At 40.6% G+C, this 144,179-nt stretch overlaps 6 protein-coding genes and 1 long non-coding RNA gene across 10 annotated transcripts in view; 4 read left to right on the top strand and 3 right to left on the bottom strand.

Moving 5' to 3' along the window:
- Positions 1-2,229: 2,229 nt before the first annotated feature.
- On the bottom strand, positions 2,230-16,310 carry LOC124255814 (centromere protein H-like). 2 transcript variants are annotated; one of them, XM_046689746.1, is made up of 8 exons: positions 16,195-16,310; positions 14,632-14,809; positions 14,141-14,189; positions 6,778-6,849; positions 6,272-6,361; positions 4,148-4,263; positions 3,533-3,635; positions 2,230-3,288 (listed from the first exon to the last, which is right to left on the bottom strand). In XM_046689746.1, exons 2-8 carry the CDS (start codon positions 14,798-14,800, stop codon positions 3,138-3,140), a joined length of 750 nt encoding a protein of 249 aa, XP_046545702.1. In that variant the 5' UTR covers positions 14,801-14,809; positions 16,195-16,310; the 3' UTR covers positions 2,230-3,137. The 2 variants fall into 2 exon arrangements, with proteins under 2 accessions (XP_046545702.1, XP_046545701.1); XM_046689745.1 differs by having other exon boundaries at positions 16,171-16,303.
- Positions 16,311-16,505: 195 nt separating this feature from the next.
- Positions 16,506-29,236, top strand: LOC124255845. The gene is made up of 7 exons (XM_046689789.1): positions 16,506-16,557; positions 18,239-18,516; positions 25,146-25,334; positions 25,459-25,598; positions 26,435-26,589; positions 27,443-27,560; positions 28,854-29,236. Exons 2-7 carry the CDS (start codon positions 18,255-18,257, stop codon positions 29,082-29,084), a joined length of 1,095 nt encoding a protein of 364 aa, XP_046545745.1. The 5' UTR covers positions 16,506-16,557; positions 18,239-18,254; the 3' UTR covers positions 29,085-29,236.
- A 2,720-nt stretch (positions 29,237-31,956) lies between these two features.
- On the bottom strand, positions 31,957-32,458 carry LOC124255833. Its single transcript, XR_006892775.1, has 2 exons — positions 32,412-32,458; positions 31,957-32,042 (listed from the first exon to the last, which is right to left on the bottom strand). It is a non-coding gene; the product is annotated as an uncharacterized LOC124255833 (long non-coding RNA).
- A 5,733-nt stretch (positions 32,459-38,191) lies between these two features.
- Positions 38,192-67,590, top strand: LOC124255774 (probable peptidylglycine alpha-hydroxylating monooxygenase 1). Of its 2 annotated transcripts, none has more exons than XM_046689689.1 (13): positions 38,192-38,576; positions 41,107-41,227; positions 41,671-41,725; positions 42,331-42,418; positions 44,046-44,164; positions 57,723-57,812; positions 57,950-57,998; positions 58,382-58,446; positions 59,976-60,056; positions 60,473-60,549; positions 60,860-60,913; positions 63,682-63,731; positions 64,823-65,467. In XM_046689689.1, the coding sequence occupies exons 2-13, from the start codon at positions 41,111-41,113 to the stop codon at positions 65,154-65,156; spliced, it is 1,179 nt and encodes a 392-aa protein (XP_046545645.1). In that variant the 5' UTR covers positions 38,192-38,576; positions 41,107-41,110; the 3' UTR covers positions 65,157-65,467. The 2 variants fall into 2 exon arrangements, with proteins under 2 accessions (XP_046545645.1, XP_046545644.1); XM_046689688.1 differs by lacking the exon at positions 64,823-65,467 and adding an exon at positions 65,804-67,590 and having other exon boundaries at positions 38,231-38,576.
- Positions 67,591-104,755: 37,165 nt separating this feature from the next.
- On the top strand, positions 104,756-114,749 carry LOC124255836 (peptidylglycine alpha-hydroxylating monooxygenase-like). Its single transcript, XM_046689773.1, has 13 exons — positions 104,756-104,861; positions 106,378-106,616; positions 107,007-107,061; positions 107,440-107,527; positions 108,139-108,248; positions 109,784-109,861; positions 110,218-110,266; positions 110,791-110,855; positions 111,120-111,200; positions 112,316-112,392; positions 113,215-113,268; positions 113,760-113,812; positions 113,957-114,749. Exons 2-13 carry the CDS (start codon positions 106,485-106,487, stop codon positions 114,195-114,197), a joined length of 1,083 nt encoding a protein of 360 aa, XP_046545729.1. The 5' UTR covers positions 104,756-104,861; positions 106,378-106,484; the 3' UTR covers positions 114,198-114,749.
- A 12,006-nt stretch (positions 114,750-126,755) lies between these two features.
- On the bottom strand, positions 126,756-140,455 carry LOC124255834 (dynein axonemal assembly factor 4-like). Of its 2 annotated transcripts, none has more exons than XM_046689772.1 (11): positions 140,268-140,455; positions 134,812-134,962; positions 132,644-132,777; positions 131,878-131,988; positions 131,470-131,539; positions 131,102-131,232; positions 129,765-129,865; positions 129,578-129,658; positions 128,740-128,812; positions 127,972-128,077; positions 126,756-127,284 (listed from the first exon to the last, which is right to left on the bottom strand). In XM_046689772.1, the coding sequence occupies exons 1-11, from the start codon at positions 140,388-140,390 to the stop codon at positions 127,178-127,180; spliced, it is 1,188 nt and encodes a 395-aa protein (XP_046545728.1). In that variant the 5' UTR covers positions 140,391-140,455; the 3' UTR covers positions 126,756-127,177. The 2 variants fall into 2 exon arrangements, with proteins under 2 accessions (XP_046545728.1, XP_046545727.1); XM_046689771.1 differs by having other exon boundaries at positions 131,102-131,241.
- A 2,346-nt stretch (positions 140,456-142,801) lies between these two features.
- Positions 142,802-144,179, top strand: part of LOC124255825 (stomatin-like protein 2, mitochondrial) — a 5,785-nt gene continuing 4,407 nt past the window's right edge. Inside the window, exons 1-2 of the mRNA XM_046689763.1 lie at positions 142,802-142,940; positions 143,608-143,742. Coding sequence (XP_046545719.1) covers positions 142,896-142,940; positions 143,608-143,742 — 180 coding nt within the window. The 5' untranslated portion in view covers positions 142,802-142,895. The remainder of the gene's footprint in view (positions 142,941-143,607; positions 143,743-144,179) is intronic.

Genomic DNA, 144,179 nt, shown 5'->3' on the forward strand with positions numbered 1-144,179 from the left:
ACCAGGAAATGGAACACCACCAGCCTGATTGACAATCTTAGGTATTATTATCATCAACAAAACCACAAGACCAGGATCAATCTGACATTTTTTGCCACCTATTGCCAAGTCAGGGATGACTCAGTGTGTAATCTAGAGTTCTCTCCCTTTTGTTTGGTACACGAGTCCTGAATTGACAAAATTAACTCCCTTCATCTAACCAGACAGAGTTAAATGATTAGTGGATCAAACAATAAACACAAAACTATCTGAGATCAAACAAATAAAACAATAATGGACACAAACTAGGTTCCAATTCCAAAGTTACGCTATCAGAAAAATGTATGGTTATTTTGAGAATCGAACATGCTTGGAATGCTGGTCCTGGTGATGTTAAAGGCATACATCTTCTCAATCACATTGGAAGGTATGTAAGAGCACGACCTTCAAAGAAAATGTACAGCTACCAGGTTTTTAATCATAGTATATATGTAATTTCAATTCATGGCTAGCTTTGTCCATAATAGCCAACGGCTGAGGAGATGGTGTAAATCCAACTAGGGTCCATGCAGGTAGCAAATTTACTGTAAGTCCCCATGGTCTCTAGTATGGCAATCTTCATTCAGTTGTTGGCGAGAAATAGCCAGTGTATTTATTGTGTCGTTTAGAGAATAATATTTTATGGTTTCTTGCTAGTATAAATCTAAAAAACTGTGATATTCTAGTTATTTTACTGTCCTTTGTTGACAGGTTTTCATATCATTAAAGATTGTTTTTATTAATCTGTAGATTTCATAGTCATGATAAGGTTGAGATATTGCTGATGTGACTTTAAATGTTAACTCACTCACTCACTCAATGACTCTCACAATGATACAGTAACTAACTTTGTTGTAACTGATTTATATACATGGGGAAATAGGGGAATAATCACTTTCAGTAACCATGTAGGACAAGTATTACCCATTGCACATACATTTCTGCATAAAGTGACATTCTTCATTTTTTGGTTCAAATATTTTGGACAACTAATGAAAATGAATGCAATGACAAAACTGTTAATATGGTTTAGATTTATTATCATTTGTCTTAGAGCTCTATCGTCAGACTGAGCTTAAAAAATAACCCAATAAATAACAAAAGTCAAATGGGGTAAGGGGTCATTTCGTGATTTTGACACTTTACAGAGACGTTGTTGTATATCGTAGTCTAAGCTAGTGATGATGGTGATGACCCACTCCCTCTTGGGGTGGTAGTGACCTGGAGTGGGATCAGTATGACTGGTGGAAGGCCAGTGTATATTTGAAATGTAAGTGTCTCTGGACAGTACTATCAAGAAAAAATACTTGGGCCAATAGTTCTACCATCTGAATGCTGTGCTGATCCGTGATTTGTCAATCAAAATGATAACACCTAAGCTCCCAATGCACATGTCAGTACTGATTACCTCAAATTTGCAAAAGCAGCATTAATCGATGACCAGCCCTGAGTCCTGACCTTTCTCAGCTGATGTAACTGGGACATGATTGGAAGACGTGGTATTAAAGGGCCAAGTAAAGGAAGTGGACAAGACTGACTCAAACTGTCATTGGGATTCGGTCCATATCATGCCTATAGACAAATGTTTCACATGGGGGCATGCATGACAGATTAGTGATGAAGGTATCTGAACTGTTCACTGTTTTGACAACACATCCCTCAGTCTCGCTTGGTTGTGTACACCGTTACAATACACCAGCAACATGTTCTGAAGTCATTTTACACTTGGTCTTTCCTTTCCCTTATCCACCCATTACCACTATTTGATAACCCTTTGTATATCTGTAATCATAGTATTTTCCAAATCGGCTGATGGCATGTCATTATGATTTTTTTGGTAGTCTTTTATAAGTTATTACAATGTTCAACTGTTCATGTGATTGTTTAAGAAAACCATGAATGTTTTTAAGCACCTGAAAATCCATAATACTTGGATATGTACTATGAACACTGTTTATTGTAATCCGCACTGAATTTCGCTTGTTTACAACATGATTACCTGATCACAACAGTGGATTTGCTGATATGCTATTTCCTATGACGCGAGGATGTGTGATCGCTTGGCACCTTAATAATATGGGTGCCACATATTATCCCGTAGTTTAACCAAAACCACAGTATCGCGAAGGGAGTTATTGTTAGGGATGGCTGTAAGCCCTTCTTTTTTAAGAGAGTGTAATAATTTATCACACACACAACATACATAGTATCTAGCTATTGCAGTCAACTTTATAAAGAAAATCAGACTTTCAACACATAAATTAAAGCATGTACTGTAATAATTTTAAACATTCTGTACATGTATTTGTCCCCTGTAAACCAACTGGAAGAGACATCCTTAAATCATACACACAAAGCATGGTCTACATTTGGTTGTTACTGAAGGCTTGTTGAGCATTCCACTGGAAGTCAACAAATTCAGGCATCTTCGATGAAATGTGAGAGTGATTTCTCCACACACTTCTCAGTCCTATGATAACAAAGCCAACATGGTAATTTCTGCAAAAGACAAGATGACACTGCAAAATGTTTGTGTATAAATATCAAACTTCAATCACAACAGCTTGTTATGTCTCCAAACCAGTCACCTGACAGCTGAAATTGTCAATATCTGTGACATATCAACCCTGCTGTTTTGATTCAAGATACGTACGTGTGCCAAGTCAGTCATTCCACCTTTACATTTGTAAGCAGCACTATTATCTGTCACAGGCCAGAGTTATTGTTCATTCAGCCAGTACAGTACACTTCATCATGTTCATGTTCTCTCCAAGTCAAATGCAGCCTTACACTATGTTCACAGGCCATGGTATCAAGTGTCCAGTGTCAATCCCTTGGATTTTTTCACTTAGTCTTGATTGCCTTTTAAAACACGTTTATTTTCATTTATAATAATATTCAAAGTCTTGATCAGCAACATCTGGCTGCATTTGTGCTAGAATGAGAACCTGTGAAGCAACATTCTTGCACTGGATGCCTGTTTCACACAGCAATAGTAGGGTTACAGCTCGAAACAGAGACAACCAACAGTTCCCGTATACCATCTGAGGACATGTGGACTCCATAGACTGCAGCTTCCTTTGATTGAGTGAATATCTCCCATGTGAGAAGGAAGCCTGTCACAAGTCAAGTGGTTCACCAAGACTGAGCAAGAGCTCCTCCATGGCTGGGTCAGCTGCCCAGTTGATTCCACTGCCCAGAATAAGACCTTGCAGTGTGTGGCGCTGAATCACAATCTTCGTCATCTCACCCTCAAGCTGTTCCTTTTTACTGAAACAAACAACAAATCTACCCTTGGTCTTGCTGGAACATGTATGTCTAGAATCATTAACTAGTGAAATCTTCCATATTAACTGTAACTCATTGGTTTGTGGCATGTTGGTGGGGCTTGTGCTGTTATTGCACAACATGTGGTTACCAGTGTGTAGGCCTGCATCAACTCCACCACAGTCTGTACAAAGCAGCAGCGACTCACTAAGAAGTTGTCCAAGCACAACAGTAAGCCATACAATACCTCTGGCCCTCCTTGTGTTTGCGGAAATCATCAGCTTTTTCTTCAAGAAGGTTTTGTCGTTGGCGGATCTGGTTCATTGACCTTCTGTTTTGAACCTTCATCTCTGAAATAATATGACAACCTCGGTTTTGGCCAAATACAAATCTGTTTCCAAACCTACCCTATAAGATATAACAATACTTCCTTCATTCACTAATGAAGGGCAAGAAATAATTGTGATGCAAGACACTTCAGCATGTTTATTAACACCCGTCAGCATTTCATTATGTGCATGTGCCAAGTGTCCTTGTTATTGGAGTTGCTATCAGTCATAAATATCATCATAATTGTCAACATTAAACAATGACAGACATATATAATTCATTGAAAAACTGATGTGCTAGCAATGCTCATTTGAATATACTTGGAGTTCTCTAAATTTATAATCTCCAGATCTATGACATGTGGGGGGGGGACAACATTAACTTCACACATTTCTTAGTATTACAGTACACAATGGAAATAACAAACTTAAAGGGGTCACTAGTTGTAGTGTGTTACAACTGAAGTCCATTATAGGCATTTCAGCTAAAATGACAACAAATGGAATCAGTGAAAACAGTACAAGATGCTCACCAAAGTTTTTCTCGCGGAGTGTTTTGACCTCTGTGCGGAGTGTCTCGAGTTCTGCCTCCTCCTTCATTATCTGGGAAACAAGTTTGCTCTGTTGCAGCACCATATCCTCCAGCTCCCTGAAATACAGACACTTCTTAGTGTTCCCTCCCGGAATTAGGAGGGCACTGTGCCCTGCCTTTTAAATTTATGCCCTGCCCTTTGACTTGAAGAAAGTTGTGAACAAATCCTTGGCCAGAAAAAAAGAAAACTCTAGACTGTTGTAGCTGTGTTTTGTGAAATTGTTAACTGACTGACTGAGTGACTGACTGAGTTTAGTTTTACGCCTCTTTTAGCAATATTCCAGCAATATCACGGGGGGGGACACCACAAATGGGCATCACACATTGTACCCATGTGGGGAATCGAACCCGGATCTTCGGAGTGAGACGAGCCAACGCTTTAACCACTAGGCTACCCCACCGCCCCTGAAAATGTTAACAAATGTGTTAACAGATTAATGTCTTGGAATACTTTTTTTCAAATTCAAATTATATTATAACTCAACATTTTATGTCCTGAAAACACATACCACATTTGGTTTCCTTATCTATAACGGTTTCTGAGAAATTCTGTCCCCATTGAGGATACCCTGCAGGTTATACTACACTAAATGAGAATCGCTTGCTCACTGAGCGAGAAGCGTATGTAAACAAATGAAGAGATAGAGACATGTGACAGCTGTGATTGGATGAAATAGTGTAAGATGTTTGTTTTTAAAAGCATATCCAACCAGCAATTAAAACTGACCACAATTTTAAGTATTCAGTGCTGTCATTTTCATCACCATGACTTATGCTTATTGTGTGTACAGATATTTTCCAGTAGGTGAAATTTGGTGCGGAACTGGGGTTGATGTGTTCCGCTTCCTGTCCTCGCAAAACGAGCCGGACAAGTTGGCCTGATATTGTGTTTTATTGTAGTTTAAAGGCCAGAGTGTACCCATGTGTACATGGAATGGCTGTTGATAGCTTGTCTATTTTTAAAAATTATAAGGTTACTATAGAAGTCTATGGGAAAACATTTGGTGGTGTGTAACCTGCACCAAGTCAAGAAATGCATGACAAGGGCCATAACTCTGTAACAAATTGTAACACGGTTTCCGTTTTCCTGTAAGTACATCTAACATTTGGTTTCCCTATCTATAACGGATTCTGAGAATATCTGTTCCCATTGGGAATACAATGTACTAAGTCAAGAAACACATGACAAGGGCCATAACTCTGTAACAAATTGTAACACGGTTTCCATTTTTGAACTCCATCAAGGCATTCATGTCCTGAAAACACATGTGAAATTTGGTTTCCCTATCTATAACGTTTTTTGAGAAAATCTGTCCCAATCATCTCGGACGTAAGGATGGAGCTCAAACCAATATCCCCTCCCACTTGTGAAGGGGGATAATAATGTGGTGAAACAACTGTATCGTAAGTCTGGTGTGGGATTGTTCCTGTCAGCAGAGACCAAGTGGTCTCCTCTTCGGGCATTCTACCAAGTAGGTCGAGTGACTGACCCAGAAACATAATTCCCTCAACTTCTAGCAAGCAGCAACATTCCATTTGTTATGTCGTATCAGACTATGACATCATGCAGCATCTTAACAACTTACAATTTCCTTAAACTGAGTCCTAATAAGCCAAATATTACATGTCATTAATTTGAATTAATTCCCTATTAGTTTGGAATATTATGCAGTCTGATATTGTATTTTTCATTGTTTGACTTTCAGGCCATGAATGACAGCTTTATCGTCTCTTTTGACTATAGGCTGACTTAAAGATAGTGAGACAAATACCACTGATGCACAACAGTAGAAGTTAGGTATTCTAAAAGAAACATTGTCAGCAGATTCTGCCAGAGCCAAGGGCTGCAACTCTGCATAGCAAATGTGGCATGAGCCAACACTTACCATCCCAAGTAATGACTGAAAACATTGCAGGAGTGTCCATAAAATAGATATGCCTTCATACTCTCAGGCATTTGGCACATTCTGTACAGAAATAGCCCAGGCTAATGAATAGGATTTCTAATTCAAACTCAAAGGGCAAACTTGTCTGTTATGCAAGCTATTCAAGGATAGTTTCTCACTTCTTCACTGTGTCATCTACTTTTGTGCCATCTGTGTCAGAATCAGTGGGGCCAAACAATTCCTTGGAGAGTGCAGTGCCCAGCTGGAGCCTGAAACAGGAATAACACTTCATGGTATGCCTCATTATCTCATGAACGTATTCTGCTTCAACAATGCACCATGTTAACATCAATCCCATCATTGTCACTGACAACAGACGATTCTTTATCAGCAGAGTGCGAGAGTTATTCACAACCAACTTCAACATCTCCAGAAAACTCATATAACTTGATGTCTGAAAGGATGTTTTGATAGACTGTTGCATTTTAACAGTGTTTGGTCTGCAAAACTGATGAAAGAGGATGAAATCAGAATGTAAAGTGCACAGGGGGACAACCTGACAATACACGTTACCTGCACCAGCAATGGTTTACCTGGCTACAGCAAATTCGATCCCTGAAGTACTATGACATACATCCTCACTTAATATGTAGAGTCTACTATTTCTGTCTAATAGCACTCTTACCTTTTCAATGTGAGTTCCCGTAAGGCCAGTTTGGAGGACTCCGACAGAAACTCCTCCTGTAGTTTACTGATCCTGTTCACCACACCATAACAGTCTTAATTACTGTCAGCTTGTTCATCAAATTGGTCATGAACTTTCTTGAGATTAGTTTGGCATTTTGATTCCTACAGCTAAAACAAATACCAGTATACAATCGATCCCAGTATCTCGAACCTAGAGGGACTCTGTCGTAATGTCATATCAAACTACAAAGTAAGCATTATATATAGAGGTCCCTATATAGATCCATGGTAAGATGATTGTATACAATATGTGTTTACAAAGGCTTAACTGAAATGTTTATATGGGTACATGTATTACAATTAGGATTGACAAAAGCTCAGTGAGTAGCAGGTGTTCTTGGCATTTACACAACCTTCAAATATATATTTTTGAAACAATGTCAGGGACAGATGTTCACCTGACAACATAGTAAGCATGCATATACACTGAAACGTTGTGTTCCTAAGAATTAAAAGTTCCCTCCCTTATGTGGATCACTTCTAAAGGCCTTTCAGTGACATCACAAATGTTTGTTTGCACTAAATGCCATGACTACTGTCTTGGAACTAAGTTATACAATGTTGTAAGTGATCTCTTTTCTGACTTCATTTGTGGATTCCATACTTATCCTGAAGAATTGCTGAGCTAGGTGAAATGCTCATTTGCACTTTTCGAATTTTAGAGAAGATATGAGTGGACCCTGTGGACCCTGTGTCCCATACCTGTGGTACCTACTAGTGTTGTTGGAGAATGAAAATTGATATTTTATACTTATCCTGACTCATGCTTATATGCTTATCGCCTTTCTCTATGTGAATGGTAGTGGAACACTTGAATCCCTTGTAGTTCCCTGAAGAGGACGTAAAAGTTCACTCACCCACGAGTTACTTTCCTTTTCCCGTGCAAACTGTCATGTGACCTGCCATGCATGTCACTCTCTCCTGAATAAGCATTAGCACCTGGGTAACCCGAGTGTCTTCAGCGGGGGAATTTGGGAGGGCTTGACACCATGAGTCAGGATAAGTATAAAATATCAATTTTACTTAAAAATTACATATTTTTCCTTATCCTGACTCATGCTTGTATGCTTCCAGAATCCGATTGAATAGGTCGTGGGTCAAGCCACTTCGTGGATTCATCAGCTGTCCTTAGATACGTCCTGTATCTCCCCCATGGGAACTGCGTAACGGCACTTCCTAGATCCTATTCTTCCAACTTCCGCTGTCAACTCGGGGGGACCACATCTTGTCAAACTTCTCTAAGACAAGTGAATCTCTTAGATTCATGTGGTTTTTAGATATACTAGTATCTTCTTCTTACTAGTTATCTATAAACAACCCATAGATTATGATTAAATCGTTACCAAAATGAGTTGCGACCCTTTAACGTACAGGTAAGCTTGTTACCCAAACTCATGCTAGTTTGGTCTTAGACGGTGCACATGAACTTTCAACCACAACTCTCCAGAGTGAGGGTTATCAACAAGTCAACGTGATAAAGGGTGAGATTTCAAACTCAGCACCAAAAAAACTGGAATGTGAGCTGGAGCAGGCTTGCTGATCTCGTTGATCCCTGCCGATTTTTGTAAAACACCACTGTCGAGTTGTCTGTGTGAATCGTCAGCATGCGGTTGACCAGTAGGCTTGACCAGTGTTGAATGGCGTTGATCACTGCTTTCATCTCCAACTGGTTCATGTGAAGATGTTGTTCTTGTTTCGACCACTTCCCTGATGCCACTTTGTTGTCGAGATGCGCTCCCCATCCTTGTAGTGAGGCATCTACGTAGAGTTGTGTGTCGCAGACCGGCTCTTCTAAATAGGTCCCAACACAGACATTCGACTTGTGAGTCCACCATAACAGGTACGTCTTGAGACTGTCTGGTATGGAGATCAGGTCCGCTTTGTCTAGGTGTCCTGCCAAGAATCGCTGCAACAGACGTAATTGTAGTCTTCCTCTGAGAGTCAGATCCTGCGCTGAGGTGAGTAGACCGAGCAGCACTGCCATGAATGTAGTGGTAATGGAGAAATGACTGCTTCTGGAATCATGGCTTGAATCTTGACCCAACAATCTTCTGGGACCACAATACGACTCTGTGTTGTGATGAACCGTATTCCCAGGAACTGAAGATCTTGCTTTGGTTCCAACTCTTACTTCATCAAGTTTACTAGCCATCCCAGTTGTGTGAGCAGTTTGATGGTGAAGTCTAGTTGCTGTCTGAGTTGATTAGCTTCTTGATGAACTTGTATCCCGTCGTCCAGATAGAAGGCACTGCGTAACCTCGACGATGTAGATAGGTGATGATGGGTTTGGTCACTCGTGTGAATAACCATTGAGCCGACGACATTCCAAACGGTAGGACGCTCCATTGGTAGTGTGGACCTCTGAACAGGAATCTCAGCTACTTTCTTGATTCCCGGATGAATCGAGATGTGTAAATATGCATCCTGCAGGTGTATGCTGGCAAAATAATCTACTGGAAGGACAAGTTGTCTGAGTTGAGGCAGGTGGATCATCTTGAATCTCTCTGGCTTGAGTAGATAGTCTTGGTTGTATCTTTTCATGTTGTATATCAACCTGAACTTCTCTTTGGAATTCTTCTTGGGTACCAGGAAAATTGGGGAGTAGAAGCCGGGTGTCAGATGATGTTGATCTATCACTTCTACGGCGTTATTGGCCAATAGCGAGTTGATGGCTTCTTCTAACTTTACTGTCTGGTCGTCTGCATAGCTGAAGACTACCGGGTAGAGGGTCAGTGGTGGTGTGGCCTTCAGCTGCCTTCTCGCAGTACTTGTGAGACGTAGTTGTCCTCCAATATTCCCCAATTTTCCCAGTACCTTTGTAGACATCCACCCACTGTCGACGGTTGTACAGAAACGGCTGGGGGTGGAAGCGTCCAGTCATTCCGAACCCCATCTTCAATGTCTTGATCCTCTGAAGCCTCCGGGAGTACGCCCTCTCCCAGAGTTGCCTCAGATAGTAGACGATGCCCAAGGACCTCTTAGTAGTGGTTGGGTAAACCTGTCACTCCAGGAACATGTTGATAGTAGACCTTGTCTTTGTAGTAGAGTGAGACCTGCTGACGTCGAGGCCAAGTGATCAGACATGAAGTGCTGGTCCTTTTTCTGAGATAATAGTGCAGACAAGATCATCCTATCTTCCTCCGTCTTGGGGTTCTGGAAGCTGGATATCAACATCTCGTTGATCGCTCTAGATCTCGCCAGGCCAAAGAACGTTCTTCTAGTTGTGGTGTCGAGTTGAGCAATCTTCTCGTCTTCCACCTTATAAGACTTGTTCTGGGAGTCGTTGATCAATTTCATGTTATCATCCAAGTCCGGCGCTCTCATGAAGGGGTCCATGTGATGCAGAGGGAACCTCCTAGCATTGAATGTAGGCAGATGTTGATTCTGATGCCGGGCTGCTTTCTCAAACGCTGCACGGAGGTTAACAGACACCTTGGAAATCGGTTCAATCGGTGGAATCGTGAGGGTGGCGAAGTCATCATTCCACATCTTGTAAGTGAATGCTGCATCAGATTCCTTGGAGGGGGAGTCCAAGTCCAGGCCATTAGCAATCCACGATGTGACCTCTGCTTCCGAGAAGACGAAGTCGCCCTCTTCCTCAGATAGTTTCGGGTCCGCCGAACCTTCCTTCCGCGAACCTCCCTTCCATGAACCTATGTTCCGTGAACCTTCCTTCCGCGAAACTTTCTTCTGTGAACCTTCGTTCCGCGAACCTTCCTTTCACGAACATTCGTACGAACGTGGCGACGCTGATCTGTGTGTATGGGAGCTGCGGGATACTGATGTAGAACGACTGGATTGCAAGGGGGATCTCCCTTTGCTGACGTTCTTGAACATTGAGGGTTCGCCGAACATCTTGTAGTCTTTTCTTCCATGATAACTGGGTCCGCCGAACGTGAACGTTCGCTGATGTTGTCTTCGGCCGTAGGCTTGTTGGACGAGGCTGTAGATGTCTCAGGAACAGGTTCTCGCAGGGCCGAGGTTCGCCGAACGTTTTCTGTCATCGTAGGGTTCTGCCGTGCAACTCTCTTCGGCGAACCTCTGCTCCATCATCGCCATCATCTGGGTCGAAGTTCTGCGTTGTAGGCCGGAACTGATGCGGTGTAGATGAAGCGTTCAAGAACGCTGAGGCGTCATGTGCGTCTACTTGCCACTGCGATGATGCTACGCTGTTGTTGTCTATGTTGACAGACGTCTGCGTTGCTGAAGGCTGGTCTTCAAATAGTTGAACGGCTGCCGAGGTTGCAGGGGACAATCGTCTTGCCGTGGAGGTAGACTGCGTCGATGATCTTACTGGTACTTCAGGCAGCAGTTTCGGGGGTCAGCATAAACGTCTGCTTCGTCAGGAGGCACAATGTCTTCATAAAACGACCTCTGATGCGTTGTTTTACTGGAACGAGTTGACTTCGACGAAGTTCTAGACGAAGATGACTTCTTCTGCGCCGCAGACGATGAGGACATCTTTCTCTTACTCCCCGCTGGCGTCAACTCGGTAGAAGCAGGTCGGCTAAGTCCCGACCAGCCACAGACGACTGGCCCTGTAACATACTCGGCAAATCACCTGTGTTATGAATTACAGCAGTAGTTAACAACATACGGTTACCGGCGTTATCTCCAGATTTATTACCAGTGACTTGAGATGATTTCCTCACCCGTTCCATCGCACGTTTATAGATGTAAGACAAATAACGATTAAATTGCCAATCTGGTAAATTTATACAATATCTGCAACGCAAGCTGGAAGAACATGGATTAATGCATGACGAGCATTGGGGGTGAGGATCAGCCGCTGATAACCGGTACCTGCAATCACTGCAAGATTTCATCAAATGTAAAGAAACTACATTATGATGAGAAAAAGTGACAAAATATGAATAATTTTTTCAAAATTTTGGAGGGGCGGTGGGGTAGCCTAGTGGTTAAAGCGTTGGCTCGTCACGCCGAAGACCCGGGTTCGATTCCCCACATGGGCACAATGTGTTAAGCCCATTTCTGGTGTCCCCAGCCGTGATATATCAGTCAGTCAAAATTTTGGCATACAATTAAAGTTAAATATAACCAGAAACCATACACAGTTTAATTTGGATAAAAGGATCTAAAAATCAAAGGATATGGTGCCATATACGGGACTCCAGTGCTCGCCCAATCGGATGGAGAGAAGGAAAGAGTGACATGCATGGCAGGTCACATGACTGTTTGTGTGGGAAAAGGGAGGCAACTCGTGGGTGAGTGAACTTTTACGTCCTCTTCAGGGAACTACAAGTGATTCAAGTGTTCCACTACCATCGCATAGAGGAAGGAGATAAGCATATAAGCATGAGTCACGATAAGGAAAAATATTTCATGATGATATGCAATCATTTAGATCAAGCCTCTCTACAGAAGCGGAATTCATATGCAATCAGATAGGGCTGTAAAAATGCATCAAACTATCGATGGATCACAATTGTTGAGTCCCTGATAGCAATTAATCGATGGTAGAAATGAAAACTTATCTATGCATCGATAGTATGTGTTACTATAGATAGTTTAGTAATTGACTTCCATTGATAAATGTGCAGTGAATAATACAGGAAGTACCAGATTGGTTCACTTTGATTTAGAGTTATCCACCCCTGTTACCTCTTAAACAAACTTGATCTGGGTTTCAAGTTTCTTGTCAGTTATTTAAAGAGACTGAAACTACTTCAACTTGCAATAGTATGTTGCAATAACTTCTTTGAGTGGCATTTTAGAAGTTGGGAAGTACAATATAGAACAAACTTTATGGATAACAACTTCTTTTTATTCGTGAGTGCGACGTTTCGATACAGATTCTTCTACCGTTGTCAAGCATAATGGAACATGAAGAAGGGGGAAGTGTATATATACTGGATGTAACATTGTAACAAAGAGGACAACATAATTAACATAATTGGCTAGGCACAAAGCTGATAAAGCCAGAGAGTAGACGAAGGACAGGCGTGGAAGCCAATGATGTACAAATAATAATGAGATGTTTATACAGCAGAGTTTATACAGTAGATTGGGCTTGGTGGATGAGAGCATTATAAGCGGATGGAATGAAGTATCCTTGGTCTCGGTTGATGGTGGGCTTTTGGCGTTTGATGTGGATGGCTTCGGTGAGCTTGCGTTTAGTGAAGTCTGTTTGTTTGTTAGAGAGAATGGTGATGTCAGACCACTCTGTTTGATGATTGGGGCTTGCTTTGATGTGGTCGGAAATGGCTGATTTGCTGTCGGAATTGGTAACAGAGGTCTGATGTTCTTTCACTCGGGTGTTGATGGGTCGGGAAGTCTGACATCACCATTCTCTCTAACAAACAAACAGACTTCACTAAACACAAGCTCACCGAAGCCATCCACATCAAACGCCAAAAGCCCACCATCAACCGAGACCAAGGATACTTCATTCCATCCACTTATGATGCTCTCATCCACCAAGCCCAATCTACTGTATAAACTCTGCTGTATAAACATCTCATTATTATTTGTACATCATTGGCTTCCACGCCTGTCCTTTGTCTACTCTCTGGCTTTATCAGCTTTCTGCCTAGCCAATTATGTCAATTATGTTGTCCTCTTTGTTACAATGTTACATCCAGTATATATACACTTCCCCCTTCTTCATGTTCCATTATGCTTGACAACGGTACAAGAATCTGTATCGAAACGTCGCACTCACGAATAAGAAAAAGTTGTTATGTTATCCATAAAGTTTGTTCTATATGTTGCAATAGACTAATCGTTATCGCAATAGTTGTTTCCCCCTGAATAGTCACCCCTACAATCAGAGAACATTGAAAAGTGCAAGGATCATTTTGAACCAACGGACTTGTGCCATATCCACATTGAAGTATGAAATGGTGCTTTGAAAATAACATCAGTCTTTTATGGTGTGCATTAACTGCAAATGGCACAATTAAAGCTAACACTCAGGCCCTTATAAAAAGCAAATTATAGTAAGTTAGTATAACCATGTTTATGTGGTGTTGATATGGAAGTACAGACCTCTTGATCATCCATTTCCTTCTTACGTAGTCCTCTGGTTCTCGTGATGCAACATTCAGCTAAGCAACTAAATGGTTGAATTCTGTTTTTTACTTAAGTTTAGTGTGCATGTAACTACATGTACATTCTATGACTTCAGCGAATTGAGATGTTACATGTTCATGGTAATGACTTTATATTCAAATAAATGGATTTTCTAGTAAAACTAAAGGTTGTTAATGTTGTGAATGCCAAGTTCGAGACATAGGTACATAATTCTATAGTACAGTTGAGACTGTAATGAGATTTTATACCTTTCTCTTGCTACTTCAACATCTTTCGTTAGTGGCACATCTGTTTTATCTGAAAAAACAGAGAACATGTTCAAACCAATAACTAATGAAATCCAGCAACAAAATACAGCAACTACAGACACTGCTGCCACTGTATCTCTGTGCTGCTCCATAATAATCATTTCTGACTACTCACTACAGACCAAAAGGTTGTTCCACAGTGTAATACAAATAAATTACTATTGCAGAACATACTGTACTTACAGCCCTACCATACTTTTAATGAACTGCAATCCTAAGAAAACTGCAAAACATTTTCCCATAAAAAACCATGCCTTTCAATGCATGTATTATCCCTCATGTAACTTTAGATATTAAAATCAAACAAATGTTTGGTAAAAATTGATAAATTGATAAATTTTAAACACCTGCTGTCTAACAAAATATACAGGATATATTGTTGCACAATATAAAATACCATTATTTTCATTTATGAATGAAAGATTGCTTACCTGCTTGAATCTGACTGAGTTGGTTAACCAGCTGACCATCCAGCCAGTTCCTTGTGGCAAGAATATCACTGACCGTCTCAGCTGGGATGCTGTGGTCAGATGAAGTGGACTCTACCTCCACCATGTCCACAGCTGTACCATCTTGGGGAGTCTGCTGACTGACGCTCATGCTGATAATCTGTAACAGAGTTGTCTACTCAAACGCACATGCCCACCACAAATACAACAGAATTAGTATGAAAGATACTGAAGAATTTGCCTCAGTAATTTGTGTACGACTAATGTACTACTACTACTGATGCATTAATCAGCTATTATCTGTGTCATACAACATTACAGATGGATAAGTTAACACTCTTTTATATCTCATTATGCTCAGTAGAGACAGAATTTACACAGATGAAGGTCTACAGCAACTGCATTTATTCCTTTTCATGAACACCTTGGAGTGGTATGAGCTGTGTTTAGTTCAAGGAAAGACTTCCGCCCATATCCCCGCTTAAATTTCATTCTAGTCAAATCATATCACCTGAATATATATCCCCTATCTGATAAGGATGAGTTTTAACATGTTTCTTTAATTCTTAAATTGTATCTGAACATATTGAAAGACATATTCTACTTCTAAAAATGCCATCCTTAAAATTTAGGGGGGATACGGGCGGAAGTCTTACGTAGTTCAATACAGTAATTCTGACATTTACATTTCATGCAATATAGCAGACATATTTATGCATAAATGTACATAATGTGAAAGTGACTGCGCGCAGTTCCACACTTTGCTATTTTCTCAATAGTAGAGGAATATCATGGCTTGGACACCAGACTGACTGACTGACTGACTGAGTTTGGTTTTACGCCGCTTTTAGCAATATTCCAGCAACATCACGGCGGGGGACACCAGAAATGGGCTTCACACATTGTACCCATGTGGGGATTGGAACCCGGGTCTTCGGCGTGACGAGCCAACGCTTTAACCACTAGGCTACCCCACCGCCCCCTTGGACACCAGAAATGGGCTTCATACATAGTACTGTGCTTTAAGCATAATATCCAAGTATGGAAAAAGCGCAACACAAATACACTATTGTTATTATTACTCATGTAGGAAATTGAACTCAGGTCTTTGGTGTGATGAATGAATGCTTTACCACTAGGCTACCCCACCAAACACATAAGATGGAAAGGTGAGAATCAAATCAAAGCTACATTTGATAGAAACTCAACCGTTTCATGTTGAATTAAGATTAGTTGTTACTTCTGTTTAATCATCAAAGAAAAAGAGAGCAAGGAGAAAATCTCAGAAAATACAAAGTTTCATAATATGAAAGCGCATAGGCTTGGTCTAGTTACATACTACTTGAAAAAAATAGCTATCACACAGAATTTCTTCGTGGCTTGTATCAATAATTTGTGTGCTTTATCATTGATGTTATTGTTAATATTATCCCTGGATACGTGTGAGAAAACAATTTCTTGTCACAACTGGTTGATTGACAAAGTCAAACGCTGGAATAGTAGAACATGTTACGTGCGTACATAAAGAATATTGTTAATGTTTACCAGTTGACTGGCGTCAATAATCTCAAAATTGTTCAAGATTGTGCACAGACACAACTGTCACACGCCATCCAAATATATTCGCCATCCCGCGCCATATTTCGCGGGTTAGGCCATTACACCGGAAGAGGATACAAAACATACATTAAGAAAATCGTAACTTTTCACCCTGACATGAGGGTTAAGCATTGTCTGTACTATGACTAAATTAGTGTTACTTTTCATTTTACTAGGACATATTTGCTTTTTATCCACGCAAATAACTGATAATCTAGAGTTTACGATTACCTTTACCCCGGTACTGAATGTGTATATTCCATCACTCTTCCGGTTCCGCTGGCGGCAAGTTCAAAGAAAATAGTTGCGGTTTGTGTAAATTCTTCTTAGTAAGAAGATCTTGTATTTATGCGTTCAAACTTTGTAGGAATCTAATTAATTTCAGCTTGAACCTTTAGAACATTTGTATTCATTCTACGTCATCTACAATTGCATTCATCCTGTAATCGATTAAAAGCATTGAACTGTTCCTCCCCATGATGAGGGTTTGTTTCCGAATATGGTCAACATGGCACAGACGTATCGCGTTTTGTTTCTTATTAGATGGTCTTTTACATAACAGAATTTCTTTCAGGTGTGTTTAAGTGAGTGAGTGAGTTGGGTTTTACGCCGCTTTTAGCAGTATTCCAGAGGGGATACCAGAGATGGGCCTCACACGTGCCCATGTGGGGAATCGAACCCGGGCTTTCGGCGTGACGAGCGAACGCTTTAACCACTAGGCTACCCCATATGTGTTTAACCCCCTGGCTGCCACATAGACTGACTGACTGACTGAGTTTAGTTTTACACCGCTTTTAGAAATTCCAGCAATATCCGGGGACACCAGAAATGGGCTTCACATTGTGCCCGGGAATGTATTTGAGCAAGACGTGTTGTACTGTGCCGAGTGTATTTGAGAAAGACGTTATGAAAACTGCATACATTCGTCTAAAATGTACGTCAAACAGCATCGGCGTTACTCACAATGTTCAAAATCCACACTGTAAAAGTTCATTCATTTCCCGTGATGTCTATGTAAATATTTTATGGCATTGGCTTCATTATGCATAAGAAATAGCTCGTCAAAAATGTAGAATATGTGATTTTTACAGAATTTCCACGGCAGCCATTTTTTGTGCATTGCTCATTGATAACTAACACTAACTAACTCACTCACTCACTCAAATGATGTGTTTATGCTGTATATCATTTTAGGGGAACGGGCATTAGTGGTAGGAGTAGTAGTAACATACTACTGGAGTACTCGTCCAAGAAGACTTATCTCCCCACTCACTCCACGTGTAGTTGTTTCAGCCCCAACATGGCAGAGCAAATCACGCTCCAAAGTTTAAAGTTGTATTTAAACTTGTCTCATTTATTCATACCTGTAGATCATACAATTACTAATCAGTTTGAGAATACATCACAACATAGTACATGGTGTTAATTACGTAAGGACAGGTGCATTGTTTATTTCTTATTCAATGAGCTTCAAATGTAATGTACGCATAACATTACAAGACTTGGATAGTCAGATGAGATCATTTTTTTTAAAAGAACACACTTCAATAGCTGATAATTGTATTCTTCCTGAAACGAAGACACAGTCTTCAAAGAGTTACCTGTGCCAGTAAACACTACTCTGTGTATGAACAATATTAGTTACATGGTACTGATACTTAGACCTCCACTGACACTTTATCCACAAAGCATGGAGACTGTTAGCATGATATAGTAGAATTCACATAACCTTCTGATAACCAGTTTTGTATCATACTACACCTCTCAGTGTTGCATGATGTGGAGTAGGCCTGTGTACCTTATGCCTTTCCTGATTGGGTTAAACTCTTTGTTTATATTGACAAATCATTTGAATCATTTCATTTCTGCCTTACTGTCGCATAAATACTATTATTTTTGTATGTTGTTTCAAAAAAGTTTTATTATATTGAACATGCAATGAATTTCAGGATTACAAACTATCCGTTGTTGTTGTTTTTGTTTGTTGTAGAAACCTCTGATGTGCAATGTCAAGGACATATGAACCTGCAGCATTGAGGCTTCGTTCACAGAGCCAGGCTAAACTAACCAATCACTACACAACTTTGAAGCACTCAACATCCAACGGGTCAGTCAACATCACAGATACCCCCGAAGTCCCCAGCACACCAAGTCAGAATGGAATTACCCATCTGAGACAGAGGCTACAAGACCATTTGGATGGAAGAGGCAGTGTGGAGGCAGAAGACAACACAAGTCCAGGCCTGGCCAGACTCAGGATGACTCCAGGTATTGAGATGGACAGGCAATAGGGTTCCAAAACATTTCCATTTCAGAGGGACATAATTTTCAGTGGGTTCCTTAAGGCCATTTACAGTTCCAACAGAAGTGTAACTTCACTGGAGCTTTAGACCAGCAACTAAAAACACTGACTGATACATGATGGTTGCAACACAATTGACTCAGGGGTGGAAATAACCCATTGCCCGACGTCCGAGTCCAGTGTTTTTTTCTGTCGGGCAAGCACATTTGTATATCACGCTGTACCAGTGTCCAGTTGACATTCCAATGTTAATTATGTTGTTTACTTAAAAAATCACCAAGAAAAATCGGCCGGTATAGCGGAAAATTATCAGGGCAAGTGATTTTACATGTGCCACTGTACCGGAGTACACTAGCAATTTTAAAGTTATTTCCACCCCTGTGACTTTACGACTACCTGAATTAGTGCACACAATGTGCTACTGCTGAAATGTAAAATTTTTCCTTATCCTGACTCATGATCTTTTGCTTATCTCCCTTTCCCTTTCGAATGGTAGTGGAACACTTGAATCCCTTGAAGTTCACGAAGCAGACGTATAAATACACTCACCCACGAGTTACCTCCCTTGCCCTTTCCCGCGCAAACCATATCATGTGACGTGCCCATACTTGTCACTCTCTCCCTTTTCGCCCAAGCGGATGGTTGGGCGAGCACTGGAGTCCCGTATACGGCATATATCTTTTTCGTTTAGGCCTATTCTTCTAAATTATGCTGTGTATGGATTTGGCTATAATCATTATGTAGTATTCGTTTAAATTTGTAGAAATTTATTGACTTTGAGTCGTATTTTCATCGTCATGTAAACTTTGTTTACATTTCATGAAATCCTGCAGTGTTTGTAGGCACAGGTTATCCGTGGCTGATCCTCACCCCCAATGTCCTTCGTGTATAAATCCATTTTCCTCCAGCTTGCGCTGTACTCATTGTATTGATTTATCCAATCTACAATTTAATCAATTCTTGTCTTAAGTTTATAGACGTGCCATGGATAGGGTGAGAAAGGCATCTCAAGTCACAATTGATAAAACTGCAGATCAGCCTACAAACCGTATGTTACTTGCTACTGCCGATGTTCATAATACTGGTGCTATGCTTAGTACGTTACAGGGCCAGTCTGCTGGTAAGGGGGCCAAGAAGAGATCGTCTACATCTCAGTCTACGCCGTCCCAGACTAAGAAAAAGACGTCATTCTACTACGCAGAAGAAGTCTACGGTTACCAGATCGGAGGGCAAGGCTACGCCTGCGAGCTCATCTACGCACCATAAATCCTTCAATGAAGAGATTGTACCTCCTCACGAACTAGACATATTTGACGAACCCCCTATACTTCTACCTGAAGTATCTATGAGATCAGCGACGCAGTGACCCCCTATACTTCTACCTGAAGTATCTATGAGATCAGCGATGCAGTCGACCTCTACTACTACGAGATCGTCCCCTACTACTGTCACAGCAGGACAGCTCTTCGACATACTACCTCTTACTTCTCGGATTGGAGTTGAGGCACAGAACCCATCAACGTTCGCGAATGCTTCTACAACACCACAGCAGCGTCAACCTATGCAGAACTTCGACCCTGGGGAATTTATGACGCAATTCACCAATCAGATGATGGCCATGATGGAACGTAGATTCCAGGAGGAATCGAAGGCTAGGAAAAGCCTCCCATCTACCGACACCGTGCGCAAACCCCTAGGCCTGCGCGAATCTACTCCTATTAGATCTACACCTGAAGGCTACGTTCGCGAACGTACACCTTAGCGAAGGTCTCCACAGTCGGACGACTCTGTCATATTGGAGGATAGTAGAGGTTATGCACTACCTAGGTTCGCGAACCCTCAGCGTTCGCAAACCTCGAAGGATCCTGCTCCTACACCTAGCCACTCTAGGTTGAGATCTCCTATCTCGCACAGACGTTCGCGAAGCTACTCACCTCAAGCCAGACGTTCGTGAAGGGATAGCTCACCTCACAGAGGTTTGCGAAGAAATGGATCCACAGAGAGAGGTTCGTGGACAGAACACTCTCAAGATAGCCGTTCGCACATGGAGGAATCCTCAGTTACAGGTTCGCGAACCCAAGATGAAGGTTCGCGAAGGGATACAGGTTCGCACAGGGATGAATCATCAAGACATAGCTCTCATAATCAGGAGACACTTCAGACTTAGTAATGGACTTCGTCTTCCCAGACTCAGAAGTTACAGCATGGATTGCTAACGGGTTGAACTTGGAGTCTCCTTCTAAGGATAGGAATGAAGTCTACACTTATATGATGCAGGATGATGACTTCGACTCCGTCACAATTCCTCCGATCGAACCTATATCCAGCGTACCCTTCAACCTTCGCTCAGCCTTCGCGAAGGCTTCCAAATATCAGAGCCAGCAACTACCATCTTTTAATAAGAGGAGATTCCCCCTACAAAATATGGATCCATTTATGAAGACGCCTGATTGGGATGATAACATCAAACTTGTGAATGACTCCCAGAATAAGATGTACAAAGTGGATGACAAAAAGCTATCGCAACTAGATACAGCTTCTAGGAGATCCTTCTTCGGATTGGCCAGGTCCAGAGCCATCAATGAAGCATTGATAAATAAATTCCAGAATTCCACGACGGAAGAGGATAAGATGATATACTCTGCCCTCGTCACACAAAAGAAGGATCAATTCTTTTTGTCGGACCATCTCACATCAATATCGTTGGGACTCACCTTAGTACGCAGACAGGGACTACTGGCGTCCTGCTCTTGGAATGATAGATTTACTCAACCACTACTACGAGCTCCTTGGAAGGTGCCTACTATATTTGGAGGTCTCTTAGATGATGCAGCTAAGGAAGCTACGCACGATTCCAGAGAGGTGATGATGATTAAAACCATAGATACCCTGGCCAACGTCATCTGCCATACTTCTCAGAAGTATAGCAACAAGTCCAAGTATTCAGGAATACAGAAAGCTAAGGACAAGAAGTACTCCAGAGGCGGAAAGGAGTCTTTTCGTCGGCCATCCGGAAACTACAGAGGAAGCTCAGGAAGAGGCCGCGGCCCCAGAGCTTCCAGAGGAACTAGACGTTGATATCAGGGTTCGGAACGACTGGAGTCTTCCACCCCCAGCCGTTCCTGTAAAACTATCGACAGTGGGTGGACGTCTACAAGGGTACTGGAAGAATTAGGGAATTTTAGAGGACGACTACACCTCTCAGGTACTAAGAGAAGGATACAAAGTACAACTAAAAGCCACACCTCCGCTAACCCTCAGCCCGATGGTCTTCAACTATGCAGAGGAACAGGCAGACAAATTACAAGAAGCCATCAACGCACTACTAATGAAAGATGCTGTAGAGATAATAGATCGGAATCATCTCACTCCAGGCTTCTATTCCTCAATTTTTCTAGTACCCAAGAAGAACTCCATGGAGAAGTTCAGACTGATTTACAACATGCGCAAATTCAACAAAGACAACTTACTGAAACCAGAGAGGATCAGTATGATCCACCTACCTCAACTCAAACAACTCGTCCGTCCAGCAGATTACATGGCCAGCATAGACTTGCAGGATGCATACCTTCACATCCCGATACATCAGGAATCAAGAAAGTATCTACGATTCCTATTCAGAGGGCAGCACTTCCAATGGAACGTCCTACCGTTTGGAATATCTTCGGCTCCGTGGCTGTTCACACGAATAACCAAGCCTATAGTCGCATACCTTCATCATCGAGGTCTTGGACCACGCAATGCCTTCTACTTGGACGATGGAATTCAGGTTCACCAAGATGCCAGTCTACTCAAACTACAACTGAACTTCACAATCAAGTTGCTCACTCAACTAGGATGGTTGGTGAACCTAAGGAAGTCAGAGTTGGAACCAAAACAAGATCTACAATTCCTGGGGATAAGATTTATCACAACTTGACTTGACTCGCACAGGAAGGTTACAACTAAGACCGCTGCAACGGTTCCTGATAAAACATCTAGACAGCATCGACCCTATCTTGCTGCCGGAAAACCTCAAGAGGTATCTACTGTGGTGGACACACAGGTCGAACGTTTGCAAAGGGACCTATTTACAAGAGCCGGCCTTCGACACACAACCTCTACGCAGATGCCTTGATGCAAGGCCTTGGGAAAGTGGTCCAAAACGGAACAACAGCTTCACATCAATCTGCTAAAGATGAAAGCAGTGATCAACGCCTTACAACTATGGTCGAGCTTGCTGAACAACAAGATGTTGATGATCCACACTGACAACTCCACAGTGGCGTTCTCCATAAATCGGCAAGGATCCACAAGGTCTCCAAGCCTGTTGCAGCTCACATTCCAGTTGTTCCAGATCACGCAGGAAGCAAACGTCTGGATAAAGGCGTATCACATACCCAGAGCCAAGAACGTACTGGCAGACGCTCTCTCAAGACCACTACACCCCGTCACATACGGAATGGATGCTCCATCCAGAAGCGTTTCGGAACATAAGGGAGATAGGATCCCCTTGCATAGACCTGTTTGCCACGAGGTTCCAGTTCGCACCAGTTCAAGATCCTCAAGCCTGGGCAACAGATGCACTGAGCAGGACTAAACGGCTACGCTTTTCCACCCCCGATACTACTGCCAAAAGTACTGTTCAAGATCAAACAGACTCAGACGCTACAACTGACTTTGGTTGCGTCCTATTGGCCAGCGAGAGCATGGTTCCCAGACCTAATAGAAGATCTAGGAAACCCAGTAATCAAGCTACCAGATTGGCCGAACCTACTAATACATCCGCACACCAAGCAAGTCCACGGAAACCCAACAGTGTTCCAGCTACACATGTGGACCGTATCAAAACGTGCTTGAAGAAAAGAGGATACTCCGCCAGAGCAGCCAAAGCAGTAACGCTAGCGTTACGCAGATCGACTCGCAACCTATACGACGACAAATGGCTGAAGTTTGAGACTTAAGCAAGGCAGAAAGGCTTCACAGTGATGATAGCCACTCATCCTCAAGTGGCGGAATATCTATGTCATCTTAGACAGATCAGACATCTGAAGGGTTCGACACTATCTACATACCTCGCTGCAATCAGTACAGTGATTACCATGAAAACAGACATCAAGTTGACGAAAGTACCAGAATTACTTGCTCTGCTGAGATCTTTTAAGCTGGAGGACCAGCAAAAGAAATTCAGAGCTCCAGCCTGGGATCTAAATGTAATTCTGCGTCATCTTACCAGTGATGTCTACGAACCGCTAGATCAGATCACGATCGAGCTGCTAACACAGAAGACGCTGTTCCTGCTCGCGTTAGCCACTGCAGCTCGCATATCGGAAATACATGCGCTGGACTATAGTCGAACCACATTCGACAGAGGGCAACATAATGCAGTTCATCTAGGACTTAGATGGGACTTTATTGCCAAGAACCAACTACCTGGTCAACCAGATAGACAGTTCCACATACCAGAGCTGTCTACAGTACTCGGCCCACAAGATATAGAGGACTTATCCTTGTGCCCAGTCAGAGCCCTGAAGATATATCTTCAAAAGACTGAGACAAGGAGACAAAAATTCAAGCGCCTATTCATCCCATTATCAACAGAGACTTCGGCAGAAGTCTCAAGAACGACCATATCGTTCTGGATGAGAGCCGTTATATTGAGAGCCTATAAAGCAGCAGGACTAGAACCTCCTAGAGCTTCCAACCCACACGAAGTCAGAGCACTGGCGTCAACACTAGCTCTGCACGGATATTGCTCTATACCGACAATTATGGAGGGCTGCTTTTGGAAGTCGGACACAGTGTTTGCCAACCACTACCTCCGAGACATAGCCACTGAAGACGTCTCAGGCATTCACCAATTTGAGCCTCTCGTTGTAGCACAGCAACTAACGGTTCCTCAAAGGTGCTGAGTTGGAAAATCTCACCCTTTATAACGCTGACTTGTTGATGACTTTTACTAAGGAAAAGTACTAGTTTGAAAGTCCATGCGCACAGTCTAAGACAGGCTAGCATGAGTGACAAAAGATCCTGTACGGAAGTAAGACAAGAAGTGGTCCCCCCGAGTTACAACGGAAGTTGGAAGAATAGGACCACGGAAATGCCGTTCGCAGTTCGCAGTTCCCATGGGGGACAGCTGTTGAATCCAGTGGCTTGACCCGCCAACTTTCCGTCCGATTCTATAAGCAAAAGATCATGAGTCAGGATAAGGAAAAATATGTAATTTTTTAAGTAAAATTGATATTTTATACTTATCCTGACTCATGACGAACAAGACCTCCCAACCTCCCTGTTGAAGACACTTGAGATTTCACAGCTGATCCAAGTGCATGGGCGGAAAATAAGGAAAGAGTGACAAGTATGGGCACGTCACATGATATGGTTTGCATGGGAAAGGGCAAGGGAGGTAACTCGTGGGTGAGTGTATTTATACGTCCGCTTCGTGAACTTCAAGGGATTCAAGTTTTCCACTACCATTTGAAAGGGAAAGGGAGATAAGCAAAAGATCATGAGTCAGGATAAGTATAAAATATCAATTTTACTTAAAAAAATTACATACTGTTCACCATGTAGTTCCACAGTCACAATGTTATTTTTCTATTTATGTCTCTATCAGGTCGCATATTAAGGAAGAAGCAGGAAGAGTTGATAAAGAAGCATGAGGAGGTGCGTCAGCGTGCAGACCAGCTCAGTGTGGGGGGAGGTGTCGCACTCTGGCCACAGATGGAGAGGATGAAGCTGCATTCAGGGGAGACAATTCAGCTTGTCCTGACATCACTCGGGCTCATGTTAACAGTGGTGTTTACTTTTTTATAAGTTCCACGGTAAGTTTAGGATTGAACCATTGTACAGTTTCTGATACACTGACAACAGTTTTTCGTGAACACATTAACAACATACACATTTTCAAATGTATGTATCGGCTTCAGGTTGTTCCCTGACAGATTTACAAACCTACACCTGGAACCTGAAGACATTCCCCACACATCATGTGATTGACATTAATGAAGGGCAGGAGAGGTTCAAGACATCTCTCATTTCCTGGCATTCAAAGTACAAGACTTTACTGGTGAGTCACACTGTACTGGATGGGATTGAACTATGTTTCATATCATCCAGCACTACATTTCTAAACCTTCAACTCTTGCAAGTAGTTGTGTATTATTCAGTGTTAAAGTGGAGGGTTTGGCCCAAGCGGTATTTAATACATAATGTAAATCATGAAATTAATGCGTCACAAATTTAATGCATGTGCGAGGGTCTAGTCTAAAACACGTTCACGAAATTAATGCAAGCTCAGGAAACTGATGATAAAATGTGACACCCTGAATCTTTGATGTTGCTCATTTTCTTTTCACACTTGTTATCTACCAAATAACCTGAATTGAGCTTGTTAAGCAATGAATGGAAATGAGCTGACGATGTTTTGATTATGCTGCCATGTTTGATCACGTGATTGCTGCCTAAATTGTTGTTATATTCTGTATTGTTATGATGAATGCTAACCTGAAGACAATAAAGATGACAAGAGCATTTACGTTTTCTGTCTTATATTAAGTTCTCATGGTCAGACTGAAATGCGTCTTTATAATAATGCGAGAAGAGTACAGACGCATTTTTCTCGTAAATAAAATGCCCGCATTAATTTCATGATTTACAGTATATGGATGATATCAACCAAGTGTTTACTAGTTTGTAACTGCTGAGCCTGCTTCACAGCACATATTGATTGATGGGTTTTGTTTTGTATGTAATGCCTTAGTTAAATGGTGATAGACACAGGATGTTTGTGTTCACAAGTCTGACTCGTGTGTAATTTGTTGGTGGTATTGTATCAGGTGCTTATTAGGAGGTCTTAGTTTTGAGGGAGAGAGAGATGTATATGAACAACATTCTGTTTTCCAGACATTGATACACAAGAGATTTGACATGACATCCTCCTCTGGTGTAGACGTCATGTTTCTGTGTGGTTACCTGATGGGGCTGGCAGTCTTGATGTACTATCTCATTGATAATATGTTTGCAAAGAGCAAACTGTCACCTAGAAGAATAAAGAACTGGTGAGTGTTTGTCACTGAGGGACAGAATCTTAGCCTCGCTTCTACTTGAAACTCTGACTTGAGTTATGTTGTTTTGTCAGAGTTTTGTGCCATAAGCCTTCTCAGTATCAGAAAAACAGGAATTCATTTGGATTTCTGGACTGTACTGTTGTCTGTTTACAGGCACAGTGACTGTACTGCACGTGGATTACTGTTGTATGTCTGTTTACAGGGATGAACCTACTAACTGTGATAGGCACATGGAGTCGGTACTGTTGTATGTCTGTTTACAGGGATGAACCTACTAACTGTGATAGGCACATGGAGTCGGTACTGTTGTATGTCTGTTTACAGGGTGTGCCTACTAAGTGTGATAGGCACGTCCGTGGACTGTACTGTTGTATGTCTGTTTACAGGTTGTACCTATTTCTGTGATAGGCACGTGGACTGTACTGTTGTATGTCTGTTTACAGGGTGTGCCTATTTCTGTGATAGACACGTGGACTGTACTGTTGTATGTCTGTTTACAAGGTGTGCCTATTGACTGTGATAGGCATGTGGACTGTACTGTTGTATGTCTGTTTACAGGGTGTGCCTATTGACTGATAGGCACGTGGACTGTACTGTTGTATGTCTGTTTACAAGGTGTGCCTATTGACTGATAGGCACGTGGACTGTACTGTTGTATGTCTGTTTACAGGGTGTGCCTACTGACTGTGATAGGCACATGGACTGTACTGTTGTATGTCTGTTTACAGGATGTGCCTATTGACTGTGATAGGCACTTGGACTGTACTGTTGTATGTCTGTTTACAGGGTGTGCCTATTGACTGTGATAGGCACATGGACTGTACTGTTGTATGTCTGTTTACAGGGTGTGCCTACTGACTGTGATAGGCACGTGGACTGTACTGTTGTTGCACTGGTTAGTTTTGGCACACCAGCTGGAGTTTGCCGTAGAAAAAAATGTCCACCACCTCTCCGAAATACTGGTAGGTTAATTTGTTGACTTGTTTGTTGACTTGTTTAAGAATGGACTTAACACATCCATAAATGAAAATAACAGTCCTGTGCATTCTGTATGTCCTTAGCTTCTGTCGCAAACATGCAAGGCTGTGCATGTAAATTTCTTTTGTAATAATGCACATATTTATTACTGTTGTCCACACAGCCCTGTAAGACTGTGCAATATGTCGTAAGTCAGATTGTTAACAAACAGATTGTACTTTTGTATTTCTTCATGTTTTATTTTTTTTAACCATAATCACCCATCAGTTCGACTAGCCAATACATTCCAAACAGAGACCCTTATTACCAAAGTGTCATCCAAATAAATAATAATATTGATGTATGCTGGTTTTGTTTGCACTGCAACATAATGGAAATCTGTGTTCTCTTTACATTATATTGTTATACATATATTTGTAACACCACTGCAAAAGAGGTATCTGAAAAACACGGTAGGTAAAACTGTCAGATCATTTTATATCACCAGTTTATTAGATTTCCCCAGAATGTCGGGAAGAGAAATCTCCATGATGTGATGATACACCAAACCTTGTGTAACAAACTTTTTGTAACTTGATACTTACAATATAAACCATCTGTTGATTTACATCTTTACAATGTCACAATATGTTGAAAATGGATGGAAGGGTCAAAATGTCTTATTACATTCCTGGGATTGATTTCGCTGTATCCAGGCAACACTAGGACATGTAAAATATTGCTAGTGACAGCAACTTTTATTGTCAAGCTGCACCCAGTGCAGGTAACTTTTTGCATATGTCACTGTGAGTATGTCGGGTTGTGTCTTCTTAATTGAAAAAGAAAATAAATTTATGAATGAAAACCCAATCTATCAAAACATCCTTTCAGACCATAAGTTATGTGAGCATTTCTGGATATGATGAAGCTGGTTTTGAATTTCTCTCTCACTTTGACTAGTCTGTTGTCAGTGACGATGATAGGATTGCTTTTAACATGGTTCAGACAATATTTGATTGTGCAACCATATTAATTCATGTGGTTGCACCTGGTGGATGTAGAGAAAAAAACATGAAACTGTACCCTGTATTTTAGCATTACACAGCAGACAAATACAGCCAGTTCTGCAGAGCTAACAAAAAGAATCAAAAAGGTCTATTGTAAACTGATACTTGTGTCATTTTATAATAAATTTATCCATTTAATATTAAACACAGATGAATCTAAGCTAAACATGCATGTGCATTGACTCTCCTTGTTGTACATCCTCATGTGCTCAGTATGATTTCTTTTTCCAGGGTGACCTTGTTGACACTGACCTTGACCTCCCGGTATTTCATACAGTGCTGCTGTATTGGCGGACACGTTGCTTACCACCTACTACGCATGGCACTTTGTCCATTCTGAGTGTGCTTCCTGTGCGGGACGTCATGTATTATCTACAGTACTACAGCCTCCCAGTCATTACTGTGCTTGTCACACCAGTGCTCAGACTCTTGGTAGCTCTCTGTCAGGTATACAGGATATAGCCACTTCTTACACACTGTTGCACGAGTCTCACAATTCTCTCACACATCTCACCGGTTTTTTCATGCAGTTTACTGTAGTGTTGGGAATTGGTTAAAATCTCATAATTGATGATTGGTTCATTACAACCGATCAATCATCGAAAATAATTGGTTAGCGTCATTTATGAAATTTTCCTGGTTATTTTTGTTAATGCACAAAAAATAAAGAAAATACATGCAGTTCCTTGGGGTGATTTTTGCAAATTGCACATCTTTAAAGGATGACTAGTATGTAAGGAACATAAATTTCTTTTCTTGTCGTCTTTAAAATAAATTCAGTTGTGACTTGGAACGAGCATGTCGTGTTCATGAAATGTAACAGACAAAACCAACCGTGTGAAAAATATTGTTAATGCAAAAAGTGTTCCAGAATTGTTTGTGTTCGATTATGAGAAAACATGATCGATTGCTTTGTCGTGTAGTCATTGCGACCAGTCTTCAATTTTTCAATTAATCGGACCACCACTAATTTACTGTTACTGTTATCTCATTATCTCAGTGTTCTGCCACATATTTCATGCAGGTCACTGTTCACACATCTCATGTAGTTCTTTGTTCTCACACACATCTCATGTAGATCATTCTTCTCACACACATCTCATGTAGATCATTCTTCTCACACACATCTCATGTAACTCACTGTTCTCACACACATCTCATGTACCTCATTCTTCTCACACATCTCATGTAGCTCATTCTTCTCACACATCTCATGTAGCTCACTGTTCTCACACATCTCATGTAGCTCACTGTTCTCACACACATCTCATGTAGCTCACTGTTCTCACACACATCTCATGTAGCTCACTGTTCTCACACACATCTCATGTAGCTCACTTTTCTCACACACATCTCATGTAACTCACACATCTCATTTAGCTCACTGTTCTCACACACATCTCATGTAGCTCACTGTTCTCACACACATCTCATGTAGCTCACTTTTCTCACACACATCTCATGTAGCTCAATGTTCTCACACACATATCATGTAGCTCACTTTTCTCACACACATCTCATGTAGTTCACTGTTCTCACACACATCTCATGTAGCTCACTTTTCTCACACACATCTCATGTAGCTCATTGTTCTCACACTCATCTCATGTAGCTCACTTTTCTCACACACATCTCATGTAGCTCATTGTTCTCACACACATCTCATGTAGCTCACTGTTCTCACACACATCTCATGTAGCTCACTGTTCTCACACATCTCATGTAACTCACTTTTCTCACACACATCTCATGTAGCTCATTCTTTTCACATCTCATGTAGCTCACTTTTCTCACACACATCTCATGTAGCTCACCTTTCTCACACTCATCTCATGTAGCTCACTGTTATCACACACATCTCATGTAGCTCACTGTTCTCACACACATCTCATGTAGCTCATTCTTCTCACACACATCTCATGTAGCTCACTTTTCTCACACACATCTCATGTAGCTCACTTATCTCACACACATCTCATGTAACTCACTTTTCTCACACACATCTCATGTAGTTCACTGTTCTCACACACATCTCATGTAGTTCACTGTTCTCACACACATCTCATGTAGCTCACTTTTCTCACACACATCTCATGTAGTTCATTGTTCTCACACACATCTCATGTAGTTCATCGTTCTCACACATATCTCATGTATCTCACTTTTCTTACACACATCTCATGTTCATTGTTCTCACACACATATCATGTAGCTCACCTTTCTCACAAACATCTCATGTAGCTCACTCTTCTCACACACATCTCATGTAGCTCACTGTTCCCACACACATCTCATGTAGCTCATTCTTTTCACATCTCATGTAGCTCACCTTTCTCACACACATCTCATATAGCTCACTTTTCTCATACACATCTCATGTAACTCACTTTTCTCACACACATCTCATGTAGCTCATTCTTTTCATATCTCATGTAGCTCACTTTTCTCACACACATCTCATGTAGCTCACCTTTCTCACACTCATCTCATGTAGCTCACTGTTATCACACACATCTCATGTAGCTCACTGTTCTCACACACATCTCATGTAGCTCATTCTTCTCACACACATCTCATGTAGCTCACTTTTCTCACACACATCTCATGTAGCTCACTTATCTCACACACATCTCATGTAACTCACTTTTCTCACACACATCTCATGTAGCTCACTGTTCTCACACACATCTCATGTAGCTCATTCTTTTTCACACACATCTCATGTAGCTCACTGTTCTCACACACATCTCATGTAGCTCACTGTTCTCACACATCTCATGTAGCTCATTCTTCTCACACACATCTCATGTAGTTAATTGTTCTCACACACATCTCATGTAGTTAATTGTTCTCACACACATCTCATGTAACTCACTTTTCTCACACACATCTCAAGTAGCTCATTCTTCTCACACATCTCATGTAGCCTCACTTTTCTCACAACATCTCATGTAACTCACCTTTCTCACACACATCTCATGTAGCTCATTCTTCTCACACATCTCATGTACCTCACTGTTCTCACACACATCTCATGTAACTCACTGTTCTCACACACATCTCATGTAGCTCACTTTTCTCACACACATCTCATTTTTCTCACACATCTCATGTAGCTCACTTTTCTCACAAACATCTCATGTAGCTCACTGTTCTCACACACATCTCATGTAGCTAACTTTTCTCACACACATCTCATGTAGCTCATTCTTCTCACACACATCTCATGTATCTCACTGTTCTCACACACATCTCATGTAACTCACTTTTCTCACACACATCTCATATAGTTCATTGTTCTCTCACACATTTCATGTAACTCACTTTTGTCACACACATCTCATGTAGCTCATTCTTCTCACACATATCATGTAGATCATTCTTCTCACTAATCTCATGTAGCTCATTCTTCTCACACATCTAATGTAGCTCACTGTTCTCACACACATCTCATGTAACTCACTTTTCTCACACACATCTCATGTAGCTCATTCTTTTCACATCTCATGTAGCTCACTCTTCTCACACATATCTCATGTAGCTCACTCTTCTCACACACATCTCATGTAGCTCACTGTTCTCACACACATCTCATGTAGCTCATTCTTCTCACACACATCTCATGTAGTTCATTGTTCTCACACACATCTCATGTAGCTCACTGTTCTCACACACATCTCATGTAGCTCATTGTTCTCAAACACATATCATGTTGTTCATTGTTCTCACACACATATCATGTAGCTCACCTTTCTCATACACATCTCATGTACTTCAATCTTCTCACACATCTGATGTAGCTCACTTTTCTCACACACCTCATGTAGTTCATTGTTCTCACACATCTCATGTAGCTCACTGTTCTCACACACATCTCATGTAGCTCACTGTTCTCACACACATCTCATGCTCAGCTCACTGTTCTCACACACATCTCTCATTTTTCTCACAGCTGACTGTTCTCATCTATAGCTCACTGTTCTCACACACATCTCATGTAACTCACACATCTCATTTAGCTCACTGTTCTCACACACATCTCATGTAGCTCACTGTTCTCACACATCTCATGTAGCTCACTGTTCTCAAACACATCTCATGTAGCTCACAGCTCACACATCACATAGCTCATGTAGCTCACTGTTCTCACACATCTCATGTAGCTCTCTGTTCTCACTGTTCTCACACATCTCATGTAGCTCACTGTTCTCAAACACATCTCATGTAGCTCACACATCTCATGTAGCTCACACATCTCATGTAGCTCACTGTTCTCACACACATCTCATGTAGCTCACTGTTCTCACACATCTCATGTAGCTCACTGTTCTCACACATCTCATGTAGCTCATTGGTCTTACAGACATATCATGATGCTCACTGTTTTATTTGTTTATATATTCTATAAATCATGTTGCTAAATTTTTTTGCCAATAATCAAGTTTGTCTTTTCAAAGTAATGTTGAAGGTTCAATCTGTTCTGTTTAGTCCCTGATCAGGCATGAAGGACATGCTGTGTAACAGTATAAATTGAGATTTGTGTTGTACCAATGTACAGTAATAATAATGACTTAACGGGAGGGTGTGTAATTTATTCAATAATTTGAAGATATAAGTATGTAATCAGTGCATAGATGGATAACTGCAGGTTCTTGTTGGTGTTAAGTGATAAATATAGGATGAAAGGTTGTACCTCACTACCACCCCATACACAAGCTATCAGCTCAGCTGCTGGTATATTGTACAGAGATTTCTGAGCTTCTCTTTTGTATAAATTTGTGTTATTGAAAATAAAAGGTGTATTTTCATTGATATCAGTTTGTGCTATTATATTCATAAATGAAATTATAAGAGTGAGTGAGTTTGGTTTTACGCCGCTTTTAGCAATATTCCAGCAATATCACGACGGGGGACACCAGAAATAGGCGTCACACATTGTACCCATGTGGGGAATCGAACCTGGGTCTTCGGCGTGACGAGTGAAGGCTTCAACCACTAGGCTACCCCACCGTCCTGAAATTATGAGAAGAGGCATGGTGTATATATATATGGATGAAACCTTATTTATCGAGTACAGTGATGCTCAAACAACAACCACATGTACTTTAATAAAGATGTATGTTAATATTTGTTGTGTAAATAATGTAAACATAGAGAAACTTATTTCTTTTGCCATGCAGCCTCCATTAAAGAACTATACGCCCATGTACATGAAGCTGTGGTAGAGGCTCAGTGGGAGGCACTGATTAGGTGAAGCTAGTTGCATGCTGTGACAACATGCTGTGGCAGTGTCAAGTCATAATGCACAGCAGGTTCACAGCTGTGGGTTGTGAAGTTATCACTGTAATCATGTCTGGTACCTTGGCAATGATAGGCATTCTGAACAATGGTTGATACACAGCCTGTGTTATGACAAAGTCAACTCTCTCCTGATCTCCATTAAATCATTGGGTGAGGATACATGACACTAAACAATATTGTTTGTGATCATTAGGGACTTGACTAGGATATGTTTGTTGGGTTTACTTGCTGTTGATGTCTGTTCTGTGACCAGACTTACAGACTTGCTTTCCTTGCATACAGAATTGCTACCTGATAAACACTGATCAGCAACTTTAGACATTTTGAGCTATTATTTCCATGAGGATTTGCTAGTTTGAACTCTTGCAAAACCCTTAACATAAAGGCAAATGTGACAATAATCTGTGAATGTTTCCTTTTATCCTGGAGTAATAATATATTCAGAAAATATAAATATAGAATATTAGTTTTATCATGATCAGTAATAGCTTTGAGAAACACACCAGTTTAAAGTGATACAAACTCATCTCACAAACATACTATTCAAAAATGTTTAAGTTACAACTACATAATTTAAAAGATGTTTCTAGATAAATCCTAGCCTACGGTAATAAGTACTCATCTCTTAGACACACCTTTAGTAAGACAAAAGCTGTCTACACTGTTTAATAAATTGCTTTTATAAATTTTATAAGGTAAACATGTCCTCACCGATATTAGAATAACAGTAAGCAAACACTTCAATTTAGGCTCCTTAAGATTTAGCCTAGAGTAAGGGTGTCTATTGTAATACTATAATCATCCAAGCATCCAGTTAAATGTCATACTGAATAGTTACCTCTGATAAACACTGGTAAGCAACTTTATGAATTTTGAGCTATTATTTCCGTGAGCATTTGCCAGTTTGAACTCCTGCAAAACCCTTAACATAAAGGCAAATGTGACAATAATCTGTGAATGTTGAATGTGAACATGGTATTTACCCACAGACTGACAGTCTCTAGAGGAAGGACAGTTCAGCATCCTGATAACCTGGCACACTGTGATATCTACTGTCCTTACCCAAACGTGAGATCTCTGCCTGGTACCAGCACAGGGGGTATAACCACATCAAATAGGACCTAAATACAAGTTGTTTTGAACGAACAATGGACAAACCATGATGGAGGGCGCAGTGGACCAGGGTCCGTTGATGGTGTGTTCAAATCCTGTTAGTTCGTGATTATGGTCCTCTTTTTGCCAGCACCATGCCACATGGTTGTAAATTGCAATAAAAATTGCAGCTTTCCTACTCTCCTGACACTAACAGTCATACAACCAGTTGTTTCTTGTAGGGAAAACTGTGGGTGTCGTCTCAGGACGCCGACCTTTCGATTTTCCACTAGTCTCAGGACGCCGACCTACGGTTTCTTTTGAAGGTTAGGTTCTGATTAGGCGTAATTAGGGTTGCGGATAATCTACTCTAGATGTTTTGATAAGGTGAACTCGTCTCTCTAGGTGAACATATCGCAGTGGAACGCAATGGAACCACCACAACTCAGATGGGCCAAGAACTAACAACCACCTGGAAGGGTGGCATTCACGTCAGAAGAGTTACGTCGACAAAGCTCACCCAAACATCTTCAAGCTCATGCCGTTCCTGTCACGAGAACAGACCAACACGGAAAACAAGCTGGTCCAGTACGCTGCTGGCCAGAAGCGTCAGTCCAAGAAGAAGAAATACAGGGACTTGGAGCGACGACTGACTGACTGACTGAGTTTGGTTTTACGCCGCTTTTAGCAATATTCCAGCAACATCACGGCGGGGGACACCAGAAATGGGCTTCACACATTGTACCCATGTGGGGATTCGAACCCGGGTCTTCGGCGTGACGAGCCAACGCTTTAACCACTAGGCTACCCCACCACCCCTGGAGCGACGACTGGATGACATCCGTCACCAGCTCAGACAAGGAACACTGTCCGTGAAACAGTTTGCTGATTCAGCATTCCACCTGTTGCATTGGGGTTACAATCTGTAGATCAGTCTCGGTGAAAAGAAGTGTGCTCTGTGTATCATGAATACGCATCGGATATGCGATGTATTTATTAAAAATGTCACGTATTTATTTATGTGTGCCATTGTTAAAAACTCCGTTAAAATCTGACAACTGAGTTTGTTGATGAGTGCTTCAAGTGCGGAAATATACTGACAAAAATATAAACTGTTGTCGTCTTCTCATTAGGTGTGCTATCATCCGCATAATTCGGATTATCCTCTTCTAACAACTCGTTGATCCTTCATTGTCCTCGTGGGCGGTGGGGTAGCCTAGTGGTTAAAGCGTTGGCTCGTCACGCCGAAGGCCCGGGTTCGAATCCCCACATGGGCACAATGTGTTAAGCCCATTTCTGGTGTCCCCCGCCGTGATATTGTTGGAATATTGCTAAAAGCGGCGTAAAACTAAACTCAGTCAGTCAGTCATTGTCCTCGTAATCCTTTATTTATTGGCAAAATGAAACTAGTCTCAGGACGCCGATATTTTTTTTTTCACTCAACCGTGAAGTTTGGTCGAAAGGTCGGCGTTATGAGCCTGAACCAAATTAAGTGATTAAATGGGCATTTGATGATCATAGTTGATGGCTTGTTAAAAGATCAACAAGGAAAATACTGACCAGAACATTACTTTATCCAGTCATATGTAACACAAGTCCACTACCAGTGAGACCACCGCCATGTGTTACCTGGCTTGTAAACGCCTCACTACCCAGAAAGTAGAGAGTGAATCAGTGTGATTTGAAATCCATATTCCAGATATACTACTCAAAGTTTGCAAAGGATCAAGTTTTGATGATATGGGGAAAAAAACATCCAACAAATATAGATTGATGTATCCTGGTACACAATGATTGGCTAGCCCCAAAAGGACCTGTTTCATGATAAACGGACAGTGTCATACAGTCACACCATGCACGATGTGTTTGAAAACCTGTTTGAAAGTCCATGCATGACATAATCTCCTTCAGCTTCACCATGACAGGTGTATCCTTCAGGCATGACATTCTGGATGTGTACGTGAGACACTATGTTGGCACCATCGGACTGAACTTCACCATCGTGGACGGTAACGCACGGTCTCATCATGACATGGTCATTGATGACCACTTAGATTATGAGACCAATGTCTGTATCGAACACGTGGAACGATCTGCAGTTTGTCGCCTCACGACGCAATTCTCTACAGGAATTTGGCAATGCTGTTACTGAAGACTGGAACAGTCTCATTGGCTGTCATCGATACACTAAAAAGTAGCAAGAGATGACAGTGAGAGGCTGTGATCGCTGTGTTTGGCGCCTGACGAGAATGGTTTAACAATTTGACTACCCCACCGCCCTTACGTTCTGTCTCTGAACATATTTAAGCCGGGACACAGAATTCGCAATTCATCGCAGCTCGTATGTTATCACTGTAATGTCACCACGGATTTAAGGCATGACTGGATAATTGGGTTTTGGGTCTGTAATCGTGTATTTTACGGTAGTCACCATGAACACACAATTGTTTGCACATCTGTTGCGCAACAGGTTGACGATGTGACACCCACACTTAGACAACAGCCTTAGCCACATACACAATTTAAATATTTAATACATCAACGATATATTATCCTATAGTACCTTTTCCACCAATAAACGGTTTTAGCGGGGCAAACCCTGGAGGCTTGTATATAGTTTTGTGTCGGCCAACATTATAATCCCCGAGGATATGGACATTGACTGGGAGACATTTCACAAAATATTCTTCCAAGGAAAATTGAAGGTAACCAGCCTCAGGTTATACCAATATCGATATACCTGTCAATTAAACCACGTGCTTCTACAATTGTTATTGTTGCTCGCGGCACCTCTCAACCCTGTTATCTCAAACATGAACACTACAGTAAGCGATCGATTTGTAGTGCAGACAGGTCTATTTCCCTATCTGCATAGATGTTATACATATCTAAACTGCGTATCTTATGGAAGTGAACATCGAGTATTAGCATACAAATTAACTGTAATTATCAAATAAAGACGCCAGTTGGGTGTATTGAAGTCGGCGTGAACAAACACGGCGTGTAGGCGAGCACACACTGTGAACAACAGCTCCAGCACGTCACTGCACGCTGGCTCGGGTCGATACAGGGATGTTCCGTGCCGGCTGATTAAGCTCACATCTCTCCTGTCACCGCACACAATTAGTTTAATAAACCTGTTCAGTGTATGACACTCAAATAACTTAACGTTGACAAGCTGCCCTCACTTTCATCCGTCTCCACAAGCCAGCTGTAAACCAAGGAACCTTTAGGTTGATACAGTAGTAGACTTTAAGAAAACCAAGAGAGATCCCATCGATTTTTCATTGACAACTTTGGAAGCGTCATCTCCGATTGGTCGTTGCCAAGGCAACGGGCTGCGTCAAATATTCATTAATTCCGTGTGGCTCTTCCTCCATGCGGCAGAACCCTGTGGTTGTATTACTGTGATACTGTTAACGAATCGCGCTAACCTGCACGTAGCGAGGACTATATAATCTCTGGCTGTATTCGAAACATCTGTTTGTCAGTTGAAGTCACAAGATTACCTTTATCTCGGATTATTATTGTGGCCAATCGGTTTCAAGTCACTGAGGACAGGTGAGTGTATGGCAAATCTATGTTGTAAATAATGTGATGGAGGTGATGTTGTTTGTGTTGATTTCTTAACTCATGGTGTTGATTTCAGTGTGTGTATTATGAGAATATGAACAACATATTGTGACAGATTGTCCAGGTGGAGTTGTAGGTTTGGGACAGAGGGATATATAATGTTGATACTCCACCATATGGGATCTTGTCTGACGTCTGTTATTGCTACACATCAGTTCACTGTTTCCACTGGGGGTAGTCCATGAAAAAGACGTCTATTTGGCTTAAGAATGTTCTTGATAAGGAGAATTGACAGCTTTTATGTCGTCAAATCATAACAATGGGTCAGTTATCAGTTACAGTTGAACTGAATTTTCATTTCTTAGTTTCATTTCGTGTACTGTGATACCGAGCAGACAACATGGCACGTATGGCTACAGTAATGATAAAAACAACAGTTCATTGTTCTTTCACAATTTCTTATTTCCTTGTTTCGTTTTACTTAATATGTTCCCGAATAAGACAAACAATAGTTATGGATTTATCTAAATATATTTCAAATGAAACTTTTACTTTTTTGGTTTTGTTATTGATTACGTGAAAGACCTAGTTATGATGTTAAACCTTCGTGTTGTAAGCATTCGGACTAGAGTGTTCAGAAACACACAAACCCAGAATGTCAAACTGAACTCGACGTCGACATTTAAAACACTGGTGTCTTCATAAATCCTAGTCCTAAAAAGGGAGCAGTTGTTATGATAAGTGAAGACTGCGCGCGCGCGCGTGTGTGTTTGTGTTTGTTTATGTATGTGTCTGTGTATTTGAGGCAAGGTGGGGTCTGGGTGCTTAGCCTTTAATGTCACTTTATGAAGGACTATGAATTCCATTGTATAACCCACAACGAGGATGCCGTGGGACAACTTTCAATAACCCTGCGCCAGTATTAACCCTGTTGATTGGCAACAACTCCTGGACAAAGAGCAAGACTATAAACAAAGGATGCCTTGTTGCAAACATTAAGTACAGGCATGGTATGTAACTAGATGACGGAGTGCATGCAGTCTAGTAGCACTGTCTGGCTGGTATGCTTCCAGAAGTAAAGTCACTGTCATCACATAAGGAATCTAAAGTGAAAGTCAGGACATGATTGCACAAATGGAGTAGTCAAAATGTCTATTTCATTCAAGTTTGTTGGTATAGTGTTATTTCGTGGACGGAATTTTCTGTGCGTTTTTATTGTCTTTTTGATTCGATTGATTGTTGCCTCGCTTGATATACATTGTAACAGTTTTCTTTATAAATTTTGCACACTTTCTTTGTAATCTGAAGACAGTCCTTTGGGTTGCATTTTAGAAGGAGACGCTTGACAACGGAACAACAATCTGTATCGAAACGTCCCACTCACGAAATAAGAAGTTGTTATCCATAAACCTTATCTATATCTAAAGACAGTGGTGTACATGATTCTGGATAGTGTTTATTTTGTAAGCATATTACGCACATGGATGACCATCTCCATCATCATCACTATATACTTTAACATAACCCCACGCTGGCTTTACATAGTAGATGGAGCAGTCAATATCTTAAACGCAAAAATACATGTTTGAACAACTAACTTGTGATCAGGCCTGCGCTCTGAAGCAGATTTGACACTTAATACGAACTGGGGGAAAACTCACTCTCTGTCCTTTGATATCTCAAACCGAAAGTAGGACCCCCAGATATTCTTCACAATTACATATAGAATGTCATAGTCCTCTCCGACAACCAGTCCGTACTTGTTCCTGTGACACACAACCATCGCTTGATTGCAAACATATATACATATTGAAGAGTGACACAAGAACCAAGTTCCCCGCAGTACAGGGACAACGTCACCATCGTAGCTTGCAATGTTGTATTGGTAGTCCTCTGTCTGAGAGATATACGTAAGATGTTCCACGTATAGCCACCATTTCCAAATGCAACAACAAACTGAAGTGTTTTCACATGTACACATCCCTGTATCATATCTGTGCAATATAAGTGAGAAGTGGCAGCACTGAAGGGTTAATTTACCCAACACAAACGATGGCACATCACAGCGGCACTATGTTTTCTGTCTGACATACTGTAGCAGTAATATGAAAACAACATAATATATAATGAACAGTTCCACTCATCAGTCACCATGGTACCATCACGAATGGCGCTACTGGAGGTCCAGCATCGGTATTACCTTCAGAATTAAATACTATATCCACAGTCTTTGAAGAACGCTTTATGATATTCCAATCACAGGTTTATTGTCTTTGAGTCTAGAGAGATACACTGATACGATGAATGATAAGACAATGATTGCATCTAACAGTTGAGTCGTGATAACCACTGCAATACGTCGTTAGTTTGACCACCTCCATTGTTTCCTCGGCCGGTGACAGTCAACATCCTAGTATCCTCCATACGTACTACTGACGTGTGTGCTCTGTGTATTCTAACCATGTCTTCTACCGATCTAGTTCATCCGTGTGTTCTATTGTCAAGGTGTTTGTTTCAGCCCAATGGCCTTGGTGGTCGTCAGTCTAGTGTTGGGACTCTGCATGGGGGGCCTTGCAGCCCCTGCCCCCAACACGTCCAAGCAGATCGACCTACTCATGCCCCACGTACAGCCTAAAGTTGTAAGTTTAACTTGCATACACTATATAAACTCACAGAACGGTCTTAGTCACTTTACACATGTAATATGTTATGTAACACAACTTGTATAGCACGAAGAGCTCATTATATTAGCTTGTAAGAAACGTCCCGTTATGACGGCCATGTGGGGTAAGCAATGTTAACACATACTATCCTCAAAAGTATACAGTGTGGACGTTTGCCCAAAGTGGTGTAACAATCACATCATTTTGGATAGAAACCATTTGACATGCAGTGATTATTGCATTGTTTCACTAATTATGTGTCTCTGCATCCAGACGTTGCTAGTATGGATGGAATATTAATGAAATACAAAATTCACACTTATGCTCTTATGAGAGAAGTCAAAGACTGAGACTTGGTTTGACACAACAATATAATCACGTTGCATTGGAATCGGATATTAACACTGTCTCATCCTCAGCCGGACACGTACCTCTGTCACGGAATGAAGCTGAATTCTTCGGAGACATACATAAGTAAGTAGAAACAAATCCAGTGAGTGAAATCAAGTTTTCTCTTCTCTAAAATATCAAAGTTTTAGCTTCTCAAGACCGAAGGTCCGTGTGAGCTTACAATCTGAATACCGCCTGCACGGCCTTAGGTCGTCCTTCTCTTGTTTTCGAACTTTGAGATTGTATCCTGGGATTGCATAGCAGGACAATAGAACCTGGAATCCTCCTCAAAAGCCACATGACCCGAACAACCGACACGTATCGGGGATTTGTAGAACTCTCATACGACCTCGATTTGTTGGTACAGAAATTCTGTAAAATAGCAAGTATGGAACAATATTGCTCAAACCATGGAAACTGTTCCTGCTTAATCACAGAAACCAAATAGCCAGCTGGTTCTTGTTCGTCTGATACAGAGTTCTGTACATTCAACCTTCATCTTACCAACAACTTATAGAGCTACAGTGCCTTGCGCTATTTTACTTGTTCGTTTTCCTCCGCAAAAACGGCATACAAGGCGCCCTCTGTAACAAGTCGATTATTCCATACCCCATATGTTTACTGTGCTTTTAAGTACCCAGTATTTTCAGAAAACTCCAAACATTAATCTTCCCCTTCTCGTCCCCCAGCTGGCTTCATCCCCAACGCCAACATGAACATCGCCCATCACATGCTGCTGTATGGGTGTATGGAACCAGGGATGAAGAAGCCGGTCTGGTAGGTATCAATCTTGTAACTGTAAACTGGTGGAGTTAACGGTATAAGGGTGCACTACATCAACTCGCACACTTCACTACATCAACGTGTACCCTTGCACCCTTCACTACATCAACGTGTACCCTTGCACCCTTCACTACATCAACGTGTACCCTTGCACCCTTCACTACATCAACGTGTACCCTTGCACCCTTCACTACATCAACGTGTACCCTTGCACCCTTCCCTACATCAACGTTTACCCTTGCACCCTTCACTACATCAACGTGTACCCTTGCACCCTTCCCTACATCAACGTTTACCCTTGCACCCTTCGCTACATCAACGTGTACCCTTGTCCCCTTCACTACATCAACGTGTACCCTTGCACCCTTCAATACATCAACGTTTACCCTTGCACCCTTCGCTACATCAACGTGTACCCTTGCACCCTTCCCTACATCAACGTTTACCCTTGCACCCTTCCCTACATCAACGTGTACGCTTGATTTATTTAAGCGGAGTATGATGATAACACGTGGAAATCTGAAGGAAGTCAGCAGGAAAATACATAGGAACAGAATTATATTGATATTGATTCAAACCAAAATATTAACCATATTCTAAATATTTTCAAATCCAAGTACAGTTATTATGTCTCTCCCGCCATCACAACACTAGAGAAACGGGCAATGCCACCTACATGGTGCCCGCGATCAATACAGATATACTGCTTGTCAGCTGGCCAGTATTGGGTTATTATTATTGAGAATAGATGTATGCCAGAGAGTCTCTCCAGGGTTAATTTCCGACAGTTTGGCTAATAAAGCTAGTTATATGTCACATTCCAGGAACTGTCGTATACAGACTAATCAATCTAGATTTTGCTCTTCCCTAGCCAGTTGGAAGCCGAAATTGTCATATTTCATCAAGATTACAAAAAAACAATAACATGTGCATGGACAACCTAACCCAATAAACATAACTCTGAACCCAAATATATTACCCTTCATATGTTAACACCACACGTTGTGTTTGTTTAGTTGTTTGTTTAACGCCGTGCGCTGTAAGGTTACAGCTACATGGCGGTGATCTGTCAATAATCGAATCTGGACCAGACAATCTAGGGATTGACATCATGAACATCGATCTATGCAGTTGGGATACAATGACATACATCACCCAAGTCAGCGAGCCCGACCACCCGAACCCGTTAGTCGCCTCTTGCAACGAATATGAGTTGCTGAAGACCAACTCCAACCCGGAGTTTCACGGGTTACCACACCAGTGGTGATGTAGGTCATTGGCGTCTACGTAAACGTCTATCACCTTCCTCACTTTGACCTTTACATAAAGACGAAACGTTATACTATAGTCGTGATGCACTTTCGTCATTTTTGTCGCCATCAGCTATTTTAACAATTTACAGGACGTAGTTACCACTTCCTCGGGTTATAGGACGCGACACTGAATGCCAAAACGTAAATGTCAGTGTACATATTTCCATAGTTATAAGCAACAGTTAGTGCAAGCGTGATTGTCGTCTGTCAAAATCAGCACCCATGTACTGGGTAGTTGTACGTTAAGTATGTCTTCAGAAATAGTTCTGTGTATGTAAGTATCGATAAACGGAATTTCACTATTTCAGGAATTGTGGCGAGATGGCCGCCAGCTCCTCGGAGTTTGATATGGCTCCAACCTGTGCGTCTGGACCGAAGATCCTGTACGCCTGGGCAATGGACGCTCCAAGCCTGACTCTACCTAAAGGTAGGTATTATCTTGTTTCTGCATGCATAGGCAATGTACAGCTGGCTTGTCCCGCAGACAGATACCGTCCACAGTCGCACTCCTTGTATCACACAGAACTTCATCACCCAGTTTGTCATTCCGTCTGTTACATATACATACAACTTGTAAATACTTCAGCTCGTTTGGTGTATATCTGAACGTTATCTGTATGGGAAAACGACAGGTATTACTTCGAGTCTGATTTTAGAGAAACACCGCCATTTCAGTTGTACTTGTTAAGTGTCAGAAGTTATGGGACTAGTCTGGAGCACTGATAAAAGATGAGCCAACAGAAAATTCCAATTTCTCAACACAAATATATCTTTAACAAGCAGAATTATTTTATACACGATAGACTATGCTAAAAATGCTGAACAAACAGGAACACTGGATACACGATAATATACGCTAAAATGATGAACAGACACATTGGATACACGATAGTCTATGCTAAAAATGATGAACAAACAGATACATTGGATACACGCTAATATACACCAAAATGATGAACAGACCGATTAGATTCATGATAATATACACTAATACTGGTGAACAGGCACATTGGATGCAAGATAGTTAACACTAAAATGAGTGAGTGAGTTTAGTTTTACGCCGCACTCAGCAATATTCCAGCTATATGGCGGCGGTCTGTAAATAATCGAGTCTGAACCAGACAATCCAGTGATCAATAGCATGAGCATCGATCTGCGCTATTGGGAACCGATGTCATGTGTCAACCAGGTCAGCGAACCTGACCATCCGAAGCCGTAACACTAAAAATGATGAACAGGCACTTTGGAGACACGATAGTCCACAGTAAAATGATGAACAAAGAGACACATTGGATACACGCTAATATACACTAAAATGATTCACAGACACATTGGATACACGATAGTCAACACTAAAATGATTCACAGGCACTTTGGATACACGCTAATATACACTAAAATGATTCACAGACACATTGGATACACGATAGTCAACACTAAAATGATGAACAGACACATTGGATACACGATAGTCAACACTAAAATGATGAACAGACACATTGGATACACGCTAATATACACTAAAATGATTCACAGACACATTGGATACACGATAGTCAACACTAAAATGATTCACAGACACATTGGATACACGATAGTCAACACTAAAATGATGAACAGACACATTGGATACACGCTAATATACACTAAAATGATGAACAGACACATTGGATACACGATAGTCAACACTAAAATGATAACCAGACACATTGGATACACGATAGTCAACACTAAAAATGATGAACAGTCACATTGGATGCACGATAGCCAACACTAATTATGATGAACGAACAGAACAATTTGGTCATTACATCATTTCATCACTACACGTTGGATACACGATAGTCAACACTAAGATGATGAACAGACACATTGGATACACGATAGTCTATGCTAAAATGATGAACAGACACGTTGGATACACGATAGTCTACACTAAACATTATGAACAGACACTTTGGATACACGATAGTCAACACTAAAAGGATGAACAAAGACTTTGGATTCACGATAGCCAACACTAAATTATGATGAACGAAGACAGCCATTTGGACATTAAATCATTTCATCATTACACGTGCACGGACATCTAACATCATTTGTTAAACCTCATCAACGATTATTTGATTCAAATCAACCATAATCCCGAACAACTTCGTCGGAACATAAACTCTGTGTATTGTATTATCCCATCGCTCATCGGTGGGTCCTTGTTGTGTGAGATAACGAAGTCCTTGTGTCAGCCTCCGTGCCATTAAGACCATGAATAAACCAGTGTTTGCTCTCGGCCCAGGGACTTCGCCACCTGAATGTTCTCAACACTGGGTTTCAAACGCGGCCTATTCATTTGGCACAATTTCAATCTGCCCAAGTAGACAGAACCTGCTTGGAACTCCCAAAGCTATTATCCACAAGCCTAATGTCTTATGTTCGTGTGTTCAATCCTTCTGAATATTACATTCAGCCATTTTGTTCTGTTCCTGACCCATGAGAATATTCAAATGAAATGGGAACCTGGGAAGTGTAATGCGTTTATGAAACACTGAAGCATATAAATCCTTCTTGGATTGTTGCAAAAAAGGGAAAAATATGTTACGTTTGACCTCTTTCTTCCACTGGCATCGTTTATTCATAGCTTTCAGCCAAGGAGCCGCGTCAATTTACACAATTTTCAAGGGGGTGCACAAACTACATGTCTAGACAACCAGTTGCCAAACTTACATTTTGAGGGGGGAAGCCACGCTGGCTGAGTGGGTTAGATTGACCACCTTGGGTACTGGTGATTTGGTGCCTCAACCCCCCAAAAGTAGCTGAATTTGTACTTTACCGAGAAGTGTTATCCCAAATATAAGTTATGTTACATTTGACCACTTTCCAAATTGCATCGATGTATCCACACTTTGAGAAAATACAATTTAGGCAGTGTATAAAAAATATTGCCAGTAGTTTGGAAAACAAAACCAAATGTCACTGTGTTTGCAAGCATCTGTATAAACGGACACTATGGTACTCATAGGACATCATTCTCTTGTGATATTGCACATCCGAATACAAGTTATATAGTGGAACAACAGATCTAATTATCATGTGAGAACCGTGACAAGATGGATATGTCGTGCCAGTGCTTGGTGCTGTGTTATTGTCAGTTGTTAGTGGAAAAGACTGACTGACTGAGTTTAGTTTTACGCCGCTTTTAGCAATATTCCAGCAATATCACGGCGGGGGACACCAGAAATGGGCTTAACACATTGTGCCCATGTGGGGAATCGAACCCGGGTCTTCGGCGTGACGAGCCAACGCTTTAACCACTAGGCTACCCCACCGCCCCTAGTGGAAAAGAGGAGAACTGAAAAAATTACCTATACATTTCTTGGAGGCGAAGACTCTATAGGATAACAGGAGCACTGAACAAGCTGAGTTGCATTTGAAAAGAAGAAATGTATTTGAAGAAAAATGTTAATACGCGAAAATTGTGAATTATTCTCTCCGTCGATATGAAGATGAAACGTCACACGAAACAGTTATAGTATGACCAGAAATTATTGAGAATTTAGGAATATGTTTAATTGGATTTCTAGTATAAACAACCTTGACCAGGTATCAAGTGCTTGGTTTCATTAAAGAGAGACAACTCCGTTAATCCTTTTTCATTAGTTTGTGAAGAGTTATCCCCTTTGTTTACTTGCTCGCAGACGACATTTTCAGTGATCCTCAGTATGGATGATTTAGAGAAGAGGAAGTTGATTTTAGAGTATTATAACAAGGACATCAGATCAGCTAGTGATTTCAAGTAGAACAGGCATCCCTTTGTCCACTGTTTATCGTGTTTTGAAAACTATTGCAAATGGATATAGCATTGAGCACCAGGGAGGCGCAGGTAGGCCCAGAAAATTGACTGTCGGTGACAGGAGGCAGCTTGGTATTCTTGTTTCTAAAAACAAACGAAGGAGTTTAGAAAACTGAAGGGTGGATATGATTGATAGAGGAACTGTGGCTGTCTGTAAGTAGACAATTAGAACTGAGCTGCATGCAATGGGTTGGCAGAGAAGTCGATGAATTCCATCACCGATCATGAAACCGGAACAAAAGGAGCGAAGGTTGAACTGGTGCTTACAGCATAGAAATTTTAACTGGGACAATGTGATTTTCTCAGATGAAAGTTCTGTGTGGCTGTTTCCTAATACACTGAAATTCTGAACCAAACAAACTGAAAACCCTTTGTATCAGCGCCCAAAGTACAGTCCGAACTTGTTGGGTGGCATATCTGTGTTAGGGGCAACGCCCCTCTGTGTATTTGAAGGGAATATGAACAGTGAGCGGTACACATATAATTTCGAGGGACAACGACCCAAAACATCGTTCAAAGCATTCAAAGGCCTGGTTTTGGACCCAAAATATGACATTATTAGATTGGCCAAGCTATAGCCCTGGCCTAAATCCAATAGAAACTGTTTGGGGACTTATGAAGGAAAGTGTCAATAAGAAAAATCTGACAAATATTGCTGAAATGAAAGAAGAGGTGGTCCGATATTGGGACAGCATGGACCACAACTTTCTAACTTCTTTGATCAGTAGTATGCCCCGCCGCATTGAAGCCTGCAATGTTGCTCATGGTGACTTGACACAGTACTAACTGTTCATCTGTCTTTGAATCTGGAGTTATGTTCTGCTAATATACACATCAATACGTGAGTAATGAGTGAAAAAAATATAAAAATTACAATTTTAAATTCTCAATAATTTCTGGTTGTACTGTATAGCATATTGTTACAAGAACGAATAGACTGACCGGAGAATTAGGATTATTTCAGTAGAATATGGATGTGCAAATGTGTTCAATCAATGTCAGCAACGTGATTAAGTTGTATGTATTAGTCCCAATGACTGTTTAGTAACTGATATTACTTATACATACTGTAGTTCCGCTACCGGTTGGCTATTCATAAACTGTTCAATCATGAGTATATATTAACACGTTGTGAGACAGGAAGCAGCTGGTCGTCAAGTTATGAACCGTTATTTCTGTACTTCTGTTTTCCACCAACACTGGACATGAGTGAGCGACGTGTGCGGCATCCCTACAAAGCTGGGTGCCGATCCACAAAGCGTTCGTAAAGTTACGACCAGTCGTAACTCTATATCTTGTCATAGGCTTTCGAATGACATAGTGCTACGAACGTTTTGTGGATCGGACCCCAGGTCCTGCTCTTACATTTGAAAAAATATATAGATGTTGCTGTAATTATTTGGCACATCGCAACACTAAGCCATTGGTCAGTATTGATACAGTACTTAACGTTAATGAGGTGTTGGCACTTGTTACGAGATACATGTTGCCTTTGGATTATAATAACTGCCATTTTTGTTATTATTCGGTTATGTGTGATATCATTACATACAGTAATATACCGGGGGTAACCAAATGAGAGTGACTTACATTACAAGTATTTACATAAATTGTCATCTGCTTTAGTTACAAATTATAGGTTGGTCGCTAATGTTTAGTACTTGTCCAGTCCAACATTGATGAGAACCTGAGAGATAATGCTATTCATGTGTTTTCCTTTCCCGATTTATGTGTGGCACAATTCTACCATTTTACCAATGCATCTTTTCGCCAGGCCTGAAGATTTACCATTGTATTCTTACATAAGGAATGAATACTGGACAACCGAGGGTTACCCCAACATTTACGTTCTAAAATAAAATAAATTGATTGATTCTTGTTGTTTAACGCCATACACGGTAACATTGCAGCTACATGACTGCGCTCTGTAAATAATCGAATCTGGACCAGACAATCCAGTAATCAACATCATGAGCATCGATCTACGCATTTTGGATACGATGACATGTGTCAACCAAGTCAACGAGTCTGACCACTCAATGCCGTTAGTCGCCTCTTACGACAAGCATGAGGTACTAAAAACCAATTCTAATCCGGATCTTCACGGGTCTCTAAAATGAAAGCTGACCAGGAACATTAGTTACTTAACAAATACATTTAACTTTGTGTGTATTGTTTTGGTTTTACACACCACCCACACCGATTTAGTTAAATTTACGTGGTTCTTCCGAGTACATGCTGTACACGGGGCCAAGTATGAAGTATTTAAGAGTTCATTAGGCATTAGCTGGGGTCTAATAGCTTCATGTGATGTTGCACGTACTGGAAGTTACGCGGGTCAAGGTTGTCTCCCTCGGCAATACAACATTGCGCTCAAATGTAGCTCTCATACACACAACTGTTTACCTCTATTACCACCATCCACGTTATTTGATTGGCAGCAAACCTCTATGTTGTACCTATTGCTGTGGACTCGGAGAAAAAGCCTACTGTTTCTTATCACAGACGTTAATGGTATAACTGGCTTCTAATCAATATGAGTTTTCCTCTTTGAACGCCCCCGCATGTTTGGCTAGAATCCGCTCTGATCAATAGATACAGCTTGCTGTAGTATTCTCGATGAGGGCGATACGAGACATCATACTTGCCCTCATCATGGTATAAAGCCATGTTCTGGTACAGTAAGTGTTCGCATATCCTAGTGCTCAGTCGGAGTCCGAAAAGTTAGATTGATTTATTCCGGACAGTCAGGAATAGTTAGGATTACTTTGTCAGGATGTTTCGTTACCATGGTTACGTATGTGTGGGCGTATTGAGCAATGACCGGCGTATCTCCAGTCATGTTATTGAGCTGGCGTCACAACTGGTGTAATATATGAACTGGAACTGCAGTTTAAAGTGATCAAAGGTCATAGTCGGTACTGACAAAATGCATGTAAGTGAGCTGAAGTATGAGATTACAAATAAAGTAGGTTAGATAGAGTCAGTTAGTGTAGGTTGTGTTGATGTTCCCCTGTTGTGTAACACGATGTGGGTATGGTGTATACACATGTAGGCAGTATTTTCCTAGCTCACAGAGTATATAGGAAAGCGATTTTGGTTACATTGCAGCATGTAAATGTTTACTCACGTGAGCGAGTGGGTATGGTTTTCGCCATGTTTAGCAGTATTCCAGCAATATAACAAAAATATGCTACACAAAATATCTGTTCTAACATGTACCCGTTATCGATATGTGAACCCAAGTCACACCATGGAACAACCATGTCATGAATGAAGGTCATACAATGGAACAGTCACCCATGGAACAATCATCCTATCATGAATGAAGGTCATACAATGGAACAGTCGAACCACGAAACTTAGTCACACCATGGAACAATCATATCATGAATGAAGGTCATACAATGGAACAGTCGAACCACGAAACTTAGTCACACCATGGAACAATCCTATCATGAATGAAGGTCATACAATGGAACAGTCGAACCACGAAACTTAGTCACACCATGGAACAATCCTATCATGAATGAAGGTCATACAATGGAACAGTCGAACCACGAAACTTAGTCACACCATGGAACAATCCATATCATACAATGAATGAAAGAAACTTCACCATGGAACAATCATATCATGAATGAAGGAACAGTCGAACCACGAAACTTAGTCAACCATGGAACAATCATACTGAATGAAGGTCATACAATGGAACAGTCGAACCACGAAACTTAGTCACACCATGGAACAATCATATCATGAATGAAGGTCATACAATGGAACAGTTGAACCACGAAACTTAGTCACACCATTGAACAACATATCATCATACAATGGAACAGATGAATGAAGGTCATACAATGGAACAGTTGAACCACGAAACTTAGTCACACCATGGAACAATCATATCTTGAATGAAGGTCATACAATGGAACAGTCGAACCACGAAACTTAGTCACACCATGGAACAATCATATCATGAATGAAGGTCATACAATGGAACAGTCGAACCACGAAACTTAGTCACACCATGGAACAGTGGAACCACGAACGAAAAGTCACACCATGGAACAATCATATCATGAATGAAGGTCATACAATGGAACAGTCGAACCACGAACCACCATGGAACAATCCTATCATGAATGAAGGTCACCATGGAACAGAACAATCGCACAATGAACCACGAACCGAGTCACACCATGGAACAATCGCACTATGAACCCGAGTCACACCATGGAACAATCGCACTATGAACCAGGGTCATACCATGGAACAAATGTAACTTAAACCTGAGTAATAGTAGTTGTCTGACTGTTGAAATATGAACTATTCTTTGGATATGCTGCAACATGCAGTCTATGCTATCAAACATGCCGTAGAATGTTGACTGTTTCGACTGGTCATGAAATTAGTGTCCACGAAGCTGTCCATGATGCTGTCCTGTGAAACTGGACACAGTAACTAATGTAGCTCATCTATACACAAGTTAACTTGTAGCCGTTACCCACTGTGCCTTTGCTATCTTTCTTCACCAACAAACCTCCAGGATTGAGTCAACCCCGTGGGTGTATTGCGATATCTCCAAGTATCTTATCAGTCTGTTATATTTCCGTATGGCATTGCACACGTGGTATTCTTGTCGTGTATAGTTAATCGTATTTGGCATTGCATTGATGAGTTCTATGTCAGGTGATAAGAAGGTGTGATGTGTCACGAATGTGCCTACTGACTTTTCAAACTCATACTTGTACATACCGTAGGAAACACAACTACAAAATATGCTCGCATTAATTCGTCCATTTCAGTACCATTTTGTATATTTTGTGTTAACTGTGAAACGTGTTTAAAGTTTAAAGTTGAAGGATAGAAAGAAGTGGCCAAGGTCACCTACGAACACTACGGTCTGACCAGTGGTTATACCGATGGCGGATAAAGACCATTCTTGCACGGGAACCTTCTATATATCAGAACTATGATGGTTGATATAAATATAACTGCTATTGTAGATCTCTTTAAAACATGCAATATACTGACTGGGCCGACATGTCATGAAACACCCATATTGAATGTACTTTCGAGATACCTCCGTGTTATTGGTCTGGGTTTGATGAACAGCCTTCTCCAACCTTACGAAGCCTACGTCAACAATGGAGAACCCCGATGGTTGTTCTAACAACATGTAATGACTCCTGTTGACAAGCTATCATCGGCAGTCTAGTCATCACGACATTCAATATAGTCAGATGGTTTGATCTTCCCAAACAATGGCAGCTTATATAGCTTCTGTGTTGCCGGTAACCAGCAAAGCCCATGCTGAGGTATAGAGGCCAGAAGAATAGAAGGGATTTCCTGTTGGCTCCAATTCCCTATACGGAGATGAAGGTTGCGGACAGACACACACAAGCCAGCTTCAGAATAGGTCCAGATTAAGGTGTGGCTTGTTTGGTTTATTACCAACAATAGAGGTGATGGTCGATGTGTATTTATAACCAACAATGAAATTAAGGTTTGATGTGTATTTTACCCCAGGTGTCATTTTCACTGGTATATGCTTTTCATTTTTAGTGGTGTTTTGGCCTTTACCCCAAATAGAAACTGTCTGTTCTGTTGATCCTGTACACTTATTTGAATTGGATCGATATCTCATCATATCACATGTAGCCCATTATGTTTGTTAAGTCAATTACAATAGAACCGTTTGGGTCGAAAACTTTAAACTTTCCCATTTTGTTGCCAAAGGAATGTTTTTCTTAAACGTTTTTCTTTTCTCATTAGCAGCTGATTGTATTCACTTGTAAACAGACATAATTAAAATGGGCATCTCTCCTTTTTTCGTTTCAACAAAATCAGTAAATGCCCTGTGTTATCAGTCGGTCTCAACATAGGGATATGTTTAAGAAGTAAACTGTAAGGACAAGGGATTATCTTCAGCTACTCAGCGACAATTGCTTTTATTTCAGATACCTAAATTGCATACAAATTGTCTTCATTCGGAGGCAACAGTTGCAACCGTAAATGTAATTGCAAATTGTGTTATTGATTTGAACCGATAGAGCGGCCATATGCCTCGTATAGCTGGAAGCTGGTGTGTAACACTAGGAGGCTGCATGTGGCCCCGTGGAGACATCTGGTCCACAAAGTAACTAACATGTTTCAACGTACACTTACGACGGTCCTAGGGCTACGATCGGTTTGTGAAACGGGCCCCATGTCCACATAGTAATCGTATCACTATGGTGATCGTAACTAACATGTTTCAACGTACACTTACGACTGTCTTAGCGTTACGATCTCTTTGTGGAACGTGACTTTGTTTGTGATCGAGTGTGTTGCTCGGCAGTGGATTATATTTACGTAATGATATGCATGGCATGCTGCCAGTTTGCAACTCAAGAGTGTAAAGAATATCTGGTGGTGCCTGTAATGATCAAAGGTCAAACGTTGTGGCTATTGACATGGCGTTGTGAACACGTTCCTGATATGGATTAGAAATGTATATCCTTTGTTTAAATTCATAGAAGTGACAGTGATGTGTTTTTAGAGTTATGTGATTAGTAATAAGTGTGTATGGGACAACCAGCACCGATAAACTACTGGATCTTATCTCTCACCCTTATGTACGGTTACTGCATCTTTGAATCTCAGGTGTTTTATTATAAGAAAGATCACCTATGATGTACACAGTATACCAGAGAGATGGACATTTGGAGGTAATCAAGGCGTTTTCCTTTTCCCTCTTGGCTAATGTAGGGTACGTTTTACAAGGATAAAAATGGTTTGCGGGTATTGAGATACCTTCTCTTTTATTATTTAGTTGTTGTCATTATCGTAGATGCCCCTAAGCATGCTCAAAGCGCACAGTCACAATCTGATTATTATTACACCGGATAACCCAAGCTGCCTGTGAAGCGGTAGAAGGTTAATAGCCACATGCCTTATCCCGCCGGGTACCCATTTTCTGCTTGGGTGAACGAGGCAATTTTGAATAAACTTACTTGCCTAAGGTGAGACCACATGTATCTCGTTTTTCCAAAAGCTTTATTGGGGCTTGGATAGCTTGTATACAACATCTTATTCTAGGCGGCGACAGCGTCTTAGACGAATCTTTTCCCTCTCGATCACATCTAGGAGTACTTAATCACTCGCTGTTACTCCAGGCTTCATCGCAGATGGTGAACTATCACTTTCAACCAATCGATGTATCTTCAATCACACGACCATACCGTATGAGCTTTTGTACCACTGCTTGGGTATCTGACTCCACTTTCCTCTTTCTATGAGTTAACCCTAATCGACACAGGATTCGGTTTGTATTTACTTAGCTGCAGGTCGAAGTGTGTTGACGTCATTTACAGTTCCGACAGTGTTTCCCAGTGTTTGTGTTATGTTTAATATAGAACTCACAGTGATATTATTTCTCCAGATAAGTGTGAAACATCAACGATGAGATATATCAACTCCCCGGATTTCTTTCACATCCAGTTGTACGGGTGTCCTGGAGTCCCGGCGTTGACCAGTAAATAGAAACAGTGTGTACCACCATATGTCATCTCCGCCAGCATACAGGGGTGTACATTTTCATGTACTGCTCTGCGTAAATGACCGCAAATTAAGACAGACTTTACTAATAAGGAAATCTGATAAAGTCACTCCAACACACATCCAGGGACATTCGTCAACCGCCAAAGTTAATTCAGTCATATTAAACAACGCTTTTATCACAAAACATTATGTGGTTAAACGTCAAACTTTGTTCATTAAACAATCTCTCATGTAGGACAAACTTCCCTCCTCTAACCTCCCCTCTGCCAAGAATCTGTGTGAGTCAGTGTAAAACATATCTACATTAGGTAAAATCTGACTACCAAATGATTTTCAAGTGCTTCCCATTATTTCTGAGGTATGTTTGTTGATCTCTCAGAATCCAACGCCACACCATGACCCTCACCTACTTAGATGTGTGAGTATTGATTCCTGTCACTCAAGAGAGCAGTAATGGTGCTTGCCTTGTCCAACGCGGAATACCAAGTCGCATAGTCATATGCTGTGAAATACACCGTGTAATGGAGAACACTGCCTACACGCTTGGCCCTAGACGACGACAGAAGTGTTGCTTTTAGTCATACAAACATGTAGACTTTGGATTCAAGCCAGAATGGTAACATGAATTTCAGCAAATGCAAGGATAAATTCACGACAGAACGAGATGGCATGTATACTCCAGCGGGAGAAGAGAACGCACACAGAATGATATTATTATCGTTCTTGTTGCTGTTGTTGTTTCGTGTCCGAAAACAATGGCTGAAGTACTGCACTACGATAGTTTCATGCTATTGCTATAAAACAGTTATAGTATCTTCTCAACATTATGTTGTGAATTCTGCATTTTGCTTTAATACCATTGTATAACCGGTAGCGAGCTGACCTGACGCATAAAACATCGATGCGATATCCTGAAATATGAGAGCAATGATAAACGGCAAGTGAATTTCTGTCTTCATTTCATTCATTTCAATCAATAACAGACGCATATGGCTTAGATTTTACCGTGATTGAAACTCTTAACCACGATTGATAAATGACAAATATTCGCTGCAAGGCTTTTCCATGTGTAAGTGGAAATATATACAAAACCTGGACTGCCATGACTTGCAATACTACTTTCGGAGAAAAGTGTTGGCCGCATGACATTACAGCCATGGGTGTCCACAGTGGCGTGTCCAGTTGCCCACAGTGGTAAGAGAACACTTGTGACATGACACTATATGCTTGTTCACAAGGTCATATCCTTCCCTATCGTTGTAGTATTTTCAAGCATTCTGAAGGATACGTTTGGTTGCCGATGGTGGTTTATTACTAAAGTTCACAACTGTTTACATTATACACCCCGCTATCTGAAAGATGCGACCAGCTGGCATTAACTATTTAAATGGTGTACGACTCAATTGCCTTTTGGCTGATGGATCATTCCTCTCCTCCAGACTACCAAATGTAAACACATTGGCGTAAAAGCAGCTTCACCACAAAGTGATGAAAACTGAACTAGCCAACATATTTTGAATTTCTCCCAGATGGTATATGACGAGCGTGGTCGCGAACTATTGAAGTGTTTGTTGCAAACAGTGTACAGCCACGGGGCCTGCATGATACTGTACAATATCTGTTATATTTCCAATCGAGAATGTGTGTATGCTATCTTAGCTGCTTACTCATGGGGGCATGGTGGGCGAGCTTACTAAGGCCCCAGGCTAGTGTTCCAGCGAGCTTAAGATGCCGGAATCGAGCCCACCTGTTACCGGGTGTAAAGAACCTTGGAGTCAACTCTGTGTGTAGACTCTTTCAGTGTTGTCACAACCCCAACTGTACAGTACACAACCCTCTGCAGTTAAAAGAACCCACGAATCCGTTTGTAAATGACCAGATGGTGGCTACATGAATACGTGCAAACACCTAGTTGCTGGTACAGCAACGTGCAGTAAAACTTGGACGAAGTACTCTATGTGTCCCAGTCCACCCAGCTGTGAATGGGTACCTCGTAAGGATGGGAAAGCCACATTAACTCGGTGCACCTAGTGGCTGCAAGAGTTGTATACTGCCCAGGGAGTTGAGACTGATAATATGATGTGCCGTTTGAGTTGACATCCAATGATCGAGGGAAAATCAAAGCGTCTTTCAGCAGCTGAGCTGGATATTGGCGCTATACAAATGTTAGCATAATAATGCTCATGTTTCTGATACTCGCCCTGGCTCAGCATATTTCAAAATGCCTGGAATCATATGAACATTCAGAATTGATTGTGTGCATGCGAAACATTTACAGTATGCACTTCCCGCAACAGGTCAAGCTTAACTAATTCCCCAGTGCAAAGGTTTATTGGAAACAAAGACCGTATCAAAAGCTCTCATGTAAAGTTATAAAACGCTGGAAGCCTACGTTGATGACTCACACAGTCTTGTGTTGTAATCCATTGTATAGTGAGGCTTTTTTTGCAGTTCACCTAACCACCACCTGTGTTCTGTCAGAGAGTAGTGGTGACGAGACTAGATGAACCCATATGTGTAACACGCTGGTGATGACCTATTAATTGAATTTTGTTCAGCATGTTCATACGTTGATATGTTTCTTTTTGTCCAGATGTGGCGTTCGCTGTTGGAGGCAAGACGGACATCAAGTACCTAGTGCTGCAAGTCCATTACAAGAATGTCACCACCTTTCTCCCCCCACGTACGTAGACATATCTGTCATTCAGTACTATATCAAACGTTAATGTACATTGATATACTCACTATATTATAGTAAATGGCCAGAATCCCGTAGATCTGGTAGTCGATACGTCATCTTGCTCACCTGGAATGTTTCAGAGAACAACAAGGACGCATCTGGTTTGAACCTCATAACGCAGAAAACCAAGTACGTATATCTATCTATCTATCTATCTATCTATCTATATATATCTATCTATCTATCTATCTATATATCTATCTATCACCAACATCAGTTCACCCAAGAAGATCCGCTTTACAAATATGTCATCAAGCAGCCCATACTTGTCAATATAGAGATGACTAACGGGAACGGATGGTCAGGCTCTCTGGCTTGGTTTACTGCATGTCATCGTACCCCGGATACGTACATACTCATTATGTTAATCAGTTGACTGTCTTCTCCAGACTCCGGTATTTTTAAAGATCGCTGTCATATAGCTGGAATATTGCTCAGTGCGGCATTAAACAATAGCCACATCAATGTGAGATTCCTCTAAGGTCAGACTCGACGTACGTTCTGTACTGCAGGTTGCCGCGTCGTGCTGGTGTCTATCTGATGGGCACTGGGGGCAAGATCAAGCCCAAGTCTACCGGTAAGATACAAGTGGTCACGGCACACTCACTTTCTTCTTTTCATACGACGACTTAAGAGTGCGTACACTGTATTCTTTCACCACAGGTTTCCACCGTGTCAGTCACTAACGGTAGTTTGCTACTGGCCTCACATGTTTTATAATGCAGGGGTTTCTCTATACCTGGAGATGACGATTGATGCATACACAACTATGCTTGCTCTGGGGACAGGAAACGGTTTTTTAACTTTGATGCTGTGATAACATTCCGCAAAGACATTTCCACAATCCAAGGAATGAATCCGTTGTACGTTTCCGATTATATCATAAGGATTTGTTTATAAACTGGTACAAAAACAGTGATGATGATGAGATGGGCGTCTATGTGTCACTCGTCACACAAACATGCCAAGACAAGTCATGTGAAAACAGGAATATATTGTATGAATCAAACTAGGGAATCATCAAATTTAGAAATACCCTACTTACATCGAACGCTACATAAGACGTTTTGAAAGTTTAACGATCAAACACGTTGTGTCCAAGTCTCGTGTGACGCACATTGAAATCTGTGTGGAAATACGTCTGATCGAGTATATCTAGCAACTTGTAAAAAGGTGACACCTTTTGTTTGACATGCTGGAATATTTCTCGGCATAATGCAAACTTGACTAAATAAACGTTGATGTAATACTCGTTTCACTCTGTCTTGTGATTTGAATCATTATGCATACATCTACACATGGACCAGATAGAAACTTTGCTTTCATCAGCTCCTTTATTTCTAGTTCAGGTGCGTAAATCTGTGGAAGGAATTGGTCATTATTGAATATCAGATCATTGATATGTGTGGATACATTTCTTACCACAATGTCTTATCTCCATAGTTAACGTTCATGTTATTAGTAAGAAAGTCCAAAATTTGCCAAATGACATTTCCTTTCAATTGTCACAAACTGCTGGGAACCTCTGAAGATAGAGATGTGATAGATCTGTGGTCACCACGGTTTGAAACAATTGTCCATGGATCAAGTAGTGAATGATTCCTTTAACACACCGGCCATGTTTCTCTAAGAAAAACAAACCTTAACCGTTCTGGTATCCAACTATTTCAACTACTTGGTGCAGTACTCATGACGCACACGCACTATTTAGACAGCCAGTCTCTCAGCTTAATTGAGAAAATGCAGAAACAGTATTTGAATGCTAGTGACTGGAGAATACTGTTACGTCAAAGATCTTCGGGAACATTCAAGCAGAATGGCAAACAGCATTCAGCGGATTAGAGCCATTGCGTATGTTACAATAATCACAAAAGCTTGGGTCAGGTTCTCTGCAGGTACCTAAACTACATGAATATTGCAATGATACCAAACTGACTGTAACATTTGAATGTTCATGTAAACATGATGGATAATGTTGGGCTTGATAAGACGACAGTTGGAACACCACACTGTGTAAACACTGTGACGTATTGGTAGTCTGTACTTGATCAGTCGTCTACACGACTTTGAAACTTCACGCTGGACATCCCTGTTTCCGTGTTACAGTGTACATGGAGACTGCCTGCAAGTTCAGGGACGACCTGACGATCCACCCCTTCGCCTTCAGGACGCACACTCACGGGCTGGGTAGGACAAACCACATTATTTCAGTACATCCCTTGGACCCTTCAGTTCATAACGGATATCCATTTTAATGTACGATTCTGTAATGTTGTCCTTCAATTACCGACGTAACAGCACGTGATTAAAGAATTCACGGTTTAATCCAAGTAATCTTCATTTTGAATTTCATTTCAGTATGTATATTTCACAGAGAATTCAACCCCCAGGTTTATTTCCCTAGGGAATGTTTAATGAATGCTGCTTTTACACACGCACGCCCACCCTCGAGGTGCAAACACACTGATCTTCATGTATGGATGTGTTCCGGCATATCGCCTTATTCGTTTAAAGTCTGTATTGAATTGAATTATTCATTGTGTATAATGGATTTGGTTTAGTGAAGGTCCCACTAATTTCTATTTCTAAAACACGTGTTCCAGGACGGGTTGTGTCCGGTTACCGAATCCGCGACGGCAAGTGGACTGAAATTGGCCGGATGAGTCCCCAAAAACCACAGGTTTCAGTTTCAAATACCTCTGTTAATAATTATTTTGTTTTTAAACTTTATCCCAACAATGTTATTTCATACAGTCAGCGAATACAGGACCAGTTTATTGCAAGGGATCAATGGGATGCTGTTAAAACATTGGCCAGCCCAGTACTGGGTTATTATGAATCAAGTATGGGTTGATTTTCCTTTCTTGTGTAACTTAAATGTTGTTTTCACATATGTGTTAAGTTTCTATCTAGACGAGACAAACGTCATGTGTGTTGCGCTTGGACTTTCTGTGATAAATCATAAACTTTTATAATTATATATTTTCCAGATGTTTTACGATGCAACCACCCCCAACATGACCGTCGAACCAGGCGATATTCTCGTAAGTTGTGTGTGCGCACGTACGTGCGCGTACGTGTATGTGTGTTTGTGGGAAACAACGTTCAGTTCAGACGGAGGTGTATTAGATGGTGATCACGACGTCTCTAATCCACGAGAAATATGGTAGTAGTAGATGTGTTACACCAAGGCCCCATTCAACACAGCGATTGCAGCGCTGTGGCGATCGTAACTTCCATACTTGAAGAAACTGTCACAGCTCTGGGGCGATCGTAACTTCCATACTTGAACTAACTGTCACAGCGCTGAGGCGATCGTACCTTCCATACTTGAATAAACTGTTACAGCGCTGGGGCGATCGTAACTTCCATACTTGAACAAACTGTCACAGCGCTGAAGCGATCGTAACTTCCATACTTGAACAAACCAACTGTCACAGCGCTGAGGCGATCGTAACTTCCATACTTGAACAAACTAACTGTCACAGCGCTGAAGCGATCGTAACTTCCATACTTGAACAAACTAACTGTCACAGCGCTGGGGCGATCGTAACTTCCATCCTTGAACAAATTAACTGCCACAGCGCTGAAGCGATCGTAACTTCCATACTTCAACAAACTAACTGTCACAGCGCTGGGGCGATCGTAGCTTCCATACTTGAACAAATTAACTGTCACAGCGCTGAAGCGATCGTAACTCCCATACTTGAACAAACTAACCCATCACAGCGCTGGGGCGATCGTAACTCCCATACTTGAACAAACTAACTGTCACAGCGCTGAGGCGATCGTAACTTCCATTCTTGAACAAATTAACTGCCACAGCGCTGAAGTGATCATAACTCCCATGCTTGAACAAACTGTCACAGCGCTGAGGCGATCGTAACTCCAATGCTTGAACAAACTGTCACAGCGCTGAGGCTACCGTAACTCCCATACTTGAACAAACTAACTGTCACAGCGCTGGGGCGATCGTAACTTCCATACTTGAACAAACTAACTGTCACAGCGCTGGGGCGATCGTGACTTCCATACTTGAACAAACTGTCACAGCGCTGAGGCGATCGTAACTTCCATACTTGATAACTGTTAAAGCGCTGGGGCGATCGTAACTCCCATACTTGAACAAACTGTCACAGCCCTGGGGCGATCGTAACTTCCATACTTGAACTAACTGTCACAGCGCTGAGGCGATGGTAAATTCCATACTTGAACTAACTGTCACAGCGCTGAAGCGATCGTAACTTCCATACTTGAACAAACTGTCACAGCGCTGGGGCGATCGTAACTTCCATACTTGAACTAACTGTCACAGCGCTGAGGCGATCGTAACTTCCATACTTGAACAAACTAACTGTCACAGGGCTGGGGCGATCGTAACTTCCATGCTTGAACAAACTGTCACAGCGCTGGGGCGATCGTAACTTCCATACTTGAACTAACTGTCACAGCGCTGAGGCGATCGTAAATTCCATACTTGAACAAACTAACTGTCACAGGGCTGAAGCGATCGTAACTTCCATACTTGAACAAACTAACTGTCACAGGGCTGAAGCGATCGTAACTTCCATACTTGAACAAATTAACTGCCACAGCGCTGAAGCGATCATAACTCCCATACTTCAACAAACTAACCCATCACAGCGCTGGGGCGATCGTAACTTCCATGCTTGAACAAACTGTCACAGCGCTGGGGCGATCGTAACTTCCATGCTTGAACAAACTGTCACAGCGCTGAGGCGATCGTAACTTCCATACTTGAACAAACTAACTGTCACAGCGCTGAAGCGATCGTAACTTCCATACTTGAACAAACTGTCACAGCGCTGGGGCGATCGTAACTTCCATACTTGAACAAACTGCCACAGCGCTGAAGCGATCGTAACTTCCATACTTGAACTAACTGTCACAGCGCTGAGGCGATCGTAACTTCCATACTTGAACAAACTAACTGTCACAGCGCTGGGCGCGATCCATGCTTGAACAAACTGTCCATCGTAACTTCCATACTTGAACAAACTGTCACAGCGCTGAAGCGATCGTAACTTCCATACTTGAACAAACTAACTGTCACAGCGCTGAAGCGATCGTAACTTCCATACTTGAACAAACTAACTGTCACAGGGCTGGGGCGATCGTAACTTCCATGCTTGAACAAACTGTCACAGCGCTGGGGCGATCGTAACTTCCATACTTGAACTAACTGTCACAGCGCTGAGGCGATCGTAACTTCCATACTTGAACAAACTAACTGTCACAGCGCTGGGGCGATCGTAACTTCCATGCTTGAACAAACTGTCACAGCGCTGAAGCGATCGTAACTTCCATACTTGAACAAACTGTCACAGCGCTGAGGCGATCGTAACTTCCATACTTGAACAAGAAACTGTTACAGCGCTGAGGCGATCATACTAACTTCCATGAGGCGATCGTAACTTCCATACTTGAACAAACTGCCACAGCGCTGAAGCGATCGTAACTTCCATACTTGAACAAACTAACTGTCACAGCGCTGGGGCGATCGTAACTTCCATACTTGAACAAACTAACTGTCACAGCGCTGGGGCGATCGTGACTTCCATACTTGAACAAACTGTCACAGCGCTGAGGCGGAGTTGTGGTACGGGGCCATGGTTTGTTGCTTTGTAGAATATGTCCTTTAACTTATACTACAGTTATGGAAAGACGTTTAAATCTTTACTATCTGTTTAAGCTGAATATCACTGGCTAATCAAGGAGATCATTGGTATAACAAGTGTATGTCAGTATCATGTCCTATCAATAACAATGTAATCGTGTCCTCTGTCTTCAGGCTGCCAGATGTACAATGGTCAACGACAAGGACACCACAGTCAATATAGGGTAAGTTGCTCACAGATGAAACATAACCACTCTGAATATACAACTGGACCGCGCCACTGTCGTGGAACTAAAAACGCAAATATAATACAGAATGAACTTCATACCGAAGAAAATTCCAGCTATTTCACCTTTAGGTTCAATCATGTTTGATGTATGTTCCCGATCTGTATTATCAGTAAAGGATGTGTATAGTTCGTCGACCTCGATGTTCACGGCGGCTGTTGACGCGGAGTTTGTTATGGCGACTCTAAACCCTTTTTCGGATGGGTTTATTAGAAGATGAACTTTGAAAGGGTAAATCCTCACTGCTGGTTCACGTCTTGTGTCAATGTGCTGTGTCTGTGTGTCACGTCTGGGATCGAGATGCTTGTCAGCTCATCCATTCTCTTCTTCTTTTACGCTTCGTATTTTCACATTGTCTGTTTCCTATCCATGTGGTCAAATCCTCTTGTACAATACATGTTTCTTGCTTTCTTTATTTTGTGGTGTATGCGTTTAGTTTATTGTTTGCTTAATATAATTTGTTGTCCTGTCTAACTGCAACTAGCTCCCTGTTGTGCTGCGTGTGTTGTTTTTCGGCTCAAGTCTAACTCAGTAACTTAATAAAACAAAAGTTGGAAGTGGAAAGTAGAAGTAGTAGTAGTAGTAGTAGTAGTAGTAGTGGTGGTGGTAGTGGTAGTAGTAGTTGCTGCATTGTACTATTTGCAGTTATTAAGCATTTTGTGTTTAACTTTTCGTTTAGTTGCTTCTTTAAGTGTGAAAACAAAATCCATCTTTAGCTTTCTGACAAACAATGATGTAATCTCAAACTTCAAGTGGAAACACAAATATATTATCTATTTTCAATGACATCAGCACATACTATAAGACCTACATGTAAATTTAAGATTTTCTATTGATTACATTATTTAAGTTTGAAGACAAAACATATCCTCAGCTTCCTGACAAACATGTTGATGTAATCACAAACTACCAGTACCAATATATTATTTTAATGGCAGCATATTCTATAAGATCTGCACGTACATCCGAGATGTTACTTCGACAACCACCCTATAACATAAATGTTCCCACATTGTTGTATGTTCCAGGGGCACACAGTATAATGAGATGTGTAACTTCTACATCATGTACTCCGTCGACGGCACTAAACAGGTCCGAAACAGCGCATGCGCCAGCCGCGGACCCCCTGTCTGGTCTTGGGCCGACTTCCAGGATGGTGACATGAACCTTGATGCCATGCCCAAGAATGTCAGCGTCGTTCCAGGAACTATAGCTGCATTGAATGAAACAGCTGACACCAGATTAGTACACCCAGATCGGATGGTGTGGGGCTCCTACTACGAACAGCTCGTAACCGATGGCGTTATAACTAAAGATCTCAGTGAATACTACCTTGACCTGACCTTGTCCGTATACCCTTAAGGTGCAAGGTCGTACTTGACACAGGAATAATGTTTCCATCGACTTCGACAATATGGTTTAATTTAAGTTACATACCTATACTTATTAATGCAAAATAGGAAACCGTGACGTCAATTATTACGCTGAATTTCACCAAGATACACATTTTTCTTTCAAATCAAACTTCAGATTATGAAAAAGTCATAATTTGATATTGACATTTTCCGTTTACCTGTTGTATTATAAACATATAAACATTAACTGAATCAACAAACGGGCTACAGACATTGTTAAATACGTCTATCGTTGCAAATAAAATAGTTTGAAAACGCTGTTTGTTTTTGTGTTATTGTTGAGGGTATGCAATGTAAACAAAACGAGTTTTGCATGAAATTTGTCATTGTGCAAAGAGAGATTGTATATGTAAGACGTACCATTTCGTCAATATATATAACTGTTCGGTTTCTTTTCTTTAGCATGTCTGACTTTGAGAGAGTTCGTACATAAGGATTTTTTACCAAACCGTGATTAATGGTGACACGAGACCGGTATATTTCATTCGATGACTTTGTTGTAACCAGGGATAACGGATTCTGGGGTGATGTATGTATACGGGGCGTGGAATAGTCGATACAAACCAACAAGTCTCTGATTATATGTGATTGCAGAGCCACCCAGAACGACGAGATGTGCAACTTCTACATCATGTACTACGTGGAAGGCAAGGACATCATGAATGAAAACTACTGCTTCACTTCTGGACCACCGAACTATTCGTGGGAGGACTTCCGGGAGGGTGACCTTGCACTTGGGGACATGCCGGACACTGTAAGCTCCGTCCCAGGGTCCTCGGAACCTCTGGAAGAAGGCAAGGATGAAATGGGGGAATATCTGGAGTCCATCTTGGATAATCTCCAGCCCCGTGAGTTGGAGGCGCTATACGAGGAGATGGCTGGGGAAGGGGACAAGAATGATGTGAACGGTTATTATTATGGGGGTTATTAGAGAGAGGTTGGGGATTGCCCATACGGGAAAGGGGAGATAATTGGGAATACATTGTACTATCTCCCTCTCCATAATTCTGTGAGCTTCTGTAAAACAATGGAAAATCTACAATGGGGTTAGAAAGATCAACATTTTTAGGAAATTTGAGACACTTCACATATGCAGAGGGAGATACTGCACTGGGTTTATCAAAGATAGAGACTGTTTATGAATATAAGAATACATTTGAAGGGCAATATGCTGCTGCTTTTGGTAAAGCATATAAAGTAGTACAATCGGTTGTTATTGTGTATATCGTAGATAAATACCTATATACATTCCTGCCAGTGCTTGTGACGCATCTTTATGTACACACCCATATCGGGTCGTCTTTCAGTCTCCGATATTTAATTTACTACTTTTCACCCAATGCCAACTCTCAGTGAATACAATTTCCTCTCGAGTGAACAGAAAATGTCTTCTATAATGATAGCTTCCAAGAAAGGCTCAGGAAGCCTTCCTGAAAATGGCCTGCCGAAATCTATCCAAAGCTGCTTTAGTAATGTACTATGTCATTCATTTCGCCATATCCTCTTTCCCCCGTAGTGTATAGTACGTGTTTTTCAAAGCAGCTTGTGTTCCCCACCCACCGGTGTACTTGTGGTAGTTTAGTAAGGCAACTGTTGTTTCTGACACACGCCTGTGATGGTCTTGTATTGTTCTTGTTGCACGGACACAACAGAGTACATTCTCATAAAGTAGACATTTCAGAGATAATCCAACTCACATGAAAAGTTCGGCCATTGTCTGCACATCCACAGAAGTCAGCATCAACATGTAAATAGAGTGTTATCTGTCGGTTTTCTGAAGACGCTTCTGGAACAGTGTGTATTGTAACTAAGTCACACACTCTGTATTGCTCAATATGTGCCATTCGTAAGTTTCCTTTCGTAGAGTTGTGTGAAGTCCTGTCTAGTTGTGTCATGGTGCTGTAGATATATATCAAATCACTATTATATACTTAATTCAAAGACATGCACAGAGAAATATATTTATTTTCAAAAAGACGGGTCTGTCAATATGAATGTACAGTATTGATTTAACGTTTATTGTTATTCTAAGGTTAAACAATATAGTTCAACCTCGTTAATCAGGACTAAGTTGATCCAGCTTCCCGGAGCATTACTGGAACCTCTATGTACCAGTACGTCCATCCGTGTGATTTCCCTGACAATGAATCCGTCCCGAATAACGAGGTTTCATTATATACTGCAAGACAAATTGGGTGTGCTCTGAGTATTGCATTTCTACACGTTTAACATTTCACCAATGAATATAACTATCCTGAAAAGGTGAATTTGGAGAGAGAAAACATTAATCTTAAGTCGGATTTCGACATCCGTTTTGAAATGCAATAGTCACTGGAAACATTATTCCTAATTTTCGAATAAATGATTTCGGCCATTGGAAATGTGTAGTTTGTTGTTTTTACAAGTGGTTTGCTGTGAGGGTTATCAATAGACGCTTGCCTTACTCACAGGTGTATTCCCATACTGCCTACAGTTCCAAACTGCCTACGGGTTAAAACAACATGATATGGTCCAGTGATCAGGAAGTGAAGTTAATGGGAATACACCGATCTGACCTGTTCTACCCCATCTAAAATGAACTTGACCAGTTACTTGGTTAAGGAACTGACCTGTTCTGTGGTGTCTTCCCTTTGTGCCTACAGAAGTTTAAAAATGACAAGTGTTGGTTTATTCATTCTGAGAATTCTCTGTCTTTACATGGAGACATGAATATATCTTGAAAAATCTTTTACTGGTTTCACAATTACACACAACTGACAAGGATGTCCATCTCGTTGCCATGGACTCCGATATGTGACGGAACCCAGATAAAATGTATTTGATTATTTTTGTTTTGGTGGTATAGTATTCTTCTGTATATGTTATTTATTAGATCTTATGGTCTTTTTGTTGTAGAGTAATTTTTGAAAGCCTGTAAGGAGCTTAAGGAATCCGTAAAAATGCAGATGGTAGTGTTTGTTTGGTCAGATGTTGTTTGCAAGGCCTGAACTATGGCTGCAAGGTCTGCTGTGAAGATACTGGAGTTTGCCGGGAGATTATAGGATTGTTTAAGGCTTTTTTGGGGTATGTACATACCAAAACCAGTAGTACTCTTCTGATTTCAAGCACATTCAAACAAATCCCAAACCACTCACTAAATATCTCATTCATACAAAATTTACCAAACAATCTAGCAACAAAAACAATAATACCACTTTTTACCATTTGAAAAATTGTTATAAATATGTATATATGTTCTTTTAACTTTTTAAATCAGTTCTCTCTTTTTATCAAGTCCATTTTTTAACCTTATATATATTTATCATTATTCACTTAATAAATATGTTTTTAAACATCGGTTGGTTAAAAAATACAATAATAATAACCATTTACTACACCACATCTATATTAAATTCAAAATCTCTAATACACTTTACCTATTTCATATTTTTTTTTACCTTTTTAATTCGGCATCAAATTCAAATTTCCATTAATACTCAGTTGTTGGGGGTTTTTGGGTAGTAAAACCACTCTTTCAAAATAATTATTTTTTGTTCCCCTCATTTCTTAATAAGTGTACAACCCCATCGCTGAAATACCCTACTTTTTGTGCGTACGACATTAAATAAAGCAAATAACTATTACTACCTTACTCCAAACGACACACCTCTTCTTCATTGATAATTGGGGGGCTGTTCCATTATTCTACAGGACGAAAAATCATTTCCCACGCTGCCGACAATATTTTTGTTGGCAGTTTGGGATGTAGGCAGTTTGGAACTGTAGGCAGTATGGGACCTAACCTCCTCACATCCCAGAGGAAGTGTTATGGGCCAAGTCACCACTGTGTCAGCGGTATGATGTTACAATCACAGCAGGAGGAATTCCGCCCGTGTCGGCAACATGAAAGCGGCCTGTAAATCGTCGAGATTGTTCCCCAACCCTGTGGTCTCATGAGCAAGGTTCGAGTAAGGATGATGCGCAGTCGACCGACCTCGACAGATAAAACAGAGGGCTGACTTGTGACATATATGATGTCTGTGCAAGCTGTGAGCGATGAATTCATCGGTCAATCATCCAGTAGGAGTTTCCTGTTATTGTTGAAAGGTAAAGACGCACCCCTGAACCATTAGAAAATTAAATCAAATTCCTTAGTTAGATTTGCGGTTGGGAGAGCAACGAAGACAGAATGTGCCGAGTTACAAGGAAAGGGCAAAAGAACAGTCGCCATGAGAGACAGAACAGTATAATCTTACATTAAACAATCACGAAATGGTGACGAAATTGCCGGAAGTATATCAGGGAACAGATGCGTACCGACCGAAGTTCGAGTCCCTGTACAGCTCACGTACGTTCCCTCTCAGTGTAATCTCCGTCCCCACAGGAGATTACTCCAAAGCACACTAGCAATGTGATTAGTCCAGTCAATTGCCACCATGTACGTGCAAACGACGACGTTATGACAATCGCAAAGGATTGAAAGTTCCTGGCCTTGGTAAGCGGCTTAGACGGTTTGTCAACCACAGTCACAGGGGTCTGTTTACCCATGTCCAGTTTTCGTTCGATACAATCACATTAATAAACTACACAAATCAACCATTAACCCCGAACACGCATAAAATGTCATCTTGGAGTCATAGGAATACTTTTTATAGCAAAATGAATTCGAGCGCGTGAAATACTCGTAGAAAACACACTACACTGTACATAAGGCTACTGGGGATGTCAAATACACATTCCCTGAAGGAGATCCATGATTACATGATACTGAATTCGTTTAAAAAGAATCGAAAACGTTACAATTTTCAACCATTCATTTCAAATATTATGTCACACAAATTGTTATAATTAGTTTCCTTTTATTTACGTCAATGCGGATTTCATATTGAGGACTGATCACCCAAATATTAATTTTGGCATGCGTTTTAAGTGGTGATTATTGCTATGTGAAGCTATAAGCATGGTGCTAGCCCATGCTATAGATTAGTTTCATTACGGTGTTACATGATTCGATTGTCAAAAGGTTACAAGGAAATTGAAACGAGCTTATATGTTGAAAATGTGTATTGCTCCTTGTCAAATGTCTTGTTGTGCATATTGAGAATAATTTGACTGCACACAGTCACGTGTTGGTTGATATTGAAGAATACATTCATGATCACGGGTTAGTAATCAAACGGGGCAAAGGTTTGGGTCAGGTTGCATATACTAGTTGAAGAACACATTCCCGGGTTACTGACCATGTTTGGGTCAAGTTGCATCTATATATATAGAGTGGATACTTTTGTCACTATCGTGTGATAAACACACTTCTTTTAAACTGAACCCCAAAACGTTAGTGACCATTAGTATGGGGCTATATATATATATATATATATATATATATATATATATATATATATGGGTGGGGTTGGGGTGTTTGTGACTCTTTATGCACTTTTGAATGAACTCTGATTTGTGTAGTTTTTACTTTTGACACCCGACTCTTAATTTCTTAATGAATTGCCGCAAATGTAATGCATATATATATGCAACTGGACCCAAAGATGTTGGTCAGTATATTACAAACATAAATCATTTTCTAAAGATTTGACTGAAAAGTCATTGTAGTGCTGGTCTTACATTTGCCGCAATTCATTAAGAAAGAGTCGGGAATCAAAATTAAAAGTTACACAAATCAGAGTTTATTCAAAAAGTGCATAAAGAGTCACATAATGGGACAGGAGTCAGGGGACATCAATAGCGAGTGTGACCACCCTGGGCAACCATACACGCCAACACACGTCTCATCATTGACGTCATCAGCCGGCGGATGACGTCAGCAGGACTCCTGTACCATAAGTCCAAGAGAATCTGTTCAACTGTTTTGGCGAATGTTTTCTGCTTGGGTTCAAACCTGTACAAAAGGTTTTTTATATTTTTTTTAAATACAATTTTTTAAAGGTGATAACTTTCTTTTGCCCGGTAGTTAAGAATTAATTAATTCGGTTTACAAAGTAATCAATCAAGTTCATTTGTTATGAATTTACTTTATTATTTGTTTCGGAAGCAAAAGATCAGGCTAGCTATTCTCGAAACGTTCGTAGCCCTACGAACTTCTTAAGCTCATTCTTAACACATTGGGTACGATCAAAGTTAAGAATTCTTAGGGCTACGAACGTTTCGAGAATAAGGGCCCAGTATATTGAATTTCCTACCAGGGATTTTCAAACATGTTATGGTGAACACGAAAAAACACTGTCCATTTTTTCATAGCCCCAAACCAAACACGTTCTCACATGCGAACTCGCTTTGTTTTATCAAGAAGCACCAGGAATTAAATCCTTGTGCGATGTTTAATTCAGATTAAATGGGCTTCGTTAGATCGAACCAGGCCTTATTCTTCTCAGTGGCATAAAAACTAGTATTTTAACTTGCAATGGTCGAATTGAGAAGTGTCCAGCTTGTCAGATTTACATATTTAAAATTCCTTATCACTGCGTTTGAAACTTCATGAATTCGACACAGACATGAAAATTCACAATTGTCCAAAAAAGCTAAACCTAATCTAAAACTATACCCACCTAGTATTTTATTCGTATCGCAATTTTTCAATTCGCCCGCCATGTAACTTTTCCAAACTGTACAACCTCTCTTAAATTATGTTTTTAAACATCACAGTTTTTACTTCATAGTAAAGTGTTTGATGACACCCGTGAAGGACAAAGGATTTCAAGTTCATTTACGTTTTATTTCCCAGCGCCATAGTTTTTGTCCTCGAGACCTGACGTTATCATCTTGAAATCTATTATCATCTGACCAATTTTCATACTCAACAGGAATTCCCTTCTAACTACTTACCTTTTGATTCTGGAAAGAATATGTCAGTTGGTTAAACGCGTTTCAAAGTAAAACGTTTCTTCCTACTATGACAGGTGATTTATGGTGTTCCAACACTGTGGAGCAGCTTTCGCGTTATCTCTGACATAATCCATATCGTAGGCAACACCCTGCTCATCATATAATAGCTACCTTCACCTCTTAGTCTTTGCCATCTGGCACATGTGGGAAATTACATATCCATTTACACGTGATATGTCATACTTTGATGGAGTTCAACAACCTACTAACGACCAGTCATTTGTCAGTGTTATAAACACTTGTCAGTTGGACACATTGATTATTTGAGACTAAACATTTTATAGAATTTTATTCCGTTGAATACGCCATGTTCTAAAGTTATAGTAATATTTTGTTAATGTTTTAACGTTAAATATCATCGTGTTTATAACCATCGAGTTACAAGAGGGATGTTCATTCTTATGACAATAGTGTATTACTTTTCTTTAGAGACAATAGCTGCATTTGGAGTTAATGTCTTAGCTGATAGAATTTATAGTTACTTGTATTCCATTATTCCACTGTTGCTTCTCTTCAATATTACTTTCTTGGATAGATTCTTATCTGTGTTTCAGTGTATTCTCTCACTTCATCACACGTGTGTCTATGTTGTTTGTTCTTGTATTTTTAACTGCAAAGCATTTACTGAATGGTACTGTAAGTTAGACATGAATTACAGATGTTGTCAATGGTTTATACGTCATTTTATTTGTACTCATTGATGATATGCCAAGGGCGCCGAGAACAATAGACGACAGTCTACTTGGGATGCAAGCGAGACATTTCAAAGGCGAGGTCCGCTTATTTAGCATGCTTTTTCGTGAATCTTGCCAATCACATTGCAGTCAAAAGGGACAGAAAATTCAATGATATAAATGATTCCGTTGGCTTTATCAAATAGGACAAGATCGGGTTTGTTGGCTGGAATTCTTCTGAGGCTGTATATAGGTCTATTCCAATGAAGCTTAAAAGCATCATTTCCATGACAAATTCAGGCTGGTACCATGGCTGGACCTCGGAGTCAAACCCCCAGGCATGACTAAGACGGTAGTAGAAACAACGAGCTATGTCATCATGTCGTTTATGATATGCTGCCTGTGTCAAGGAAGGGCATCCACTGACAAGGTGTTGGACAGTCTCTGTAAATTCATTGCAAAGTCATCATTTCATGCAGATATGTTCTTTAAGAATCACTTTTTGGCGATTGCGAGTGGGAAGTGACCGGTCCTGAGCAGCAAAAACAAAGGAGTCGGGTGGATTCCTATTCTGTTCCACACACTGCATACACACACGATGCAATGGCTTCTCAGAAAGCTTTCTCCACAAATGGCCGACTCTGGGCAAAGTTGGTGAAGGACTTCACCTGGTTAACTCCCATCGCTGTACCGTCTAGCAGTATATGACCATCAACAAAATCAATTTCAGATTTCAGATTCTGTCTAATAACCTTGGCACGCTTAAAATAGTTGTGGAATTCCTTACTTACATCATGAGTCCTGACATGCATCACCAGAAGATCAACCGATAAATAAATATGTGCAAAAGTACACAACAGAATTCTATCATGAAGAGCCGGACCCCATTCGGACGGGAGAACAGTTAAGATCCTGCCTGGTCCACGCTACCCATCGATCATCTGGCTACACACTTGCTGTTACTGAGAAACGCTGTAGTACGAGTTTGGGCGCTGAGCATCACACCGACCACGAGTGCTAGTCACTGCAAACGTCTACATTTCCTCACGATGTCCCCACGTCTACAAGACGCAAAAGCATCAGTGCATCTTAAGACAGAGTCCAGTGACCACCAGTGACCAGAACATTTCATCCTTCACTTCGACGTCAAAGCCAAGGACTAGGCTGTACAATACGACAAGGCCGACTGTTCAGACATTGACTTTGTTGTGGCCTCGCGCACAGTGAACAGCGTTCGGTGCAAACCCAGTAATAATACTGGCCATTTATTAAGCGACTGTTTCCACACACCTTTGCATGCTCAGGTATTTCCCGGATGGGACGCAACACAACAAAAGTACTAGAATCTTTACTTTACTAAGAAAATGTAATCCCAGATATAACATATGTTACATTTGACCACTTTCTAAATGGCATTGTATGTTTATATTCACGACCTGGAAAGTCACAAAGTGGTATGCAGCAAATAGTAGATTATTCATTTCAGAAGACACAGTTTTCTTAAGTTTCCAAAATCTTATCTTTCTTTGTGATGCAGTTCAAACACCGGCCATCCTTCATTGGCCGTTTTGATTCGGTGCACTGATGACTGATCATGGACTAGGTCATGTGAGAGTTATCATCTCGGTTTCGACCACCTATACGTCGTTCATACAGAACTTCTGCCAGAACATACGTCTGTCAGGGCGCATGTTAATTTATGATGCTTATGCTCATCATCCTTCTGTGTACGGTGATTTGCTGTAAAATACGTTGTTTAGTGCAGCTAGGGGTTTGTTTTTGTCTACTTCTACGAAACTCGGTATGCACACAAAGACTAGATTATTGACATTGAGGTTTTGAACGTTTTTCTAAAGATCGGGGGAGAGATGCCTTCTGTGGGTTTTTTAGGTATAACTACAGTGCAGTTTGCCCAGTCACCATGCCACAAGAAATGGTGACGTGGTATATGGCATTTCGCTTTCTCTCATATACTTATATCCCCTTGTTGGATGTGGTCAACCTGATGTAAAGCTCGCGCTGTATACAGGGCTAGTAGTAATGTGTGGTGTGATTTAAAACAAAGAATGTACTATTTTCTTGACTAACAACGAGTAGGGGAAGAGTAAAATGCATTTCTAATTACGATATTAAGGTTTGCATCTCTACAAATAAAAAACGTGGAATCTAAGTAAACCACACATATCTGACAACAAGATCTAGTCTTGACTCGAGTATGATGCATGATGCGGAAACATGTCATTTAGAAGATTAGGCTCTAGACTAACAACGACACAGGTAATACTGACAATGTTATATAGTTTACTTGTGTGAAAAACATATTTTCGACAGTGCGGTATTTATGTCAAATTGGGAACCACATCTGTCTACTTGTTTCAAGTTGATCCGTCCTCCTAATGGAAGATTACTAAGGATATTCCCCTCCACAGAAGATCGTGACAAGATAGTGTGTATTGCAATACGTGACAACCTGAGCCACCAGCGTAGTCGGATGAACTGCATATGGATGGGCGTTTGTCTCCTGTTACCTTTTAGGATCATCTCTCTGTCATGAATATACAAACATGAAGTGAGTTAGTTTTGTTTTACGCCGCTTTTAACAATGTTCCAGCAAAATCACAGCGGGGGACACCAGAAATGGGCTTCACACATTGTGCCCATGAAGCCATGTGTGTGACTGACATACGATGGACAGTCCAGCTCAACACGACTGTCCCCGGGTGTATAGCGCAACAATGTTTGCCCTGATCCAAGTGCTCCAATATCTAGAGAAATCGGACAGAAACAAGCTATCTGGTGTCTGCATGAAGCCCGGCCTCCTAAAACTGGGGTGAATCTGTCCTTCAGACTATAACATACGTGCACACTACTTAATACCTTCTAATATTCAAATATACACATTTTCCGCTTTATTACTTTTTCCTTTAACCCTGTTGTCTACTATATAAGTGGATGCATATAGTTGTCTGGTGGATCTTACATGGGACTTTAAAGTGTGAACATCTACGCTGTGTGACTTCACTGAACCGGATGACTTTGCATGAGATCGGTACAAAGACAGGTTAGACACAACTCCGTAGAGCCTACCGCTTGAGAGATTCTCAACCCGACAGATTCGACTTCGATGACGTCATAGGCAAGAATCTGTTACGCAGACAGAAGGTTTGTAGGTGCCGGTCGATCTTCAGGGGGTGTGGTCAGTTTGCTGATGACGATTTTGGAGTCTGTTGATGGTAACCCTGTTCATTTTTGGCCAGTCTGTTGTCTTACCTGTTATTTTGAACCATTGGACTAAAAGTTGCCTATGTCATGTAATTATGCACCCCAACAGGTCCAAAGGATGCTAGAGTTGTTTTCATGAACTGTACCCATGCCAGAAACACGAAAAGGGTTCGAACTCAGATGTGCATATGGTTTCATTCGGCAACCTCACATCACTATATTTTCGTGTGGTAAATGAAATTGCTTCACAAAACTTTGTTAGTAAAATTGCAACATGGGTCTGTGGTGCCGCCATTTGCAGCATTACCATGGCCCTGTCACGCTCTCCTTGTGTTAAACTGGGCATTTCTTTTGTTGAATTTCTTAATACATGGGAACTGGGGTTGGGGTGGGGTTACGTTTAGGTCGCAGTCTTTCAACAATTTCATTGTTTGGCAGGTTTCTTTTGTACGTTAGTCTATTTTCTGTGCAACTATTGTCGATATGATAATTTGTTCGTTGTCAAATTTGAATTTAAGGTTTCACTGTGTATTATTTCGGTTCATTAAGGTATGAATAGAAAACGGATGAGCAAACGTTTCAATGTTTCCCTGCTTATTCAGACAAGAAGTCTAATTTTAAACACGTAACCATTGATTAGCACCAGTCTAGGTAAACTTAGGCTCAATATTATTCGTTACACTGCTATACTGAGTCTAACAAAACCCAGTAGAAGGTCGCGTCAGCTGACCGTTGAGCGACCTATGACCGTCCAATCAAATGCGAGACGGACAACCCGTTGACAATTCTGGTTGCTGTTTTTGTAATGAGCTGAATGAGAATATTTGTCGTGTTTATTGGGAATGCAGAGAAACACAAACATTCTGGAATGAACTTGAAGTTTGGATGAATAATCACATTGAGAACACAACTAAATTAACACAATATCTTGTTTGGTTTGGAACATTATACACAGATAGATTATTAAAACATATTACCCTAACTGCCAAAAATATATATCCATTTATGTGGGATTAACCAACACACTCCAAAACTTCAAAAGTTCATGTTTGTTTTGAGAGACATTTTCAATGTGGAAACGTTCATTGCAATTAAAAATAATAGTCTCCAAAGTCATGACGCAAATGGAGATCTTAACAATGAAAATAGACTCTATATTCGGTACGTTATTTTGATGTGAAAATGTGGATTTTTGTGGATTTTTTAACTCTATCTAACACACTCTAAAAAATGTGAATCGGTGTTTTAATGATGTACACTTGGGAACAATAAAAACATTATAAAAAATGCGAGACGGCCGAACGGATTTAACCAATCAGACAACGGCTACTGTTCAGAGTTCGGCGGAACTTACAAAATTCCTCGGTCACTGACACTGATCTCTCAACAAACGAAAATCCGTATAAAACACAGATATTTGATCTGCAGTATATACGCTTAGGGCTTTCTGATGACATGGCTACCATTAGCTAATATTTCCGCAAGCTGACATCCTTGAATATTGACCAGAACGCTATTTTCAGCGACTGTATACTCACTGTTGTGGCGTGGTCCATGTGCATCAATAGGAAGCGATCGTACGGAAAATAGTATTCGGAATTCTTCGGGTACAAACTTTTTCGCGGTAAAAGTTCAAAAGGTATGTGCGAATGTCAGCTTTCGCGATTTGGTAAGCTGTGTTCTGATAAGTCAGTTGAAAAGGTTAGCTGACTCGACCTCCTATTAGGGTTTGTTAGACTCAGTATAAGCAGTGTAACGAATAATACTGAGCCTAAGTTTACTTAGATGGTTTTAACACCTGAGAAACGTTGATGGACACAGATGATGACTCCGGATCAACTCTGCCACGCCTATATCCTCTATACAGCTGTAAACATGTCGTCAAGATTACCAGTTGAAGTGATGTATACAGGTTTGGTGCATGTCCAAGATGGCATTAATGAGTTGAATGTCATCTTGAACATAATATTATATTACAATTACTAAAGTTTTACCGTCGTTACCGTCGCTGCTGACTAAATGGACTTTATGTACATACTAGCAATGTGTATACTTATACATGACTGAATAAACCTGCATTTGCAAATTAACAGTCGATGATCCATATGGAAACGGAAATGGTGTGCACTGGTCAATTTATCAAAACATCAATGTTTCATATTGAGGGAATTGATATCTGTCATGTGACTCGTCTTGGGAAATTTAATAGTTTAAAAATATATAAATATATAGGTTCACGTGTCCTTTTCTTTTGATTCTGCTAGATCAAATTTTGTTCTGTACACGCTCTACCTCAGAAAAGGTTCTGGTCTTCATCACTGACATACTCTTTACACGGCTTTGAAGAATGTTTCTGCTTAACACGTTGTTTTCTATTTCAGTTTTGTATAGCATACAAGCGGGTAATCCTACCAGGATTAGAATGAAACTAGAATGTTTTGTGTTTTGTCCTACTGTTCAATCGTGCATAAGGACCTTATATGATTTCGAAGGACATCGAGAATGTGTCTGTTCCTGCAACGTTGGTAAAACCCACCTTGAAAACAAGGAGAGTTTTGTGCCAGAAAAGGAGTTGTTCTTTCTCAAGACGTCGACCAAACTAACACATACAATGTCTGAATCTCATTGGAAACTCCGAAATGTCATGACGGAAAACAACATGAAAACCAGAAAAGTCCTTGACAGAGAAACGCCAAGGAGAACTGAATGGACATGTAAAACTAAACATGGCGCTGTAAACATGTCCGCACACCACATTGTCGTGCGTAGAACAGATGACATCTGTGTTTATGATACAAGTAGGAATGACCTCCAACTAACACAACTGTTTGATCATCCAAAGAAAACCCAGTTCCTTTTTGTAGATCCCTCCAACTGTATGCTTTATGCATGGCTTGCAAACGGAAATCTTGAAAGTATTAATTTCGATGGTTCAGACTCGACAAGCATTGCTGGGGTAAGAAGGTTTAATGGCATCTATGTTGACTGGAAACGTGAGTATATATATTTCTTTGTTGGAGATGGTACTTCTACTGAGTTTGGAATGGTGACACGTAGCAACAGCATCATTATTTTCGCCCATTTGGGATATCCCGGAAGTGCCTATTGTTTTGTTGGACATCAATTGTCAGCTTTGTTACTGTATTGCACCTATGAGGAACTAAGTACGGACATGTACTCCTTTCAGTTGTTCATGATAGATACTGGTAACACAGAACATGTTACTGTCAGGCAGTTTCTAACTTTAAATGCGGGGTACATAAAACTGGCCTTTGTTACAGAAGATGTGATAGCAATAACATTCGAAAATAGGACTCTCTACTTCTTCGACATGCAAAGGAATTCCATGCGACACATTTACACCTGTAATTCAAGATACACATCGCACCCTGATGTAGATGTCTGGAATGGTGAATTCTATATCCTTTGTGAGAATCAAAATGAAGGCCAGATAACTGTATTCAATTCCGACGGAGATGTACGGCGACATGTTGATATTCCTCTGCCCTTTTACTTCTATTTGCCGCAAGAAACCAAGAACAGGGGGAAGAACTGATGTGTACAGTTACTCAACATATGCTTTCTTCATAAGCCACATTACTAAACTACCATGTTCTCAGCGTAATCATTGGAACCGCCCTGAACTAACTCCATGAATTGTTCCATTACGGACCACTATCATATCAGTTCAAAAACCATTTATAATATTAGTGACACAGTTGTTTTGAAAGGGTGTACGGGACTGTAAGACCCTTGTAAGTTCCCCATTTCCTGAGGCGCAGCCTCTCAAGGGTTTTACAGTCCCGTTCACCCTTTCAAAACACCGTGTAACGAATGTATTAGGCTTCAGGTTTGTATATTTAGCTTATCTTTAAAAACCAACATTCAATAGAAAATAGCCAAAAACAACAATAACCGTTATATTGTATGGTTAATAAAAAAATCAACAGTCATATTTGTAAAGGGAAATAACTCGGGATGGCTTAGTTTATGATAAAGTGGTTGAATTAGAGCATTTTGTTAAACGTCTAGTAAATTACAGAAGCAATTTATATATTTTTGTTAATTTGGTAGCTCGCAGGGGGTGGGGGGGAGGTTGTTTGAAAGTAAACTACATACTATACTACAAATAACATGGTTTATTCAGATCCATTCATACATCAAACATAAGAAATTTGCAAATGTGAGCATCCTGTGTTCACTTCTTCCCACAAAGTCGTTTGCTATATCTCTCAGGTTGAAATTGTCTGTTTTGTCTCTGTGCAAATGAAGAAGAACCATCAAGTTGTTCAGACGCCTTTGGGTCATGGTGGTTCTCAGATATGACTTCAACCTCCTAAGGCTACTGAAGGACCTTTCAACTCGTTGAGGTTGTTGAGGGCATTACTTGGATGAGCTTTATAAAAGTGACACCTTCAGTGAAGAGACTGACTCCTGACCCCTTCACGTGGGCAATTACGTCTGAGACATCCAACTCATCCAGCTTTTCGACATATTCACTGACAGAATATTAAGCTGTGTTGCAAATGCGAAGCTATCATCTGATCCATATAATCTGGAAACAAAGTTAAATTCGCTTGTGTAGTCTTTTCCTGCATCAGCATTAAGGAGTAGAGTCTCCAGGTTCTGGTAGACAAAATCTAGAGCCATGAAATACACTTGTCTGTAATACTCTTCTACTGTCTGAGGTGCATGGGGAGATGCTCCATCATAACACATGGATGCCCAAAGTATGTTGATCATGCATATTTTCCTTGATCTTTTTGAAAAGACCATCACGTCTTGGAGCTTCTTTTATTAATTTGGCGATCTCGTGTATGATGCCCAATTTGTTCCGAAGAACAAGGTTGCAATTTTTTATGGTATCTGAGCATGCAAGATTAAGTGCATGGCCATAGCAATGAGTGTACACAGCTCTTAGCTCAATATCCATGATCACTGAAGCTACTCCTTTTTTCACCCCTGCCATATTTGCTGCCATGTCATACCATTGTCCTCTAACTTGAGACCAATTCAGATTCAACCTCGGAGTACATCATTGATTGCCTCAAATATTGTTTTAGCTTCAATGTTTGCAACCTCGTAGAATCCAGCAAATTCTTCATGTCCCTCAAAGTTCTCATCAATCCATCTGATGCAGACTACAAGTTGCTCTTTATTAGACACATCAGCACATTCGTCTACCATTAGTACTTTCTTGAACGGCTTGTATCACCTCTCGCAAGACTGTGTTTTCCATAATATCAAGAAGTAGATTTTGTATCTCCGGCTGTTTTCCTTTTCAACCAATTACTCAGAATAGGATCATCTTTGGCTTGGAAGACAAGTAACGGAAGAAAGTTTGAATCAGTCTCAGTTTTTTCACCTCTGAGAGCTAGTACTTGACGAGCAAGAAACTGTAGACATGACAGAATTTTTAGAAGACATTGTCTGTTCTCCTTTCTTGTTTCCTCAAACAGCGAGTGACCAATGTCTTTTCAATGCAGAGGCAATACCATAACTCTTTCCACTGCTTCTTGATGACTTTTACTTTGTTTATGTTTATCAAAATTCGTAGTAGCTTTCTTCCAGTTGTTATATCCGTCAAAAATGAAAGCTTTCTCTGTGAAAGGGTTAGAGAGTTTATGTTCTTTGAAAACAAAAGACACTATCTGAGTGTTCATCACAATGAGGCCACTTCTATTTCTGGAACCATCTATCTCTTGTGAGTACGTTTAGGAAATAGTTTCTGTGGTTGATGTGGTTGGTTACCAATATATGGAATCTTTGTTTCCTTGGCATCAACATGCTTTGCACTTTTTAATACGTCACTTTTGACTGATTCCTTTGAAATCAGAAACAGATGGTGTTCAAGTGCTTTCATTCATTGATTTATCTATCTTTTCCTTGATGAGCAGTGGGGAATGTTCCTTGACACTTCGTTGAAAATGGTCAAAAATGCTTTTCTTTCTCTCTTTCTCAACATGTTGTTCATCTACTTTACCACTGCTTTTATGTTGTACTTGCAAGCAAATGAACAAGTGTACAAAATGATTTGGCTGGGAGATAGCTCCAGGTCTGTTGTCAAGCATGCTGTCTCGAGCCTATAAAATGTACAGACGTCGATCCATTCTGAGAGGTTCTGAACACATCACAGTTCCATTCAAAACTGCCCTCATTGCACATTGGACACCAGGGTATACAGACACAACCTCATAGTACTCCTTCAGCACCTCTCCTAATGCACACATATGCAGAAATGAGCATATCCTTGGACTTTGCACCTCGACATCACACTGGACTAGAGAGTATAAGACCCCCGTTTCAAGTAAAGTTCTGCACTATAAAAAAGTACTGTCGGAAATAGAAAAAAACTGTTTTTAGGCTGTTACTCTGTATCCCTAAAATTGACACAATTGCAAATAGCATATGTCGAAATAACACACTTCTAACTGGGCGTTCAATGGGATGCGTAATACGATATCCAGAAAAGCATGTTTACTCGTAAAATCGGGCAAAACTTAGAAAAAATACGAATAGCTGCTGAAAAAAAATAGATCAGACTATAGATGGCAATTAGGTCGCTCAGCCAGGTATGACGACGGACCGTCGACTCACCTGGCATGAAATGCACGTGCTGCCTACAGGTACAAGGGGTCATCTCAAAGATATTTTGTGCTTTTTCATGTGTGTTGATTATGTCTCATCTACTGATTAACATCTTACGTGTCTTTCTTTCATAAAGTTTATATTGAGATATGTAAGAGAGTATGATACCCGAAAACCATAGAAACGCATCGTAGTATATAGGTGTCATGACCAGGACTGGATATTATTTGTAAATTGTTATGACGTTCTGTGTACCTCCCCAGTATAATTGCCCTAAAGGATTATCTTATCTTAGCTGATATCTCTATCCCCAAGCCCGACCCCAGGTTTTGCTTTTGAGGCGACCCCTCCTATCTGTTTCTTTTTATAGTGACAGTGAGACTGCATGGTAGCTACATCCGTAATAGTTTCGGCATAAAAGTTATCATATTTTACGTCAGCTATCGTTTATACTGAATCTACGTCTAATTTCAAATTGGGCATTTCACTAATTTCCCCTCAGTAAAGTCCTTTTTCTCCGTTTCCTATCTCTCTACCACTGAGACTGTAGTTAGGCCGAACTTAGTTTCACAGATATTTCACACTTTCACATATCAACTACATAAATTGTAGAGATAAATGAGAAAATACAGTTTCTTCTATTTCCGACAGTACTTTGTTTTATAGCTAAAATGCGAAGACATTTGGAAAGAGATTCATTGCCACAGAGATATAAGGAGGCTGAATTATACAGACATCTCCATCTCCTGTACTTCTGTATGCTCTGTAATTTTATGAATGAACTGGGAAATCAGGAGCAATTAATAAGGTGGAAAGTTCATCAATAATCAAAGATGATTTTTCAGCATTCAACTCAACATTTCTGTTCAGAAATTTAATTTTCTTTCCTTGTTGCTACGGGCCCCTGATGACAAGATTCCTGATTAACACGTCTCTACCATTTATATAGCTGTAAACATGCCGTCCAGATTACAAATTGACTGGGATATGTGCGCTATATAAATATCATATAATAATAATAAATAACGTATGCATTATTACAGATAGTATGCTTATTGATGTTATGTAATGTGATGTAATATGTAACTCCTGAATGAAATTGTACTTATGATTATACTATTGTTACAGAGTGTCTACTGCTATCTACTGCTATCTACTGATTACCCAGAATAAACGAGTTGACCTCACACCCGCAGCCTTTATTCTCATTGAAATAGAGGGTAAATCCCAGGCAGCAACATTTCCTTGGACCTCGGGAAAAGACCTTTTCATTTGTACGCCAAAAACATGCCTCAGGAAATCATCACTTCTCGGTAAATTGAAAACACGCAATCGACGAAAAAACATAACCTTTTCGTACTCGCTAGATATTCCGCTGTCGTATTTTAACATCTCATTGATTTTACCTGCCACACACGAAAAATAGCGCTATCGAGTGATCGAGTCCGTCATTTTTGTCCTTCACTTTCAACAGGCTCGCACCAAAGACAAAATACCTGTGTATACAAAGCACAGGTCTAGAGTCCCTATTTTGCTGAGGAATCCGCTCTAGGTGAACTTTCTGCCTTGGTGAATAAGTAGCTGAAATATTAGTGACGATGACAACATGAGTGATTTCAAACTGAGTGGTAGTACAGATCATACAGACAGTGAAGCATTCAGTATCTAAACTGAAACACATGTTTTCATATTTCAAATTCCATCAAAATCCCTACGAATACAAACAGTGTTTTTACAAAATTCAGTTTGTTTCTGTTAATTGTAAGGACTGTGGTAGTAATAGTATACAAACATTCGTAACAGTGATGGCATGCAAACATACGTAGCAGTGATGGCATGCAAACATATGGGGCAGTGATGGCATGCAAACATACGGGGCAGTGATGTCATGCAAACATACATAACAGTGATGGCATGCAAACATACGTAGCTCAGATGTCATGCAAACATATGTAGCAGAGATGTCATGCAAACATGCGCAGCAGTGATGGCATGCAAACATGCGTAGCAGAGACGTCATGCAAACATACGCGGCAGTGATGGCATGCAAACATACGGGGAAGTGATGACATGCAAACATACGGGGCAGTGATGACATGAAAACATACGGGGCAGTGATGACATGAAAACATACGGGGCAGTGATGGCATGCAAACATACGGGGCAGTGATGACATGCAAACATACGGGGCAGTGATGACATGCAAACATGTGCAGCAGTGATGTCATGCAAACATACGTAGCAGAGATATCATGAAAACATACGGGGCAGTGATGGCATGCAAACATACGGGGCAGTGATGACATGCAAACATACGCAGGGGCAGTGATGACATGCAAACATGATGCAGCAGTGATGGGCAGTGAAAACAAACATGGGCAGCAGAGATGTCATGAAAACATACGGGGCAGTGATGGCATGCAAACATACGGGGCAGTGATGACATGCAAACATGTGCAGCAGTGATGTCATGCAAACATACGTAGCAGAGATATCATGCAAACATACGTAGCAGAGATGACATGCAAACATACGGGGCAGTGATGGCATGCAAACATACGTAGCAGTGATGACATACAAACATACTTGGCAGTAATGACATACAAACATACTTGGCAGTGATGTTAAACAAACATATGTAGCAATGATGACATACAAACATACCAATCAATTATACAAAGCAAATCTTTGTGGCTGAACTGGAAATAGCTGACATTCATTAATGACGTTTTCACATGTCCCCGGAATGTCTAAAACATCTGAGAATAAATCCATTACAGTTTTTACAGGACATCAAATGAAGCCTTACGCGATGAAATACATTAACATGTGAAAAGCAATCAATAATTCATGCTTATTTCTTTTATGGCATAGAAACACGTCTCAAACGTTGAAGAAGCTGATATTCATGACTGTGTGTTTTATGCTTAGCAGCGTCAGTAAAACACAAAGTACGCCATTCGAATATGTTCCATCTTACACCAGAGTGGCAACAGATGTGAAGGTCAACACCGGAACGCCTGCACCTGTAGGCTAAAGAATGATACGATCCTGAAGCAGGTGTCCTGTTGTCTTCTCTTCACAAAAGAAATATCAGAATCAAGCGATATTATAGCCTCTCCCTAGCATGTGACCAAATCCAAAAGAAAAGCAGTAAAAGATCTGGATCACCACAAAACCATTCCTGAATATATGTGGAACTGTTCCACTTCATATGGTCCGGCAACCCTACCAAACAACACATTTATGCAGTCGAACAACAGGTAACCTGTAGTTTGAAGTCTTATGGTGCAAAACAGGTGTGTGGGACATTAGTTAACATCGTTCAAATCCGTTGTGAAGAGATGAACAGTGTCTTCATCAAATTTGAAATTATTCATACAAGAAAGAGTTTCCGATTGAAATATTTCTCATAAAATATGAAAGCAGGGGACACAAATTCTGCGACTGTTCTGTCTTTTGTAATCTGACTACAAGTTCGTCACGCATTAATAGTCACTCGGTGATAAAGATCCTTTACACTAATATAACTTTAATGAACCGTACCATTTCGATTTCACGGATATCTGTTACGGGAGATCCGTGTGCTTCTATTTAGCGACACACATTCATCAGAAGCAACGTTTCTGGGTCATCCCCGAACATTTTGTAAGGATCTCTTGTCTAATGGTTGATTGTCTGTCCATAATGTGTGCATATACACGACAAACTTGAGTCAAAATCAATTCAATTTTTTATGGTAAGTAACTTATCCCAGTTTATTCTACACTTTACAGTCACAAAACTGGGAACAGCATATTTTTATATTTATTTCAATCCCCCCAAACCATCCAGTGGCCGATGTGCACTTTGATGTTTGTTGTCTTTTTCATCTTTTTCAAAAGAAATGTTTTAACATATCATAATTATTGATTTTACAGCTACATGCTTGGCGTGGTTTGGTCTTTTTTGTATGGAAAAACAATTTATGAAAAAGGTCAAACTTTGTCACAAGGTGTGATGTCACTACCGTAACAACATCAAACAAATTGCAATAATGATTACTCCTTGTACTGTCTTCTGATTCGACTTCATATTTGCAAGCAATGGCAGTAAGGAAACATGGCTTTCAAACACTGATAGAAAATAATCATTTTTCTTAATTTTATTGCAAAAAAAGGTGTGTACAAAATGATATCTGAGATGTTTGCATGTCCTTACCGTAACGGTGGCTACCGCTGAAACCAATTAATTTTGTGAAACCATACAATGCCAAGAGAGAGAGAGAGAGAGAGAGAGAGAGAGAGAGAGAGAGAGAGAGAGAGAGAGAGAGAGAGAGAGAGAGAGAGAGAGAGAGAGAGAGAGAGAGAGAGAGAGAGAGAGAGAGAGAGAGAGAGAGAGAGTCTTTATTTCCTCCAATAGTTACCGAAGATTACAAACAAAAACATCATATTATTACAACATGTACATGAATATTAACAATTGGATGTTTAGAGATATATGTACAGAAATTTATGACATGAAGAGAATCATTCTGTATAACAGTTGTCATAACAATATCATTTTCCTTAAATTTAATCAAAATTGATTTATCTGTTTATGTCTGGAATTATGTGTGCAATTATGTTTTTGTAGAATACTTCAAGAAAGCAGAATATAATTTCTTGCAACATACATTTGCAAATCAGAAAGGAATGGAATTATTTGGCTTCTTGGCCCCTTTTAGCAATAAACATAAAATTTCAAACTCATTAGCCATGTTATATTTTAAAACTAGCTATTTTGACATATATGTACCTTAAACGAATATCTTCTTTGGATTTTTTCTTTTTAAAATGACGTTACAAATTTCGTGACGGTAGTGACACAATTTCATGAAGTTTCTAATACAAAGGGTAAAATATTAAAAAAAAGAAACGTCATTAAGCTTTCATAATTTATGTTTTGCATATTCAGAATATTATGAACATAATGAACATCATTTCAAAGTAAAACAAGAAAACAAATTTTAAAATTTTTGCCTACATTAAATATCCACAAATTTTGAGAATGACTCAAATAGTATTTTTGCTCTAATGCCAATATTATAAACCTTTGAACTTTGGTGAAAGAAAGACGATAAAGTTAAATATACTTGAGTGTATGTGTTGTTTGACAAGGAGAGAGTCCATTTCCTTCACGCGCCTCCGTGAATCTGTTTATTGGGGTATGAATACAAAACCAGATAACACATGATCTGGACAGTTTTTAGACCGTTTGTGCATGTGCAATATCTAAACACTCCCAAAAGCAAAAACTACAGTCAAACACGGATTTGGGGATTGGAATTGGCTTGGTTACGTTAAGGTGAAAGTATCTCTGTCTTCCAATAATTTCTTTTAGTTGCCGATTTTCTTTTGGGCGTTACTTTATTTTTAAGAAACTATTGTAGATGTTCCATTTTGTTCGTGTCAAATTTGATTTTAAGGATTGACTGTCTGTTGTTTCGGTTCATTGAGGTATGAATAAAAAACAGATGAGCAAACGTTTTAATCCTTAAATGATCAAACTTTAAAGCTGTGACTGGTCAGATTAAACAAGAGTGGGCAGTTAAAGGTATATTTTACAGACTCTTTAAAAGAATGTTTACCAGTCTCTCAGCTTATTCACACTAGAAGTCTAACTTTAAACAAGTAACCGTTGATTAGTATCTGAGAAAAGTCGATATACACCTATGACGACTCGGGATTAACTCTGGCACGCCTTTATCATCTATACAGCTGTAAACATGTCATTAGGATTACCAGTTGACTGTGTTGACGTGATGCATACATGTTTGGTGCATGTCCTGGGTGGCATTAATTAGTGGAATCTTGAACATTATATTATAACAATTATGACCCATACGGGCTAGGATACACAGGTGATTATTTTTGTGATAATCGCACATGTGCTTTTCAGTGATTCTCAACGTTGATTGGTCAGCTATGCAGAGAAGAAATATGATTGGTTGACAGAACTACTTTTCATGATCCGACTTCATTGACAACTTTTACATTTTCATTGATAATTAGGACGTGCTGTACTCACACATTCCGAGATATTTTTGTGTGTTTTTCGTTGTTGTTAAAACTGAATTCGAAATAGAAGCAGCAAGATACCGACTAAAGGTGTTACCTGAAAGTGTGACAAGTGAGTGTGTCACACTCTTCTTTGTCGCATGCAACAAATCTTCATTCTGTACACTACTCTCATGTTCAATTTTTGGTGGGGTATTCCACTTCAACATCTCGAATGACTCCTCTGGCAGTCGACCATCTGCTCTAAAGAGGTGTATTCTTCCCATTGACTCTGATTCCGACTAGAGTTATTCCCCTTGTAACTGCTGTACGCAACAGGACCAATGACGTTACTGTAACACGCCTTCCACAGAACAAAATGTTGTTTAATCTTCAAACTTGTTGAGTTTCTTGACAGAAAAGTGTTTCTAGTAGATGTATTCGTGGGATGGTTGCCTTTAAGATTTTCCATCTTTTCACCGCTGACTTTCCCCAAAATTGACAGGATTTTGCCAAAGCGTGTTTCAACGCTACACCGTCACCCGTGTTAAAAGATAATGTTAATCATATTAACAAATGTCAATTAATTATTCCATAAAAAATATTTTGGTTGTATTTTAAAGCGATTTTACGAGGTGCTATTTTCCATAGCGTAGTTATGTTATTACCGCTGGAGAAAATATTTTTAACATGTGCATGAATACGAGCAGCTGTATGAAGTCTCAAGTCTTGTCTCCGGGGGATTTATATTTCGTGGTTCGTATTTTTAAATTACATTATGGGTAATAAACAGAATAACTAACTCTGTACGAGTGATTACGGGAAATATGCCTTCGTTAAAATAATGTTCAGTGCCCCGCCAAGGCCCGGCACTGTGAGCATTATTTCAACTCGGGCATATCTCCCGTAATCACTCGTACCTCGTTAGTTATTCTCTAATTATTAAACGTTTTACCGTCGTTACTGTCTCTGCTGACTAAATGGACTTTATATACATGCTTGCAATGTGTCAATATGTGCATGAATGAATATCCCTGCATTTGCAAAATAACAGTCGATGATCCATTTGGAAACAGAAATGCTGTGCACGGTTAAATTTATCAAAAACATCAATGTTTCATATTGAGGGAATTGATGGCTATCATGTGACTCCTCTTGGGAAATTTAATATTTTCTAAAAATATATAGGTTCGCGTGTTAAGTGTCGTTTTCTTTTGATTCGGCTAGATCAAATTCTCTTCTGTGCACGTTCTACCTCAGAAAAGGTTCTGGTATTCATCACTGACATACTCTTTACGCTGCTTTGAAGAATGTTTCTGCTTAACACATTGTTTTCTCTTACAGTTATGTATAGCATACAAGCCGGTAATCCTACCAGAATTGGAATGAAACTAGAATGTTTTGTGTTTTGTCCTTCTGTTCAATCGTGCATAAGGACCTTATATGATTTCGAAGGACATCGAGAATGTATCTGTTCCTGCAACGTTGGTAAAATCCGCCTTGAAAACAACGAGAGTTTTGTGCCAGAAAAGGAGTCGTTCTTTCTCAAGACGTCGACCAAACTAACACATACAATGTCTGAATCTCATTGGAAACTCCGAAATGTCATGATGGAAAACAACATGAAAACTAGAAAAGTCCTTGACAGAGGAACGCCAAGGAGAACTGAATGGACATGTAAAACTAAACATGGCGCTGTAAACATGTCCACACACCACATTGTCGTCCTTAGAACAGATGACATCTGTGTTTATGATACAAGTAGGAATGACCTGCAACTGACACGACTGTTTGATTATCCAAAGAAAACACAGTTCTTATTTGTGGATCCCTCAAACTGTATGCTTTATGCATGGCTTCTAGACGGAAGTCTTGAAAGTATTAATTTTGATGGTTCAGAGTCGACAAGCATTGCTGGAGTAAGAAGGTTTAATGGCATCTATGTTGACTGGAAACGAAAGCACATATATTTCTATTTTGAAGAAGGTAATTCTACTGAGTTTGGAATGGTGACACGTAGCAACAGCATCATTATTCTCGCCCATTTGGGACAACCCGGAAGTGCCTATTGTTTTGTTGGACATCAGTTGTCAACTTTGTTACTGTATTGCACCTATGTGAAACTGACTACGAACATGTACTCCTTTCAGTTGTTCATGATAGATGCTGGTAACACAGAAAATGTTACTGTCAGGCAGTTTCTAACTTTAAGTGCGGAGGAGATAAGACTGGCCTTTGTTACAGAAGATGTGATAGCAATAACATTCGAAAATAGGACTCTCTTCTTTTTCGACATGCAAAGGAATTCCATGCGACACATTTACACCTGTGATTCAAGATACACATGGCATCCTAATGTAGATGTCTGGAATGGTGAACTCTGCATCCTTTGTGAGAAAGAAAATGGAAGTCAGATAAATGTATTCAATTCCGACGGGAATATACGGAGGCAGGTTGATATTCCTCTTCTCTTTTTCGTCTATTTACCACAAGAAACCAAGAACAGGGGACAGAACTGATGTGTACAGTTACTCAACATGTTTTCTTCATAAGCCACATTGCTAAACTACTGTGTTCCCAGCCTAATCATTGGTACTGCCCTGAACTTACTCCATGAATTGTTCCATTATGATCATGTCATTTCATGTGTAAAACCATGTATAACGGATTGTGTTCCTACAGCAACAAAATCTTTAAAACGTAAACAAGACCAAAACGATATCGCTGCATAGATCGCATCTGAATATATATACTGAGTACAAAAAGAAACTTTACATTCTTTCTTCAGGGCACTATAAAAGAACAAGAGATGGTAAGATGGTTAAATAGTTATTATTTAATTGCTGAGATATGTGTGATGTACTCGATACACTGACAGTGCCATAATCAGTTCCATTAGGCTACACCGCCGTTCCAAAGCATGGGTATACAGAATGTCAAGTCACAAGAATAAAAATGCGAAATTTCTCAGTTCAATATTGTGTATGGCCGCCCCGCTCTTTCACCACTGCCAAACACCGTCACCTCATCGAATGCCTGATGCTTGTGAACACGTGGTTGGGGATTCTGCGCCATTGCTCTTGCAAGGCAGCGCCAAGTTCCTGCAAATTCTGAGGTTGGTTCCTAAGACCACGAAGCCTTCTCCCAAGTGTATCCCAAACGTGCTCTATTGGATTAAGGTCAGGGGACCTCGATGGCCAGTCCATGACGTTGATTCCAGCGTTTTGAAGGAAATTTCGTGTCAACATCGTGGTATGCGGCCGAGCATTATCATGCTGGAACTGTAGACCTGGGCCATGAGCCGCCATGAAAGGAACGAGTTCAGGGGCCCGAACCTGGTCGCGGTAAGTAGCAGCTGTGAGGTTTCCACGGATGACCAGAAGTCGGGGACGGTTGTTCCCACAGAAAGCACCCCACACCATGCAACTTCCGCCCCCGAATCTGTCGACTTCCTGTACACAACATTGGGCATACCGTTCACGACGTCGTCTTTAGACTCTATGCCTGCCGTCCACGAATCTGAGGGTAAACCTGGATTTCATCGCTAAAGACGACTCGATTCCAGTCTCTCTGGGTCCATCGGAGGTGGCGTTGGGCCCACAGCAGACGTTGACGAAACGGCGTCAATATTGGCCCACGATATGGACGTCGAGAATGGAGATTGGCAGCCCGCAACCGATTTCGAATGGTTTGTGAGGACAGTCGACCTCTAAACATCTCAGGCCTGGTTCGTGTAGCCGGCAGAAATCTGTCACGTAGGTGACGTAGGACGATTTGACGGACGATTTGACGGTCACACGAGGACGACCCGACCTTGGGCGATCAGAAGTGGTTCCAGTTTGTTGTAGACGACCTCGCAAGTCATACACAGTACGACGGCTGCATCCCATTGCTCTTGCGACGTAAATTACTGATCTTCCCGCTTGCAACATGCCAACGGCACGTTCACGTTGCACATTTGACAATCGTGGCATTTCAAGTACCATTAGAACTGTGGTTTAAAAGTTGTTGTTTTTTCAATTCTTGAGGCCAATGCAAACACGTGCATATGAAGAAAACTTCGATGCGAAGATCATATGATCGACTGCACGTGTAAAACCTGATTTGGCACTAACATCATTTGCACGACGAATGGATGGGTTTGTGTAGGTTTTGCTAACGTTTTTCTAGAGTCGAAAGATAGGGATCCCATTTCGGATACATAGCTGTATCATCAGAAAAACTTATTCATTATTTTTCAAATTACATTTTGTGAAGTTTCTTTTTTGACTCAGTAAATATCTTAAACATAAGGTTTATTGTTTTACGCATATACGAACAAAATTCAAATAAAACGCAATATTTCATTTGTAATATTACATCACTGTAGTTATTGTTGGAATGCAAACAAATCTGATAGTAGTGGCATACAGACAAACGTAGCAGTGATGGCATACAGACAAACGTGGCATTGATGGCATACAGACAAACGTAGCATTGATGGCATACAGACAAACGTAGCATTGATGGCATACAGACAAACGTAGCATTGATGGCATACAAACATACGTGGCAGTGATGGCAAACAAACATACGTGGCAGTGATGGCATTCAAAAACATTCGTAGCAGTGATGGCATACAGACAAACGTAGCATTGATGGCATACAAACATACGTGGCAGTGATGGCAAACAAACATACGTGGCAGTGATGGCATTCAAAAACATTCGTAGCAGTGATGGCATACAGACATAAGTGGCAGTGATGGCAAACAAACATACGTGGCAGTGATGGCATACAGACATAAGTGGCAGTGGTGGCATACAAACATTCGTAGTAGTGATGACATACAGACATATGCAGCATTGATGGCATACAAACATACGTGGGAGGTATGGGAAACAAACATACGTGACAGGGATGGCATTCAGATATAAGTGACAGTGCTGGCATGCAAACATACGTGACAGTGATGACATTGAAATATACGTATCAGTGGTGGCATACAGACACAAATGGCAGTGATGGCATACAGAAACAAGTGGCAGTGATGGCACGCAGACACAAGTGGCAGTGATGGCATACATACAGAAGTGGCAGTGATGGCATACAGACACAAGTGGCAGTGATGGCACGCAGACACAAGTGGCAGTGATGGCATACATACAGAAGTGGCAGTGATGGCATACAGACACAAGTGGCAGTGATGGCATACATACAGAAGTGGCAGTGATGGCATACATACAGCAGTGGCAGAGATGGCATACAGACACAAGTGGCAGTGATGGCATACATACACAAGTGGCAGTGATGGCATACATACACAAGTGGCAGTGATGGCATACATACAGAAGTGGCAGTGATGGCATACATACAGAAGTGGCAGTGATGGCATAAATACAGAAGTGGCAGTGATGGCATACAGACACAAGTGGCAGTGATGGCATACATACAGAAGTGGCAGTGATGGCATCCAGACACAAGTGGCAGTGATGGCATTCACATACACATGGAAGTGATGGCAAACAAACATAAGTGACAGTGATGATATACAAACATTCGTGGGAGATATGGCATTCAAACATACGTGACAGTGATGACATTCAAACATACGTGACAGTGATGACATTCAAACATACGTAGCAGTGATGACATTCAAACATACGTAGCAGTGATGGCATACAGACACAAGTGGCAGTGCTGACATTCAAACATACGTAGTAGCAGTGATGGCATACAGACACAAGTGGCAGGGATGGCATGCAGACACAAGTGGCAGTGATGGCATACATACATAAGTTACCGTGATGACATTCAAACATACGTGGCAGTGATGACATTCATATACACATGGAAGTGGTGGCATTCAAATATACGTGACAGTGATGTATACAAACATTCGTAGCAGTGATGACATACAGACATATGCAGCATTCATGGCATACAAACATATGTGGGAGGTATGGGAAACAAACATACGTGACAGTGATGGCATTCAGACATAAATGGCAGTGTTGGCATGCAAACATACGTGACCGTGATGACATTGAAACATATGTAGCAGTTGTGGCTTACAGACACAAATGGCAGTGATGGCATTCACGTACACATGGAGGTGATGGCAAACAAACATAACTGACAGTGATGGCAAACAAACATTCGTGGGAGGTATGGGAAACAAACATACGTGACAGTGATAGCAAACAAACATACGTGACAGTGATGGCAAACAAACATTCGTGGGAGGAATGGCAAACAAACATACGTGAAAGTGATGGCATACAAACATAATTGGCAGTGATGGCATACAAACAAACCAATCCATCGTGTAAAGCAAATCTTATTGGCTGAACTGGAAATAGCTGACATTCATTAATGACGTTTTTACATGTCTATAGAATGTCTAAAACATCTGAGAATAAATCCATTACAGTTTTTACAGGACATCAAATGAAACCTTACGCGATGAAATACATTAACATATGAAAAGCAATAAATAATTCAGTAAATTTTATTTCAATTCAACATTTGCAAGTGACACGCTCATACGAAGAAAGTGCGTTCAAACACCACATGCTTATTTCTTTTAGGGCATAGAAACACGTCTCCAACGTTGAAGAAGCTGTTTTTCATGACTGTGTGTTGTATGCTTAGCAGTAAAACACAAAGTACGCTACTCGAATGTGTTCCATCTTACACCAGGGTAGCAACAGAAGGTCAACCACAGAACGTCTGCACCTGTAGGTTAAAAAACATTATTACCCATACGGGCTAGGATACACAGGTGATTATGTTTGTGATAATCACACATGTGCTTGTCAGTGCTTCTCAACGTTGATTGGTCAGCTATGCAGAGAAGAAATATGAGTGGTTGACGGAACTACTTTTCATGATCCGAGTTCATTGACAACTTTTACCTTTTCATTGATAATTAGAACGTGCTGTACTCACACATTCCGAGATTTACACAAAAAAAACATAAAGGTTAAAGAACATGAATATTATTAGACATTTGTATACTGCAAAAATATTGAGTTATAAATAGTAGTCTTTTAAAACTAAATAACCATAAAAAAACCCAAAGCAATCGTTTGCATTGTTTGTAAAGAAACATGGCCGCCATTAGACTAAAGCCGATCAAGGTCAATGACCTAGTTACAGTTGACTGTGGCCTAATTGCAAGAGTAATAAGAATTTTACAGCCCTTGAATTCCTACAACCTGTTTTTTGTTTGTTTGGGGTTTTTAAAACTGTATTCGGGGAAACAGAAGCAGCAACATACCGACCAAAGGTGTTACCTGAAAGTGTGCCAAGTGAGTGTGTCACAGTCTTTGTCGCATGTCGTAAATCTTTATTCTGTACATACACTACTCTCAGGTCCAATTTTTGGTGGTGTGTTCTACTTCAACACCTCGAATGACTCCTCTGTCAGTCGACCATCTGCTCCAAAGAGGCGTATTCTTCCCATTGACTGCAACCATCCTACCATACATGTATTTTAAACCGATTTTACAAGGTACTATTTTCCATAGCGCTATTATGTTATTACCACTGGAGAAAATACTTTTAATACGCACATGAATACGAATCAGCTGTATGAGGTCACAAGTCCTGTCTCCGGGGGATTTTTATTTCCTGGTTCTTATTTTTAAAATACATTATGGGTAATAAACAGAATAACTAGCTCGGTACGAGTGATTACGGGAAATATGCCTTCGTTAAAATAATGTTCAGTGCCCCGCCAAGGCTCGGCACTGTGAACATTATTTCAACTCGGGCATATTTCCCGTAATCACTCGTACCTCGTTGGTTTTTCACTAAATACGATCCTGGAACAGGATCAAGCGATATTATAGCCTCTCCCAGGCATGTGACCAAATCCAAAAGAAAAGCAGTAAAAGATTTGGATCACCACAAAACCATTCCTGAATATATGTGGAACTGTTCCACTTCATATGGTCCGGCAACCCTACCAAACAACACATTTATGCAGTCGAACAACAGGTAACCTGTAGTTTGAAGTCTTATGGTGCAAAACAGGTGTGTGGGACATTAGTGAACATCGTTCAAATCCGTTGTGAAGAGATGAACAATGTCTTCATCACCCTAAAACCAACAGTCTCCTCAGACGGATTATTTTCACTGAGTACTAGAAATACGTAGGTAGACGTTTGCCCTTTGGTGTATCCATTGACTGAGAACAGGTGATCAGAACCACCGTTGATGGTAGTAATTCCTATTAGTTGATGATTCCTAATAATGCCAACTGTGGAATCATTAGCTAAACTATGGCTTCTTTGAAATTAAAAAAGCCTGTGGCCTGTCCTGTGTTGGGCATCCTTGCTCTCATTCCGTACTGTAATATTCTTGAAATTATTCATACAAGAAAGAGTTTCCGATTGAAATATTTCTCATAAAATATGAAAGCAGGGGACACAAATTCTGCGACTGTTCTGTCTTTTGTAATCTGACTACAAGTTCGTCACGCATAAATAGTCACTCGGTGATAAAGATCCTTTACACTAATATAACTTTAATGAACCGTACCATTTCGATTTCACGGATATCTGTTACGGGAGATCCATGTGCTTCTATTTAGCGACACACATTCATCAGAAGCAACGTTTCTGGGTCATCCCCGAACATTTTGTAAGGATTTCTTGTCTAATGATTACTTGTCTGTCCATTAATACATAAATAATAGTTTCGCTTAATTCCAATATTATGAAACTTTGAAATTTGGTGAAAGAAATAAGAAAAAGTTAAATATACTTGAGTGTAAGTGTTGTTTGACAAGGGGAGAGTCCGTTTCGTTCACGCGCCTCGCGTGAATCTGTATTGTTTCGTTAGCTGAATTACAGATCCAAGGGAGCCGGTCATGTTTGTCAACCATTGTACATTTCCTGTAGGACAGCCAGACTGAAACAGACAATTGAAGCTTGTTACTTTTGTGTAACAAATCCTTTAGATGTCATTTCTTAAGTATATTAAAACGATATGTTAAAGAAAAAAAACCAAAGTCAATGTAGAAGCAAAAAATGTAAAAGCTTTCGAGACTTTCGAGAAAGAAATGTTGATGTTTATGGAAAATGGAAGACAATTTGTGAGACAAGACGTAAAATGTAGACCAATCTCATTGTGTTGTCCTTATACCAAACAATTATCGTACGACAAGAGCTCAATTTGCTTTTTGGCAAATGAAAGAAATGTGTTAATTGTGATAGTTGATTCAGCATAGGTGGATCCAGAGGAGGTTGGGGGTGCACCCCTCCTTTCTCAATAGTGTGCACGCACCCCCCACCCACCCCCTTTCTAAAAAAGCTGTATCCGGCCCTGTTCAGTTGATACTGCCAGTGAACAGTTGCAATAATGTGCGCTTCATTGATCAGCATGGGGATATTAAAAGCTGGCTTTGAGCTTACAGAAAACAGAATTTCTATCTGAGAATAGTCATGACTGGGTATTCTTTCGCACTGACGTTTTGTATTTACTGCATGCACTCAACTTGTCCTGTCCAAAAAACATCCACCGCTAAAAGCATGGACTATATGTTTCAGAGAGACACACACGAACGGTGAAATATACATAGTCCATTTACTTACCAAGAAATGGCGAAATATAACTGACAATTTGTGAATCAGAATAACTGTAAACCTGTGTCTTAACCTGTACACCGTATTCACACTTGTCACCCACCGGCGTTTTCTTCAGGACTGAGACTCAAAGCATGACTGAACTAATCATTGGTGGTGGGTCATTGGCAGTGGTTAACAATCAACAATTAACATCTTGAAATCTACAACCACACAACCAAAACAGCAAATAGAAGTAAATATGTGAATTTATGCACACCAAAATATATTGCCGTCGCATATAATCTGATCAGGTTGCATGGTCCTTTGTAATCATTGTGCGATGATAGTCAGTCATGGTTATTTTTTTAACTATGGACGCAGAATACACTGTTCGAAAAAGGAAACGCACACGCGTTTTCAGCAGTTCATTTCGATATATTTTGACAAAAATCGTCATTCAGACAATTATTATGTTTGAATCCCGTTCATCATGTCGTGGTTGTTGTGTATTGCGCGCAAACGCATCCAAAAAATGTTTTTGTAAACGTTAGTCATAAAAATGAATGCATGAAAAGTGCATCCAAAAAGTTTTCCACGTAATGCACGTGCACTAACTCGGAAACATGAGTAGAGACATCGACTATAACTATAACCAAATTCATCATTTTATTACGAATTGTTTGACGAAAACGAAGATTAATAAATGCTAAGATTGAATGCTTCTGACCGAAATATCGCCATTGGACTTTTTGAAGCCCCAGTCTGTCGTTGCAAGACACTTCAACGTTCACCACGGTACCATATCTCGACTATGGCATCGACATACCCGCTTCAGTTCGACCCAAGATCGTCTCAGAAGTAGAAGACCAAGAGTTGAACACGACAACGCTCGACCCCACACATGTGCCTATCTCGCCAATGCGAACGTCAGTACCCTGCCCTGGCCTTCCAAATCGCCTGATCTGAACCCGATCGAGCATCTATCAGACGAACTTGATCGACGCGTCAGTAAATCGTCCCCAGACACTTGCCAACGCGTTGCAGCTGGAATGGCGAAGAATTTCCCAAGCAAAAATCTTACAACTTGGGCTATCCCTTCCAAGGCGGTGTCGATCATTGACGGTTGCAAGGGACGGTGTCACCAGACACTGACCTGAACGCCCCCTGGTGTCCACGCATGTGCTGTGAGTGAACTGAATAAATGCTGACAATGACAACAATAAATATGTTCATACGTGTGTTGAATTTCCTTCATCTATGTTCAGCTTAATCGACTTAGGTACACTTAAATACGTGTCATACATTTCATTATTTTGGGCCCGTGCGTTCCTTTTTGGAAGAGCATATATTTTCATGAACAAGTTGGATTGCTTTCTTTCAAACTACAAGGAACACAAGGTTGCACATGCATCCGCTTTCTAATTTCTTTCTCAAACCTAACATCCTTCTTTCCAAACTTTCCCAATGCCCAAGCGCGACACAACACCGTCTTCAGTATCCAAAGAATGACGGGAAATCACTTCATTGTGATGTTGATTAATGCTCTGTAACTTCAGACAGATGAAGTGGAGTGAGTGACGCGTAAGCGAATTGTATTTTGACCGTAAAACGTACATGACTCCCAAATATTTGTGTAAGTGTGTTTGTTTGTACTATTCTTGACTACTGTTTAATGCTAGGCCAATGAGATACCACCTTTAGCCTGAATATCCCGCTCGGACACAGTATTCCGACTCCGACTAGTCCTCCCTATCAAGGTGTTGACAAACGATTACTTCGCCAACGCTATATTAATGCTATCCGATAGAGTGAAAGAGTGAGTTGAATGTCATGTCATTATAAACTACATCCGAGTTATATAACGGTGTCTGCTTGATGCTGGAGGAAAGCCGGTCTCGGACGTTTGCCACTTCGGCGAAACTCACGGCTATGAGTATGGAGCTGATAAACATAGACACTTACTTGATCGAGCCTAACCGAACCGGAATCCTCGGTTTCTGTCACACCCTGGGGACGCAACTCTGCACAGCGAATTGCGGCGCTTCAGACCTTCTGTCTGTGATTTGTGCAGCTATGTCGGTTAGAAATAATAACAAACTGGTTGCAATATGGAGCATTGACAGAGATTCATAAACACAAAGCAATAAACCAAACTAGCCCTTTAAGGATTTAAGTAAGCAGATACGAGGTGGACTCATACAGCGTGAGACATGTCTCGCAAGCCAATACAGTACTAAGTACCCAGTCTAAGTGCATTTCACAAATATCGGCTCAAACCACTTGTTCTTCGCTCTGCCGCACGAGTTCAAACAAGGCTGTTCTCACAAAGGACCATTTCAGGAATGAATCTTAGAGATTGGAAACAGCGGATCCTGACACCAGCCGCGTGAAACTGAATCACGCAATGAAAATCTACTTTGTGGTGATATGTAGGGAGGTCTAAACAGAACTGTTGCACATAATATTTTATAAATGATAGGATTGGTTTGATTATTGTTTGGATATTTCTTTGATGTGAAGTGATGTCTAGTGAAGTAGAGCGGCCGTCTCTATCTCCTAGCACTATTAATAACACCTACGTGTTAAGGTTGAGACCTATCTTATCCCATTGCTAAATTACAGTTGTTAGTGAGAAGCTAGATTTTTAGTAATAAGCTAGAATTGCGAGTTTGAGAGGCTCAGTACCAAATAACGACAATAATTAGCGTCATAAAAAGTACACATAAACATGTCAGCAAATATTTCGCATTAAGAAATTTGAAACCAGGAGTCTAACTTTACCGCGCGACTCAGACGGTACTTGTGGGTACTGTTGCCCGTTTAAGTACGTTGGGTGCTCTTCCCGTGTCTGTGACGGAGCTTGCCCATATAGTGTGAGTGCTATGCCCAATAAAAAATAATAATCCTTCAATGGGTGCTATTCCTGTGTCGTTGACAGAGCTTGCCCATATATTGCGGCTGCTATGCCTAATGAAAAAAATAAATAATCCTACTCTGACTTCAAAACTCTAAAATGCTGAATATTACTTCGCTGTCAGTGTCTTCTTAATACTGACACATAATATACATGTGCGTCTGTGGGTGGCTGGGCCCAAGAATATCCCTGTTCTCACTTCATTTTACAGAAGTAATTTGGTGCACATTGTTCATATGCACTTAATACATTATGGTATAGACATAAGAAAGTAGTAATGTACTGACTTGTGATTGAACATACCTGGTTGCACTTATCAACAACAACACAATGTATATCCTGAACGGAGTCCATTTAAGAACACACAGCTAAGTAGGTCCTGATGAGTTCTGTTGTACACAATGTCCGTCTTGAAGATGTCCTTGAGGTATTTTCTGTATGAATACAGGATCTCCATAATGATGGCTGTGATCAGATCTCTGTAGGAGAGACACAAGTACTTGCTTGGACTGTGGTATCTGGGTGATTCATCCTTAACTTGTAGGTTGTCCATCAGGTGGTTGTTGTATGATGCACCAGTAAAAATGGCGGCGTTGAGGATCCATGTTGATCAAGACGCTTGTAATCTCTTCAAGTAGACGTAGAACTTGGGGAATCATCATCATCACATCATGTTAATGGTAGGCACATAGAGAGGTTTTCAAGATCGGGAGTAAGCTGAAAAGTTACTCCAGCCGGATTCTAACACCAAACTGTCGTGGTTTACGGGTCGACTGGGGAATTAGCTCATAATTAAGATGAAGTGTGCGTTGATGAAGACGAAGACATAGTTGAGCTCAAACCTCTTTAGTTACATGACAAACAAATACACAAGACATGAGCGAGGTGAGCGGAGTACCTGCTCAACCCCAGGGCGTTTCCAACGAGCAGCATTATCCTGTTCGTGGTCGTCCCAACAGACAGTCCGAATACCGAACTCGTACTCCTTCGCTGTCTAGATGTGAGCATACCTAGTATATATATATATATATATACAGTTTTTGACAACAATGGTCAGGCGACGACTCATCAATGGACAGACAGAAAAACAATAGTACTTCCTTGACCAGTTGATGTGATGGCAGACACGATTACCAATGAAGGTTATAAATGTCTTATACAATAATTAACGGTCTGACAAGTCAATTTACAATGCGGTAGTGATAAGGATGTACAGTAGTGATTAAAAATACAGCTTAGCGTCATTTATATATTACAATAAAGTCTCACATGTCTTGAGTACATAGTTTTGGACTTTTTAAATATTTGGACGATGGCTGTCCTGAATTAGTCACTATAAGAGATGTACTGAACAACCTTTATGGCTAACAACTTCTTTTACTTCGTGTGAGCGACGTTACGATTCTTGTACCATTGTCAAGACCCGGGTTCGATTCCCCACATGTGTACAATGTGTGAAGCCCATTTCTGGTGTCCCCCGCCGTGGTATTGATGGAACATTGTTAAAAGGCGTAAAAGCAAGGGATATATGTAAATGTAGTACTTTGTGGGGTTAAAATGTGATTAACTTGTCCATTTTGAAGGTGGCAACAATTTCAGCCTCAGTTACGTGAAAATCTAATATCTAGCAAGCAGCTTTGTGTCCACGTTCGTTCTGTTTGGTGAAATGGCCTGTATGGAAGCTGCATGTCCACGTTCGTTCTATTTGGTGAAAGGGCCTGTATGGAAGCTGTGTGTCCACGTTCGTTCTGTTTGGTGAAATGGCCTGTATGGTAGCTGTACGTCCACGTTCGTTCTGTTTGTTGAAAGGTCCTGTATGGTAGCTGTACGTCCACGTTCGTTCTGTTTGTTGAAAGGTCCTGTATGGTAGCTGTACGTCCACGTTCGTTCTGTTTGGTGAAAGGGCCTGTATTGTAGCCTGTGTACGTCCACGTTCGTTCTGTTTGGTGAAAGGGCCTGTATGGAAGCTGTGTGTCCACGTTCGTTCTGTTTGGTGAAAGGGCCTGTATGGTAGCTGTGTGTCAACGTTCGTTCTGTTTGTTGAAATGGCCTGTATGGTAGCTGTACGTCCACGTTCGTTCTGTTTAGTGAAAGGGCCTGTATTGTAGCTGTACGTCCACGTTCGTTCTGTTTGGTGAAAGGGCCTGTATGGTAGCTGTGTGTCCAAGTTCGTCCTGTTTGGTGAAAGGGTCTGTATGGTAGCTGTGTGTCCACGTTCGTTCTGTTTGGTGAAAGGGCCTGTATGGTAGTTGTGTGTCCACGTTCGTTCTGTTTGGAGAAAGGGTCTGTATGGTAGCTGTACGTCCACGTTCGTTCTGTTTGGTGAAAGGGTCTGTATGGTAGCTGTACGTCCACGTTCGTTCTGTTTGTTGAAAGGGTCTGTATGGTAGCTGTGTGTCCACGTTCGTTCTGTTTGGTGAAAGAGCCTGTATGGAAGCTGTTTGTCAACTTTCGTTCTGTTTGGCGAAAGGGCCTGTAAGGTAGGTGTGTGTCCACGTTCGTTCTGTTTGGTGAAAGGTCCTGTATGGTAGCTGTGTGTCCACGTTCGTTCTGTTTGTTGAAATGGCCTGTATGGAAGCTGTGTGTCCACGTTCGTTCTGTTTGGTGAAAGGGCCTGTATGGTAGCTGCGTGTCCACGTTCGTTCTGTTTGGTGAAAGGGCCTGAATGGAAGCTGTATGTCCATATTTGTTCTGTTTGGTGAAAGGGCCTGTATTGTAGCTGTGTGTCCACGTTCGTTCTGTTAGGTGAAAGGGCCTGTAAGGTAGGTGTGTGTCCACGTTCGTTCTGTTTGGTGAAAGGGCCTGAATGGAAGCTGTATGTCCATATTTGTTCTGTTTGGTGAAAGGCCTGTATTGTAGCTGTACGTCCACGTTCGTTCTGTTTGGTGAAAGGGCCTGTATGGTAGCTGTGTGTCCACGTTCGTTCTGTTTGATGAAAGGGCCTGAATGGAAGCTGTGTGTCAACGTTCGTTCTGTTTTGGGAAAGGGCCTGTATGGTAGCTGTGTGTCCACGTTAGTTCTGTTTGATGAAAGGGCCTGTATTGTAGCTGTGTGTTCTGTTTGGTGAAAGGGCGTGTGTGATAGCTGTGTGTCCACGTTCGTTCTGTTTAGTTACATGGCCTCAGTGGTAGTTGTAGAACAGCATTCACTGCACTGAAATACCATCGTGTGTCAGTGGCTATGATTTTGACATTTGTTTTGTGCCAATCTAATAATTTAGGAATATGTACCGGTTTTCTGTGTGTTTTCCCACAAGCCAGGCAGTCAAGATGACGATCTCCTTGCGATATTAACAGGTTATAAGAGAATATTACCTGACCATCATGTCTGTTATTACGTTACAGAGCAGTGGGAGTTTTGAGCAGTTTTCATTCATATTGATAACGGTTCGACTTCCTCCTTCCATTCAAAGCGTCAGATTGGCCATGTACCCCTCCACACACCACACGTCACGCACCAAGCCTCGAATCAGAAATAACTGTAATCCTACACTAATAATTACAAACGCAGCAATAACAGCGCACCGAATCAATGTGCCCGTTGAAAGAAATTTGCTGCAGAAAATACTCCACCTCCAGAATAGCACGTTCAATCTATTTCAGTTCTGTAAGTGTTTAGTCAACCTGAATAGCTATGAATATGCTTAATAAGCCGATACTACAAATGATCGCTTTTCATTTCGGTGACGACAAGGAAGTAAGTTGTAGCGGAATGCCCAGTGAGGTGTGTTATTAAGCTGATGATGTCCACATGAATCAGGAGGCAGCGTGTTTTCCAGGGAGGGAGGGAAATGGCAGGAGAATGGTAATTATGACATTGTTTCCGAAAACATGCCGTGGGCAACTCGCGGTATTCTGCCAAGATTCTTCAACAAGGTTTGCTGTTGTGCTTAATTGTCATTAGTCTTGTGAAGATATTGTTTTAGCTAACACATTTTTTGGATTTACCGACATTGTTAAATATAGTACCTTTTGTAGACAATCGAGTGCAGTTTCTGGATTGTGGAGTGCCAGATAATGAAGCAGGTATGTGGTCGGAACTGCTCCTAATGCTTTGAATCTGTTTTACACTGAATGAACAATTGTCGCCAGTGTACTTCATATGTTCCTACACACCTAATGTCAGTACTAATAATAGTGGCCGAGTAATCAGAACCCCATCACTTTGAGGGAATATATCTAATAACTACGTGGATTTCTACTTTATTCATTTTGACTATTCGAATTTGTACTACGAACATGAATGATAAGGCATCAAGCTGCCTTCGAGTATGCCGGACACGGAGATCTAGCGCAGGTCCATCAGGAGGTATCATATGGCGGCCGTGCCATCACTAGTTTCCGTCAGCAAATACAAGTCAATTTATTCTGGTTCCTGTCCGAACGTTATTCCGGGACAGTCAGTCAAAATAATATCAAATAAAACAACGTTACACACAAAACATGTGTTACGCATTGCAAATTGTTGGGCATGATAACAGTCTGATCTTTTTACCATAAATAACTAATGTTGTTCCGTAATCCCTAAACAATGATAGCCAATATTTGGGTTACCAGTAGCTCACTGCAAACCAACATCAAGTTTCTTTTTACATCGTTTTGACCAAAACTCAATTTGCACAGCACAAATGGTTTTGCGAAAATATTCTTAGTAACATATAGGTTGATTCGTATGTTAAGATTTGATTAAAATGCATTAATGAGTTATAATATAGTGTCAGACACTAAAATATTGTCTTTACGTGATACTGACAACGGAGCGGCGTAAGTGTTTTCGCGAATACAGAAAGTCAGTAAGGAACTATTCACTGAAACGTACGTCACTCTCACTCAGTGAAGTGTATAATGTATACCAAGAATAACCGGTTTAATTATTCACCTCAACAATGTGTCTGCACTTGATATTGAAAGGCGACACGTGCTTTTAAGTCATGGGATTTCATCAAGTGGGGTTCCCAGGTCAACTGAAGGGATCCTAAAGTCTGATCTATGGCATGGAAGGAGGGGTTCCAAGGTCAACTGAAGGGATCCTAAAGTCTGATCTGTGGCATGGAAGGAGGGGTTCCCAGGTCAACTGAAGGGATCCTAAAGTCTGATCTATGGCTTTGAAGGAACGTACTCATTCACATGGCCTGATTGGCTGGGTTTCATCTTGCCCCTTTACAGTATATGCATACGCTTCAGTAATTTCCTGAGTTTGTAATAACCACGTCGGCGATTATTGGTGCATGTTACAATCTGGCATGGCTGTAAGAAAGACAAAGAGACATAAATAGCACACGCCCTCGCTTGGCACTTGATCTGATAATCTGTATTTCCAGGCCCCAGGAGGTGATAAGGACACTAGGTGTGCTTCCTTGTACGTCGGCTTTCACTAACTCACTTCCACTTGGGGAATGGTTTAAACGCCTTTGAAGGAAGGTAAACGATGGATTTGATGGATATGTTTCTGGCCTTGTTTGTGCTAGTTTGCGATGTGTTCTACACCGAGGGATGGATACTTCAAGACCCCAATGCTTTCACTAGGACAATCCGAATGCCTCATGTCCGAGCCCAGAAGGTACGTTCTCTTCTACGTGTTGATAACCATTCCATTTGGGTTAACATAGTGAGTGTAATCGCGTTTAGATTAGAATGTAATGTTTAATGTAGCACATTAATTCTAACAAATGGTGTGTAAACAGTTCACACACAAATGTTATAAACGCGTTATATATTGAACTGTGTAGATATTGTCTATTTAGATATGTGTGTGTGTGTGTGTGTGTGTGTGTGTGTGTGTGTGTGTGTGTGTGTGTGTGTGTGTGTGTGTGTGTGTGTGTGTGTGTGAAGAACTGGAAGAACAGGACTTCATCTGTTTGTATCTATTGTGAATGTAAATGTACTTCTTCTTTTCAGTAAGAGTATATGTAAAAACCACATCTTTATGTAATAATGTTCTGTGTTAAAGGCCGACGCCCTACTATGCCATGCGGTGAAGTTAAACAAGAGAACGGCGTATATAGGTACAAATGTATTCATTGTTTCTATGTCCTATCAATTCATGGCGATGGTCGTTACAAGTGAGAACCTGAATGGCATTGACTATCAACATACCTGAATCATTACAAGACACGTGCTGCATTACAATCACTAATAAGCATGAGCATTAAGTGGCAGTTGCAATACCACTTTTGAAATTGTTTCATTTAGACGATTTGCATACGGAAGAAATTTAATGTTTTTAGAATCTTTACTTTAATCTCTACTTTGATCACGCCATTGTAAATTTAAGTTCGGATTTTCTCATACGGGTAATAAAAAACTGTACTTTTTAAGCACTAAGTTTTAAAGCACCTAGCCAGTACCAGTTTTTGACATGTTTGGTTTCTCTGTTGTTACAGTGAAGTATGAGCCTCACGCCTCCAGAACCAGGGCACATCATCTGATGGTGTACGGGTGTAAGGTCCCAGGGGACAGAAGACCCTACTGGTAAGTGACGACCCTACTGGTAAGTGGCGACCCAACTGGTAAGTCATCATTGCATTTAACATCGTTGTTTTGTTATCAAATCAAACAGTCAGTGTACAAAGATGAACAGCCCAGTAATATTCTCAGTGAATGCCTGTTTTCATCCACTGGGTGTGTTTTAATATTTTCAGTTCAGATATTCAATGCAATTCAGATGTCCTATCGGTGAAACTGTAGTGAAAGGTAACATGATGCAGGATCTGCTCTGTACTGGCGTGTTCGTATATAGACCAACGGTTATACGAATGGCGCACTCAGAAAGAACTCATATGACTGCTGTATATAATGTTGTCTTATATGAGTGAGTTTAAGTTTACGCCGCTTTTAGCAATATTCCATCAATATCACGGCAGGGGACACCAGAAATGGGCTTCACACATTGTAACCATGTGGGGAATAGAACCCGGGTATTCATGACGGCGAAGGCCTTAACCACTAGGCTACCCCGCTGCCACTTATATATGACGACTTTATTGTTCTGCTGACCTGGCGATATTCGATCGGTTGTATATATGTTTCTGACAGTTTACGCAGCTTGTTCCTTGTGTACACTCTCAGATTCTGTGTTCCAGGTCTTGTGGTGAAACCAGCGACCGCTCAGAGCGGTCAGTATGCCTGGATGGAGACCGCCAGGTAGTGTTTGCCTGGGCCCTGGACGCTCCATCCATGAATCTCCCTGACGGTAACAATTCGCATGCCTACTCGATTGGCAAAGTTATAGATGCATTTTCATATCCGATATTCCCAGTTTCTGTAAGTCAACTCCGTATACACCTTTCTACTGAGGACCGGTTCCGTGGTGCTGTCGACGGACTGCCTGTCCGGAGAGCGGTCTGTGGTTCGATTTCCTAGCCGTGTCATAACAAATAACGGTAGAATTTGGTACTTCTTGTTTCCCTGTTTGAATTGCTGGAACAGTTAATAGACACTTACTAGAATTCTAAATACATTTCTTCTGACGTTCTTTGGATTCCACCTCAAACTGGGTTGGAGGGAAATGAGGTTGTGATCAAATGTTGCTAAATCTTGTATCATGTTTGATTGTATATCTTCGTCAGAATTCAAACGTTGTCCTAAAGGTTACCGTCTGGGAGAATTTACTTCATTACGTGCGCCATTTTCGTGCAAGATGTTCACTCGTAAAATCTGGTAATGAAGTTCGACGATTTATGGTAGGAAGACATTCAGACAAGACTTCGCGAAAGTGTCGTCTAAATGTTTCAGAAACATTATCAGTAACGTCACTGTGCAGTGGTATAGTGACAGTGTGCCTGAAACAGTACACCACTGTTTATATTGATTTTCCGTAAAACAACAATTGAAGACAAACTCTTTAAAGGGAATGTGTACACGAAAAAATCAGGTTCTTTCGTAACTGAAACAAAACAGAATTATAAACTTAGTTAATTTTTATTTTCGAAAATATGCACTCAGATTCTGTATAAGTGTTGAAGCGTCATCCAATTATGAGGAGTTTGCTTTCCGAAGTAAACAGGTCAGAGTTACCTCCATTGGATTGTGACGTAATTGGTGCCAGTAGATTTAGACTGGTCTCCCGTCTAGTCCGAAAGCAAAATATACTAATAATGATATTAATCGCGTGAAGAATTGTGTAAAACAAATAAGATGAATTATAAATGAAACTGTAAGCAGCACGACAGACTGACCATAAACCTCACCTCAATGAAAATACCAATGACATCACTATCGGTAAGCGACTTTCACAAAACGGTGTGAAATGTAAGTAATTAGAAACATTCTACATGTTATACACTTTATGAAATGGGCATAAGTACCGTTAACGTTGTGCGGGGGGTTGCGTCAGGCATGGCGTCACGCAAGACGAAAGCTATTGTAAACTGTCTTGAATGTACCAAATCATTGAAATACAACTGTTTTAATTTCATCAATTCTTGCTTCGATACTCCTCCTACGCATGTGCATATTCTAGTATATTATAAAGTGGCTAGTATATTACGTTTCTAAAAACATTTCACAATTCCCATATACAGGAATGATCTGTGTGAAACAATGGTCAAGATGGCATCATGTTTTCTGTGATAGAGCTTCTTAAAACATTTCATTTCCCAATTCCGATATGAGAATGGTCTGTGTAAAACAATAGTCAAGATGGAATCTTCTAGCATCGCCTGTTCCTAATAGCCGGATCTAATACTGTGTCACGCCGTGGCCTACACCACTACGTGTTTGTTCTAGGTGTGGGCTTCCGCGTCGGTGGGGACACGGGCATCGATTACATCGTCATACAGCTTCATTACGTGCAACGATTCCCAGGTGAGCTAGTCATGAAGCTATTTTTTACTTTTCCAAGCAGGAAACACAAACCGTAGAGCTCTTATCGTAGCTGTTGTAGTAACTCGTGAAGATCCGGGTTAGAATTGGTCTTAAGCAACCCATGCTTGTCGTAAGAAGAGGGGGATCGGGTGGTCAGGCTCGCTGACTTTACTGACACATGTCATCGTATCCCGAATGCTCGTGCTGTTGGTCACTGGATTGTCTGGTTCAGAGACTGCCTTCATAAAGCGGGAATATTGCTGAGTGCGGCGTTAAACAACAAACAACAACAACAACAAAATAGCTGTTATAGCAATTGCCGCTGATATACACTACATGTGATTATATAACTACAGGTTACCTGACGGATGACTCCGGAGTAACACTACACATGACCTACACGACGTGAGTATCATCACTGGTTACTTTATGGGGTTTTTTTTATTTGTTGGGTTTGTTTTTGTTTTTTTAGATTTTTTGTTGTTGTTGTTTTGTTTGTATTGTTTGTTGTGTGTGTGCGTGCGTGTGTGTGTGTGCGTGTGCGTGTGTGTGTGTGTGTGCGTGTGTGTGTGTGTGTGTGTGTGTGTGTGTGTGTGTGTGTTTGTTGTCTTTTTTTTATTGTTGTTGTCTTTTTTTAGTGTGTTTGTTTTTGGGGCTTTTTTGTTTTGGTTGGTTTTTTTATTTGTTTTGTTGTTTTTTCGGTGTGTGTGTGTTTTGGTTATTTTGTTTGTTTTTAATTGTTATGTTTGTTTTTTTTTGTTTTGTTTTGTTTTGTTTTGTTTTTTTCGTGTGTGTGTTTTGTTTTGGTGTGTGTGGGTGTGTGGGTGTGGGTGTGGGTGTTAATGTAACTAAGATTTAAGGGAGACATTGAGTAACGCTAGATCGGCTGTCGATTTGGCAATGATAACCCCAGCATGTTCTTGATTCAGGCAACAGAAGCAAGCAGGCTTCTACGTGTTGGCCGATACTGGCTACATACCTCCTCAAATGCAAGGTTGGTTAAAATTACTTCAAAACGTTTGGGTTTTTAACGGTTGAAGAGAAACACTCATTTCATCAAAATATTTATTGGTGTTTATATACTTCCTTCCAAATATGCACTTTATTGTGTAGTAATGGATATATCAACGTATCGCCTGATGTAGTACATGTCATTTAGCTACATTAGTATGGCATCATTCATGTATCAAACATCTCTCACTTAACATGTTTGGTAACATAATTATACTGTGGTAACATCTCAAAATCCTTTTAACAGAATTCCATATGGAAAGTGCGTGCGATTATGACAGCTACTCCATCTTCCCTATTGGCTACAGGACGCACTCACATAACCTTGGTAAGTCGTTATGTCTCCCAGCCAATCCACGGGGAGGAAATTGTAGCACTTCCGTGTGGGTGTCATGAGCGGACACACGTGCTTATGATCAGTGGTCAATATGTCCAGCAGGGATTAACATTGATATTGATGACCATGAACTATAAGAACTATAAACGACGGCTTAAATCACACATATATTGAGCAGCGTTGTCCTCACACCTAATACTAGCTCCATATCTATTTTCATACTCCATTCAAGAAACCCAACTGGTTCTTCGAGTATGATCCGCTACACTGTTAGGATGTGTATACAGTTACTTGTAAACATATGTATATACACACCGTCCACGAGTCTACAACCTTCCCGATACATCATCACAGCCTGCCAGTAGTCAGGTCGACACTTGTCACTATGTCAACACATTGATAATTCTTCAGGATTCGGAATCTTAGAACCCGTGAAGATCAAAGTTACAATTGATCTTCGGTAACCCATGCTTGTCGTAAGAGGCGATTGAATAACGGGATTGGGTGGTCAGGCCCGCTGACTTGGTTGACACATATCATCGTATCCCATTTGTGCAGGTCGATGTTGAAGTTGTTGATCACTGGATTGTCTTGTCCAGACCCGCTTATTTACAGACCACCGACATATAGCTGGAAGATTGCTGAGTGCGGCGTAAAACCAAACTCACTCACTCACTCGGAATCTTAGACACCCATTGTTCGTCTTTTCTATATTCGTTGGTAGTATTTTGTCACAGGTGACTGTTTTCAATAATCCCTGTTCTAAAGGTTACCCCTTACCAAACAGTGACTAATTTTCAATTTTGATTAAATATAACGCGAAAACGTTGAGTCGTTTATATGAATGTATGGTGGCTACACAAAATCTGCTACTGGGGAAAAGAGGCACTATCCCTGCTGAAGTTTGATTAGTGGTGCTTTATATAACTCAAGGAACTGTACCACGATGCCATTTTAGCACTGCGATGATCAATGGTATGTAAAAAATTTGGACTTAAACCAGAAGAAACCCTAAGTTGTGCTTGGTGAACAGGTAGCTTAAACATGTTGCACTTTCTTTTCACAAAGCTGTATTCATGTTGATATAACGCATGTTGTTGTGTCAGGCTTGGTAACATCTGGCTACCGGATTAGAGACGGCCAGTGGACGGAGATAGGACGGATGTCTCCACAGTTGCCACAGGTGCGTGACAGACAACATTGTGTCGATTTTTTAAATAGCAGGAATCGAGACTGGAATCAAGTAGACAGTTTCCTTTGTTTCATTTATTCACGAACTACGTATTATTCGAAACATTCATGATCAAAAATCATTATTCGACATATTCCATGTGACCTGCCAAATATAACAGGAAGTATTTCTGTCGATTATAAAATTCAATGCTTTGTAGATTATGATGTTATTTTCAAAATGTATTAACACAGGTCAATATGGAATAATAGATCCAAATAAGGAAAACTGAGGATGATGAAGCGTTCAGACACTACTCTCAATGGTACAACTGTCAAATCTGAATCACATTCAAACACCTGTGCCTCTGGTTTACGTCACTCGTACGACCACTGTGAAATCTGCTGTGGAATCTATTATGAAATCTGCTGTGAAATCCAGTGTGAAATGTAGTGTCTGAGGTTCATAAACATTGTAATGAAACATAATTGAAGACTTCGATATTCGATTAGCTGTAGTTATTAGATGAAGAACCAGTGACATTTATATCATGAGATTATTTCATTACGTCCCTTTGTCGAGGAGTAATTATCACTTTGAAGTTCGCCTACTCATAACACTGTCAATGAATGGCGTCGACTGGTACAAAAGATCTCCAATGCGTCAGCAGTTAAGTAATATAACGTAACAAACACCGCCTTTATGCGCAAAATGTCAAGCATAATGTATTCGTACCGTCATTATTGTGAATGATTTGGTCAACACAGCCATAAAGTAACAATATCAGATTGACTTTACTTCCGTCTGTTTTTTACGACTTACCTTGTGTTTCAGACATTCTACAACATAACAACTCCCCACCTCAGTATACGGAAGGGGGATATTTTGGTAAGCGGAACATCACGCAGGTCACTTTGTATCATTGATGTCCTTTAGTAATCAGTTGCTCAATCTGGCCTCCCTGAACGCTAAAACATTAGGCAATCGGTGCAATATCTCATTCGAAACTTTCAGATACAAAAACAATTTCAAATACTTTTTGAAATACTTTTTCTTAGCAGGATTATCTGGAATTTCAGGCGAGCATTAAATTTAAGACTGATTAAGGCTGAAGTAAATGAAAGTGATTAAACTTCATGAAACCAATATCATGGTGGGTCTTTGAATGACATTTAGAAGTGATACATCTGTTTACTAATATTTTCACTAAATGTCATGTTCCTAAAGAAGTTGACATCCATAAATTTTAATGTCATATTGCACATTTTACTGGGTAGATGTCGGCCTATGATAAGATGACAAGATATATCTATTCTACAAACTAACCGTCATGCCTTAACGATGTCAGGTACGATTCTATATTTGTATTTATTGCACAGGCGGCCAGATGCACTATGAATAGCATGCAGAGAGAAGAGTATACAATGATGGGGTGAGTAGTTGATATACAGAGATAATGGTATGCAATAACTGGCATGAATGAGTGTTTTACATATAAAGAGTAAGTAGTGAAAGTGTTTCAACATTCGTCCAGGGTCTGTCGAAGTAATTAATGAAGCTATTTATTCCTATACAGAGCCACCAATACTGACGAGATGTGTAATTTCTACATCCTCTATTACACATACCGGAAGGAGAATCTCAAAATCCAATACTGCTTCCGGGATGCGCAACACTTCAAGTGGGCCGATTACCTCGAAACCGTACCGGATTCTGCCAGTTCCCTGGCGGGGATTCCCCACAGTGACGAAATCAGAGACAGTTTTCGACCACGTCTGCCCAGGATGAGAGGCAGACGACACCATGCTACAATGTAACCCAGATTAATAATGCAGGGTTCGGGCAGCACAACCACCATTTATGTGTTTTGCTGTGAAAGTTGGTAAATACAGCGTCAACATTTCAAAGCAACAGGTATGAACAAAATTACTTGTCAGTCTGTTCCATCTGTTCCTGGGCCATAGCTTCGGGCCATATGTTTATAACATCCCTACAATATTAGACAATGTTCGTGTACGAGAGAATCCCTTGGTTAATTTCTGGTGGTATGAAGTATCCTATAATAATTCCATTAGCTGATCATTACTGACACATATGAGTACAACACCGAACAATTGATGCTTGTAAAAGTATGCATGGGGGATCAAGGAACACGGTGTATACTATAGCTGTTGTTTTGGATTAACTTTGTTTCAATGTTTTGCAAATGTATGGTGCTATATACATATGATAATAGCTCTGTAGCTTGTAATACTGACGTACTCCGGATAGAGCGATACCGTCGAACCATATAAAATGCGATGCAAACTGTGGCAGCCTTGAAAACAGATATATCATTTAGATATTACAATACAATTATTCCAATGATACTATGTGTTTGTTGTTATCTTTATTATTCTGTAGTAGAACACGACATTTGATTGTAATCAATATTTCTAAAAGTGAAAAACACAATAACTGCTGATTCAGGTGAAAGTACACCACTCTCGTCTCTGATAATCAATAAGGTACCGGTAGCAATGAAGGTCCCCAGCAGCCTATGTTTGTCGTCTATGTAGGTCCCCAGTGGCCTATGTTTGTCGTCTATGTAGGTCCCCAGTGGCCTATGTTTGTCGTCTATGTAGGTCCCCAGTGGCCTATGTTTATCGTCTATGTAGGTCCCCAGTGGCCTATGTTTATCGTCTATGTAGGTCCCCAGCGGCCTATGTTTGTCGTCTATGTAGGTCCCCAGTGGCCTATGTTTGTCGTCTATGTAGGTCCCCAGCAGCCTATGTTTGTCGTCTATGTAGGTCCCCAGCAGCCTATGTTTGTCGTCTATGTAGGTCCCCAGTGGCCTATGTTTGTCGTCTATGTAGGTCCCCAGTGGCCTATGTTTGTCGTCTATGTAGGTCCCCAGTGGCCTATGTTTGTCGTCTATGTAGGTCCCCAGCAGCCTATGTTTGTCGTCTATGTAGGTCCCCAGTGGCCTATGTTTGTCGTCTATGTAGGTCCCCAGTGGCCTATGTTTGTCGTCTATGTAGGTCCCCAGTGGCCTATGTTTGTCGTCTATGTAGGTCCCCAGTGGCCTATGTTTGTCGTCTATGTAGGTCCCCAGCAGCCTATGTTTGTCGTCTATGTAGGTCCCCAGCAGCCTATGTTTGTCGTCTATGTAGGTCCCCAGCAGCCTATGTTTGTCGTCTATGTAGGTCCCCATGTTGGTCGTCCTAGTGGCCTATGTTTGTCGTCTATGTAGGTCCCCAGGAGCCTATGTTTGTCGTCTATGTAGGTCCCCAGTGGCCTATGTTTGTCGTCTATGTAGGTCCCCAGTGGCCTATGTTTGTCATAATTGTAGGTCCCCAGCAGCCTATGTTCATCATAAATGTAGGTTCCGAGCAGCCTTTGTTCGTCGTCTATGTAGGTCCCCAACAGACTACGTTCGTCATAAATGTAGGCACCCAGCAGCCTATGTTCGTCATAAATGTAGATCCCAAGCAGTCTACAACGTAAGATTGTGGGGGCGATTTAATCGATGGCATGGTCCAGCTCGGTGATCCGGTTGACTCCATATCATCGTACTCGTTGTTCACGATGTCATATACAGGATTGTCTGTTCCCTATCCGCCGTCATATAGTTTGGATACTGTTGATTTATCTGTTGAGCAAACATAACAATAAGTGACTGGGTGAGTTGGGCAAGCTTAGAAATATACTGTTCATACTTTGCTGAGGATCAAATCATTGATTCAACAGAAAACTATGATGTGGGGTCTAATTTGGTTTAGATATGTAAGCTTATTGTAAGCATGGATCCTTGGTTTCAGTATGTCATTTCATCTTTTGGATCCCATACCTGCTATTGACAGGTGTTGTGTACTTGTCAGTGACTGGTTCCATGATTAGCAAAATGGTTGATTTGTGTCGTGAAAACCATTTCTATGGTTACTCATGTATCAGGTGCATAAGGTTAGATTAAAGTGGCTGTTTGCCTAAAGAGGGGTTACCATATTATTATTTATCCAGTTTTAAATGGATACAATTTCAAATTATAAATCTTGGGATTAAGTAAAGTTGGGAATGTTTGTGACCTAAAGTGTGAGTAGTATATGTTTGCGGAACACGGAAAGTGACTAAGATCTTAAACATGTGCCACGTTCGTGGCTATGATGGTGGTATAACCCGCTGCTTTCTGGAACGGTAACTTCTACTGCCACTTCCGTGGGTATGATGATGGTATAACCCGCTGCTGTCTGGAACGGTAACTTCTACTGCCACTCACATAATGTCTCCGGGGTTGACAAAGTACAAGTATGGCCAAAACCGTTAATAAGAACATAGCGTTGCACAGTCAGATTTCCCTCACTGAAGTATTGCAGTAAGAGGCTCAAACGCACGTAGCACCGAATGGCCGAGGGTATGGAATACTGTCAGGGCGATCTCGACTTAAGGTAACAACCTCTTATGAAGAAAGTGCGAGATTTGGCTAAATTCCCGCACTCTACTGTTTATAGTCAATGGAAGTTTTCTCAGAAGTCAAGAGTGCAAAATGTGAACACGGTATAAATTCTCCCGTTTCACTCGAAATTCAGGACACGAAAACACGCAATCATCAATTGAAGTAAACATAGTAGATAGGGACAGTGGATAATCCATTCCTGTACGTCGTTGATTAGGTCATCACTTCGATATCAAGCTGACAGTCGAGGTGTCTGAAATACTGTTCACGGCGTTGAACCAAATTCACTGTCTTATTCAGAGAAATGCACATGCCTCGAGGATTTACGTTTCTAGAATAGAAATACTTAACATGTTGACGAATAAGTCCACATTAAAATAATTGTGAGATGTACATTTTTTTTCATTCATTTGTTGGTAAACAAACGACTTAAAGCATCTGTATCTGCCGAATATTGCGAGTTACCACAGCATGCAAGTTAGACCGGACAAGTACTATCTCGAGCAACTGAGCAATATAAGAAACCCCGGGACACATATTGCTGTCAGTGGATGGGTACCTGAAGTCAATACAATGATATGAGGCGGGATGTAAAGTATCAAGAGGGTCGGTGAAAAAAATCTAGTTATTCTATTATCAACGGCTAACGTACCTTACAATTTGCATAAACAAAAAACACCCCGAAAAATCAATATTTAGTTGTATGCTCAAACTAAGATTCAGTGAATTATTTAAATACGATGCTAGCTCTGTTTATATTTGGCTTCCTGTTACCTCGTAGATAAGCATATTGGCCTATGACTGACCACAATTTGGGTATGAACCCGTATGTAAGTACAGACGTGTTGGATGCACAGTATGTACATGTTCAATGTTTGCCAAGGAAACTAAACTGAACCTCCTGTCCATGTATAAACAGTTATATATTACTTATCATCAGAAGGCATTTATACGCGTTACGAATAGTCGAGATCGCGAGAGAATGCCCTTTACAGCGTTCCATAGGAGTGTGACGTATGTTGGTTATTTCTGTGCTACATGCCCGAGGGGGTGTCGACTAAGGAGCGATCGGATAACTGAATTATCTGCACCTTGTGTCAATGAAACCATCAGTCAGAACATCGCGACTGATATATCAATACTTGTAGCCGTCTACATATACACCCAGGACGCATTTTCCTAAACCACGGATAAATAAGAACCTATTTGGATTAGGAATATTGGTCACAGAAAATAACGGGAATAATATTTAACTCTAATCCATTTTTTATTTGCCTACCCTGTGTCCAGGTGCAAACATGGCAACTTGTGGACAATTTTGGTCACGTGACGACTCGTCGGTCACAGACTCATATATTCACATAAATACATATCCAGTGTGTCTGTACATTTTAGTCCCTATTTAGCTGAAATAACGATGACGCGACGTCATTCTCACTTAAATATTCATCCGTACGGACGATGCTCTTTTAAAATGACCAAATTTCAAATAGTTACATTCGCCACTCTCTGCAACACTTGTACAATATTAAGCTCAATGTCAATACGACAAACAATATATAGAATTTACAAACATTACGTTTAGTTTTCTATATTCTTACTGTAAATATTTCTTGTGTCCAGTTATTTTTTCTAAATATGATATATGTGGAATTGATATTATCTATGAATAATGTAGGGGGCTAGTGCAACGTGTGCATGTTGTTGTGTTTGCTCCGTGGTGTCTGGTCTTGTCATGTCTGTCCCACTGATAATATAACCTCCGTTATACATCTCCATCAGTATCACAGGGTGTCAATACGCGGTCCGCGATTGATTTGTGCTGAAACCACGTATTGTTCTAAATAATAAAACGTCATTAAGGATGGTCACAGAAAATCGAGAATAATTATATTAGTGGTCGGTGAATCAATATCTCCTGTCACTTCAAAGGCGCCTTAACAATGTAGTGTAATGTGTCCCTTGATATTTACCAGTTCCGCCTTGAATATAATCACGATGATAGGAAATGTAACATTCAGTAATGGTTACCAGCTCAATGAAACATTAACTTTAATCAGTGAATCGGGGCCCACAATTCATTTTTCACATTCGAGGTGAAAAGCCAAATAGCTTTATTTCTATACAGTGTTAATATTTCAATAAAAAAAAAGGTCCAATTTGTTGGAATTTGTTGGTTGGGATAAAATATTGATTAAAAAGATTGTATTTTTCCCCTTTTGCGAACATATCAGATTACACAACTTCTCAAACTAGGATCACATTCATATTACTTTGTATCAGTAGAGGTGGGTTACCCATTAGTAATATCTTGGATTGCATTTTACATGTTATACGACACTCTTCAATTCAATTCCACTTCATAGTGAGTGAGTTTAGTTTCACGCCGCACTCAGCAATATTCCAACTATATGGCGGCGGTCTGTAATAATCGAGTCTGGACCAGTCAATCCAGTGATCAACAGCATGAGCATCGATCTGTGCAATTGAGAACACATGATATGTGTCAAACCAAGTCATCGAGCCTGACCACCCGATCCCGTTAGTCGCCTCTTACGACAAGCATGGGTTACTGAAGATTCATTCCAACCCGGACCTTCACGGGTCTCCACTTCATAAAATGTAGAAGATGGGATACTGGTATCTCCAGCGGGGTAACCTGGATGTAGGTTATGTGAAATGAACTGAAACATAGATTAAGTCCAAACATGATAATAGTGTTTACAAGCGAACAATAACGTATCCACGTATAACGTCAGTGACTATGTGGACTCCAGAAGTGAGAGTCTCGAAAAGTGATTCGCTCATAAAACAATCTCCAGCACTGACACTGCTCAGTATGCAGTTCTTCTGGATCAGTCCCCATGGCAACAACCTATACACATTGGCAAGAATCTTAATTCAAGAAATTCGGCATCTAAATTTAAGGAATAGGTTGGCATGTCCCTTCGCTTGACGATCACATTGGACAAAAGTTGATATACAGTGTGAGGGAACTCAGTGAACTGTATGTTGGGTAGATTTGTGGATGCAAGACGTATGTAATGTCAAATATTCATGAAGAATTCTCTGACTGAAAAACGTGCATTCTGACTGGTTTGTCGTATTTTCGCAAACAGCTTTCATTGATACGAGGACAAGTCTTCTTGCAGGCTACAGAAAGGGGCGAGTGGTGATGAATGTGAAAAGCTCGATGTGTGCACAAGACACCGACGAAAGCACTACCAGTTTGGCCGCAACCGCTAGAATTACATTAATAGATACATTAAACAAGTACACTCTCTGGAGTTTCAGCTCTTTACCTTGTCGTTACCACAAATCAAAATCTGAACCCAAATGTTCGAACTCAACTGGATATTTCTCAGAAATATCGAAACAATTGACGTTCTTCACAAAGTAAAGGAGTTGAATTTCAACTGTTGTCTCCATCAATTTTAAAATTGTTCCCCCTTTCGTATGTACCTCAATCAACACAACTTGGAGACACCATGGATGATTTCGAAAGAAGAAATGATATGTGTTCCTTGGTGCCAAAGGAGGATGGCAGTCAAAAACACATCATAAAATTATAAGCCTTAAATGCTGCTATTCCGTACTAGATTTTATTCGTCAAGTGATTGCATATGCAAGCTATAGTGTTTCAATAGCATCAGATCTACAGAAAGCCATCCCCTTTCGCCCGGAGGGTGGTCTCAAATAGAACCGTGCAAGCCCTTCGGACTAGTTCCTGCTCTCCAAACGTTAGTTTAAGCCACTCTAGCAAAGGCTTTCGAGGTGCCAGTTGGCCTTGTATATAGTAGCATCAAGGGCAGATGTACCCATATTGTTCACTAATCTCATCACTGCGGAGTGAATCAATCCACCAGGAAGAAAAGGTATGCATCTAATTATATTCTAAATGTCATTTGCCTGCCTGGCTGCACACGACTTCTGAACCACGTTCTGTTTTCCCACACTATTCCTTTCCCTCTCAACAAAAAGGAATTTCAACAAGCTGGGAAAGGTCAGCATTGACACAGACGCAGTTCTTTACATTCGTGGGCTCCCTGGCCAACTAAAGATTTTGAATCTCGTTTAACCTCTGGGGAAGGTGGCCATATCCTGACCTCCTGTCGCCACACGATGAAAGAAAAGAATGTCAAGATCAGAAACGCGCAGTGAGAGCCAGTCTTCCACCTCAGCTCACTACACATACCCCCAAATGCAAGCAGACATGGAGCTACTGTTCGAAATTCATCTGCCTCGGAAACGTTTGGAAAAGTTGAAGCCCTCAGTGATAAAACCCAAACCGTGTATTACAAACGGATGGGTCACACCATATACCCTAGAGCTCAAAGCTATTCACCAGGCTCTCCTATGTTGTGTCAGAACCAGCTGTTCCGCGTTTCACAAAGCTCTGGTAAGCCCAAGGTCTCGTAACTTTTGTCGTATCATTCGCACCTCCTATACTGTAACATAGGGGGTACGAATGCAACGAGAAAGTTACGAGATCTTAGGCTTACGAGAGATTTGTGAAACAGGGCCGAGGTAGGCAGCCAGTCTACGCCAGCCGCTTGGGAAGGACCGAATCTTAGACAGTAGTATGCAAATCATCAAAGAGACTAAAACTTGTCTCCGAAACCAACTGTTATTTACAGCAACGTACATCCCAAGGTTAAGGGACTGTGAGTCCCGTCAAGTCCAAGACTCGACCGACTGAAAATTGGTTGGATACCTAATACCCTCAAAGGATACCAAATGAAGCCCTGATACAGCTGGATAGATACCTTCCGGATACAATGTATACATGGGAACAGTAAGCAGACTGCCATCGCCTATTCCACTACACATAAAGGTCACATGCAACCAAAAAAACAAACATAATTAAAACACAATTATCACTTATTCATGACATATAATATACATTGCTGATTATGAAAAAACAAATAAACAAAATTATAAGCGTACAATCGCAAATCAAAAGTGCAATATTTTGTACTTGGGTTTACTTCCCTCGAAACGAAGCACCCGGGATACCGAACCCAGTCAGAGCGGGTGGGCGTGCACTTAAGTGTAACGAAACTTTCATTGGCTGGTTCATTTGCCGATACGCTCAGGGCTCTTTTGTGTGTGTATAGAGATGTTGGGTTTTGTAAATACATGCTCATTTTTTGTGTATAACATTTTGCAATCAACAGACATCATAACATGTCATGTGTACAAGTATCACACCTGCCTGTCTGTGTAATTACATAATGTGACAGAGACAGAACTCAGGTGCACGAGCCATAAATCAATGCGTTTTGTTTATGGTGTATAGCCTGATAGGTGTTAAGTTCAAATTGCATGTGGTCAGTGATCGAAGTTGTGTATTGCATATTGTCATTAGCAGACAGGCAGGCAGACACATAGGTGTCAATAAAACAGACATTGAGTTTTGTCTGTGACAGAGGCATATCTATATCACAGTTAGAAATTCTGACAATGCTAAATAATGACGTTGCTTTTAAGTATCGAACTGAGAAAGTGACTCGGTAAGAAGAACGTGTGGTGAAATAGTCAAATGAAATTATATAAACAGTTAAATCGGTAATCTACTGTCATAACATATAAAAAGCTCGCGCCTGTGAAATATCAACAAAGTCAAAACATTAGAAAAATAGCTCACATCAAAGCCTACTCCGAGTACTCACCGCCAGCGAAGGTTTTCCGTCTTGAAATGTCGAACGCTTCACTGGTTGACACATAGCTGAGTAGATCTAGATCCTTAACAAGGTTCTTTTATGTAACGAGTAGATTATTTACTATTTGTTGTTTGTGTACACAACCAAGATTAGACTACTCCTGCTCACGACCTTATAATCCGGGAATCCCGCTTCAAGCTGCGCGAACCTATTCACTGCGCATGCGCCATGAGCAGTGCAGCGCAGCGCAGCACAGCTGTTGAAACCACTTTTCACCCCAGCTGGGGTGAATTTAGTGAATCGTTTGAACTCCGATTTCGCGGGTTTTTTTCATCGCGTTATTTTTCAACTTTTAAAGTTGAATTTGCATTTTTGATAATTTGTTACTGTAAGTCCATACCGAAAGGTATCAGAATCTGCAAAGTTGTGTTTTACGTTGCATGTGACCCTGAATTCTGAAATACATATCCGTGAAGACATTTCCTCAAGGTTGTGATTCACCCCACGTGTCACCCCACGCCCCCATGCTTTGTCATCTGGCCGAACCATAGTCAAAATGTGAAACAACTGGAGTTCACTACACTATTCATGGTCACTAATTAATTGTTCACAAGAAAATCTAACGTTCCATTCTAATCTGTTTTTGCTATACCTCACTGGAACTATGTGTGAAGTGCGTGATAGCAATCATTTGCAGATCGATAATTCCACACTCTGCCATTTAACGCCAACGGGACGACGAGGAGTGTGTCAAAGACCCGGATGTAGTGGGAGGCTAGGTGGGGGGTATGTGTGTACCGTCATTTCACAGCAAGTTCTTCTGACATAACAATCCACGTCCTGTTGTACTGATACAGTGGAAATGTGAACGCCACATTTCCAATTTCCAAGAACAACCCACCTCACCACATATAGTTGCTCTTGGGACACATCATTCACTTGGGACAGACAGATCAACTGGGTAGGTGGACATAGCATACACTTGGGACTAGCATACACTTGGGACAGACAGATCAACTGAGTAAGTGGACATAGCATACACTTGGGACAGACAGATCAACTGGGTAGGTGGACATAGCATACACTTGGGACAGACAGATCAACTGGGTAAGTGGACATAGCTTACACTTGGGACAGACTGATAAACTGGTAGGTGGAAATAGCATACACTTGGGACAGACAGATCAACTGGGTAAGTGGACATAGCATACACTTGGGACAGACAGATCAACTGGGTAGGTGGACATAGCATACACTTGGGACAGACAGATCAACTGGTAGGTGGACATAGAATACACTTGGGACAGACAGATCAACTGGAAAGGTGGACATAGCATACGATTGGGACAGACATATCAACTGGGTAAGTGGACATAGCATATACTTGGGACAGACAGATCAACTGGGTAGGTGGACATAGCATACACTTGGGACAGACAGATCAACTGGATAGGTGGACATAGCATACACTTGGGACAGACAAATCAACTGGGAAAGTGGACATAGCATACACTTGGGACAGACAGATCAACTTGGTAAGTGGACATAGCATACACTTGGGACAGACAGATCAACTGGGTAGGTGGACACAGCATACACTTGGGACAGACAGATCAACTGGATAGGTGGACATAGCATACACTTGGGACAGACAGATCAACTGGGTAAGTGGACATAGCATACACTTGGGACAGACAGATCAACTGGGTAAGTGGACATAGCATACACTTGGGACAGACAGATCAAGTAGGTGGACAACTGGGACAGACAGATCAAAGTGGACATAGCATACACTTGGGACAGACAGATCAACTGGGTAAGTGGACATAGCATACACTTGGGACAGACAGATCAACTGGGTAAGTGGACATAGCATACACTTGGGACAGACAGATCAACTGGGTAGGTGGACATAGCATACACTGGACATAGCATATACACTTGGGACAGACAGATCAACTGGATAGGTGGACATAGCATACACTTGACAGACAGAACTGGGTAGGTGGACAGATCAACTGGGTAAGTGGACATAGCATACACTTGGGACAGACAGATCAACTGGGTAGGTGGACATAGCATACACTTTGGGACAGACAGATCAACTGGGTAGGTGGACATAGCATACACTTGGGACAGACAGATCAACTGGATATAGTGGACATAGCATACATACACTTGGGACAGACAGATCAACTGGGTAGGTGGACATAGCATACACTTGGGACAGACAGATCAACTGGGTAAGTGGACACATAGACACTTGGGACAGACAGCATACACATACACTTGGGACAGACAGATCAACTGGGTAAGTGGACATAGCAGCATACACTTGGGACAGACAGATCAACTGGGTAAGTGGACATAGCATACACTTGGGACAGATCAACTGGATAGGTGGACAACTTGACAGACAGATCAACTGGATAGGTGGACATAGCATACACTTGGGACAGACAGATCAACTGGGTAGGTGGACATAGCATACACTTGGGACAGACAGATCAACTGGATAGGTGGACATAGCATACACTTGGGACAGACAAATCAACTGGGAAAGTGGACATAGCATACACTTGGGACAGACAGATCAACTTAGTAAGTGGACATAGCATACACTTGGGACAGACAGATCAACTGGGTAGGTGGACATAGCATACACTTGGGACAGACAGATCAACTGGATAGGTGGACATAGCTTACACTTGGGACAGACAGATCAACTGGGTAAGTGGACATAGCATACACTTGGGACAGACAGATCAACTGGTAGGTGGACATAGCATACACTTGGGACAGACAGATCAACTGGGTAGGTGGACATAGCATACACTTGGGACAGACAGATCATATGGGTAAGTGGACATAGCATACACTCCGGACAGACAGATCAACTGGGTAAGTGGACATAGCATACACTCCGGACAGACAGATCAACTGGGTAGGTGGACATAGCATACACTTGGGACAGACAGATCAACTGGATAGGTGGACATAGCATACACTTGGGACAGACAGATCAGCTGGGTAGGTGGACATAGCATACACTTGAGACAGACAGATCAACTGGGTAGGTGGACATAGCATACACTTGGGACAGACAGATCAACTGGATAGGTGGACATAGCATACACTTGGGACAGACAGATCAACTGGGTAAGTGGACATAGCATACACTTGGGACAGACAGATCAACTGGGTAGGTGGACATAGCATACACTTGGGACAGACAGATCAACTGGATAGGTGGACATAGCATACACTTGGGACAGACAGACCAACTTGATAGGTGGACATAGCATACACTGCGGACAGACAGATCAACTGGGTAAGTGGACATAGCATACACTTGGGACAGACAGATCAACTGGGTGGGTGGACATAGCATACACTGCGGACAGACTGATAACTGGGTAGGTGGACATAGCATACACTTGGGACAGACAGATCAACTGGATAGGTGGACATAGCTTACACTTGGGACAGACAGATCAACTGGGTAAGTGGACATAGCATACACTTGGGACAGACAGATCAACTGGGTAAGTGGACATAGCATACACTTGTGACAGACAGATCATATGGGTAGGTGGACATAGCATACTCTTGGGAAAGAGAGATCAACTGGGTAGGTGGACATAGCATACACTTGGGACAGACAGATCAACTGGGTAGGTGGACATAACATACACTTGGGACAGACAGATCAACTGGGTAGGTGGATATTGCATACACTTGTGACAGACAGATCATATGGGTAGGTGGACATAGCATACACTTGGGACAGAGAGATCAACTGGGTAGGTGGACATAGCATACACTTGGGACAGACAGATCAACTGGGTAGGTGGACATAGCATACACTTGGGACAGACAGATCAGCTGGGTAGGTGAGTGACGATATGCAGCTTCAGACAGTAGTTCAGGTATATACCATGACATCTCTTAACATGGAGGAAAACCCAAAATGATGCTGGTCATGAATCTGTATCATACTTCGGTGAAACATTTGAGCTCAAGTATGGTGCGTACAGTGGATTGCACCAACCTTACCCTAGAAAAGCACAGACGGACGATGCTCTTTGCATAATAACGACAACATATTTAACTAAGTGAAACAACAATAACAATAACACAGGTTTTAACTACATAGAACAACAAAGACAAACAAAAGTATTTTCAGTTGATTATACATTATATCATTTATTTCTCCTACTATGACAGATTTTATGTATTTTATACAGTGAATGTTGTTTGAGCCAAAGACAGACAACACAAATTTGAGAAAAATATTAGTTTTGAGTGCATGTTCAGTTCCAAAGTAAGTTTAGCATGCTAATATGCCTAAGTAACCAACCAGGCAGTGTTTACAGGTGCTGGAGATGCCAGATGTGGGCCACTGTGGTGGAATCTACAAACACAGGCCATGTGCTGAAAGTGATGATGTAGCCACCATGGAGGATCATCCAGCACAGCAGGAAGTGACTAGCTGGTCCACCCATGGCCACATTTAACTACTGGTCATGTTTAGATACACATGAGGTGTGTGTAGACATGGCAACACAGACTGTACATACATGGCAGTGTAATGTAAAAAGACATCCAATCTCTCAAAATATTCATCCACACCCAACTCTTCATCCATGCTCTCAGTCTTCATCTCATTCTCCATCCAATCTCTCCATGTGTCTGCGTCTGTTCATCTATCAACAGTGCCTTGTATAATCTCACGGATCTTCTCAGCATCAGCCTGTAGCCCTTTGTTGTCTCGGTCCAGCTTCAGAGCAGCTCCGTAGTCTTGGAGACCTGGAACAGAACATCATCACATTGTCATGCACAGAGATGCTGGCTGCACATCACTTCATTTTAACACAGGGGTGGATGCAGCTTTTTGAGAAAGGTGGGGTGCACACTGTTGAGAACAGGACGGGTGCACACTTCATTTTCACCCGTGTTTGAATGGTCATTTAACAAACTTTCAGCACAAAAGTTACATAGAACAATACCAGAAACAAAGTGTTGGTTTGGACTTGCAGAACCGACATGTCATCTCAGAATTGCCGTACTTGAATGGCTTTTAACTATCAACTTTTCCATATCTGAACATATACTTAAAGGAAAGACAGGGAGGAAGATCAGTCACCAGTTATGTTTTTGTATCATTGCAGCCACTAGAAAACACGAGTAACATTACATCAAACTGTCAGCACAAATCAATATTGAAATAAGTGTCTGTCAGTGAGCATGAAGGGTGAACAAATATAAACATCAGTACATTTGAATGACTTCCTGCAAATATCGTGATACACCATGAAGCATACAATGAACTTATTCAGCTGTTACAGTAAGATTAGGGAAGGAGGTATCTTATTCATATAACTGGTAGAATGTGGTGACCATTGCTAAAGGTACCAAGACAATTCTGCTTTACTAGTCAGGGTTATGAAATCCACATTCAATGAAATAGACATCAAACATCAACTTGTAGCTGACCTTCAATATACATCTCAAGCTGACAGAATGCTGTTCCCCGCCTCACGAGGGCCTTGCATCGACTAGCAGCATTCTGGGGTACTGGAGGATGGAGCAGGTCCATTGCCTGTAGCACACAGCACGGGAATAAATAGTTGTGATAATCAGGGTAGAGTGATTAAATTGGTTAACTCATTTACCAACATTTCAGTCACTTTTTCATGGTGTTTGGGGACCGTTCATAATTTATGGCTAAGGGGTGGGAGTGGTGGATTATGATTATAAAGGGCGGTGCACCCATTAAGTTCTGGGGAGGTAGGGGGGTCATCAAATCAGTTTTGTACACATGTACTAGGGAGGTGTCAATGATTTTGTACATGACATGCAGGGGCGTCACTTGCTTTGTACATAAATTTTAGGGGGGGGTCTTTCACATTGTACATACTTCTCCATAAAAATCATCATCATCACCCCCACACACAAAGCACGCATCACCTGCCATTAAATATGAACGGTCCCTTACAGGAACAAAACTTCTACTTGTCCTATGTACTATTATGAAGTTTGATTTGGATGACAGGCAATGGTCTGATCCATTAAGCCTGATGTAGGACGAGGATGAAGAGGAGATGCTGTGTTAGTCAATAAACATTCACTCACAGACAAGTAGGAATAAAAATGTGAATATCAGAATGAGCTAACATTGTTCATAGCAAATGTTTGTCAAAACAATTATAGTAATGATGATAGACAGAAATGTATTGTCACACGCAAACACGTGAAACCTACCTTTGAACAGTCTTCTATGCACTTAATGAGGTTACGAAGCTTCAGGTGACAGGCTGCTCTGTTGGAGTACAATCTTGTCACAGGTTAAGGAAAACAGAATCTAAACAATACAATGTGTTTGCTGTAGCTGCAGTGATACAAACTTGACGTGTTACCAGCAGGAAGTAACAGGGTAAAAATAACAGTGTCCTTGTCTTTACATCAACATCATGCAGCACAATGTCTTTAATTACTGAAGACTTAGCGGTACCATCCTGATGGGGGTTTGATCACATATCATTGGGGGTATTGGTGAATGTGATGATCTTCACACTGTATCATATTTTGCTGACCCCTTCCCAGTTTTGCAACATTTTATCATGCCCAACTACAAATACGATAATGTAATATTTCATGACACACCTCCCGAATGTATAAATAAAACCATATGATAAAATAAGACATTTTTTCATCACATCAACAATCCCCATACAGTTGTGATAGAGTTTGCTGACACCACTTCTTATGTCGTGTCATTTTGTCTTGACCCCCTCCCCTCTATCATCGGATCATAGGTTTTAGGACATCATAAGTGCTCACTTGGGCTGTACTGAAGGATGTTGAATAAGAGAGACTTTGTAAGTTCTTGAATGATGGCATGTGTTTAGGATAAAGGATGAAAGACAACGACAAATATCCTTAGGTATCCAAAAACCCATAAGATGAGGATAATAAATGACCAGTCCTTCATAAAAACTGTCACATCTGTGATTACGGAGTGGCCACCAGCTATTAAATGTCAGTTACTGGCACATGTGAAAGTGACAAGCTGCTGATTTCTATCAGCTGACAAGGATACCCTGGCATCTGGTTGCGGAGCCGGATTGCATGTGTGTAGGCATTCACAGCTGCTTGGTAGTCACCAGCCTTGAAGAATTCACTGAAAACAAGGCAATATACATTAGTTGGTGAGTATTCCACAGGATATGGGCAACAGGCTACATGTTACTACACAATGTGATATTAGAACACACTCCACCACTTACTTCCCCTTGTCCCGGAGCCACAGTGGGTTCTTCTCCTCCTCTGAAAGGTCTGCGTCAGCCAACTCCACAGTCTTCCGTGCCTCTGCCTGCTTTCTCAACCACTGAAATATACACCAAAATCCTCTTGTATTTCTCAGTCACTGAAATAAACTCCAACTACTGAAGCTATTTGTCAGTCATTGAAGCTAACACCAACTTACTCTTGTACTTTCAACTCAACCACTGAAATGCATACACCGACCCCTATGTAGTTGTGGCGGTGGGGTAGCCTAGTGGTTAAAGCGTTCGCTCGTCACGCCGAAGGCCCAGGATCGATTAACCACATGGGTACAATGTGTGAAGCCCATTTCTGGTGTCCCCCGCCGTAATGTTGCTGGAATATTGCTAAAAACGGCGTAAAACCATATTCACTCACTCATGCTATGTAGTTACATGTTTGTGTAGAAACACTTGACAATACTGAGTTATCTCCCCTGTAACATAATAGCTTCAACAAAAGTTACACTGTGAAAACTGCTCAGAATTTCAACCTCAGTCCAACCTATGTTTCTTCTTCTGTTTCTGAACCTGATACATAAACATATCAAGTGTATCTATTCTAAATTACTACTTGCCTGCATGATGAAATATCTCACATCAAAATAAAATAAAGACTCACAATTTTACAGTATAAACTTCATAATGTTACACTGTACAACAGTAACAAATATGACAGAATAAAACAAACAATGTTCCATTCTACTATGTTTACCCTACTGTATTCCAGAGTTTGTACCAGACTTGCACAGCCACGGGTGACTATGCAAAGGGGGTAACAGATGAAGCGTAAAGGGTCATCATTGTCCAAAGAATGAAATGTTTATATCAAATGATGATCTTTCAACAAATTTATCATTTATTCTGTCGTTATAAATAACTGACGACACACTGTCACCACAGCCCGAAGTTGTAAGGTAATCCTGTAGGCCCAACACAAACTGCATCAAACAGACATCAACAGTTTTCTCCATATGGCTCTGAACTTCATGGGCTACTGGGGACATTGGTAGAGGTTAAATTAGATTTAGGTGCATATTTGGATCTTTGCAAGGAATATACTTGATTTACAGATTATTCTAAACGCCAGTTGGTCAATGGACAAATCAAAAATAAGCATGAAGAAAATGTTTCACAAACATGTTGGGTTTTTTTCTATAAATCTTGTGCTTAAATACTTCTTTCAAGTTAGTGGTAATCAAGCATTTCCAAAGAGGTATCTAACTTTGAAAGCAGAAGCCCTCCAAGACTCAACAAGGAAATCTATATGATGTTAATCATTGATGCAATAGGCTGCCTACCTCTTCCTCCATTGGGGCCTGGGATTCCCGCACTGGGGTAGGGAACACTCTGGGGGTGTGGCTCACTTCTATCCTGCCTGACTGACGAGTTGGTGCACCCTTCCCAGTCTCAAATATGCTTGTTTTTTTACCTGCAACCACTGACATATTAGCAAAGCCCCCGAGAAGACTCAGAAAACAGATGCCAGTGCTCAGAACAACCATCATCCATAATCTTGACAGTATTACAATACCTTGACCGTGTCAGAATCTTTCTGTTATTAGATATGTTACACATATACATATACACATATACATACCAACAGAAAATCATATCAGAAGACAAAATTAAGTGGTACACAGATTTAAAGACAAACTATGCAAAATACCTTTCTTCCTTTCTTCGATTTTCTTTCTTTCATTTTCTTCCCTTTGTTGTTCAAGAAGATGTTGCTTATGCTTGAAAATAGAAAAGTCAAACATCAACTCACAATATGAACCCCCATGTACCAGTTTCACATGGGAAGTGTAGAAAACTGCACAACTACATGTAAAAGCCATCATGAATACAGTGTTTCACGATGACACATCAGGAACAACATTCCATTGGCAAATTGCAGATGCTTCACACACTATTTCAAGCTGGACCTATTCAATCTAGAGACCAGTCTCTAAATATTAGTAAATAATGACATTTGGACCAGACAATCCAGTGATCAAGAGGAAACAAGAGAAAGGGAATAATTTGAGATAGGATAAGTTATACAAATTAACCTCTAATCAATATATGTACTTACAGCTTCTGCCTGTGCCTTCTGTTCATCTTTCCATCTCTCAAGAGCATCAGTAGCAGCTTTGCGCTCTGACTGTTTGATGTTCTCAATTCTCTGTTTCTCGCTGTCTTCAAGCTGTCAAATACACATACATATATGTTAACAAACATACTAACAGCTAAAACTGGTAAATACATTCTACGGGTTATCATAGCCGTTAGTACAGGTCCACATAAACAAATTGCCATTTAATGACAACCACGAACAATGATTTGAATTGCAAAGAACCTGAAAACATCAAGAAACAAGACTTTGAAATAGTTTTCACATTCCAAATTCCACTTTACGCCATCCAAAATACAGGAGAGATAGTTCCACGATGAAAAAAAACAGTATAGAAGGGACCGTTCATAATTTATGGCTAGGGGGGTTGATGATGATTTTAAGGGGGGGCGCCCATTTTGTTCTGGGGAGGTAGGGGGGTCCTCAATTTTGTACACATGTACAAGGGGGTCATCAATTTCTTACATAAAAAGGGGAATGGGGGTCATTGATTTGATTTTGTACATGATGTGCAGGGGGGGGGCACTTACTTTGTATATAAATTTTAGGTGGGGTCATTCACATTGTACATGCTTCTGCATAAAAAATCATCATCACCCCCCTTGCCATGAATTATGAATGGCCCCTAACATAACTCCGATCCAGAAGGATGCTGTCTGTGAGGGTGGTTCACCAGCAAGCTCTATGTGTAAGTACTTGATACAGATCTACATAGGTCATACACTACCTTCATCATCTGATTGATGGCATATCTGTCATCCTCTCTCTTCTTTTCAGCCTTAGCCTTTCCCGCTTCCTGTTGTCTGCTGTGTTCTTGTGCCTGAGATTCCTCTCGCTTCTTCCTCATCACCTCCTTGTTTCCTGTAACACAACACAAGTTTACATCACCTCCTTGTTTCCTGTAACACAACACAGGTTTACATCACCTCCTTGTTTCCTGTAACACAACACAGGTTTACATCACCTCCATCACCTCCTTGTTTCCTGTAACACAACACAGGTTTACATCACCTCCTTGTTTCCACACTCCTTGTTTCCTGTAACACAACACAGGTTTACATCACCTCCTTGTTTCCTGTAACACAAAACAGGTTTACATCACCTCCTTGTTTCCTGTAACACAACACAGGTTTACATCACCTCCTTGTTTCCTGTAACACAACACAGGTTTACATCACCTCCTTGTTTCCTGTAACACAACACAGGTTTACATCACCTCCTTGTTTCCTGTACCACATACTGGGTTTACATCACCTCCTTGTTTCCTGTAACACAACACAGGTTTACATCACCTCCTTGTTTCCTGTAACACAACACAGGTTTACATCACCTCCTTGTTTCCTGTAACACAACACAGGTTTACAGATGTTAACTAGGTTGAATTTACTCCTTTGGTGAAATAGAATTATTTCATCCATTAATACATAACATGAAACAATACTTTTTACCAGATTTCTGTACCACTGGTATCATGGTTCTACAATTCTGAATTCTTTTGTCTTTGAATTGGCACCCTGTGGAACTATTATCTATTCTCTGCCATTTTATAGAATAGAAGAATGGCAAGAGCAACAGAAACATATAAGGGCATTTCAAAATAGAACTACATCAATGTAATTAGGTTTAACTATTCCCTACACTTTACTGCAACCAAAGCTCGCCAAAGCCATATTGAACAAATCAAGAAATTTACAGTAGAAGCCCAACATGTTTGACCAGTTTCTGTTCTTAAATACTGAAAACTAATCTGTCCAAGAATACCATCATATATTAACACAAGCTTACATGGTTTGGTATTAAACAGTAACCTTTGTTCCAGTTGCTGTGGAGTTGACATTCTATTATTGCTCCATTCCGGAAGCAAAGGGAAAACAACAAGATTGTTCTGGGTAAACCTGAGTAACCCTAGCAGAAAAAAATGTAATAACACTTTACCTGCATCATCTGATTGCAGCTGCCCCCAAATTTCCGGTTCTTTCTTCTTGAGTTTAAACACAACTGTTCCATTTCCAACATTGGCAGAGCTCTGTGCATCATCAACTGGAGACTTCAGGAGGCATTCAAAGATGTAAGGGGGATAGCTCACCTGAAGCAACATTCATCAAATATATATAATCATGTGACTATTAAACTTCTAGTGCCTCATGGACGGTGAGGTTGCCTAGGGTTAAAGTGGTCGCTTGTCATGCTGAAGACGGGTTTGGATTCCCCACATGGGTACAATGTGTGAAGCTCATTTCTGGTATTCCCTGCCGTGATATTGCTGGAATGTTGCTAGAAGCAGCATAAAACTAAACTCACTCACTCACTCCAAGCGCCTCACAGACAGCTTGGGTTTTCGGGGTAATAACAGATGTTAACTAGGTTGAATTTACTCCTTTGGTGAAATAGAATTATTTCATCCATTAATACATAACATGAAACAATACTTTTTACCAGATTTCTGTACCACTGGTATCATGGTTCTACAATTCTGAATTCTTTTGTCTTTGAATTGGCACCCTGTGGAACTATTATCTATTCTCTGCCATTTTATAGAATAGAAGAATGGCAAGAGCAACAGAAACATATAAGGGCATTTCAAAATAGAACTACATCAATGTAATTAGGTTTAACTATTCCCTACACTTTACTGCAACCAAAGCTCGCCAAAGCCATATTGAACAAATCAAGAAATTTACAGTAGAAGCCCAACATGTTTGACCAGTTTCTGTTCTTAAATACTGAAAACTATCTGTCCAAGAATACCATCATATATTAACACAAGCTTACATGGTTTGGTATTAAACAGTAACTTTTGTTCCAGTTGCTGTGGAGTTGACATTCTATTAACAACAAGATTGTTCTGGGTAAACCTGAGTAACCCTAGCAGAAAAAAATGTAATAACACTTTACCTGCATCATCTGATTGCAGCTGCCCCCAAATTTCCGGTTCTTTCTTCTTGAGTTTAAACACAACTGTTCCATTTCCAACATTGGCAGAGCTCTGTGCATCATCAACTGGAGACTTCAGGAGGCATTCAAAGATGTAAGGGGGATAGCTCACCTGAAGCAACATTCATCAAATATATATAATCATGTGACTATTAAACTTCTAGTGCCTCATGGACGGTGAGGTTGCCTAGGGTTAAAGTGGTCGCTTGTCATGCTGAAGACACGGGTTTGGATTCCCCACATGGGTACAATGTGTGAAGCTCATTTCTGGTATTCCCTGCCGTGATATTGCTGGAATGTTGCTAGAAGCAGCATAAAACTAAACTCACTCACTCACTCCAGCGCCTCACAGACAGCTTGGGTTTTTCCGGGGTAATAATAATCAGATTGTGTGTTAGCGCTTTGTGTCAGCATGTGCCTTGTAGTTGTACATGGAAAAGGCTCATTATAAATTCACAATTATTTTTATCATTGTAGCTTCAAAGCTAATAATGTTGGTTGCAATACATCAGATGTTAACTAGGTTGAATTTACTCCTTTGGCGAAATAGATTTCATCCATAAATACATAACATGAAACAATACTTTTTACCAAGATTTCTGTACCACTGGTATCATGGTTCTACAATTCTGAATTCTTTTGTCTTTGAATTGGCACCCTGTGGAACTATTAGATATTCTCTGCCATTTTCTAGCATAAAAGAATGGCAAGAGCAACAGAAACATATAAGGGCATTTCAAAATAGAACTACATCAATGTAATTAGGTTTAACTATTCCCTACACTTTATTGCAACCAAAGCTTGCCAAAGCCATATTGAACAAATCAAGAAATTTACAGTAGAAGCCCAACATGTTTGACCAGTTTCTGATCTTAAATACTGAAAACTATCTGTCCAAGAATACCATCATCTACTTGTGATATTAGTCTCAGGAAATAATGTTGGCACAGTATTTCCTGAGACTAATATGACAAGTAGATGATGGTATTCTTGGACAGATAGTTTTCAGTACTTAAGATCAGAAACTGGTCAAACATGTTGGGCTTCTACTGTAAATTTCACATTGTACATGCTTCTGCGCCACATTACAAGAAGTTGAAGAACCTTAAATTAGTTTACTGTTATGGGGACTAATTCAGGACAGCCACCATCCAAATATTTAAAAAGTTCAAAACTATGTAGTCAAGACATGTGAGACTTTATTGTAATTATTTATATGACGCTAATCTGTATTCTATGTAATCCTTATCACTTCCGCATTATACATTGACTTGTCAGGCAATTCATTACTGTATTTGACATTTATAACCTTAATTGGTCATCCCCCTTGGCCGTGTCTGCCATCACATCAACTAGTCAAGGAAGTGCTATTGTTTTTCTATCTGTCCATAGTTGAGTCGTCGCCTGCCCATTGTTGTAAAGAACTGTATGTATATGCTCACATATTCATTGTCATAGGGTACAAGTCAGGTATTCCGACTGTCTGTAGGGACGACCATGAGCAGGAGAATGCCGCTCGCAGGAAATGTCATGGGGTTGAGCGGTTACTCTGCTCACCTCATTTATGTCTTGTGTATTAGTTTGTCATGTAACTAATGAAGTTTGAGCTTAACATATTCCTTCGTCTTGTCAACGTATTGTACATACACTTCATCTTAAACATGAGCTAGTTCCCTAGACCACACATCTAGGCGTTGACATTACAATAACAATCATGGACTGTTTCACCTACAGGGCAGGAATGAAATCCCCATGTTAGCTGCATAAGAATGAATGGCCGTAATCGTAATGCCGTAAATGCTTGGAAAATGCTTTTTGGCTTCAATATCAATATGATGCATTTGACACAAGATAAAAGCACATATATGATACATGTACGACCTAGTTGGATATTAAAGCTCAGATGAAAAAATGCACTTGAGGGGTGACTTCACAGGAGGAAATTTTAACGTTTTAACAACATTCGTAAATATTCTAAGTACAAACTGTAGTTTTGAAATACAGACTATAATTATTCATATCGCCTCAACTAATTAAATTACATAAATGATTGTAAAAAGTTTTGGTTTTTTTTAACATCTATGTGTGAAAAAGATGGAACTCTTGTAGTAGTTATATTCAAAATAATTACGTTAAAAGTCTTAATTCAAATCGCATAGATAATCTTGTTCACCCATAGAAGTTTCACTTGGTGTATGAGTCCTGAACTGGCAACATGCGATTTGATATCTTTGCAGAACAATTAATTTCAAATTTATACCAGTATTTCATACTGGAGAAACAAAGGGGGAAATCTCTCGTCAGCTATGACAGGGTTTACTATAGAATGTGTAAAGCCCTTAATTTGACATATAATCAGGTTTACCAAGTTGTAAACAAACCAGTTACCTCAGGGGTCGTGTCAAAATGAAAACCATGTAGGAAACACAAACTGGATAGCTTTGATAAGGGTGTCATACGCCGTGCAGTATATAAACTGTATGAATGCCTAATCCCACCGACGTGTGCTAAAATACAAGATGAGATCAAAGACACAATAAATGTCTCGAAAACATCACTTATTGTAGCTCTGGTAGAAATGGGGTTCAGGTACACCAAAAGGGGAGATGACAGAGCTGTGTTTTGAGAAAAGTACTCAATCCTGTCCATGTGATTGGCTTATCTCAGAACAGTTGAAGAATACCACAATTTGGGGTTTCAAATTATATACCTTGATGAAACCTGGTGTAATAAAAATCACTCAACCGATCGGTTGTGACTTCCTTCAGATTGTTCTAAGACACCAGTGTTACCATCAGGCAAAGGTAGACGCCTGATCATCCTGCATGCTGGTACCCGTAGCAAGGGACTGATTGGGGGTTGTGACTTTGTTTTTGAGGCCAAGAAATCTGATGGTGATTACCATAGCCAAATGAATGGGCAGGTATTTTTGGATTAGTTCGAACATCAGCTTTTACCGCAGCAGGACGAACCAAGCGTTATCATTTTGGATAACGCCAGTTACCATAACCTGCATGTCCCTGGTACCATCACACCCACCATGAGCAATCTCACGGCTCAGTTGCAGGATTTTCTCACTTCCTGTAACGTGCCTTACAGGCAATAAGAAACAAAGCCCCAGTTCATGGAAAACATCCGGCAGCACAAAAAGCCAATCCAGTACATCACTGACGAACTATCTGCAAAACAAGGCCACATAGTTCTGCGTATACCAATACGGCACTGTGAGCACAATCCCATCGAGCTGATCAGGGGTAACTGTAAGAATTTTATTGCTCGCAATAATACCACATGCAAGCTTTCAGAGAATTACCCCACCCCAGAAGTGTGGCAAAAGGCTGAAGACCGTGTTCTCAAAATCGAGGACGAATGCCGCCTGTGGGGCGGCGTTAACGTCAGCCGAGTTGCACCTGTTGTAATTCCGCTAGAGTCCTCGACCAGCAGTGATACTGACACTTGATATTTTGAGACGGTCCCTGACATGCACTGCCCTTGTGTTCCATGAACGCTGTCACCCTGTCTGCCTGCCAGGTTGGTCACAGTATAGTTTGTTTCTTAGAAGTGTTTCTACCATGGAACTTTTTCCAAGTTTTTCGATATTTTACGAGTAATCATTATGATTAGGGAATGGTACATTGTGATTACTCATATGCCATATTAGGTCGAGGTGGTATGAATGATTATATATGAGTTTGAATCTGAAATATCAACCATAATCAAATAATTGCCAAAAAGCATTTTCCAAGCATTTCTGGCATTACTTTAATATTCCCACTACCTCAAATGACTGCTGAGCTGACATCTTCTGAGTTGGACAGAAAGAGCCTGGGCAAGATCATTGTTACCCATACAAAATATTCTTATAAGTTTCTCATACAAAATAAGAAAAAGATGAAAAGTTCTTATAAGAAATTTTTGTCACTAAGAAAAATATAAGATTCGTATAAGAAACACCATTATAATTTCTTATAAGTTTCTTATTCCCAATTATTTCTTATAAGAATCTTATAAGAATTCATCTTCTTATAAGAATCTTATAAGATCTTATAAGGTAAAACCGTACGGGTATCTACATTTCTATAATTCTATTTATACTAGGGACAATCTTGACTAGAGAATCTCAAATCTTAACTTTGTAATATTTGGTGTGTAGTGGTGTGTGGTCCTGTGCATAGAGCTCAAGTCACAAATCAGTTGAAGATAAGCAACATTGGACACAGGAGTCCTTGGATAGGTGACAGTGTTTGGCAGCTTGACTCCTGAGAGTTTTTAGGACTTCTGTCCTGCCCCACAACGAAGCACATGTGATATATGTGGTCTCATCTTTAATGAGGCAAGTGACTTTGTTCAAAATTGCCTCTGTTCACCCTGCAGAAAATGGGTACCTGGTGGGATAAGTCATGTGACTATTAACCTTCTAGCGCGCCTCACGGGCAGCTATGGTTAACTGGGGTAATAATGTGCTGTGTTTTGATTGTTAGCGCTATGAGCATTTACCTGGTGAATGGTGTTTAGCGCTTTATATTTCCTGAAATGGCTTCCATTTCTATAAACAATAAACCTATCAATATTGATTGTTAACTTCCATTTATACGAAGACACTTTTATAAACTGAGGTTTTACCTTGGCCTAAAAAACTGGGGATTAAGGAACCTAAAATTTCAGGTCCTTTTAGGAAGTATGAGGATCCTATAGAGTAAAAACATGGTGTTGTACACTGTTCTGTGAGATTTATGATCTCTTTGATTGAATGAACTTTACATATCTTATTAAAAATAATGTACAATGAAAGTTATTTTGAGTCACTCAGACTTTTCTGAAGTCTGTTCATCAATAATTTAATACACTGCTCTAGCTACATGACACCATCTTATTTATTTATCACATGTTATTTTATGAAATACTTTGCCTATTACATCTAGGAGAGTTATAGGACTTTAGTAAGTCAGATTTCTATTGTTGTCTTTCTCAAAATATATATACAACAATAAACACAATTAACCTAAGTACGCTGCTTTGGATAATTACTGGACAATGTGCACCTTTGCGGTGTATTTTACTAAGAAAAATAACTGGAACACCATGGCATCCAGGCGCTTTAGAGAGAACTATTGGGGTTTCGTGTCTGTCGGGTTTAGCTTACTTCTTACCAAGAGTGGTACTCTATTGGATAACCTATAAAATGTAAAAATGATAGTTATCGGAATTTATGACAAGGACAAAATCCCTTGATGAACATCAGAAATACACGAGAGCATCCCATGTAAGTACAGATATTAGGCACAAATAAACTCGAGGAGATATTAGCCGCTAATCTATCCCTTCTTAGAAGTGTGCAGAATGTTTTGACTTCTTATACGTCGGACACTTGGACAGCCAGGTACTGCAAAGAAGGTGCAGCCTCCGTCGATACTCACTTTGATATATTCTTCTGATGAAAATATGTCTACTTTGTTAGCTTTCACTCCCTTCAGTGGGACAGTTAAGAAAAGAGTTGATTCATTTTCATCCCAGCTGAAATCTTTAACAATCAAAGGCATCCTGAACGATCTTGTTGCGGTAACAGAACCGAGAGTCCTATGTTTATATCGAGAAATGCACAGCAAACGCGATGTGCGTTTTTTGTCCAATCACAGAGGGTGTTACATATCACTGTCCAATCAAAACGTGATTCTGTATACTGCGCGGGGCTGTTCTTGGTATCCCATGTAAACAATGTGCTTGGTGAACAAAGGGAAATAATCCAAGTGCAACCCATTAGGAGGCGACGGGCAATTTTGCGATATAAAGTAAAATAGGGTTACTCGGGGGAAATAACTCCAACAGGAACGAATATATGAATTACTCATACCATGTATTCGATTAAATGTTAATAGCAAAATACTTATCGATTTTATATATTCTTGATATCACAAACTCGTGTTCTTTTTTTTTTATCTCAATCAATACATTTCTATATGAAAGTATTTTTACTGTGACATCTAAAATATGTTCATGATATTAAATACGAACTTGTGATACTTGTGAAAATGAAGTATTTTTGGATAGAACAAATGGGATTTAGTGCTTCCTGAAATTCATTTTATGCTGTATAATTGAATTTATGATATTAATAACTCGTAAAATTTAGATACCAATAAATATTCCTATTTGACAATAACGCATCCTTTAAATGCTCTAATTATTATTATATTAACAAAATGTCACGAATAGTTTAGGTAAAATGTCTTGAAATAGAATATCAATTGGAAATTTAAAAGAATTCACAAAGAAATGTATCCTTGTAAAGCGTGATGGACGTGATCGTGATGGTAAAGAGGCGACTGACGTGATCGGGTGCTCAGGCTGGCTGTCCTTTTTTTAGTCTCTCGTACAGACCCTGAAGCAAATATATCCAAGAAAGCCCACACAAGTCTAGAAAATGTGGCAAGTCTAGATTTCCTCAGCTTCTGAAAATGAAGAAAGTCTCAGGGCTCCTTTTCATTATATATATATTTTTTTTACTATGAACTTTTTTCAGTAAAATATGTTCATTTCAGAGACTAGTTGTTAGTCTATCCTTTTTTTTACATATGTCTTTGTATCGATGCGCATGCTGTTGATCACTGAATATGAGTGGCAAAGACCGCCGCCAAGAGGCTGGGATATTGCTGAGTGCAGTTTTTTTAATTTTAATATCACGTTGTGAACTACTGATGTAGCAGATTCATGTTGTTTATGTTGTAATTTATCAATAAATCTAAAATAATTTAATAGCCTACAAAAATCGATTTTATTTTGTCAATTACCGCTAAAACGTCACTTGTCAAGTGAGTGAAGTCTATCCAGTCTGGACAAGTCTAGACTGCCTGAAATAAGGCATTGTTCTGGGCTCCTCTTGGATTTGATGTATTTTTAGACATATATTTTGAAATCATGTGATTTTATTGACCAAATGTCAGTCTAGTTAACACACATACACACGCACGCACAACTCTAGTGTACATATAGCTAACTCCACGTAGAATGTATATAGCTTAAACATGTTTAATGAAACCGTAATATTGTTTTATTATGATTTTCCCTTTTGCTTCTAAGTTGTTTTCTTGGTGATAAACAAACCATTTGACCCTTTTATATTCGTTATGTAAAGTCTGTCTACCGGCCATTGTTCAAATCTCTTTCTTTCCACTACTGAAGAGACCTCAGGCCTATAGTTCAAAGTCAGCTTGCAATAATGGCATACAACCACAATGTTTGCAGACGTTGTTTTCTATGCACAAAAGCATGGTGGATACATGCCGTTTGAGATTGACATCCAATGATCGAGGGAAAAATAACTTGTGAAACGCCTTTGAGTGATCTAGATGTAGTTCAAACAGGGCGCTATAGAAATGTGGCACATAACATACCAGGTTTGCGAATATGAGTTGTATTATTAGAGTTCATTAACAACTTACATTTACACGTACATGTAGTAGGATATGTATGGTAACACTGCAGTAGATATTTTGTCCTTAAATCAGTGTAGTAAGGTCATGCCAGCAAAGAGTGGAACTCATCTTCAATTACAATTAATGTATACTATGTACACAATCTGTTTTCTCTTGGAATAGTATAATATCTGTCCTTCTCGATCATAAAATCATGTAAGGAACATCTTAAATCTGGACATGAAACTAAGAATTTTCAGAGTTTAAGTTGAGCATGTCAGATCATTTAGCATAGAGTACAATTAAGGCTCTCTGATTTGAAGCGCAACCACGAGGATCACCATTCATTTATATAAAAAACAATATCAGTATGTATTGACCCTGTACTGGATGAAATTATACATAGGATGAATATTATTTCTTATGACACTTCGCATGCAATTCGAGTAAATATTTGCATCATATTTTGTGTCAAATCTCTTATCCAATAAAATAAGGCCTTGTTTATAATATGACCAATAGATTTCCAGGGACATTGACCTCGGGCCTTGTCTCTCTTACCGGAAGTAATATTATCACGTTGCTTTCACCGGCTCAGAACACAAGGGAGCAGTGTAAACGAAGTTCGCAACAATGATTCGAAGTGTTGCAAGTCCCAGAACATCGAGATTGCTACAGGTACATTATGATTCCTATATACAAAAAGATATATTGTGTTTTCTCATGTTTTTGTAAGACGTGTTCCTCGAAAAAATATTTCTTGGCCTCAGTTCACGTTTCCTGGTGCATGTTGTATATTCACTCATAAAATATATACATCCCTGCCAAACCTCGATTTTTAATAGTATTTATAATCCGAGCTGCCTTGTGTGTGAACCAGTTGCCTCACCATCCTGACTGAGTTTGTGTGTCGTCGTACCCTGATAGATGGTCAATGTGAAGGTCGTTTGTGAGTTTAGTAGGGGCCGTTTAGTATCTGAGAGCTGGTCTTGCGTTAGAACGTCGCTGCTATTTGCTTTTCATCTATTTTAGGTCATCGGACAGACGGTCACATGTGCTTATTATGGCATGTTGTGTCAATCGTCTGCTCTCAGTTAACTTCATATTTTCATCATCCACTCTGTCATCCCTTCTTGCTCGGCTTTACTAAATCCCTGAGGTCCCTTCACCTAGGACTAGCTATCTTAGGGTAGGCAACCATCAGCTCTATCCTCAGTCCATATATCTCATCTTCCCCCCGAGATGTTTTGGGGGGAATGTCAAGGTTATTTTTTATTCCTGCAAAAAGACAGACACTCACTCACCTACTTTTGCTCTTGTTCATGTTGTATATTGTTGGTTTCAGCAAGTTATACGCCACACTCGTCAACAAGCACGTTTCCGGTCTAGTCTGCCATGGAATACAGTTGTGTTGTTTGTACCACAACAAGAAGCATGGATTATTGAAAGATTTGGGAAATATCAACGAAACCTACAACCGGTAGACCATTTAATCTATTTTGAAAATTGTTACCTTAGCATGATTAATCACGCTGAGATCATGAACAACGTGGGCATTGATGTTCCAGTAACATAATGTTATCCTCGAAGCTCATGAATTTGATAACGCAAGTATTTTTTGTCTATATATATTGGCATTGTCAGCACAGAAATGGATGTATCATCATGTCATGCACGATTCACTAGGAAATGCAGGACATTGGATTACTGTTATCTTTTTTAAAAATATCTATGTTTTCTCCAAACTTTACCAAACTGACAATGTTGCAGAAATCTTGAAAATCATATTTTATTGTGCAGTGTGTGAAGCCCATTTCTGGTGTCCTCTGACATGATATTGCTGAAATATTGCTAAAAGCAGCTTAAAATTAGAACTAAACTTACTCACTCAGTACTGTTGTGGGTTTAACATGTGCA

Source organism: Haliotis rubra, unplaced genomic scaffold (genome assembly GCF_003918875.1).
Source record: "Haliotis rubra isolate DU_JTF1 unplaced genomic scaffold, ASM391887v1 Scf61, whole genome shotgun sequence".
Classification (NCBI taxonomy): domain Eukaryota; kingdom Metazoa; phylum Mollusca; class Gastropoda; order Lepetellida; family Haliotidae; genus Haliotis; species Haliotis rubra.

Bases quoted from the DNA above. Each gene is read 5' to 3' on its own strand.
- LOC124255814 (XM_046689746.1), bottom strand. From the start codon at position 14,800: ATGAGCGTCAGTCAGCAGACTCCCCAAGATGGTACAGCTGTGGACATG. The intron at 6,362-6,777 runs GTAAGAGTGCTA...TTCCTGTTTCAG, and splicing joins CGGGAACTCACATTGAAAAG to GCTCCAGCTGGGCACTGCAC. The intron at 3,289-3,532 runs GTATTGTATGGC...TGTTTGTTTCAG, and splicing joins AAACACAAGGAGGGCCAGAG to TAAAAAGGAACAGCTTGAGG.
- LOC124255845 (XM_046689789.1), top strand. From the start codon at position 18,255: ATGTCAAGGACATATGAACCTGCAGCATTGAGGCTTCGTTCACAGAGC. The intron at 25,599-26,434 runs GTGAGTCACACT...TCTGTTTTCCAG, and splicing joins CAAAGTACAAGACTTTACTG to ACATTGATACACAAGAGATT. The intron at 27,561-28,853 runs GTAGGTTAATTT...TTCTTTTTCCAG, and splicing joins ACCACCTCTCCGAAATACTG to GGTGACCTTGTTGACACTGA.
- LOC124255774 (XM_046689688.1), top strand. From the start codon at position 41,111: ATGGCCTTGGTGGTCGTCAGTCTAGTGTTGGGACTCTGCATGGGGGGC. The intron at 42,419-44,045 runs GTAGGTATCAAT...TCACTATTTCAG, and splicing joins GGGATGAAGAAGCCGGTCTG to GAATTGTGGCGAGATGGCCG. The intron at 58,447-59,975 runs GTAAGATACAAG...TCCGTGTTACAG, and splicing joins GATCAAGCCCAAGTCTACCG to TGTACATGGAGACTGCCTGC.
- LOC124255836 (XM_046689773.1), top strand. From the start codon at position 106,485: ATGGATTTGATGGATATGTTTCTGGCCTTGTTTGTGCTAGTTTGCGAT. The intron at 108,249-109,783 runs GTAACAATTCGC...TGTTTGTTCTAG, and splicing joins ATCCATGAATCTCCCTGACG to GTGTGGGCTTCCGCGTCGGT. The intron at 113,269-113,759 runs GTAAGCGGAACA...TTTATTGCACAG, and splicing joins TACGGAAGGGGGATATTTTG to GCGGCCAGATGCACTATGAA.
- LOC124255834 (XM_046689771.1), bottom strand. From the start codon at position 140,390: ATGCCTTTGATTGTTAAAGATTTCAGCTGGGATGAAAATGAATCAACT. The intron at 134,963-140,267 runs GTGAGTATCGAC...ATGTTGCTTCAG, and splicing joins CATCAGAAGAATATATCAAA to GTGAGCTATCCCCCTTACAT. The intron at 127,285-127,971 runs GTCAGCTACAAG...GTTCTGTTCCAG, and splicing joins GCTTGAGATGTATATTGAAG to GTCTCCAAGACTACGGAGCT.